Source organism: Equus caballus, chromosome 19, assembly GCF_041296265.1.
Source record: "Equus caballus isolate H_3958 breed thoroughbred chromosome 19, TB-T2T, whole genome shotgun sequence".
NCBI classification, from domain to species: Eukaryota; Metazoa; Chordata; class Mammalia; order Perissodactyla; family Equidae; genus Equus; species Equus caballus.
This window is the reverse complement of record NC_091702.1, coordinates 49,260,195-49,377,453: the sequence shown is the minus strand read 5'-3', so window position 1 is coordinate 49,377,453 and position 117,259 is coordinate 49,260,195. Positions and strand designations below refer to the sequence as shown.

General features: G+C 41.4%; 3 protein-coding genes across 16 annotated transcripts; 1 reads left to right on the top strand and 2 right to left on the bottom strand.

Annotated features, from left to right (window-relative positions):
* Window positions 1–11,281: 11,281 nt before the first annotated feature.
* Window positions 11,282–29,096, bottom strand: POPDC2 (popeye domain containing 2). 4 transcript variants are annotated; one of them, XR_011428830.1, is made up of 4 exons: window positions 26,679–27,729; window positions 22,679–22,787; window positions 14,639–17,333; window positions 11,282–11,773 (listed from the first exon to the last, which is right to left on the bottom strand). XR_011428830.1 is itself a non-coding variant. In XM_001917286.5 (4 exons), the coding sequence occupies exons 1-4, from the start codon at window positions 27,167–27,169 to the stop codon at window positions 11,688–11,690; spliced, it is 1,095 nt and encodes a 364-aa protein (XP_001917321.1). In that variant the 5' UTR covers window positions 27,170–29,096; the 3' UTR covers window positions 11,282–11,687. The 4 variants fall into 4 exon arrangements, 3 of the variants coding, with proteins under 3 accessions (XP_001917321.1, XP_014588355.1, XP_023479477.1); XM_001917286.5 differs by having other exon boundaries at window positions 16,925–17,333; window positions 26,679–29,096; XM_014732869.3 differs by having other exon boundaries at window positions 16,783–17,333.
* Window positions 29,097–36,426: 7,330 nt separating this feature from the next.
* COX17 (cytochrome c oxidase copper chaperone COX17) lies at window positions 36,427–43,344 on the bottom strand. Of its 3 annotated transcripts, none has more exons than XM_023623708.2 (3): window positions 43,145–43,344; window positions 41,083–41,199; window positions 36,427–36,571 (listed from the first exon to the last, which is right to left on the bottom strand). In XM_023623708.2, the coding sequence occupies exons 1-2, from the start codon at window positions 43,249–43,251 to the stop codon at window positions 41,115–41,117; spliced, it is 192 nt and encodes a 63-aa protein (XP_023479476.1). In that variant the 5' UTR covers window positions 43,252–43,344; the 3' UTR covers window positions 36,427–36,571; window positions 41,083–41,114. The 3 variants fall into 3 exon arrangements, with proteins under 3 accessions (XP_023479476.1, XP_001917316.1, XP_070098856.1); XM_001917281.5 differs by having other exon boundaries at window positions 41,111–41,199; XM_070242755.1 differs by lacking the exon at window positions 36,427–36,571 and adding an exon at window positions 40,336–40,616 and having other exon boundaries at window positions 41,111–41,199.
* A 7,521-nt stretch (window positions 43,345–50,865) lies between these two features.
* Window positions 50,866–113,458, top strand: CFAP91 (cilia and flagella associated protein 91). Of its 9 annotated transcripts, none has more exons than XR_011428828.1 (18): window positions 50,866–51,418; window positions 56,532–56,608; window positions 57,122–57,279; window positions 58,343–58,426; window positions 59,060–59,116; window positions 70,711–70,892; window positions 79,444–79,621; window positions 82,776–82,933; window positions 86,212–86,394; window positions 87,297–87,439; window positions 89,478–89,594; window positions 91,064–91,135; window positions 92,347–92,493; window positions 95,615–95,836; window positions 99,481–99,585; window positions 100,181–100,272; window positions 103,220–103,399; window positions 112,604–112,922. XR_011428828.1 is itself a non-coding variant. In XM_070242750.1 (18 exons), exons 1-17 carry the CDS (start codon window positions 51,295–51,297, stop codon window positions 103,396–103,398), a joined length of 2,322 nt encoding a protein of 773 aa, XP_070098851.1. In that variant the 5' UTR covers window positions 50,866–51,294; the 3' UTR covers window position 103,399; window positions 112,604–113,458. The 9 variants fall into 9 exon arrangements, 7 of the variants coding, with proteins under 7 accessions (XP_070098851.1, XP_070098853.1, XP_014588354.3 ...); XR_011428827.1 differs by having other exon boundaries at window positions 99,481–99,629; window positions 103,183–103,399; window positions 112,604–112,743; XM_070242750.1 differs by having other exon boundaries at window positions 99,481–99,629; window positions 112,604–113,458.
* Window positions 113,459–117,259: the final 3,801 nt, after the last annotated feature.

Below are 117,259 nucleotides of genomic sequence, written 5' to 3'. Positions count from 1 at the left end.
GGATTCACACCAAGTCATCTGACTCTGGAGTCTGGGCTGTCTCTCACCACGTTATACTGGTTAATTAACCGGCTCAGATTGGTTTCTAGTACTTAGATGTCTTAACAGAAATGTCTTATCTAAATAGGGATCTCCTCAGTCTGGCCCCACTCAACCTAACTAAAATTACCTGCCTTTTCACCCAGGGTGCTGAAGCCAGTATCCTCCTAAAACATCCGTGTGGACAATGTCACCTCCATGCCTTTGCGCCTGCTGCCCCCTCTTTCCCCTTTTAGATTACACCAGTCATTCAGGGTCCACTTGCAGTTCTATCTTCTCCAGGAAGTCTGGCCACCCATACACCATTTCAGTCAGTATCTACACTGCTTTCCAGGAGGTGAGTAGCTTATTGCCTGTACATCAGGCTTCTATGATGAGATTGTAGGGTCCTCAAAGGCAGGGACTACGGTTTCTCATTCTCTGTGTCCTCCACATTGTGAGCATGCAGTAGAAGCTCCTTGAATTGAATTAAAGACAGTGTTCCAATGATGCGGACGAAGGCAAGGAGAGAAGATCAGGCTCAGAGAGGCTTAGTTCTAAAGGAAGGATTGGCATCTTTTCATAAGTTTCAGGAATGGCCTTCATTTATTCGTCTTGTTTTAAAATTTCACTGGCAGTGTTGCATTTTAACCTTTAAAAATCTCTACAGGTTGTATATAAAGAAAACTATATGGAAACATAAAACTTCCCAAATTGCTGAATTCTCACCCAGTCTTTGGTCTCCTTGTTGAGTGGTCATAAGTGACATTCTGAAAGTGACATATACTGCTTCCCCCAGCCTTAAACACACTTCTGACTTCACTCTTGGGCACACCTAGGCCTTAGGATGACCACCACAGCCCTGCCCGTACCCTAGAGGAGGTTGGTTTCTTCTTCTTAGAGGTGTGCTTGGAGGTGATGGAATTATCCCCGTGCCTGAGTCCCTCCATGCCCCTGTGAAGGTCCTGACATCCCCCCATCCTCTCTGTTCACCCTCTCACTTATGAAGCCACACCTGCTTGCTTTATATGGCCATTCAGTGTCCCAACAACATCCCAAACTCATTCCATCCAAAATCATATGAATATCTCACCCATATTGTTCCTCTTCATGGTAATAGCTACCACCCTCGTCCGATATCCAGGCTTGAAGCTTGAGTCCTCTTTGACTCAGAACATCACGGGGCTCAAAAAAAAAAAAAGGCCATTTCCCTCCCTTCTCTCAATACCTGATTTACACTCAGACACTGTGTCTCTCAGTTTCTTCAAAATGTGTCTGGCATCTGTCCCTTCCCGTCTACGCCCTTGGACGTGTATTAAGGCCCTGGATTTGGCACCAACCTCTGAACTGGCATCTTTTCCTCCTGCTTCTTTCCCCTCTAAGCCACTCTGTTTACCTGTGCCATACAGTTCCTTCTACAAGCTCTTTAAACTTACTCTCCTGCTCCGAAATTTCCACTGGGTTCTCCTGATCTCCTTAAAAATAAGACTTTCCTTCCCTTCTTAACCTGGAATTCAGGAACTTCTGGGGCTAGACCTTTATCTTTCTTTTCTGATTTCTTTCCTACTCTTTCCCAAAAGAAATTCTTAGCCCTTGCTAGGTTGATTTACTATAATAATTATTATTGTGTTCTTTAAACAGCCCATGTATGTTAGTCATCAAGCCACAGAGTGTCAGAGAAAACCAAGGCCCAGAAAGATCAAGGGAATTGCCCAAAGCCAAACAGCCCCTAGGGAAGAGCACCTCTGCTCTCTCTCATTTATATGGCCTGAACTGCTCTTCTACAGGGTTTTAATAACTCTAAGTGACTCTTCATTACATGAGAAGGCGAGCTTTCATAACTTTTTGAAGATAAACAAGGGACAGTGTTTATCTGGAAGTAAATTCCTGCTGCTGCCTTGAAGCTTGGGTCTCTAACATCTATCCAGGCCTAAGTCAGTAGAGATATTCTTATTTTGGACAAAACTGGAGGGTGAAGAAGTGGAAAGAGATCTAGTAAATCACCTGGGAAGGGCAGTCCAATATGTGGACACCCTTTTCACAGCACTGGGGTCAGAGAGACTCAACTGAAAATGCCCCTTCTCTCTCACAGCCACCAGCCCTCTCACAGTGTCCACTCAGCCCTCCTGGTTTGGACTTGAAACTCAATCTACCCCAACCTCAAGATCACCCCCTTTGACTCTCAACCCAGTGTTCAATTCAGAAGCTGTCCTCTGCTATATTTCTTATCTGGAGAGTACAGGGAAATGAGTGAAACTGGACACAAGCAATCACAAACCCAGAATGTCCGTTCACTCATTCAGCAAACCTTGAGTGTAAGCTTGCTACGTACCAGGAACTATTCCAACGGCAACCCTCTTGATAATAACTGCAATGTATCGAAGGCTTGCTATGTGCCAGGCATGGTTTTAAGTGCTTTAGTATATTGTATATATATAATATATTGTATATATAACATAGTGAAGTCTCACAATAAGCCCATGAGATAGGTTCTTTTTTTTATTGCCATTTTACACACGAGCAAGCTGAGGTGCAGAGCAGTTAAGTAACTAGACACCGAATGACACATAGCTATGTGGCAGAGCTGGAATTTGAACCCAGCAGTCTAGCTCCAGAGCTTTGTATTCCTAACCCTACACTATGTTCACAGAGCACCCTAACCCAACGTCTACTTATGTCATCCCCATCTCTTTTTTAAAAAAATAATTTAACAAACATTTACTGGTAATGGCAAGGCATCTGGCCACGTGCTAGGTGCTGAGAACACAAATACAAATAAGACGAGAAGAACTGTTTTCTTCAGAAGCTCACACGTTAGTAGGATAACAATAAAAAGAGCTATCCTGTGCCGATGTTGGTGGCCTATAATTCTCTTCAAAATACTTCAGCATAGACGGTGTGATAAAGGAGTCACCTGTAGTCACCATTCTAGGAATGTTAGATCAATTATCCAAATTAGGAATAAGTACCCTAGGGGCAGACGTCTGACACTTCATCCAAAGTTCACAATCCAGAGGCAGCTACTATACCATAATCACTTCAACCCTCTTCGTGTCCTCATGGCCCCATCCCAACCGTCAGAATCCCAGGGGAGATTTTACAACTGCAGATTCTAAGGCCAGGGTCCTCAGAAATTCAGTTTTAACTGGTTTTCTCTGGGCTCAGTTTTACATATATACTTTTTCATTATGGAACATTTCAAACACATACGAAAATCAGGAAGATAGAATAATGAATCTCCATGTACCCATCATCCAGCTTCAAGAATTATCAACTCTCATTGCTGTCTTGTCTATGGCATTGGTATTTTTTTTTTTTTAATTGACACCTGAGCTAACATCTGTTGCCAATCTTCTTTTTTTCATTCTTCTCCCCAAAGCCCCCCAGTACATAGTTGTATATTCTAGTTGTGAGTGCCTCTGGTTGTGCTATGTGGGATGCCACCTTAGCATGGCCTGATGAGTGGTGCCATGTCTGCGCCCAGGATCCGAACTGGCAAAATCCCGGGCTGCCAAAGCAGAGCGTGCGAACTTAACCACTCGGCCACGGGGCTGGCTCTGGCATTGGTATTTTTTAAAAACTTCCCAGTTTATTTTAATATGCAGCCAGAATTAAGAATCACTGCTCTAAACAAATAATTATAGTGGGATCACTGCAAACATAGAAGTAGGTACCAGATATAGCAGAAGCAGGGAGGGGAATGATGAACTCTGACCTCTGAGGGAAAAGGGAGGATTTCTATGACTCCTCGTTGGGTCCTGGGTGTCCAGGGCTCAGCCATCCCAATGGTAGCCCTGATGTCTGGACCCCCAGCAGAGGTGCTTCTCTAGCTGGGCCTGATCCCAGGCCAAGAACTGGAACCACACGCTCACATACACGAAAAATGAAGGCCTTCTCAAATACATATATATATTTAGTTGCATTAAAGTGGGGTTTACTACATTAGATAAAGTAACAGTGTAAATGTGAGGGTTTAAAAAATATGTTTATGTTTGTGATGAAGAAATGACAGGCGTTAAAAGAATTTAAAAGCTATGGAAGGGAGAAAGGAAGAGAATAGAAGACAAGTGGTGAATAACGAGGACTCAGGTTACAAGAAACAAAATTCAGAGAAAAAAGAAGAAAGCGAATCGGAGGAGTAGCACATGTTTTCCTCTCAGGGAGGAGCAGACGAGAAGCCCGAGCTGTCCATGGGCAGCAGAGGCAGGACATCAGGCCTGAACTCCTCGGAAGGGTCTGGAGAAACCAGACAGAAAGGATCTCCTTCCTCAGTCATAGGAGAGTCAAAGAGAAATTGTTCTGGCTTGAAGAGGGGGCAGAAGCAAAAGAAAACTGGAAAGCAGAACTAGAAGTCTCTAAAACCCCAAGTGTTAACCTGACCCATGTTGAAATGGTTAGCAGCTGAGTTTAACAAAGATTTAACAATTACCCACTAAATGCCAGGCACGTGACACCATGTGAGGTGCTGGGACCATAGCAATAAGTAAGAACGTGCCCAGCCCTGAAGTGCCTAGAGGAGTCTAGAAAAAGTGATGAAAACTGAGGGAGGTGGCCCCAGAGGACTCTGAGAGTCCTAAAGGGGGCAGGTTAATTCTGACCGGGGTGGTCTAGGTGGTAGGGAGAGAGTGGGAAAGGAGGTGACATTCGTCCTACCCTTGAGGGATGAATAGGATTAGGGGCGGAGTGCCAAGCAGAGGGCAATTCCAGGCCGCGGAGCACACATCAGTTGGAAGTTGATAGCTGGCAATCACGTGCGGACTCCCGGGAAGGATCACGTCAGAGAAGCGAACCAAAAGTGAAATAAAGTCCCATGATCTCCAGGGAAATTTCTGAGTGGGAGACACATTTCAGTGTATGAATTCAATGACAATTAGAAGTGAAACTGCTGAGAGTATTGCTTACACTTCTTCACTCACCAAGATTTGTGGGGGAGTCTACAGGAAATCAGGGTGTCAAGAATGTAAAGGGAAGGAGGTACAGAACCTCCAAGATGGATTCAGTTCCCCCCACCTCCACCCCAGGCAATTCTTCTCCCAGGGTTTCTCACGGGTGTCTGTCTCTCTGTTCCCGTGCCATCATGTGTTCTGGCCCTTGCTACCTCACAACCCCACTGACCATTTCAATGGCCTCAACTGTTCTCCTGGCTTTGTGCACTCTACTCAAGTCACTCAGAACATGAACGTTTGTGAAATAGCCACACTCTTCCAGACTCCATGGTGTGCGCTGAACACAATCTCCCTTAGCACTGCTTTGAGGGCGCCATTTCCCTGCTCACTTCCCACTCCCTTTTGATTAGAGCTCAGATTCCACAGCTGGTCATGAAGAGCCATTAGATATCTTCGTCTCCAGGCACGCCTTCCTTGTCCCTTCTAGCCCTTAGACTTTGATTTAACATTTTTTCTTTCACCTGGATTGCTTCTGCCTTGCCTAACTCTGTCTTTTAAGGCAGAGTTAGACGTCACCTTTTCCATGAACCCCTCCTGATCCCAGAAACAGGAAGTAACACCTTCTGCTGAACTTCTGTAGGTCATGTAGTGGTTCAACCACCATGTAACGCTTTCCACAACGGACTAACGTAAAGCTTATTTGTAAAAATGTCAGGGATTCAGCTTCAGCTTAAACTAATCATGGGCCACAAGAAGCCTATTTACACGAGGGCCTGAGGAGTCTTCTGGGAAAGGACTAATCCTCAAAGGAGTCAGGTCCAGGGAGCTTGACTTAACAAGGCCTTGGTGGGGATGGGGAGGGTGTCTATAACTGGTGTAGCTCCTTTTCTAGATCTCAAGCTCCTTCAGGGCAGACACCATGAATAATTCACTTAGTGAAGCATGTGGTGTACTGCATTGTGTTTGACAGCAGTGGATATTCAGTAAGTATTCAAGAGAGAAAAGAATACTTACTGTCCTCTCCATAGAGCAAATCTGACTATGTGTCAGGCTTCATTGCTGAAAATATGAAGTTATAACCCAAAGGTTTTCTTTTCACATGTGTGGACCTCTAGTGCGGGGTACTGTAAGAGGTTCATAAATCCTTATCATGCCAAGAATTTTCTGCAGATTGAGTAAATACAATGCTTTGTACATATATGTAATGCTATGTTTCAAATACATAAAGATATTATTGTGGTTAATTTAAAAAATCCACAAACTTATCTAGAAACCTTCTTGGAATCCAAATGTCTTTTGCTGTTACACATACCATTAGATAATAAAAGCACAACTTCTACTATGTATGTTCTGATCCTTTTAAAAATAAACACACACACGCTCACATTAAAAGAGGTCCCCCTACCAATGAAATTTTTTTAAAAAGTGGGGCCAGCCTGGTGGCATAGTGATTAAGTTCATGTGCTCCGTTTTGGCGGCCCAGGGTTCATGGGTTTGGATCCCAGGCGCTGACCTATACACGGCTCATGCTGTGGTGGTGTCCCATATATAAAGTGGAGGAAGATTGGCAACAGATGTTAGCTCAGGGCCAATCTTCCTCACCAAATAAATAACGAATAAAAAATAAAGTTAAAAAAAGACATTCTGAATACACATTTTTAAAATCTACCAATAAGTCTAATATACATGTTAAACAATTTCTCAAAATTTAAAAGAGTTCCTCAACCTGAGGAACCTCTGCTATATGCCACATGTGTGTCACACCAGCCCTGCCGGGGCTGTCCTCCAGCTTGAGGGGTGGCACCACACCCGACCTAACATTTCGTCTCAATTTACAGTGTACAATGAGCTTTTTTCTTCTTTGTTTGTTGCTTTATTTATTCTCCACAACAGCCCTCAAGGGTTGACAAGAGAGCTATTAAATTTCTCAAGACTGACAGGGGCCTTCTATTAGGAAACGTACATGGAAGAGACAAAAATCAAACAAGAAAGAAAATAAACACACCATGTAATTTCAGAAAAAATTGAGAAAAGAACATAAGAGCTATATGGGACACACTGAAAAGTTCTGCCAAGCACATAATTGGAATCCTAAAAGGAGAGGAAAGAGAAAATAGGACTCTAAGGAAAGTCCAAGCAGGGCAAGGGGACAGAGGGTGATGGTGAGGTGAGGTGGGTATATTTCCTGGGATGGTGATATTTGAGCTGAGAACTGAATGACCAGAAGACGTCAGCCAGGAGAAGGCATGAGCAAAAAGCATTCCAGAGAGAAAAAACAACCACGAAGGCTGTAATCGAGAAAGAAACAAAGTGTGCCTGAAGAATACCAAAAAGACTAGTGTGGCTGAAACACGATGAGTGAGAATAAGAGCTGAGTGAAATATGGTTGGAGACACAGGCAGGTAGGGCCTTGTGGATCCTACCTAAGCAGCCAGAAGAGGAGGATTCATCGAACATTCCTTTTGCTGACCAACGTTCCCAGTCTCTTTAATCGACAAAGCACAAAGTTGATTATTAAGTGGGTCCAGGTGACTAGCTCTAGTCGGTGGACTGCGGGCAGAAGTGATTTGTATCATTCCTGGGCTGCAGCATCAAAGAGCTAGCACCGGAATGTCAAGCTGTTTTTCTCTTCAGGCGACAAAGCCAGAAGGTCAAAATAGGTTGAATCATTGAGTTGCAACATGAAGACAGTTGCCCTTATGAGTCATACAGACTCTCGGTAGACTTTAAGCAAGAGAGAAATAAACCTTTGTGCTATTAAGACATAACATGCTGATTCTGACTAATATTACGTGGTGAGGAGTTTGGATTTTATTCTAAGTGTAATAGGAAGTCATTTGAAATTTTAAGCAAGAGAGTGATGAGATTATATACATGCTTAAATGATCAATTTGCTGTGTGTAGAATAGATTATGAGGAGGAGGAACAGGATAAATCAGGAGACCAGTTATAAGTATTGAAGTTAATCTAGGTGTGAAAAAATGGTGGCTTGAAATCAGGGGTGGTAGAGGAGGTGGTGAGTTGAATTCAGGACATATTTTGAAGATAGAACTAACAAGACTGATGGAAAGACTCCGAGGTTTAAAGATCTCTCCCAAAGAATAGGAAAAAGAGAGAGAGAGAATACTTCCCAACTCCTTTCACAAAGTCAGCATAACCTTGATATCAAAACTTGACAATAATATTACAAGACACATAAATGCAAAAATCCTAAACAAAGTATTTGCAAACCAGGTTCAGAAATACATAAAGTTGAAAATAGATCATAATAAAATTGGATTTGTTCCAGGGATGCAAGTTTGTTTTAACATTCACATATCTAATAATGTAATTCATTAATAGAATAAAGGAGGAAAATAATCTCAATAAATGTAGAAAAGTCATTTGATAAAATTCAACACTCATTCATGATTTTTTAAAAACCCTCTTAGCAAGTTAGGAATAGAACTTCTTTAACCTCATCGGAGTACTATAAAAACCTACTAGTACACATCATACTTAATGGTGAAATACTGAAAACATTTTCCTTAAGGTCAAGTATGAGAGAAGGATGTATTCATCATCCCTTTTATTCATCCCTGTATCTAGATGTCCTGCCCAGTGGAACAGGCACCAAAAGAAAAAGAAGGAGAAAGAGGAGCAGGGGGAAGGTACAGTTCAGGAAGGAAGAAATAAAACTCTCATTATTTACAGATGACATAATTGAACCTATGGAAAATCTTGAAGACTCTGTGGAATAATGATTAAAACTGATAAGTGAATTTATCAGGATCACTGGATGGAAGTCGAAGATATAAAGATCAATTATATTTTTATATACCAGCAACAAAAAATTACAAAGTAAAAAAATATTAAATGATAGCATTTACGATAGCATCAAATTCATCAAATACATAGGAATAAATCTAACAAAAGCTATGTAAGGATATCTACATGGAAAACTACAAAACACTGTTGAGAGAAAATTTAAAAACCCAAAAAATGAAGTGCTATACTATGTTCATGGATTGAAAAATCAATATTATAAAGATATCAATTCTTTTTTGTTTGTTTGTTTTGGCAGGGAGAGATTGGCCCTGAGCTAACATCTGTTGCCAATCTTCCCCCCTTTATTTTCTCCCCAAAGCCCCAGAGCATGGTTGTACATCCTAGTTGTAAGTCCTTCTAGCTCTTCTATGTGAGCTGCTGCCACAGCATGGGTGGTGTGGTTCCATGACCAAGAAATGAACCCAGGCCACTGGAGTGGGAGCACCAAACTTTAACCACTAGCCATCAGGCTGGCTCAAGATATTAATTCTTTAAATACTTGATTCACAGTATCAATGTAATTCTAAAAAAATTTCCAGCAGAGGTTATATTTTTGTGGAGATTGACCAGCTGACTCTCAAGTTTATATGGAGATACAAAAGGAAAGGCCAAGAATAACAAAAACTTGAAGATGAACAAGGTTTGAAGACCACCAGATATTAAAACTTATTATAAAGCTACAATAATTACCACCAGGTGGTATTGTCAATTGCTAGAAAGATAGGCTAATGGATCAGAAAGATAGGCTAAAAGATCCAAAACCAGACCTACAGATATGTGGACATTTGATTTATGCCAAAGGGGACACTGAACACTAGCAGGGATAGGATAATCATTTCAGTAAGCAGTGCTCTGTCGGATATCCACCGAAAAGTAAATTTGATCCTTACTTCATTCCACACACAAAAATCAAATCCAGGTTGATTGTAGCTCTAACTGGGAAATGTAAAACAATGAAACAGCCAGAAGGTAACAGAAGAACATCTTCAGGGGAGGAAAAGATTTCTTAAACATGGCACAGAAAGCGCTAATGATGGAGGAAAAGATTGATAAATTACTACATTGAAATTAATAACTTATGTTCATCGAAAGACATCATTTAAAGAAAAGAAGACCAGTTACAAAGTGGGAGAATATATTTGAATATATATAAGCAACAATGGACTTTTAACTTGAATATTTAAAGAATTCCTTTAAGTCAATAACCAGAACATACAAACAAATAGAGAAATGGACAAGAACTTGAACAGGTACTTCACAACAGAGGATATCTATATGGCTAATAAAAACACGAAAAGGTACTCAACTTTATTATTTATCAGAGAAATGAAAATTAAAACCACAATGATATGCTGCTACATATGCCCAAATTTCCAAAATGACAGTGCCAATTATTGGGGAGGATGAGAAGCAACTAGAACTCTCATACATCGCTAGTGGGAATGTTAATTGGTACAGGCACTTAGGGAAACTGGCTGTATTTACTATAGTTGAACATATACATACCCAGTGCCTGAGTAATTCCAGCCCTAATTATATGCTCAAGAAATGTATACATATGTGTGTATATGCTTGTGTACAAAAACATATGTTCAAGACTGTTCATACTAGCACTATTTATAATTGCCCCAAGCTAGAGACAACTCAAACGCCCATCAGTAGAAGGGATAAACAAGTTCTGGTGTATTCATACAACAGAGTACTATACAGCAACAAAAATGAACGAACCATTGTGAGAGACAGATGCCTAAGGACTCCCAGCTTTTCCAGCCTCAGCTGTTTGAGTCTGCCCAGACTTGGCCCCAAATACATGTGTGAGGGAGCCTCTGAGATGATCCCAGCCCAGCCACTATCCGAACACAACAGCAGGAGAAACATGGAGCGAGGACAGCCTAGCTGAGCCCAGTCAAGCTGCACATTTAAGAGCAAAATAAATCATCCTGACTATTTTAAGCCACTGTTTTAGGGATGCATGTTATACGGCAGTAGATAACCAGAATATACATTCAAGTACTTAGGGAAAAAATAAAATAGAATGTTAAATTTATAAATCCATTTAAAAATGTTTAAGGAAATTTAATTAGCTAAGTTTGTAAAAATCCCTCTAAAAACTATTGTTTAGCGGCCCGCCTGGTGGTGCAGTGGTTGAGTTCACGTGCTCCACTTCAGCGGCCCGGGGTTGGCCAGTTCAGATGCTGGGCGTGGACCTACACACCGCTCGTCAAGCCATGCTGTGCTGGCATCCCACAGAAGAACTAGAAGGACTTGCAAGTAAGATATACAATTATGTACTGGGGCTTTGGGGAGAAAAAAAGAAAAACAAAGAGGAAGATTGGCAACAGTTGTTAGCTGAGGGCCAATCTTCCTCAAAAAAAAAACCACCATTGTTTATTGCTAGGGTCATAAACAGATCAAGAGATTTGCAAGCTGAACTTAAAAACTTAAGGAAAAACTAGGTTTTTAAATTTCTATTTCCATAAATTGAATCTTAGTTGAAAACAAAAACCCAAATGTCTTGGCTGGCTGACTTCATTGATCCTCTCAGACAGTTGAAAGAAACAACACAGGGAAAGGAATGGAGTGATTTATTGAACGCTTACCAGGTGCCCCGCCACCACCCAGGTGCTCTCCTGAATTGACTGGTTAAGTCCTCACAACAGCCCTGTGAGGTGGATGTTCTAATCCCCGCCTTACAGAGGAGGCTTGGGGAGGCTGTGGCACCCGCCCAAGATTCTGCAGGCGGTAAAGGACGGAATCTGTGCTTTTGCACGCTCGGCTGCCTTCTCCTGGAAGGAAGGCTGGTGAGGGTGAATCTCTAAAAGTCACTCAGGGCCCGGGGTGTGACTGCGTTCTGGCATCTTCTGTGTCTGCTCCGACAGTGCCAGTGAGCCTTCCAGGGGGTGAGGAGAGGGGTGTGCATCCAAGCGACCTTCCTGTGAAGATTAACGTGGCCAGAAAAAGATGGCCCACTGGTCCTTAAAGTTCAGGGGTGTGGATGGGAGCCAAGGGGGCCCGTCCCCTGGACATAACTTGAGAGTAGCTTTGGCGAGGAGTTCTAGAAGCTGTGGAAAGAAAAAGAGGAAGAATTTCAGCGCTATGTCTCCAGATAGCTTGCCTGACGTCACAGGATTCCTATCAGTTTCTTTTTCCTCTACCAATTCCCAATGTTTTAAGTGTACCCAATGCCTGACATGATAGGGATGGTTATATCTTTGAATCATTTTATTCTAGAATATTAGTTGAGGCAGCTTTGAATTGCGTAGTCCAATCCTCTCATGTTACAGGTGGAGAGACCAAGAGATCAACTTCCGTTGCTTCCTATGGAGAATCTGTAGAACTCTACTTCCTATCTAACACTACTGAATGAGTTTTTAAAAATCTGTGTAGAAAAATGGTGAGTTTCATAAGACCCCTGTCTTTTATTTTTACAAAGAGAACGGTAGGTAAATGAGGCCTGTAAAACATCAGTAGAAGCGGGCATAGGTTGGGCTGGGAGATGCCATGGGTTGCTGTGGTCCAAGGGTCAGAGAGGGAACTGCTAACTCTAAGTCCCCAGACGGAACACGGAGCCCTGGCAGGTGGAGTGGCACTGCCATCTAGACACTCAGAGCCTGAGAGCCCGGGCAGCTTCTGCCCTGCCACCTCCAAGGGCAAGTTTTCTGCCCCATGAGTCTTTCCGGTGGTTCTGTGAGAAATGTGAAGTTTCACAACAGTGACAGCTCCCCAAGCACCTCACAGCCACTTCACAGGGAGAGAGCCTGAAGACAGGCTGATGGTGATCTGTCTGCCCTGAGCAAATGAAGGAAACAGACGGCGGTCTGGCCACCGCTCAGTTCCACAGGGCCTGAGGAGCTAGCGTGTGTTTTGTTTGGGTCTCCAGCTTTCCGCTGTCCCATTTGTTCTCAGGGGGTCTGCCCCAGTTGCCACCTTCACTGGAAAGCCAGACTGGGGGAAATAAGAGGGGAAATCAGGTACCCCTGACAGAGAGAGACAGAGAGAGAGGAGGAGATTACTAAACAATTCTACAAACAACAGAAGTTTTAAATACTTTACACTTTAACTTGGCACTTTATAGCTTACAAACTGCCTTTATATACCTTGTCTCAGTTGCTCCTCACAGCAACCTGGTAACGCAGACAGAGCCTACCTGTCTACCTATAAGTGGGTATTAATTATCTATTAGACTAATAGTCCTGTTCTGCAGATGAGGAAATGCTCTTGACGCTGGTTAAACGGCAGGACTAGAGTCAGACCTTGGAATCACAGAATCACAGCATCACAGAATTAGAAGGCACCTTAACAGCAATAATCTAAGGCATGCTTCTCTCACAGCCTGAATCACCTTATAAAAGCAGAGATTTCTTCTGGTCCCTGCTGGAACTCTTCCAGCGACGAGTAACTCACTACTCTGTGAGGCAGGCCATTATTAACACTGAGCTGAAACTCTTCTCCTTGGAGCTTTCAGCCTTTCATTCTTTTCTGCCCTCAAGAGCAACACCAAAGGAAGGGAAACTCTAATTCCCCTTCTTTTTGAAATTTGAAAATATTACTCTTGCCCATGTCTTGCAGATGAAACATCTTCAGTTCTTTCCACTGTTAGTCATGATTACTCACGATGTGACTGCCTAGCACAGTGCCTGAAATAGATGCAGATACTCAAAAAATGTTTGCTGAATTGGTCCTCTGGCCCTTGGTACTGTGTCATGCTTCCGGGCTCCTCTCTGACCGCAATTAGCTTTCATGCTGCAACCTGTTTCTCATTTGTTTGTTTATTTAAATAATAGAGAGAAAGGAAACAATATGTAGTTTTTATTTTCAAACCACAGAGTTTTCACAATAACTTAAAAATGTAATTAAAGTTGGCCAAATTTCAGACAGCTTTCAATTAATTTGTGGTAATGGACTCATTATCTGACTTAATGGACCACTTCAAAGATGCGGTCATTGAGCATCTCCTATAAGTAAGACGCCAAATGGAACATTGTGATGAGTGTCCATAGAATTAAATGGAAAATTCTAGTGAAGGTGGGGTTAATGTGGGGTCTGGCTGGAAGACCCTGCATGACTACACTGCCCAGCAACACTGCTTTGCCTGTTAAAAGAAGTAGCGCACATTTGCATTTCAGTTCTGGGCACCACAGACCAAAAAAATGTACTGTCTTCACAAAAGAGGCCCAGGGGCAGCTCTATTTTGAGTTCGTCTTAAGTTGGATTGGTGTGAGGGATGAGCTCCGGTGTCAGTGTGATGAAGCCCTGTCATTCTCAGCGATGCAGAATTCAGCCAGCTTCATGCCTCTTCTGTAAGTCTGTGCCGGGAGGAATAGCAGTGAGCTGACGGTTTTGGTAACTGAAGAGCCGGGGAATAGATGGTGAATTGTGTGCCACTTTATAAAGGAAGCCATAGTAAATTGCAATCACAAGAAGCCAGGCTTACTCATTGCAGTAATAACTCTAGAAGGAGTTTGCTGGTGAATAAGTCAAACCAAACATCCAAAACCACAATTTCAGAAAAGGATCTCTGATTTAAATTATTTCATTATCACAGACTACATTGAAAGTCATCTGAAATTTGGCCAATTTGATTATGTTTTCAAGTTGTTCTGAAAACTTGGAAGTAAACAATATGTTTTTTCTTTTCTCTCTATTACTTAAACTAACAAAAAAACCCATTTAAAAACCTATTCTCTTTATACTACAAATATAAGTACTTTAGAAAGTGAGTTATATCAACAGTTTCCTCGTCTTGAGCTTCAGAAAAGGCTGAATTTGAAAAGGGGCATTTCTTGTGATAGTATTAAGGGTGGAGGACCTTGGGGACTGATCTGTGACCTCCTTTCACAGAGAATATCTGCATTGTCATCACATGGTAGGTGATAGACTCTTCACAGGTACAGAATGGAGGGAACTTCTAGTCAAACAGAACCCACCTAGCAGGGAGGAAGATGATCCCAAGTCACAAGAGAAACTGTGAAACACAGCAGAAACTTCTTGCTGAAAGACGTTCAGATGTCCAGGGGCTTGTGTCCATTGTACTGCTGACTGACTACTTCCCTTCTCTTCCTTGGGACAAATCATCCTTTGCCTTCTTACATCAACCCCAGAGGCCTTTGGGGACCAATATACTCAAATGAAGGAAGTGAGGTTCAGTGATGTTGTGTGGTTTGCACAAAGTAGCAGAGCCAGACTTGGAAGCCAGGACTTTGGCTCCCAGTCCAGGTCTCGTTCTTGTTTACCATGCTGCCTGCCTCCTAATGTTTGGGAAAACTCGTGCATGAAACGTGTTTCCACCTAAAGTTGGGAATTTTCACACCTTCACTTGAAGGTGATGGTTTTCTTTATAGGCCGAGGGAGGGGTACTGATCTTGGAAGAGTCAGGATTAAAAGCTAAGATGAGGGTACAGGGTAGGTAGGAGGAAGGAGAGATAGAGCCAGGCAGGAAAGCAAAGGTGCTAGAGAAGGAAATACGGGAACAATAAAATGCGGGAGATGTAGAGGACAAACCTGGAGAGGGGAAATTAACTGAGAAGAAGCAAAGGGCATTTTTCTTCTGAAGAGCAGCAAACTCAGGCAACCACAGACTGAGCAGAAGTCAGAAAGAGGGGAGGAAGAAGAGAACAAACAGAACCAGAAAACAGAAGAAAACCAGGAAAGCACGAGAAAAGTGAGAGCTGCTGTAAGTTAAGAGCGTGTACAGGTGGGTAGGCATGTTGGACAGAGAGGAATTCACAGGACAGAATGCATATGCGTGGAGAGGGGTGGACGAGCAGGGAGGTGAATATCGGCACAATGGGAGGGGGCAATGAGAGTGGACTATGCAAATGGAGGGAGTCAACAAAGTGATCTGGGTGCTAGACAGATCCTTGGAATTACCCCAGAATCAGCTCAACCGTGGTTCTAGAGACGCTGGTACCGGAGGAGATGATAAATTCCGTATCTGTAAAACCAAATCTCTACCCTCTTAGCATTCACCTCTCTTGCTTCTTTCATCATTTATGTAACTTGCTTTTCAAAATACACAAACATTCATTTATTCACTACATGTACCCTGGAAACCTTCCTCACAGGGCTAGTTTCTTGGGAAATTTGTCAGTGCTTCCCAAAGAACAATGGGTCTCTTGAGGCACCTCCCCTTGCCCCTGCCACACACACACACACACACACACACACACACACACACACACACGCACACACTTGGATATGTCCTCCAAATTGGGAACAGTGGGTTTTCCTCAGGAAAAGCCAGGCCTCTACCATGGCTGGGTGGAGTCCCAGAGGAAAATGTCACAGCATTGTGAGAACAGCCAGGAGGAACATGAAAGCCGTTTCCCAGAACTGCTCAGTACAGCCTTTCTTGTACACTCTCCTGAGCTGTAAGGGAAATCCTGCGAGGACCACGAGGCCCTCCCAGATTCGAGTCCACTCCACCTCATGTAGGTGTGGTTTGCAGGGAAAGCCAGGCCGCTGTGTATCCTTCCCATCATAGGAACCTTCAGTCAGAGCAGCATACATCCTTTGCCCGAGCGATCAACATGCTCTCCACCGGGCCAAAGGAGAGCAGGCGGGCCATTTTCCTCCCCATGTGTTAGTCTATATCACAAGCCTCTTTGAAATATGCGATTTTAACAGCAATATCTGCCCAATGCAGGCTAAATAAGGACTGCATTCCAGGGCTGACTCTCTGCCAGCAAGAACCATTGGGAATTAGAAACATGCCGAGGTTTTTTTTTTCCCCCTTTAAAATGCATGCCACAAATAAAATCCCCTTTAGCCCTAGCTGTGGCCTTAGCTATTAGCACAACCTTGCGAAAAATTTAGCAAGCTATCTGCTTGCTCAGAATATCGACCAGCCCACTTTCCAAAATGCAATCACACTTGGTAAGAAATGAGTTTAAAAATCTCCTCATGCTTTTCATGCACCTGGAATGAGCTGCTATCCACAAGGTTGGGTTAATGCCACTTTCCGGGAGACCTCTGAGAGGACGGGCTCCGTGAAATGGGTTTTTGCCCTTACAAGCTGAGTTAAGGCCAGCTGTTGGCAGGAAGGTGTGGCGGCTGCCTTCTGAGTACTTACACAGGATCCTGAGCCCGGTGGCCGTGCCCATGTTAATTCTTCCCTCACCTCATGTACTCCCCATCACTCCTATAATCCATGAACGATTCTGATCCTGACACTTCCTCAAAATCCTCCAGCACCAGACTGGTGGAGTCCTCACCCAGGACGCTGCTGTCGGGCCTGGACATCCTGGCCCAGGAAGGAGGTGCAGGAGGGTCGGTGGCAGCTGGAGGGGGAGAGCAAGGGGGCGTGTGCTGGACAGATGTGGGCATGGCCTGAGGAGGGGACACAGCCGGCTCATGGACTTCCTCATCATCCTTCTCGGACTCTGCCCCTGTCTCTGGGGCAGCAGGCCCGAGGACGTGGTAGAGGCTGGGGAGACGGATGTCGAAGCGCAGCCCAAACTTAGCAAAGAGCTTGTCGTTGAGAGCGTAGAGCTTCTCGGAGATGTCATAGCCCAGCAGGGCAGAGAAGAGGCGGGAGATGTATCGCTCTCTGGCCAGAAGAAGGTGGAGACTTTTCCGGGGCCAGGAAATATAGCTACACGCAGTCTCGGCTGTCAGAGTGACCTGAGAGGGGTCAGGAGCAGAGAGTGAAGGTTTAAGCTGGAAAATGTGTCCATGCTTAGCCCAGGGAAACACAGTGACTTGGCAAATGGCTGCACTTTTACTGAAGAAGCTGTGGGAACACCCCCCACGGCCTTCCTGAAGAGGTCCAGTGAATGACTTTTATTGTGTGCACTGATGGGTGGGGGTGTCCTTGTCAGGAGCCTGGGATCAGCCATTCACTCACTGGGCCCTCACCTTCCGGAGCCTCAGTTCCCATATCTGGGCTCCTTAGCCCTCACATGCTATGGTCCTGTGGCTGATATCACTAATGGCTGCAGAAGGTTCTGAGTCTGTCGTCATTTCAAGAGAGAGAAAGGGCCTCCTAGTGCTCTGAGGAAAGGTTGGAAAGCTGATGACTGTTTGTTTTAAGAATAAAGGACAATCTATTGCAGTAGGGATGCAAAAAAGAGCTGGAAAGCATTTCAGTTATTAGGTGTGACAGGCTGCCCCAAGTGGACAGAACGCTGGCCTGGGATGCAGGCCCATGAAGTTGCTCTTGACTTGGCCATGACACATAACCAAACGGATCTGATGATTCAAGTCAGCAAAAGGGCACAGAGGAAGAAGAACTCTTGAGAGCACAAAGTCAAAGGGCACCCCACTCTCCAGTTATTCAGTCCTCTAGGAATTTCTGAGCCCTCACCATGCGCCCAGAAGGCAAAGCTGAATTATACCTGCAGGGTCAATAATGTGTGGCCGGTATGTACTAGGTGCTTGATAAATCCTTAATAAAACAATGGTGAGTGGTAAAGCCAGAGTTAAAATGGAAACATGCTTAGGATAGTAAAGGAAAAGGGTGTGGAATCACACAGTTTTTATAACCTGATTGGTCATAATACTTTAAAAGTGAGAAGGCCGGCGGAGTTCATGACAAAGGTTTGTGAATGGAGACGGTGGAAATGATGACAGCAGCTAAGTTTACTGAGGGGTGACTGCGTGCCAGGCATTGTGTTAAGTTCTTTATGGGGATCATCTAATTAAAGGTAAGGTTAATTTATCAGAGATTTCTTATAATCCTTCTAATTCCTGCATTGCCTACCAGATCTCCCACTGCCCTCCTCTCCTTTCCCTTCCCCTTGCCTATCCCTCTCTTCCATTTTCTTCGTTCATTTCCTCCTTTCTGCTTCTCCGCCCCTACCATCAGCACTGAAGTCAGGGCCCTAATTTTTTTTTTTTCCTGCTTTATTTCCCAATCCCCCCGCCCCAGTACATAGTTGTATATCTTAGTTGTAGATCCTTCTAGTTGTGGGATGTGGGACAACGCCTCAACATGGCCTGACGGGCGGTGCCATGTCCACACCCAGGATCCGAACCCTGGGCCGCCGCAGCGGAGCGGCGCGAACTCAACCACTCGGCCACAGAGCCGGCCCCTCAGGGCCCTAAATTACCTTATCAAGGCCAGAAGCTGGTTTCAAGTTCCAGCTTCACCCCCTTACCAGCTGTGTGACATCAGACAAATCACTCAATCTCTTCAAGCATGTTGCATCATGAGAAAGAATTCTGGAAGTTGTGCTCACAATCCACCCATTACTAACAGTTCAGCGTGTCATTGTCACTATCTGCCCCAGCCAGCTCTTTAGATGTCTGTACTATCATTGCCCAAATGAGAAATCAGAGTACTGAGCACAAAGCAGTGCGGGTAAGAGTGCATCTGGATGTAAACATGGTCCTTAAGGCTGAGCACAGGACCGTGTGCGTGCTTATGAACACGCTGTTGCTTCTTCCATCTTAAATCAAAATGAAAAATGAAAATCTGTTTTCTTCACCTCACTTGTTTGGCTAGCTACCACTCCATCTCCATCAATTTGCTCTCCTTTTCAGCAAAACTCCATGAAAAAAACTGTCTGTCCTTGCTGTCTTCCACTCCTCTCACTCTCTCTTAAACCCATAATAGGCTTTGCTCCTGGTTGCCCACCAACACTGTTCCTGGTAAGGTCACCGGCGACTGTAAGTTGTGGTGCTCAGTTTCTGTGGCGTTCAGCCCGGCTGATCACTCCGTTCTCTTTGCTATGCTTTCTTTCCTTGGTTCCCAGGAGGCCGTACGCTCCTGTATAGTCTCCTGACTGCTCCTTTTCAGCTTCCTTTGCTGCTTCCTCTTTTTTTCTCCAACCTCTAAACACTAGAGTATTCCAGGGTTGGTCGGTTCTTGAACCCCTTCTCTGTCTAAACTCACTGAATTGGTGATCTCGTCCAAGCCAATGGCTTTAAATATCATCTGTATGCCAACGACTCCCACGTTTATGTCTCAAGCTCAGACCTCATTCCTTAATTCCAAACTCAAATATTCAACTGCCCATGCAGCGTCTCCGTTTAAATGTCCATAGATGACACAAATCTAATATATCCAAACCGAACTTCTGCTCTTCCCTCAAAACCAAGTCTACCTGCAGCCTTCCTCATCTCAGTTGAGAGCAGCTCCATCCTTCCAGTGGCTCAGGCCAAAAGCCCGAGGGTCCTGCTGGATCTTCTTTCCCTCATACTCTACATCCAATGTATTAGAAAAGCTTCTTTTCTCTATCTAGAAAATACATGCTCTGGCCCCACATGATGTGGCTCCTCGTCACCTCTCTGATTTCTCCCCCTGCAATTCTCCCCGCTTCCTCTCTTTGTTCTGCCACACTGACCCCCTCTTCTGTACCTCAAACAGAGGTGCAGAGCCCCTCCCATCCCAGGGGCTTTGCAGTGGCTCTTCCCTCTGTCTAATATGCTCTTTCCTCAGCTTCACAGAGCTCACACTGTCACCCCCCTCAGATCTTTCCTCAAATGTCACCCGCTCAACAAGGACTTCCATGACCACCCTATTTAAAATTGCAACTATATCCATCTCCCTTACACGACTCTATTTTTTTTTTACTAGCAGTTATTATCGTTTAACATATTACATTATTTATTTATTATGTCTATGGCTTATTTTTTGTCTCCACCATTAGAATATAAGCTGCATGAAGTCAGGGACCTTCATCTGTTCTGTTCACTGACATATTCCAAGCACCTCTAACAGTGCCTGGTATACAATAGGTGCTCAACAGATATTACTGAAGTGAATGCATGAATCAGGTGAAGATTACCCATCTTGTGTGTTGTAAAACAACTTAATGTCACTTTCTCTTGTCCTGTACAAAATCCTTCCCCAAAGGTCTTCAGGAAACCTGTTCATTGTCTGGTTCCCACATACATACGTGCATGCTGGTAATAAAATTTTGGCAACTTTTTCTTTAATTTTCCCCTCAGAGTTTGGTTGAGTGGCTTTAATGGGATAACATATGTAAAGAGGTCTTGGGTCCAATAAAACATGATGCAAACTGAGAAATACTGATGATTCCTCCCATGCTGTGTTCTTGGTGACTGATGAGATGGTCACAGCGCTGTAGAGTCAATAAATTCTTATTTAACTGAGTTATTGAGACATGTGATGGGATGTTGATTCATTTGTGGTAAATGCAGTAAGAATTATGATTCAGGCAGTCACTGTGGATTGCCCTATTACTCAACAAAGACTATGTAATTGCAAAAGGCAAGGACAGGATGAACCATAACTCAGGACAGCACTTGACATTTGCAAAGAGGAAATGGGACTTTACACAGCCACTGGCAAATGTGTGGATCTCATTGCTCCCAAAGGAGGCGCACACTAAAAATACAAATGGGAGGAATATGATGGTAGCTACATTCCAGGCTCAGAGGCCATCTGGGGTTACAGCCCTTCCTTTTGAGCATAACTTAGGGGAGGACACCCGGCTTATCCAGCACCTGTCCCTTGGAGTCAGTGTCAGAAACAGAGCCTAGTCTGGCTGGATCAGGACCTGACTCAGCCCTCCTGGAGGTTCTCATGGCCCTGAGGGAGTTCTCCAAGGAGACTGCTGGGCTAGTTGGAGAGGGTGGGTGTGTTTGTGGTGGGGGAGGAACATGATCAGAGGTGGTCTGTGGCTGGTAGCCCTGGCAGTGGGATCAGGATTGCCTCTCAGGCTCTGTCCTCACAGAGCCAAGAGTCAGGGTGGGGCGGAAGCAGGCCCAACCAGGTGGCACCGCCTGGCATGTGTCTATTCTGGGGTTGGCTCATATGCTAGCATGAGGGACTCCCTGATAGAAGGAGTAGAAGACACATGGAACCCAGTACTGGCAAACTAGACTGAGGAGCTCCTACAATGGGGTGTGTGTGTGTGTGTGTGCGTGTGCGTGTATGTATAAACTCCATTCTCCTGGTGACCCTCCCATTTTAAAAAGGAACAGACACAGTAGAGCCAGGCAACTTGGCCTTGCCACTTTCTAGCTGAAGACCTTGGGCAAATTACTTGATGCTTTTGAGCCTCAGTTTCCTCATCTGTTAAATGGGGCAATAATAATAGCCAGCCCAGAGGATTGTTGTGAGAATCAACAAGGCAATATAATATGTAGGGCCTGCCACACGCTAGCCATCCAATAAGTCAGAACTACAAAGAAGGTAACCAAAGTCTGAAGGATTGGCAGAGAAGAGAGTAGGGCCAAACAGCCAGGCCCCCACCTTGGAGCGTGTATCTGAATGCCCCATGGAGTCCTCTAAGATACAAACTGCCCACTGCCAAGCCAGTTCAGCAAACCTTTATTGAACACCTACTGTGTTCAAGACACTGTCCTTTGGAGCCTGGGGATAGAGAGGAGGAGAAGCCCAGACTTCTACCGCAAAGAGTTCACTGTGCGGAAGACAGGAAACCAGGTTATTAGAACAGAGAGCATTGTGTGCACCAGTCAGCGTAAGTAAAAGGAATAGAAAAGGCACGCAGGCAGGAAAAATAAGCTGTGAGCATGGAAGCTGGTGAGGTCAACATGGGCAGGCTTCAGAGGAAGTGAGATGCCACCGCCTTATGTAGATGGGGAAACGCATTTCAGATGGAAGGGACAGGAGGTGCCAAGGCACGGCCACTGCGAAGAAACGTGGTTTATTTGGGGAAGTCCTAGTAGTTTGGCATGGCTGGTAAGAGCAAGAGTGTGAGAGAGGAAGGCACTTGAGATGCAGCTGCATATCACTAGAGGTCTTAAGTTACTCTCTAAGGACTGTGGGGTTTTATCTTGTGGTCACTGGAGTCTTCTGGAAGAGTTCTAGGCATAGGAGCGACATGATCCGCCTCTCAGGGTCGGTACCTCCCCACCCCACCCCACCTCTGCCAGGAGCCCAGGCACTCTTTCCACAGAAGGAGAGTGCTCCCACCCTTGACACCATATTGGCAGTGGTTCAAAGGGCAGATGGAAGAGGGGAAAGGTGGAGGGGGGACATTGCTGGCTTACAGTGGGAGGGGGTGGGAAGGTGCTGCCGTGGGGTTCCCTGTTACCTGGAACACCCCCTCCTCAGAGGGCTGCAGCGATTCCCATTCGGGAGAGTCCATGAACTGGTAAGGAAAGATGTAGTGCAGAAACTGGCCGTCCTGGCTCACACGAACCCTGGAGAAGGGAAAGAAGAGACCGTGTGGGCAAAGGGAAATGGCTCCCCAAATCCTCCTCAGAGTCTAAAGGACATAGGACAAAATGGAAAATGATTAGGATCCAGTATGGGCTTTTTCCTCTTTTCCCCAGAAAACTCAGAGTCTCGGCTTCAACTTTTCTTCTAAAGTGAGTTATCCCAGGAAAGGAGATGTCTCCGTCAGGCAAAAGGGAAGATAGAAAGATCTCTAATCCAGACCCTGTCCCTTTGGAAGGAGCTATTGTTCCATTTTTTCTGGAGCTTTATTGGCTGAGCAAATATGCATGGAGCACTCCCTGTGTTCCTGGAGGTCTGGAAATGCAGAGATGGGTATGATCTGATCCCTGCCTTTAAGGATTTCACAATTTAGTGGAAGTCACAGGTACATAAATAACCGGCTGCAAGTCAGTGCGTGCTGTCATGGAAGAGGAGAATAGAGGAGGGAGAGAGAGTTCTCTTCGAGTGGCAGACTTCTCAGAGATGACATTTGAGCTGAGTTTTGAAGGATGAGTAGGCTATTGAGAAGCAGATCAGGATGGGGATGGATGGAGAGCTGGGAAATGCATTGGGGCAGTTTGTTTTCCAATATCTGCTTTTTCCCTTCCTCCATAGTGCTAGAGTTTTAGCCGGGCTCATGGCTGTCCAGCTAGACTGCATATCCCCATCTCCCTCGCAGCTAGGTATAGCCCTGTGATTAAGTTCTGGCCAATGGGATATTAGCACTCCAAGTTTTGCTCCTAATGAATGCCTAGATACATATGTTGTGCATACAAATTACCAAAGACCATCATCAACTAGTAAGCTATTGCCTATTATCTGACAACCTAAAGATGGATGACAGAAGAGGATGTAGGACTCAAACCAAGCCAAGGATGTGGTATCAGCCATTGTCTCTGATGGCAGAAACTCTTGCTGCTCCAAGAGCAGGTAATATACATAGATAGCCAGGCAGAACTTCCCGGAGTAATGAAAAGATACTAGAGAAAATGAAGTGCCTGCTCTCTTCCCTCAGGGTCTTCACATAATCTGTCCCCTCCAGCTGGGCTTCTTCCCAATCCCCACTTTCTCCTCAGGCATCAGTTTAAACATTCCTTCTTCCAGGAAGTCTTGTCTGACCTCCCCAGAAAAGTTAGGTCCACCGGTTGCATGCTGTCATTGCACTTCGCGTTTCTCCCTGTAAATATTATGTCTATTATTCACCACTATGTCAAATATTAACTATTGACTTTCTTGATAGACTATGAGCTCCATGAGTAGAAGGCTAATATTTTTCATATTTTAACACTGGATCCCTAGTCTCTACCACTCTTAATGAATATTTTTGGAAAAGGGGAAGAAAAAAAGGAAGGAAGTGGGGGAGGAGGGAAAGAAGGAAGGAATGATCAAACAAATGAACTCACTTGTGTCACCATAAAAGGGCACTAAACTCTCAGGGAAAAGCTTCTCAAATAAAGGAAGAAAGACAAGAGGAGATATATCAAATCCTCCCATCGTATCCACGGGCAAGGAACCTGGCCACTTAAGCAAGCCACCGAGGAGTGACAACATTTTAGAGTGTGAACAACATCTGATGAGCTTGCGCAGCTCCTTGAAGCCATTTCAACTGGTATTCTGTGTCCTTTATCATTTGAGTCTCTTCTTCCTTCCTGATCTCCTAGATGACAGGTAACATCCTCCTACATGAATAGCTTGGAGAGTTAGTTGCCTGCTCAGGAGGCTGTGCGTGTGGGAGTTCCTGCTTTAAATTTTATATGCGAGAAACTCTCCAACAGTAAGCACAGCTTAACAGGGTAATAAACTTTGAGGAAGTCACTTCGCCCTTCTGAGTCTTGAAAAGGACTGATTGTCTTTATTAAAACAAAACAAAAAGAATGTCTGAGGTTTCAGCAAAGGGCTCCAGAAGAGAGTATGCACGTGAGATGGCGAGGTCTGCCCAAGGAGCCCCCACTCCCTGGCATGTAGTTCTTGTCTGCTGCTTCGAGGCGTTTGGTACCTCACTATAACCAGCCAAAGCTACAATGATTCTCCTTTAAAACTAGAGCCTGGTCATAGACCCGAAGCCTCTTCCCCCAGCTCCAATTTAGCAAAGTTGAGACAGGATGACGTTGAAAGATAACAAGACAAAACTTTTACTCTAGACCTTGAAAACCAAGGGAAAAAATCAAAATTGGCTAATTTCTGACTCGAGTCTTTGATGCTAAGTATACTAGGAAAAGCCACACTGAGGAGGCAAGTCCCCCCTCCCCATCTCAGGGAAATTGTCTTATACAAATTACAGTAAATCCAACATATAATAGATACCTGAGCCATAGAACAATCATAACATCCTTCCATAAACTAGCACCATACAGCAGAGTGGGTATTTCTCCCACCAGTCTCAATTCCCTCCTTTGAACAGAGGAGGCAGGAGGAGAAAAAAACATTATGGATCTCATGAATGAGGATATTTCCTAAATTGTCTTTATTTTAAGCATGGAACTGTAGGTGGCAAACATTTGGCAGCAGTCACAATGTATTTGTACGTACATGCATTTGTTTACACTTCAATTCACTCATAAATGAAATGAAACATCTCCCCACAAAATCACATAGCTCATTCAACCCAGGACCTCTGAGCCAAACAAAATCAAAACTTGTCTACACAACACTTTCAATTCGATACATTAACACAGAAATGCATAGGGTTACCAGAAGTAGTTGTTGTAGTACCATCATCATCATTGTCAAATTCTTCTTTTTTTCCCCACTGTGTGGTTGTCAGTCTTATCTGATTTCATTTCTTTCTTTCTTGGCATCAAAGCCTTCTGATTACTATCTGATCTTTTCTACTACATTCTCCCGGTCTCAAAAAAGCAGGGGAGAAAACTGAGGACAAAGCTTTTGAAATCCTTTGCTTGCTTTCCACATATCCAGCCCAAGTATCCCAGGTTATCCCACGCACAAGTCCCACTAAGGCAATATTTCCAAGAATCCACAACTACCTACCAAATGTGCACCACAGAGCCCCACGGTGTGTGTTCAGAAGATATCGGCCAATGGCCAACACTCCTGTGCAGGCTGCCTGGGCGTACACTGGTCCTAACTAAGACCATTTCTACTAATGTCTGACTGTCAGCCTTCTTAAGAGGAGTCAGCCAGGTGTCTGCAGCAAATCCTCAGGGAGACACATGTGGGTATCTTTACTCTTTCCTCGACATCTGGCCCTCAGATTTACAGTACTTGATTTCGTGGTCTGTGAGGATCTCAGTAGAACTGGGAATGGAAAAGTGGACAAGGGTATTCCCTCTCCATACCTGGGTCTATACAGAATGGCTTTACCTTAGAGTCTGTACAGGATATCCCCAACACAATTGGGTGTGTTTCCTTGATGCCCTGGCAGGGAACAAGGGTTACAGGAAACCCTCTCTGTTTTGGCACTGTTCCTTGCATGCAGTTGGCACTGGGCAAATGTTGAATGCATATGGAAGAAATAAATTAATCTTACTGAAATGCTCAGTTTTCCAAAGCATACAGAGATATTGCTGCAGCTTAGGCATGACACAGTGGGGTGTGTGTGTGTGTGTGTGGGCGTGCGTGAGCATCTGTGTGTGGTCATTACAGACGCAAGCTCAAGAAACGTTCACCCCACAACTCCCAGCAGCAAGTGCATACGCAAACCTTCCTGCCAACCAAGAAGACGCCTCATGATTTAGTTTCCTCTTGGAAATGCTAGAAAGAGGAAGCAAACCCATGCTTAGAAAAATCCATTTTGGTTTGTTTGACTTGCCACATCCTTCCCTCAATGAAAGGGAACACGAAATGGAAAGGGATCATTGGGAAAGGAGAAGTGTGGGCAAGGGAAAGAAATGCTGGGCAGTGACAGAGGAGCTTACCGGCCAGCGAGCAGCAGGGACAGGCGGTTGATGGGCGTCTCGCCCTCCACAGCATAGGTCTGCTCGGCAGCCAGAGTCAAGACCTGGCCCTCGCAGCAGTGGACAATCTCCTTGTATGTCTGCAGGGGCACCTGCAGGGGCAGGCACAGCTTCTTGTAGAGGAGCTCGAACTCCTCAGGGAGGGTGTCCTCGCGGAGGCGGTACACCAGGTGTGCCAGCTGGAGCACACAGGCCGTTGTCAGCAGGAAGCTCCAGAGGACGACGTCCAGGCCGCAGGCGTGGAACCAGCCCCACAGCACGCAGCACAGGTAGCCTGTGCCCAGGAAGCCAAAGAGGTAGAAGCATCCATACACCCCACTGCCCCCCATGAAGCCCAGGAGCAAGAAGCAGTTGGCCAGGTGGTAGAGAGCCCCTTCCAGATCCTGCTTCCAGCCAGCGCACACGGGTGCCTGCCAGAGGAGCTGGCCCACGCTGCTGCCGTTGGTGCTCATCTTCGGGGTGTCTCAGAGCCTTGCTGGGCTCTAAGTCTGGCCCCACATAGGAAATTCAGAAAACGGGTTAATCGGTCCTCCCAGATGTCTTCTCACCTCAGGCTTCTCACCACCAACTCCACCTTTCCTGGGAGGAATGTTTCTGGCAGCTTTGGGAATGAATGGCAGAACATAGTACGCTTCATGGAGAACTGAAAACTTTTCCCTTCTCTCTTTCCCTCGGCAAGGCTCTGGCCCTCTTTGCAGAGCTTTGGCGAGCTTCCCCGGCTCCGGGTTTCTTAGGACAGCCTTCACATTTGGCTCTTAGCAGAAAACCTAAATTGTGGCAAGGAAAAGAGAGGACTACGGGCCTGAAAACTTCAGCAGTGAGGGATAAGGTGGCCACATCCTGCTCTCTGTTGTCCCCAGACAGAATGAGGAGAGCCCAGCACGGGAGGCACACTTGTGTTCCATTTGGAATGCGTCTCTCTTGGCACCGGAAGAAAGGGTGACCCCAGATGGATACCATGTTTGGAATTGGAATCCAAGAGGTACTGGCAGTGAGGAAAAACAGGCCAGGCACAGAGGCAGGCTGGCAGAGCACTTAACATACCTCCCCAGAGGACAAGATAAGACCCGGGCAACGGGGTAGGGGACGGACGGATGACAATGGAAAAGTGAGCGCAGAATTTACCACAACACCTCAGGCAGAACCCTGTCCGAGCTCCCTGTGGGTAGGGCTAGGGGCTCTCCTGAGGTAGGACACATCAAAGGAGGAAAGTATGGGACTATTATCAGAAAAAATCCTTACAGTGAGAACTGGAAAATCCCTTGAAGGCCTTTATGAAGTCACGGTGTAAATATCACTCGGCATTTAGGTGACATCCATTAAACAAAAATAGCTATGCAAAGCAGCGTTTTGAATTCTAAGCTGACTTTCCCATGCATACATCTGAATCTAGTAATAGTTAATACAATGGTAATACAGCGGTCACACCATCCCCCTGCCCACCCCATTATTTGCAAATCATGAAAACTACCACTTAGTAAACATCTACGAAGTGCCGGACCTAGATTAGGTACTTCACACACATATTATTTAGTCATCACGCAACCCTTCCACTTAAATATCATCCCCCTCCTAGATATGAAAGAAACTGAGGCTCAGAGAGGCAGCGAGTTCCCTCAGGTCGTAAGTGGCAGACCCAGGATTTGAACCCCAGTCTCTCCGACTTACTGCTGTGTCCCAAATAGTTTGCACAGTAAGTGGCAATACAGATCCATGACTCCCCTCGCTGCGCAGGAATTCTGATGATGGCTAAGGAACTTCTGGATGAACCTAGGATCTACTTTGGGTCACCAGCAAATAAATCTGGAATACACAAACATTAAACCAAGAAATGTCCCTCTGGCTTCTAAATTACTCCTTGATTTTTTTTCCTTGCTGCTGGTTCACACTTACTACCATCATTCCTACCGCCCCTGAGGTACGGGGGGGCACCCAGTAACCTTCCAGAACTATTCAGTGCTGAATCCATAGGGACTTTTATTATACTGTGAACAACCTAACCAAAATTACAAAGAAATTAGAAATTGTCAACTATGCTGAGGAGAGGAAGTTTTCAATTCAACAAGTATTTACTGAGTGTCTACTGTGAGCCAAGCCCTTCAGGAATCAAAGATGCCCGAGAGAAGCTTTCCGTCTATCAAGGGAAAGATACCTCAAAAAAAATGGCAATTCAGTGTGGGAAGCATGATACCTGGATTAAGGTTAAAGAGAGGTGGCAGCCAAGAAGAAGGGTGGCATAGAGGGAGGGAGACCCAGAGCCAAGATTTGATTTGAGGTGTAGGGGTTGAATTAACCAGGTAGGCAGAGGGAGAAGAGAATTTCCGGTGGTGGGAACAGCCGAAGCAGAGGCACAGAGGTGTGAGAATGTACAGCATGTTGAAGGAACCCAGTTTTTAAAATTTAATTAAAATCAACTGACCAATAAATGTGCATCTTATTCTCTCCTTTCTAAAGCTGAGGGGAAAAAACAGTAACCTATGGTAAAGGAAAAGAGCTAGAGAGTGCCTGGAGAAAGGCCTCCCGGGCCTCCTCACAGCAGGAGTCTGGGGATTTACACGTGCTGCTTTTCTGTCACCTGCCTGCCTCCCAACCAGCCCACCCACTTTAACAAGCAGCAGCTGTTCATCCTTCCACCTTAGTCATGCACCCTCTCCCGCCCCCCCCACCCCCACCCCCACCCCCCCCACCCCCCACCCCCCCCACTCCCCCCACCCCCCCCCCCCCCCCCCCCCCAACTGCGATGCCAGAGTAGCAGTCCCAGCCAGCTGTGAGCAAGGAAATCAGAAACACAGGAACAGAAGAGCAACCTAGGCTCTGCCCAAGATAGAATTTCAAAGCAGGTCATCTTTCTCAGCAAGCCTTGCAAATGGGCTGGCCCCAGCCCTTTAAAGAGACAGGAAGATCCACTGACTACTGTTTTCAGCCTGCCTTTCTTGTCAATCCACACATGCTCATCTGAGCAGAGGGTACTAACATTTAACAAGGTATTATTGTTTCCTCATGATACCTTTTTTTTATGATAGAAAAAATAGGCTCAGAGAGGTTAAGGAACTTGCCCAAGGTCACAGAGCTAGTATGTGAATAAGGACTAAAGGCAAGGTCACTATGACTCTAAATTGTATGTTCTCCATACTGTCCCACCTTGCTGGGTAGTTTTGGGAGTTTATTTGTATCCACATACAGGCTCATTTATTGCTACAGTATGTGAGTATGCTGCTGGGGTGGCATCACGGGTGCACAAACACCTGGGTGAAACACCATGGGTGATAGTGACATCAATGCCTCCATCAATAGGATAGGACATACGATGGGAACATAACAATGGAGAGTTGTATCTTGTCTGTTTTTAAATCCAATTTGATAGAAGAGGAAAGAAAAATTTGTGTGTCAAAATGGTATGCTTTTTTTTTTTTTAATTATCTTAACTTTTTTTTTTTTAAGATTTTATTTTTCCTTTTTCTCCCCAAAGCCCCCCAGTACATAGTTGTATATTCTTCGTTGTGGGTCCTTCTAGTTGTGGCATGTGGGACGCTGCCTCAGCGTGGCTTGATGAGCAGTGCCATGTCCGCGCCCAGGATTCGAACCAACGAAACACTGGGCCGCCTGCAGCGGAGTGCGCGAACCTAACCACTCGGCCACGGGGCCAGCCCCCAAAATGGTATGCTTTTATAAGGAAATCCACAAACAAGCAGGTAGAAGCACAGTAGAAAATATTTGGGGAAAAATAAAAGGAAAGAAACAGAAGTCACATCATTCGTTGGGTCGATTCAATTCAATAAACATTCATTTAGGGCAAAGTATGTGTGCCAGGAGCAGATGATATAAAGAAGAGCAAGACAATGACCATCTCCAAGGAACTCTTGGTCCAGTGGGGCAGACTGACCTAGAGATAACTGCGACCCAATGAAATAAGTATACTTGGGCTTCCAAGGAAGCACTGACAGGGGAGCAAGAATTGAGGAAAAACTTCACAGGGAAGGTGACATTTAAGCTGGTCTAAAAAGAGGAGTAGGTGCTCCCCAGCTAGGGGAGGGCATTCCGGGAAGGGAGAACAGAATGTGAAGTCCAGTCCAGAAGTAAAACAAAAATACATGGCATATTCTGGTAACAGAGAACAGCTTGCCGTAGGTGAATCAAAGGGAGCAGCAGGCCCTGAGGCAGGCTGGGGCCAGATTATGAAGCCAGCTGGCTAACAGTGCCTCTCCAAGTGCAGTCCTGAACCACGCTGCTCCGTGCACTGTTACGGTCCGTGATGAGATAAGGGCAGAAATTGAGAGTAGTTAGATGCTTTTATATCAATTTCAAAGAGAAACTTATGGCCTTTGAATTTAATAAAAACTTTCAGCTTATATAGTGGTATGTCTTTTTTCGTTTAATTGTTTTTTTAATTTCATTTTCCTAGGACTGGTTCTTCACCACGTATAGTTTGAGAATCATGGGGCTTGAGATTAATGCTTTCGTAATGTAGATATTAAAAACAGAATGGAGGCATATAAGCAGTACAGTCTTTGACATCAGTCTTAAAAGGATCTTTTTGGACACCATGTCTCCTTGGACAAGGAAACAATAAAAAGAATAAACAAGTGGGACTTCATCAGACTAAAGATCTTCTACAAGGCAAGGGAAAACAGGATTGAAACAAAAAGACAACCCACCAACTGGGAAAAAATATTTGCAAATCATATATCCTACAAAGGGTTAATCTCCATGATATACAAAGAACTCACACAACTCAACAACAAAAAATCAAACACCTGACCAATAAATGGGCAGGGGATATGAATAGACATTTCTCCAAAGAAGATATACGGATGCCCAATAGGCACATGAAAAGATGCTCATCATCACTGATCATCAGGGAGATGCAAATCAAAACTACACTAAGATATCTGATACCTGTTAGAATAGCTATAATAACCAAGAAAGAAAATAACAAATGTTGGAGAGGATATGGAGAAAAAGGAATCCTCATACACTGCTGGTGGGAATGTAAACTGGTGCAGCCACTGTTTGGAGATTTCTCAAAAAATTAAAAATAGAAAAACCATATGACCCAGCCGTCCCACTACTGGGTATCTATCCAAAGAACTTGAAATCAGCAATTCAAAGAGACTCATGCACCATTATGTTCATTGCAGCATCATTCACAATAGCCAAGACATGGAAGCAACCTAAGTGCCCATCGATTGATGATTGGATAAAGAAGATACGGTATATATATACAATGGACACTTAGTCATAAAAAACAATAAAATTGTCCCATTCGCAACAACATGGATGGACCTTGAGGGTTTTATGTTAAGCAAAACAAACCAGATAGAGAAAGACAAACTCTGTATGATTACACTCATATGTGGAAGATAAACAAACATATGGACAAGGAGAACACATTAGTGGTTACCAGGAGGAAGGGGGGAGGGGGGTGGGCACAAAGGGTGAAGGGGCACACCTATAAGATGACAGACAAATAATAAGGTACAACTGTAATTTCACAATGTTGTAAACTATCATAACCTCAATAAAAAATAAAACATAGAAAATTTTTAAAAAGCCAGAATGGAGGCATAATTTTCAGCTTTGGACATATACTGCCAAGCTGATCTTAGGCAGACCTGTTGGTTGCCTATCCTAGAGCCATTCCCCCTTTTTCTTTCGTTTATGAAACTCTGATCTCACTTGAGCCACGTTAAGGAAGAGGAAGGTGGACTTCTCCCCCAGTTGCCAGGACCTGAAATAAGACTAGTCAAAGCCAAGCACAATATCCCATTCCCCTCGATGGTAACTGGTTTAAGGGTGGGCATGTGACCAATGGGATGTAAGAGGAAGTGTGGGGCACAGCTTCTGGGAACAAGTATCTCCCCCGGTAGAGACAGTAAAGGGGCCTGCTACCCTTCTTCCCGGGTTGAGTGATGAGGTAATGCCTGAAGCTACCATAGCCACGAGATAGGATCTGCCTAAGGATGAGAAAGATAAAGAGCAGAAAAACACAACAAGCCTCGGTTCTTGAAAGTATTACTGAGCCATTGTCTCAAACCTGAAACTGTCAACCTCCAGACTTCATGACAGGAGATAAATTACACGTATTGCTTAAGCCGGTGTAGCTGGGTATGCTGGTACTGGCAGCCGAATGTGCCCAGATTCAGATCTCCCTGAGCATCTCCATAAGGACTACTCTTCAGGGAACAGCTCTCTGAACATCTGCTGATTGTCTTACTCTATGAAAACTGAACATCAGACAACTTACGTTCTACCAATAATTTTTTCTCCAAAGATTAGTAAACTATGAGAGGAACTGCTCCTCTAACTCAATTTGACCATTCATTTTGGCTTGGCTGTTAAGTGAACAAGTAGAAAATTGGTCACATACTCAATATCCATTTACCTCTTCCTCCTTGTAATAGAATTCCAGTTCTCTTCTGGTATTTAACCTACACATGCGGGGACCCTGTTTAAGCCAACCAGCATAAGGCATTCTGCTGACAACTATTTTTGGCCCAAAAACGCACATACAACCTAATTTGGCTCAGACTGAAAAAAGCGACTTCACGCCTTGGGAATGATTTCTCTCTTCTGTTGGACTTAAGAAAGCACAATTGACTTCATCAGTCCTGGAAGAGAGCTCTGAGATGAAAATAACTTGAGTCTTACATGGCATCACTGGGCCTATGATAGCATTGCATCTGGAGCTTGCCCTCACTGTGGACTTTCCTTGATGAGGATTTTGTATTTATTACTTGCTGTCAAAAGCACACAACTGACACAGATGGAACTACCATCTAGCAGTTTTTAATAGCTAAAGAAAGAAACACTGGGTATAGTCATACATGCACTCTTTTAAGGAAAGTGTCTTAGAATATTCTTCATAGCACTGAATATTCAGCTTTATACTTTTATAGTTTATATAATTTCTTTGAGAGCAGGGTCCATGTCTTACTAATCTTTGTTCGCTACTTAGCATATAGTTGGCATACAGTGCATCTTCAGTAAATGTTGAGTCAAATAGTCTCTCACCTCTGAGGATAGGATGTATGTCTCAGTCAACATGAACACTCAATATGTAGGGCAGTCCCTTGCACATAACAGGCCTTCACTAAATAGGTACTGAATGAATAAATGAACTTATCACTATGGATACATGATGTTTATATTAGACCTCTGGTGCAGGAAAGAACATTGGGCTTGAACTCTAATACCAAGACTCACATCCCAGGTCACCAGCTATTTGACCAGAGCAATTTCCTTAACTTCTCTGAGTGCCTATACTCACCTATAAAATGAGGATTAGTTTCTCCATCAGCCTCTACATCAGACCTGTGGAGGCTATAGTTATGCTAAGGTAGACTTTGCCTAGGGACATGGTCCTGTTCTCATCAACCTTCAAGTCAACTGTTTCAAGGTTAGACAAAGGGAACTAATTAGAGAGAACAGTGTGAATGTACCTGTATTGACAGTTTGGGAATTACTGTGAATAGCGGGGGCTTAACAAAGAGGCTATGTCAGAATGTGGTGGTCACCCACGAGGACACTAGGTTCTTCATTTTTCCAATTACTGTAGTAACATCTCTTACTGTTATTAGTACCGAAAATCTGCACATCATCTTTGGGAAGGATGGGCAGAGGGTCTTGTGAGATGTATTCTTAGCTATGCCAGATATCAAGAAAGGTACTTTAGTTCCTTTATAAATCAGGTGAGCGTATCAAACTGGCAAAGGTTGAAAAACCTAACCTTGCTAACAGCTAGGGAAACGGACACCCTCAGATACTAAGGCGCAAATGGGACCCCTTTTCTAGAGATCAGTCAGGAAGTACTCATCCAAGCCTTGAAATTTTGATAGCCACTGGCCCATTCCTAGGTAAGTGATTAGTAAAAATGCTCAGACTTTCTTATGGAAACTTTCACTGCAGTGTTACTATGGAGTAGCCAAAAAAAAGTAAAAAGTGTATATACATGCAGAAAAAGATGTATGGCAAGGTCACCAAAAAGTGGTCCTATTTTAAACTGGTGGGATTTCAGGTGATTTCCTCCTTTCTTCCTTCTATGTTTCCATAAAACCAAACAATAAAACAAACAAACAAACAAAATCAGAAATAATTTAGGTATCTGGTACGCATCCTGAATGGTGTCTGACACATAGCAGGGATCCTACAAAACATTTGTTTAACGAATGAATGTACAAACAATAGGGAATTGGCTTAATTAGGGTAAGCCACAAAATGGATTTATACATACCAACACAAATCACATTGTAGAACTCTACTCAATGATGGGAAAATATATTAAGGGGAAAAGGCAATTAATATTATGATCTCATTAAAAATACGTAACAGAAAAATGATCTCTCATTTTTTTGTTTTAAAAAAGATACAAATGCATAAGAAAAGTCTGGAACAAGATACATCAAAAACTAACATTAGGTGATAAGGTAATGGATTTTTTTTTTCTTTTTTAGGGTTCCAGGACATATTCAAGCAGAATTTGGATAACCATCTGCCAGCGATCTGTACTGGGTGGGAAGTTGGTACATATCTGTGTTAGTTGTCCAAGATTCTATTCTTCACCTAGAAGAATGCTCTGAAAACTATAAAGTGCTTACTAAAATCAAAGTATTTTATCCAAATATTCAAGTGAAAGTAGGAATACAGAATCAAAGAATTAGAGAATGTTAATACACTAAATACTAGATACTGTGCCAAAGGCTTTAAGACACCATTTTAATCAGTATTCACAGTCTTGTAAATTAGATATTACTACTATGCATGCTTCTTTCTTTTCTTCTTTCACATGAGAAAACAGACCCAAGAAGGTCGTGACTTGTGTCAGGCCACACAGCCAGCTGTTGAACCTGAACCTAAAAGCCATGCTCTTAATTAACTGGAAAGAATCCTAAGGACTAATTTAATTCAGCTCCTTTATTTTACAAAAGAGGCAATTTTCCCTTCATACAATGACATATGAACACTATATGTTTCTTACTTATATTCCTCAGTATCTCTTGTTGTTAAGATTTGAAACTCAATTTACTTAAAGGCAGAACATGACCAGTTGCCTCACTAGCCTGTAAGCACCTAGGAGGATCACAGGGTTGCTATAGTAAGTGAACCACACTCCACGTGCCATTCCAGGTTTCACTACGGCACTGAGGTATTTCATTAGTGACTTATTTGTACAACCCAGCCCCTGGCCTGGGCCAGCTTCTAATTAATAAGAGACAACCGTCTGGCCCCTAGGCATTAATCTTATGATTTTAATCTATTCTAAAATGTAACTAGCCATCTATAGATTAATTATGCCAAACAGTTGAGATCTTCCAAGACAAGGCACCCTAATGTGACCCAAAATCTAAACAAATTACTTTCCCAAAGGACAACTAGTAAAGAAATGATGATTTAAACTACTAAGACTGAAGGCTTGTCCAGCTCCTGTCTGGAAAAAAGCTAAAAATAAAAAACAAAACTCTGAATGACATGATGTGGTTACCATATTCATTCTGAATTGGTAAATGGTTATTTTCTTACTTCCATGCATCTAATTTCAGATTTCACTGGATGAGATCAGTATTTGCTTTCTCCTTACAACAAATATCCAGAGTTCCCAGAAAGACACAAGAACATAAGAAACTTGTATTACAAGATTTGTTTATACTATATCCTTTAAGAAAAATAAATAAATGCCATTTTAGAATGTGAGGAACACACACACACAAAAAGGTTTTTGACCAGGCATATTTTCTTTCTTTCTTTTTTTTCTTTTTAAAAATTATACTTTTTCCATTTATCAAAGTTCACCAAAGAACTCCCAACATTATTGAATCTTCTTCATTCTTCAGGAATTATTCATTCACAGAGCAGATCACCTACGGAAAAAAATTATTTTAGAGAGTAAGTTCCAAACATCATGCCAGATTTATGGAGTTCTGGAATTAAGATCACTAGAAATGAATGCCCCAGCCAATACTATTAACAAATCACCACAATTATTCTAAACTGGTCATGAAATAAAAGATCCACATTTTTAAATTCTAGTTTTGCCTAACAAAACATCACTGAAACTGTTTGATCCATTACACTGTTTAATCTTGAGAAGTCTTTGTTGAAGTAAAAACTAAATACATATTTATTTCCTCAAAAATATCTTTCCAAAAAAGGCTAAGGCAGTTTATTTTTACAGATATGCCAGAGAAGAGACTTGCAACCCCCTCCTTGCTAATTCAAGTACGTTTGGCAAAGAGCCACTAAGTGGAAGGCAGAAGGTCAGCTCTGTACACAAGGCACTTCCTGTGGAAAGTTACTCACTTAATTCCAAGGGCAAACAAGTGTAACCCTTTTGAAATCCATTTGGAAAGATCAAAAGGGGAAAGTAGCAGAGGATAGGGTTGCTGGTCTGGTCAGTCAGTACTAGGCTTTCACGGCAGAAACAGGCTCAGAGAGGTTAAAGGACTTGCCTCCAGGGTTCTTCTGATTCCTAAAGGCAGAAAGATACTAGCTGCCATTTCCTCTTCACATTGCTAAGCAGGTTCTATGTTCCTCTAGTTTCTCTTTCAGTGAAAGCAGCAGTCACAAGACAGAAGAAAGTATCTATAATTACCACCATCACACCTATTTTTTCTTAGGACGAGTTTTGAAATCTCCACCTTTGTTGCCTACTAAATCCCCAGATAGTTTATATTTAGCATTATCTCTGCTCCTTCCGCATAAGCAAGTGGGTCTGAAAGAGGGCACGCCTGAGAGTTACCTAGGAATCTCTGAGGCAACAGGTACAGATGAGGGTGCAGGCCTGTGAATTTTGGAAACCGTTCCTCAGGCAAGTCTGAGGCACACCTCTGGCGGAACATAGCCTACCTTTATGTTAAGTCCCAATCTACTGAATTCAAGCTACCGTGAAGACCTATCTCAGTTACAAATAACATTAAACTCTACAAGGGTTTTTGAATTCAGGAACTTTCACGATCATTACTGGGAAGATCTAAGTTTGCAAAGTCTCTTTCCTTTGAAGCTATCCTCAGAAAAACTGGTCTCACAGTCTAAGAGATACCAATTTAGTTATAACAGTGCGGACAGTCGTGTTGGATTGTACCTGACAGCTCACGATCTGGTGACTGAGTTATACACACCTATGCGTTTCAACAATAGGCCTTTCTAATTAGCATCTGATTGAAGCTTTATGATTGAAGATCAAGACTCTATGCAACCCTAAAAATGAATATGTTGGCAAAAAGTCTCATGAAGTGAAAGGAGTGAAGTGTACAGTGCTTGTGATTTGGAGAACATAAAAGACCCAGACTCTGGTTTTGATTCCACCACCTATCCACTCGTAACTGGAGCAAGTCTTTTTTGACTTCACTCTTCCTCCATTTCCCCCCAGGGGTTGGGGAGAATACGCCACCTGTGACCAATGGGGATCAAAACACCTGTTCTTCTTCCAAAAGTAGTAGTATGCTAAAAACGAATACATGACATTTTGAATTCTTAGAAAGGCCTGATTTGGATTCAGATTGTTCTTCTTGTAACCAGGCTTCAAAAACACATAATCAGGTCATATATTCAACAGACCTCAATTATGCTATCCACAACTCCCAAGATATGGGCTATTTCGTTCTGGTTTCTATTTTACAGTTTACAAAGCCTATTCATACATATATTATTCAATCATCTCAACAACTCTATGAAATAGTTTGGGCATGTATTATTATCCCTACTTTAAAGAGGAGGAAACAAAGGTTCAGAAAGTTAAGGACTTGCCCAAGACCACACAATCAGTTAAACATCACGTCTTCTAAGTGCAAAGCTCGTGCAGTTTCTGTTATAGAAAGATGAAGTACAGGGGAGCCACTCTCACTCTCTGTCCTGATAACATAAAGAAAACTGTAGCTTCGGGTCCTTTGAGTACATGCTCTTTATAACAACTGTCCCACCTCTGTGGCCCACACGAAGTCCAAGAGAAGCTTCTGATGCTCCTAAATCAGCATTTTTTTAATCACCCTTTTTATCAAGGGAGGTTCAGCCCTAGGCAACAGCTTATACAATTGGCTAGGAAGAGAGATTATAAACAAGGAAACCATGTACAAATGTTGAGATTCTGTGTCTTTAAAATAATCAATACATGTACTTATACTTTTTAAGAACACACTCCCCCACATCCAAATTTACTTATTTTACAAAGTGATTCACCATGAGATTTCTTTAAATAACCATCTAGTCTAAAAGCCACTTAAGGGGCCGGACCCGTGGCCGAGTGGTTAAGTTCGTGCACTCCGCTTCAGTGGCCCAGGGTTTTGCTGGTTGGGATCCTGGGTGTGGACATGGCACCATTTGTCAGGCCACGTTGAGGCGGCGTCCCACATGCCACAACTAGAAGGACCCGCAACTAAAATATACAACTATGTACTGGGGGGATTTGGGAAGAGAAAAGAAAAAAAAACCCAGAAGATTGGCAACAGTTAGCTAAGGTGCTAACTGTTTCAAAAAAAAAGAAAGCCACTTAAGTGTGTCATGTATATACAGAGTAGATATACCATACCATACACAGAACCACAAGATACATTACAGCTCTCTTTCTATAAATGACAAAAATGCAATCTGGAGAAGATTAACGTCTTGATAAACATTAAATGTAGCTGAAGTGAAAACCATGCTCAGCTAGACATCAGGGGAACCAAAATTAAGCCTCAGGCCTTTCAGCCTAGACTGTTTTTCACTACACAGTGATACGTCTTATCAGCTCAGGACAGGCTCCTTATCCCTCCTTTTTTACAGTCAGTGAGGAAGGCTGCCCATATATGAAATTCCAAAGAGGCAGGAAAGAGGTGAAAGGGAAAGAAGCCAGGCTCTCTATTACTATTAGACTGGTATGTGGTGTTGGCATTATCTCTCAGCTATTATTAAGCTAAAAGTGGTGGTGTGGTATGGATGTCATGGGCCGGGGAGGGCGGCAGGGGGGGCCAGAGCAGAGGGAGTCTGCCTGGAGACACAGAGGTTCCAGTTCTGACCCTGCTAACCCGCCTCAGGGGGCATTTCATACCTTAGGCCTTAGTTTCCTCGTTTATTATTCATTTAATTAACAGTCCTCTTGAGTACCTACGATGTGCCGGGCACTGTTATAGGTCCTGGGGACATGACAGGGAGTGAAACAGAAAATTCCTACTCTCTCAAAGCTTACATTCTAGTTGGACTAAAGCAATGCAGATGATAAATACGTAACATGCAGGCAATGGTATTAAGAATCATGTGGCTATCAAAACTGAAATTAAATAAAACTAAAAATTCAGTTCTTCTTTCACTAGCCACACTTCAAGGGCTCAATAGCCACATATGGCTAGTGGCTACCATGCTGGAGAATGCAGGTACAGAACATTTCCATTATCACAGAAAGTTCTATTGGACAGTGCCGAGAGAGCGCGATGGGGAAGGGATGTTATTTTAGACGGAGTGTTAAGGAAAAGCCTCTCTAATCAGGAGACTTTTGAACTGAGACCTGAATGAAGTGAGGGAGGGAGTCAAGTTACTATCTGAAGGAAGGGCTTCCAAACAAAAGAAAATCAGCTATTTGTGGTATTGTTGTAAACACATCATTTAAAGTCCCTTTCAGTATGAAAATGTTGATTCAAAGTTCCTCAAAAAATGGTTTGAGGTTTTAGTTTTATTAGAATAAAGCACAGTACAGAAGAAATGAGAATGGGGCCAGCCTGGTGGCATGGTAGTTAAGTTCACGTGCTCCGCTTCAGTGGCCTGGGGTTCACAGGTTCAGATCCCAGGTGTGGACCCACACAACGCTCACCAAGCCACGCTGTGGTGGTGTCCCACATCCAAAGTAGAAGACGACTGACATGGATGTTAGCTCAGGAACCATCTTCCTCAAGCAACAAGAGGATGATTGGCAACAAATGTTAGCTCAGGGCCAATCTTCCTCACAAAAAATAAAAGGAAGAAAGAACAGTAATTCCATTTCTGTTTTGCAGAAAGCAATGCTTCCATGTGCTGCCTACTCCCTTTTTAAAAGCACTTACTAAACACTCACAACATTAGAAACAAGGAATAGAGAACATGTTTGCTTTAGTTTCTTTAAGTCAGACAACTGAATATTTTGAACTTCCTAAGCCAAAATTCCTTCTGACTCTAACATAACTCTAAAGGCTTTTGTCAAGCTCTTTCTTGAAAGCTAAACTCTCCCGTTCCCAAATCCACTGAATGCCTCTCAATTTATTACCATCACTTACTCCCTTCATTAGGAACTGAAAAGTTATTTTTTTAGTGATGCTTAAGCATGTTAGATTAACCAGGTGAACTACCATTCAGAAAGAATGTGGCCCCATGGCTGCTAAATCTGTAAAGCAATACACAAATCTGAAGCAATAAGCCTAGGAATTACCTTGCCAGTCAGAAAGTACCATGCTCACCGTTTCATATCTTAAATCCCAGGGCTCTCATGCACTCCTTGTGGGCCTCAATTAGGTGTCCACAGTGCTCTTCTCCTTTCTCCATGATGCTATAAAACAAAATGCACTTGTTATCTAACAAAGTAGGCATTAAGCACTTTCCTAGTAAACAAGCGTGCATGATAGTGACGGGGAGTGAGGCAGAACATGGGTCTGACAGAACAGCTGGAGTTTTAAAAATGCTATTACACCAAATGGCTTTGTTTTTATTGGTTCTTGTGATATTTCCATGCTCATGAAGATGTTCCACAAATACCTAGTTTTTTGAGGGGGAATCTGAGTAGAAGAAATAATTGTGTATGGCAAATATTGCCTCTCGTCTACATCCAAGGAATAATAAGGCTCTACAATGAAATGAACTGACTGAATAAAATATTTATGTTCAATGAAGGACAGAAAGAAGAGCTTAATTTTTTGCCTGCTATCATATTGGAATTAAATTTTTGATTCTGCCCCACATTGAAATGCACCTAAGTAAATCTAATTCTAATCACAAGACACCCAAAAACATAAACAGCAAAAAAGATCTGGCAGCCAGGAGCAGCCTGATGAGCCCTCCTTGTAAGGATCAAAGAACTTTTTATGTGTAAAATTCACAAAGCAAAGACTAGGACCGCACAGTTTTATTTGTAGGGCCTGAAAATGCAATTTTAGCAAAGTTAAAGCCAAAATTCAAGTACAAGAAAAAACTAGCTCCTGATCATAGATATTTGGGGAGAAGCTATAGTGGTCCGAAGCAATAGATGCAAAAAGAATTTAAAGAAAGGTTCTCCTTCCAACTAATCCTACACATCCCTCAACAGCTCCAGGGCTGCCTGCAAATGAGAACGACTGTCTGGGACAGCGGGCTCCTTAGGAAGATAATAGCTAACATTCCCTGATCATTTATCGAACGCAGTAAATATTGTGCTAGGCACTTGATGTGGCTTTTAGCATTAACCCGTACAATAATCCTGGCGGCAGATACTTTCCTTAGGTTCATTTTACAGACATATGAGGCAGATATGTTAAATAACTTGCTCAAGGTCACAAGGTTGGTGGACCAGGACTCAAACCTTGACTCTGGATCCCAAGCTCTTAATCGTGATCCGGTAATACCCAAAGGTTCAATAAGCACTAACTGTTACTGTGGAAGCAATTTCAGGATCAGATTACAATCTTTCAGTTCTCCCTTCAGAGTCTTACTTGCAAAGTACTGAATATTAATAGAAAGCACTGAGTTCCTACAACTCTTATTACCCCCACTATGCCACTTAGGATTTTTTTTTTATGTGAAGACCAAAAGGGGCTGGAGGAAGAGGGTACATTCACATTATCTGAGGATTCCTTCTACTGAGATTTGTTCCCCAACTGAGGCTGTATAAAATGAGAACAAACAAATTTTGTGGATTGATGGTAACCTACATGTACTACAGGTACTCTGAACACTATGATGTCACCTATGTCATGACTGGTTGATTTTTAAATCATCTAGCTAAAAAGGGGGGGTGGGGGGGGGTTCAGCACCGTAAGAAACGTACCCTGTGTCCTACCGATGTCTAAGTTTGGGGAGAAATTACCAGAAAACTTTTACTCTTTGGTCTTGCCAAATCTTCTATCATAGCCCTTACCACGTGGTATAGCAATCATTGGTATACGTCTCCGTTAACTTTTAGCTCCTTTAAATCAAGCAGCATCTTTATCCACTTAGGTCTTCGGACCTAACGCAGTGCTCGACACATAACAGATGCTCAGAAACCCTCTAGAGGAAGGAAGGAGTGGGCGAAGCGAGCCACAATCTGACCTCTCCCCACCCTTCATCCGTTCCCCGGGCTTCGTCAACGAGACAGCCCACCGCGCAGCCTCCGGGGCCCACAACCCTCCCGAGTGCCGCAGAGCAATGCGAAAGCCCGGCCGAGGCCGAGCGCGAGGCCCGCCAGAGGGCGGAGGGCGGAGGGCGGAGGCACCGGCGGGCGGCGCGTAGGCCGCCGGCCCCCATGCCGCCTGCGCACTGACCACGCATCGCGCGCCTTCTTCGTCTCAGGGCAGGCGCAGCAGGGCTTCAGCGGCTTCTTCTCCTGCGAGTCAGACGGGGCAGGGCCTTGGGCGGTCAGACCCGGCATCTTTCGCGCCAAAAGCAGCGACTAGCACAGACACCCGAAACTCTCCAGGCTCCGCCGACGCCGATTCGTCCGCAGTCACCTCCGTCAGTCGCTCTAAAGGGGACAGGAAGTCCTGCCTCCCTCGGAAGGGTGGGGTGGGGCAGAAAGGATGGAAAGGGCGCATGCGCAGAAGAGGCTAAATCAAGGTAGTAATGTGAGCGCGCCTCTTCAGCGCAGGCGCAGAGAGACAGCTTAAAAGAGCACGGAGCGTTAGTAAACCAAGTTGGGGGGGACTCACGAAGGCTAAGAATACAGTAGTAAAACGTCTCAGAGATCTCTCAACCCAACCATCCACCGTGAATGTCGAAAACTGAAGCCCGAGAAGTGAAATGACTTGTCCACGCTAAACAAGAGAAAGAAACCACCTGTGACAGCCAGGTCCCCTTGAGTAACAGATTAGCTCCCCGTGTCTCATGCTGGGGCAGTACCGGCCTTCTTCCTGCCCCCTACTATCTTTCACTTACCTAGTTAAAAATGAGTAGCAAAGACGTTTGAACAATCCAATCCGCCAGTGTTGGAAAAAAATTCCTCCACCACCCTCAACCTCACCCCATACATTTGAAATCCTCAGCTAATGGTGTTTATAGCCCCCTCTCCAACTGATTTGATTTCAGTATGAATTGTTTAATTGTAGGGCAAAATATGGGTTAATAAAACAAAAATGCCTTTTCCTTGGCATTTCTCAAATTCATTTAGGTAGATATGTAAACTGGTGCCTACCTTATTTGCAATAGAATGAACATAATCATTGTTTTTTTTCCTGCAGAGAATTATTAGAGAAAGAAAACTTGAACTTTTGTTAATGATTTTTTTTTTCAGGGGAAGATTCACCCTAAGCTAATATCTGTTGCCAGTTTTCCTCCTTTTTCCCTCACAAAGCCCCAGTGCATAGTCCTGTATACTTGTAAATTCTTCTGGTTCTTCTCTATGAGCCGCTGCCACAGCATGGCCACTGACAGAGAAGTGATGTGTTTCCACCCTGGGACACGGAACCCAGGCGCCAAAGCAGAGGGCCCTGAACTTTAACTGCTGGGCCATTAGGGCTGGCTCTGAACTTATTTTTTAAAGCAAGACTTTGAGGCATTGTTCAAAAGCTACCTGGTGATATATATCTTGGGTAATTAAACTTTCAGCATCACCTCACAGAAGTTTGTTTCTGTATTTCACGGCTTTAGCTCAGGAAATCTATAGGTGTGTCTGTGAACTGGTGCTGTATAGGAATAATTTCTATATGTGTATTTTTCAAGTTACTAAGAATATCTCCATTTTGTCATCTAAAAACTTCTAATAAGCATGATTTTTACTTCATTCTGGATGATTGATATGTTTAATAATACAACACATTGCCCTTATGTTCCCCTAAACTCACCCTTATCCACTATTCTCAGTTCTTTCAACTAGGTGTTCACTCTCGTTGTTTAGTATCTTGCTACTCAAATAGTGCTTCTTGGACTAGTAACATCACTTGGAAACATAATATATAATAAACGGGGTACAACAAATCAGTGGGGAAAAGAAAACAGACTAACTGGAGAAGATTAAACACCACATCAAAAGGAGGGGCTCTGGATGCATTAAAGGTCTACATGTGAAAGGTTAAGCTAAGAAATTAATAGGTGAATAGAAGAGAAAACCCGAGGCCAACACTCATAAGAGCTGTTCCAAAATAGTACTAATCATAGAAATGGATAATAAAACAACAATGAGGCATCACTTTACACCCATTAGACTAACAAAAATTAGAAAACTAGATCATGCCAAGTAGCAGTGAGGATGCAGGAATCCTCCAGGTTACTGTCAGGAATGCAGACTGGTCCTGCCATTTTGGAGGGCAGTTAGACGGTATCCAGTTAATTTAAGAATAGGTGCATATCCTATGATGCAGCATTTCTATTCCTGGATCTATATTCCAAAGAGCTTCTCAGCAAGTCCATAGGGAACATGTATGGGGATAATCGTCACAGATGTCTCTGTGGCAGGGAATTGGAGGCAACCTGGGCACTCATCACTGAGGAAGTAGACACGGAAATGTGGAGTACTGGGCACAAACTAGAAGAAATTGACAACCTATACATAGTAACATGGACAAATTTTTAAAATAGTGTAGGTAGTGGGAAAAAGTAAAAAAGAGAATAGATACATAACCCAATATTATTTACATAATTTTTAAGAAGGAGTAAAAAATAAAAATACACATAAGAACACATACATGTGAAAAGAGTTGCTTTAAACAGTCAGAATGGTTGCCTATGAGGGGAGGCAAGTGGGGCTGGAGAATGGGGATAAATGAAAATAAATAAAGTGAACTTGCAGGGGCCAATGGTGATAATGTACCATGCACAGAGGAGGATAATTAAGTCGGCCACCTGCACCTGAAGAACAAGGAAACCTATAATGGTTGCATCCCGCTAAATGTAGTTGGAAAACACTGCTTTATGGGGTAGAAATTGAATTTCATTATTTTAATATCCTCTTTCACTATACTTTCAGGAGGTGTGGAACAAAGTAAGTTTCATTCTCAGGGCTTAAGCTTCTTCCTTGCTTTTAAGTAAAAATAATCATTTTTTCATAAGAGATGTGAATTTCTAGATGACGTGCTGTCATCTTGTCATGTTCATTTTGGTCCCCCGACAGTAGTTAGCACATGGTAGACACAGCATAAAGGCTTTTTACTCAGACAGATTATTCCCAATAAAGCTTCATTTTGCCCTGTTGCTGCCAAGAATCTAGAAAGGTTTTTTTTTTTTCTATAGAAAGATCTCTCTTATCTTAAACAAGCAGAGAAACAAAAAAAAAAAAGAAAAAAAAAACCGTTGTTTGAACTGATTTTCCCTTCTAGTATTGTCTGATAACTCTTATATTGCATTGATAATTCTTAATAGAGAAGCCATATTTTTAAAAATGTGCTCACTCAGAATGTATAATCAGTAGAAATGACAACAGAATCTTTAGCTACAATACTTTCCATATAGGTAGAAGTGTTGAGTTTGTGAACTATCATTTAATCTTCACAGCAGTTGAACTTATTATTTACATTTATAGATGAGAAAGTTGAGGTTCCGAGATGGACATGATTTGTTCAAGGTCACATAACTTGTAAGTGGCAGCCCTGAGTCTCAACATCTTCTCCCTCTAAGGTCTGTGTTCTATCTATGTACTATCCCACTTAATTTATCTAAATGCAAGGTGAATATTTCTTATTTTACAACTTATCGTTGATCTGTATTTAATTGTGCTGCTGAACTTTTGTGTCTAGGAAATGAACAAGGAAGAAAAGAGAAAGAAATATCTAAGAAAGTTTAGGGAGTTAAGGGAATTAAGATAAACTGTAGATACAGATTATAGACCAAAAGGCTGAAACAGCCTTTCTGCAGTTAAGAAAAGATTTTGCTCACTTGCCTCCCCTGCTTCAGTGAAGAGAGAGTACTTGCAGTGACAACACTTGCTGTGACTTCCTCAGGGTAAGCTAGTATCCACAGGCCTAAGACAGAAGTTAGCCCCTTGCCTAGTCCCACACTTCTTTAATCTGCTACGTTCAAGATATTAACAAGCCCTTGGTTTCCTTCCTGAGGCTGTGACTCTCACTTAAACTCTTTCAACAGCTGCTTCTTCAGGATGGAATATTATCCTGCCCTTGAGAAAAGGACCAAAAGATACTCCTTTCCAAAGTGAAATATTTAGTCCTTTATATCCAGCTACTTAACTCTCCTCTTATTTCAGAATGGTGCAGTAACACACAGGAGTTAATTTTTCTTCTGCCTTTTAATTTATGAATAAGTTAGCTTTAAGGTCAGCTACTGACTTTTATATTAACATCATCCTTTACTTTTCTTACCCAGCTGAAATGCCTTAAGACTTGTGTCATGGCCTGTCTTAGTATTAAAGGAAAAACAGGAGTATAAAACAATGAAACTTAGTGTTTCACACTCTACCCCAAGAAAAACCTCAATAACCCACTTCCCACAAGAAGAACACAACAATTTTAGAGAGCTGTCCTTAGAGGTTAAAAAGTTGAGAGTAGGTGGCACGTGGGGACTACATAATGTAAGACTGGATTCAACCACCTGTTTTACAGAGGCAACTCTCAGGTTAGTTTGATTAGTATCTTTTGTATCGAGTTCTCGCTTCCTAGTTCCGATTTTAACCAGCAAAACTTTACAATTTTAAGCCTCTGGGGCTCTTTGCTATTGCTATAATTGATACATTAGTAAGCTGCAAGAGTTGAAATGGTGACTGTAATGAACGTTTTCATAGCACAGTGAATGTTTTTGTATGGTACTGAATTGAGGACATTAGCTACACATGGCATCAAGCAGTCATCCTGTGGATGGGATGACAGCCCTGGTAATGTAACAAACTAAGGAAATACTTTCTAAAATCTCTCTGTGGTAAAAGTGTTCTTAGCCGTTGTTTATGTCTGACTAACCACAGGGGTGGAGCCTTTACCAAGTAAGGGTGGCTAGTTGAGGCTGGTAGAGAAGGAGTGACACCATATGCTGAGAGAGGAGAATTACAAGGCTCGAATTCTCACTTGCCTAGTTAATAGGTTCAGAGGGAACTTTGTATAGCATTTACATTTCTGCCCGGTAAAAAAAAAATGATTTCCAATTTCCACAGGTAAAAATGTGCTATACTTCATTCGCTATAGTTTTTCAAGAACTCTGAGAGGCAGGAAGCCTTACCCTGTTTGCCTGCCACAGTTCCATGTAGCCAGCAAACTGCCAGGTCAGAGATGAAGGAAGTTTATTACTCACAGCAGAAGCAGCAAAGTCTTGGCATTTTTGTGCCAGTTCCCTGAGCCTCAGTTCCCACAGGGTGACATGAAGAATGCCAGATGACATCTGCATACACACTGAGTTGCATCACAGGAAATGGACAGTGAGCTTAGGAAACCCAAAGCTTTAATAACAGGCAGTAAGAATGTCTGCCCTTTGCTCAGAGGGAGACACTGTCTCTGACTTTTCAGGCCGTAAGCAAACATGCCCTTTGTTCCAGAGGGTCTCTATCTTCCAAGGTTGTTTCCTACACACATAAAGGAACAAGGGCAGACGGGGCGTACCCCCTTGTAAGACAAGCAGAAACATGAGAGACCCGTGGAGAACTGTTTCCCAACAAGCCAAAGTATAACTTTCATTTTAATGAAATTTTATTAACTAGCACCGCTCTCCAATATCAGAGTTTCTTCTACACAAGTAAATTAAAAGACATAGGACCTAATTTCAAAAAGGTTGCATATTAGTCATTTCTTGCTGTGTAACAATATTACTGCAAATCTAGTGGTAACACACATTGATTATTATCTCACAGTTTCTATAATCAGGAATCTGGCATAGCTTAAGTGGACTCTCTGATTAGGATCTCACAAGACTGCAATCAAGATTTTGGTTCAGACTGTGGTCTCATCTGAGGTTTTACTGGGGACGGATATGGTTCTAATCTCACTCAGACCATTGGCAGAACTTCAGTGTCTTGCAGTTGTAGGACTGAGGGATATGGTTTTTTGCTGGTTGTGGGTTGGAGGCCACTCCCAGCTCTTGAGAGGCCACCTGTAGTTCCGTGCCATGTGGGGTTCCCCAGCATGGCCACTTGCTTCCTCAAAGCCAGCAAGGGGGAGAATGAGCAACTCCAGCAAAATGGCCACTACAGTCTATGTAAGACAGTCATGTAGTCACACATATCCCCTCACATTTGATGTATTCTGTTGGTCAGTGTCTTCTGATATGTTTATGGAGGAGGCTGGCTGTTGACTATTTCAGATAATTTATCTGACAGAGTGAGGAAAATTCTTTTTGGGGAGGGGAAGTTTTAGCTGAGACCTCAAATGGTGAGTCAGCAGTGAGAAGATGGAGGTGGGGGTGAGGAACATTCTGGGAAGAGGAACAGAAAGTGGGAAATGGAGCTATACCCACAGACAGAAAAATATTATCATACTATTAAACATTGAAATTTATTTGTTTCTGTCTGTTTTCTCCCTCATCCAGTGAGCTGTACAAATTATCTCAGAAGCTTCAACACCTATTTCACAGTAGACAATTTGTTTAATAAATGGATGGATTTACTAATTCAGAAATCACTTTATTAAGCTTTTATTTACCAGGTACTTCAGAGATACAAAACGACCATGGGAGGGCCTGTGCCCTCAGTGAGCGCACAGTTGTGGGAGCAGAGTTGCAAACAATTACTAACACAAGGTGGTCACTGTTATTGGTGCTACCACAGCATGGAAGAAAGAATGAAGCCTCGCTCTATTGGGGGATTGGGGAAACTTAACTCAGCTTGGCAAAGTTAGTCCTGAGTCTTGAAGGATACCTAAATTAGTTGCGGGGCATAAATAGGAAAAAGGCATTTTAGGTAAAGGAATCAGCTTGAGCAAAGACTTGGAATGACAAAGTATACGGCTGGTTTGCAAAAATCCCAAGAAGTTTAGGAGTAGAGAAAATAAAACCAGGGGCATGTGTGGAAAGAGGAATGGCAGGCCAGGAAGCTTATTCAAGAAGTGTCTATGGATCACATGAAAAGGATAAAGAAGATACAGAAGCCAACTCTAAGGTGTGCCATAGCCTAATGGGATAATTTGAGCATCATAAAGAATAATGACCATAGTGGATTAAAACACATCACATATGGAAAAATGCATGAATTCATAATGATACTAAACAACCATCAAAACATTAACATTGGAGATTGCTAGGGCACCAACTCAGTTCACTGAAATTTGATAATTAAACTGAAAGAATCCAGCATTTAGCCAGTCTTTCCTCTATTATCCCCGTATTTCAGTATAACCAGAGTTGCTGAAAGTTCTTTTTATCGAGGAACCCCAGGTAATAAAGAAAATTATTGAAAGTATTAGAAATCCACCATTCTAGGATAAAGGACTTAAGAGACATATCAAAATGCAATGTCAAGACTTGTTTTTGGATCATTTGATCAGAACAAACCAACTATTAAATGACACCTTGGACTCAACCAGGGAAGTTTGAATATGTACTGAGTATTAGAGATGAAGGAATTATTAATTTTGTTAGAAATGATAATGGTGGCTAAGTTAAAAAAAAATCCGTGTTTGAGATGCAGATTAATTTAAGGGTAAAATATGATGTCTGGGATTTGTTTTAAAATATTCAAGCAAAAAGTGGGGGAGGGGATAGATGATATTTGATTGGTAAAAGGTTGATAATTGTTGATTGTTGGTGGTGGGTACCTGAGGGTTCATAACTAAAAGTGGATTCACTTTTGCCCATGTTTAAAATTTTCTACAATAAATAAAAAGCAGAGTCAGTGCACACAACAGTCACCTTCAGCTGATTTAATGCCCAGGGCTCAGTAAGGGGTACCAGTCTGCGGACCAATACTTACTAATTACTGAGCCCACTCTTGGATTCCTCAGCTAGCAGAAGCCCCGCGGAAAGGGGATGTCCGAAATGAAAGCCCCAACTATTCTAGAAGGTTCTGAGATTTCCCAGGGATTTCCGAAAGCGGCTACGGAGTGTAACTGGAAAATCGCTACTGGATTTGAACAGCAGCCTTTTCCCCAGCCTCCGGGGCCCCGGCGTTGACGCCGCCTGGGCGGCTGAAAGCTCGTGGCTCCATCTCGGGAGCATAGCGGGAAGCAAGGCTGTCCCTTCACGTCCCCCTCTTCTCCGACCCCTTTACCTAACCTTTTCCTCCTCTCTTTCCTCCCCGCCCCGCCCCGCCCTCCTCCCCTCTGCTCTTTCCCATCCTTCCTCTCCCACGCCTCGCCCCACCCCTACCTTATCTCACCGGCTCCTCCACGCCCACGCCAGCCCGGCCCCTCCCTTGTCGAGCCCCGCCCCGTACCTTCGCTCAGCCTCTCCTCTCCCGTTCCCCGCCGCACCTCGCTTCTCCTCTCTCACGCCAGCCCCGCCCCATGCTCGCCCCGCCCCGTATCCCGGCGCTTACGTAGGTTACCATAGTTACGGTGCAAGCAGCCGCTAGGCCTCCCTAGTTTTCCCCGGCTGGCGGGAGGGAAGAGGCGGCAGCATGAGCCACGTAGTGACCATCGAGGAGCCCCAGGCCAAGCCAGACGTGTCTCAGCCCCGGTGTGGGGTGAAGTCGGGGGCCTGGGGCCACGTCTCCTCCAGCCGAATGTATGATTTCCTGTATGGTAAGGGCGGCCCCAGACCTCCCTACTGAGTTGTCGATTCCTGAGCCAGGTGGGCTTTGAGACGGTGGGACCTGGCCAGGGGCGCAGGGGACGAAAGACGAGCCTCAGGACGGATCCCTTACCCGCTGTTGTCCTTTGTTGGGTGGGGGCAGCTCCGAGCCCTCCAGGTGGCGGCGCTCTCGGGGTAGCCTCGAAGCCGCCGGGGCGCTCTGCGTCTCGGAGCTTGGCGAGAGACTGTCTTCCTCTTCACACCCTCTTTTCCTGACAATTTGCGCAGCCCATAGCCATCTTCCTGAAACCTGTTCCAGGCGTTTTGGTACCCAGAAAAGTATGCAATGATTTGGAGACTTGGAGATTCCCCCAACATTCCCGCGTTCAAACTGCATAAAATGCCCAACAGGAATGACCTTCCTGCTCCCATTCTCTGGGAAACTCCAAATTTGGCATTGTAGGTAAAGAAGTGCCAGTTTATCTCACTTTTGTTTTTAGTTTTCTCTTTTTCCTTAAACTTATTCTTATCCATCAAAGCATTACTTATAAACTAGGTCCACTGTGTCCTTTTGGGCCAATAAAGCCCCAGTGTATTTTATTTTATTGCTGAAGAAGATTCGCCCTGAGCTAACATCTGTGCCAGTCTTCCTCTGTTTTGCATGAGGGTTGCAGCCACAGCATGGCTACTGAGGTGTAGGTCGGTGCAGGGATGGACCCAGGGCTACCTAAGCGGAGCCCGAGTCTGCTGCCAGCACCCCGCCTCCCACTCCCCCACCCCTCCCCCCCGTGTATTTTACTGCCCTGATTGACCATTTATGTTGTCTCTTCTACAGGATCTTAAGTTGCTTACACTCTTTAAGTTCCTGTTCTATACATTTTTGTAGCCTTCTCAGTATCTATTCCAGTGCTGGTGCGTATGCTAGGTGTTTCATAAATGTTTTATTGAATTTTTGAATTTGCTATTACAAGAATTATAATCAGGTAAGCATGATTTTTTTCCAATTTTGCCCTCAGTAGTCCCATGCTCTTCACTTGAACTTTCCATTGCTTTTAACAGTGTGGTATCTCCTCTGGGATTCCCAGGGTCTCCTTTTGATGGAATCTGTAGGCTGCCCATTTCCTGGTGTAGGGGCCATGAATGATTGCTTGTATATTCTCACCAGTGCTTTTCTTTATTCCCTTTTGGTTTCATCTTGTGAAGTAAATCTAGTAAACCCCTATAAACACATCACCATGTTTGCTTCAAAGGTAATTTGGAAATGGGGATAGACATCTTCAGGAAAGACAGGCAAAGGATTTATTAAGCTTCTTGTTTCTTTTATTCCTGAAAGTATCTCTTTTTTTTGCAGAGAGATTGCTAAATGTTTCCATGTCTCTTGCAAGGAACAAAAATCCTCTCAGAATAGGTCAAATGACAATTTGGATTGTTCTAGTTAAACAGGCAGCATCACAGCCATTCGTGGACAGGAAGCATAATGTAGCCAGAACCGACCAGAGCCAGGACAGGAAGGGTCAGTGCTGCTCAATTCCTTGGACCTTATGGTCTTTTACCCTCTTAGGGTTGCCAGATTTAACAAATAAAAATACAGGATGCACACTTATATTTGAATTTGAGATAAATAATGAATAATATTTTAATATAAGTTTTTAGTCCCATGCAATATTTGGGACATATGTATATAAAAATCATTCATTGCTTATCTGAAATTCAAATATAACTGGGTATCCTGTATTTTAGCTGGCAACTCTAATCCTGCTTCTTTCTGCACATATGCTTCCTTCTTCCATCTGACAGAAACTCGTTATGTGTGGATTTCTCTTACTATCACAGGGACTAGGGTGTCACTCTACGTGACCTCTTAGCTTTAGAGCTCACCACCAGTTATATAGAGTCCTTGTGTATCATAGCTGAAAATTAAAGAGAGAAATAAGATACGTTATTGGCCAGCCAATGAGTTGACTGGCTTGGGTCAGATTTCCATCCTGACAGAAGGGTGGTGGGGTGGGTGTGGGGATCGACGGTACAAATATGGACATCTTTCCAAAGTTACAGTTAACATCATTCTTTTATAGATGTTACCTCACTTATACACCATTTTGCATTTTACTCACTTTTTGTAAATGCTTTGTATCTCTCAAATGCCTCTCTTGAAATGCCCACCAAACTTTGTCACTTCCCTGAATTTGTATATTTGTTGATGGATTAATAGCTACATTACTGTCCTGATAATTAAAGTCTTTTAAATTGAGGATATATTTTTCCTAGCCTCCAAAAATGTTTTAGAATACCTTCTAGGTTTATTATGAGCTCTTTACTCCTTTCTTTTCCCCCAGAATCTGCAATTATTATACTGTCCCCTAAAGTCACCATTATGTCTTAGGGTTTGAAACACATCCTCTTTGTCACTATTACTTGGTCTTGACAACTTCCTGGGTTTCTTAGAACTGTTTCTACAATATGGGTAAATTGGCTGAGGGGCTTTCTCATGATTTCCTTGGGAAAGTCTCCCCCATAAAATTCATGGGTTGTTGATAACATTAGGCCTGGGAGCCGGAAGAATTGGAGTTCAAATCTTAACTGCCCATCAGTAAGTTTTTAACTTCTTGAAGCCTCAGTTTCCTCGCCTATAAAAAGGAGGCCTCGGCCTACCTCATTGGGGTTTTGTGAGGATTAAATGGAATATTGCATATAAAGAACTTAATACCTGTCTAGAAGTAAGCAAGTGATATTTGGCGACCACTATTACTTGGGCATCTCAGAGGCCTTTCTACTGCCTTTTGAGCACTGATTATAATCACAGTTGTAGGATTTGTTGCAGACTGTTTAGTCACAAATCATACAGTATTGTGGCATTATCTTCTGTAGATGGCAAGTTTCTGTAGATATCATGTCTTCACACTCCTCATGGGAATAAGAGGAAAGTGGTTTATTCAGACTTAGGGGAAATGCAGGCTAAACTAGTTTCTGAGGAACAACCAGTGATATCTTTTAAATCACTTAAGAGTATAAATAGAAATTTCCCCTTGTTCCATTCTATTCCCAATATATCAGAGATGTTGAAGCTGTGTTCTTCCTTCTCTTTAAACAGGTGCATTCATTCTGCCTTCGAATTCACTAGCCTATAATTTCAGGCCATAAAATCTGGCCTCTTCATTCCTAATCAGCTCAGTTTTCATCACTTCTCAACCCGAATCATAGATGTGGATTTGGGTGATGCAGCTGAAGAAGAATATATCTAAAGGCTGATGATTCTCAAATTTAAATCTCCAGTCTAGACTTCTTTCCGAAATTCTAGACTTCTGTATCAAATTGCCTACTTTATATCACCACTTGAACATATACTAGACATCTGAGACATGCTTCCCTGATGTTCTCCACACAAGTTTTCCTATATCAGTGATGCCAACCCCACCCTTTAGTTGCTGAATCCAAAAATCTTGGAGCCGTCATTGCCTCCTTTATGTCTCTCACACCTTCCAATCCATTAACAAGTCCTTTCTGCTCTGCCTTAAAAATATATCTAAAATCCTGTCACTCTCCATCACTTCTGTTGCTACCACCATATGCAAACCACAATCATCTCTTCTGCATTATTCATGAGCCTCCTCATAGGTCTCTCTGCCTCTTCCATGCTTCCTTGCAGTCCGTTCTTAACGGGGCAGCCACAAGGGACATTTTAAAATATAAATCAGATTTTGTCACCCCTTGCTTCAGAATCTTGCAATACTTCTCCGTCACCCACCCTCCTCTCCTCTTTTCATTTTTACTAGCACTTATTACCCTCTAACTCTTACGTATTATATAATTTGCTAATTTGTCGCGTTGTTACTTATTGCTTCTCTCTCATGAAGCCAAGGATCTATATCTTTTTTCTGATGTGTTCCAAGCACCCAGAACACAGTGCTGCTCAATAAGTATTCCTTGAATGAAAGAGTAAAGAGAACCCAAGCCTCTCGTAACTTTCACCCTTGGTGGGAATAGCAAATGTCTGCATCCAAAAAATCATTTTTGTGGGGTAAGCGAGGAGTTCTTAGGTTCTAGGAATTGACTCACATTATCTAAATTCAAAAGAGACTTATTTCTAAATCACAATACCAATTTATTAATTGTGTGGAGGAATATGTATTGCCAAGTCATGTAGTCTAGTTGATCAGGGTGTTTGTCTCTTACGAGATGTCTACGTGGGAGATCAAGTCTGTATTGAAGGTTGCTTGTGAATTTAATGTCAAATTGTTTGATTTTAAGGGACGCTATAATCAATCGTGAATATTCTTCTTCACTTCAAAGATATACCTAACGAGCACATACTTATGACAGCAGGGCAGTCTTTTGTTGAACACTGGAGAAAAAACTTAGTCCATCACCAGCACACTTATAAACTTAAGGGGCGAATTCTGAAGATAGATGATCTTATTTATCTCTTATTAGAGAATAATATTCTCTTACCATGTCTACCAATTCTGAGGTGACATGCTGTTAAGAGTTTGTATCTTCCCTGTGTACTGAATATGGGAGGTAGTGCCCAAATTTATTGTTTCTTTCACTTGAAAATTGGCACAGTGTGTATACACATGGTCTTTCCTTTTGAAGTATTTCCTGAACTACCCATACCCAGAAGGTGGTTTGTTTATAGGAGAGAAGAGAGCATGTTTAGGCTATGGTGCTTGAGAACATGTTAGGCCTTCAATTTTTTTTTTTGGTAAGGAAGATTGGCCCTGAGCTAACATCTGTGCCAATCTTCCTCTACTTTGTATGTGGGACGCTGCCAGCTCATGGCTTGATGAATGATATATAGGTCTGCACCCAGGATCCAAACCTGTGAACCCTGGGCTGCCGAAGTGGAGCACATGCACTTAACCACTATGCCACTGGGCTGGCCCCTGTTAGGCCTTCTTTTTGCGTTCCAATTCTATAGACTGACTTTGGAATACACAGAAAAGAAATGCATCTAACAGACTCTTACTGGTGGCAGAGTAACAGGGCTATGAACTGCAGCAGTTAGGCAATGCCTAAATTTTCTAGTTTGTATTCCAATTAAGAAATTACATTGCTTTGCCACTATTCTCAGTCTAGGAGTAGATATGTTCTATTCCTGATAGCACCTTATTGTTTATTTTGCAGATCCATTGTTTATTTTGTCAAGTGAGAAAGACCACAAACAGGCAGATGTCCAAGCCACCATGATTCGAAGCAAACTGGTAGGTCTAATTCATCCACTAAGAAAGCCTAGTGAACTGCAACAGTCTAGCTTGGCTAACTGCACTGGTCAGATTGACTGATCACCAAATCTCCAATGGATTTTATGTTCTGCAGAAATTACTTTGCCATGATTACTAGGGGACAGGGCGTGTTGATACTTGTGGCTCAATGTGAGGGTTAATTGACTAATGGTGAATAAAGGATTCATTATAACCTAATTTATTTCAACGGGAAAAGTAACATATGCCTGTGTTAAAAGATTTCAAGTAGTATAAAAGCATATAGTGTATGACATAAATTCTAACCCTCAGTCCTCTTCACATAATCATCGATTGTCAGCACTTTCTTGGGTATCTTTCCAGAGATAGTCAGTGCATATACCAATAACTCTTCTTTCTATGTGATATACACTGCGTACCTTTTTTAAAGTTTGCAATATAAGTGACATGCCTTAGAAAATCTGACGGTATAATTTTGTCCTTTTCCTCCCTGCCTCGCCGTCCTAATATTAGAGAAAAGTTCCCAGGTTTAGAGCCATGTTCAGTAACCTGATCCATTATCCAAGATATTCTGTATATTGGAGCAAGGCAGATCCCGTCCCAGCATTCGTCCGTCGGGAGTGGAAGGGACAGGAGGAGAAACACAGAGAAGCCCTCCAGCAGCTTGCCACGTAAGTGTCAGGAAGCTTCAGCTGCTCCTGTTTTTAATGAGTGTATTTTTCTTTTTAAGAATTTCTATTTATTTTGCATTATTTAAAAATGTATAATTGTGATGTTATACCAAAGCCAGCTGACCCCAATTCTCTCTCTTAACCCCTTTGACCAAAGCGAGCTTGATTCAGGAGCAGTGGTTATAGATTTATTGGTAAATAGATGTTCTGAGAGGGTTGCAGTGAATATATATATTAAGTGACAATTTGCCAGCAAAAGTAGAGGTGAGTGAATTTGTTGTCCCTTTGATTTATCTTAGAAACTGCAGGTGGACGTTTCTGCTAGTATCTAAATATAATTTTTGGAGACTTGTGGCCAAAGCACCTTCAGAGACAAGTCTCTTGAATTCCTTATTCTTTTAATTATTTACAAGTTCATATCTAGTAAGTTAAAAAGAATTTCTACCTTTCAGCCTGGACATAAAAAGTTGTCTTTTAAAATTTCGTTATTCTTTTTTTTTTTTTTTAAAGATTGGCGCCTGAACTAACAAATGCTGCCAATCTTCTTTTTATTTTATTTTATTTTTTTCTGCTTTTTCTCCCCAAATCCCCCAGTACACAGTTGTATATTTTAGTTGTGGGTCCTTCTAGTTGTGGCATGTGGGACGCTGCCTCAGCGTGGCCTGACAAGCAGTGCCATGTCCACGTCCGGGATCCAAACCGGTGAAACCCTGGGCCGCCAAAGCAGAGTGCACAAACAACCACTTGGCCACGGGTCCGGCCCCAAAACTTTGTTATTCTTATGTGCTATTAATTAAAAGTGGGCATTTTTGTATGCGGGATTTCGTAAATCTACACTTTCCTTAACTCTCACTTCTTTTTGTTAGCTCTCGGTTTCCTGGCTCAGGGAGAATAATTATACCCAGGCTGAGGTGGGGTCAGTCAGGTGCAGTTATAGAAGTCTTTGCTTTCAGTCTGAAATACCCTGTGCATCTCCTGCTTGATAGACATAGAAATATTAGATAGAAACTTTATTTTGAAATGATATGTTAGACTTGAATAATGTTTTCCTGCTTCATTTTAGAACTGACACTTCTTTTCAGATGCCTAAAGAGGTTTACGAAGATCCTGAAGTTACTGGAAGGAATCGTTATAAATATTTTGAAAGGTAGAGTAATTACTAATGAATATAAGATCAGGATTTCCCTATAGGTCTTACCCGAGTTAGAAAAATAGTCTTGATATCATATCTACGTAAGATTCCTTGAGAAAGTAAATTTGTAATCCACATTGTTATTTATGAGCAACCTCCTTATGGAAGTTTTATGATGTTGACCTTTTTCAGGGAAATGTTTAATTCTTAATAAAGTATTCTCCTTTCCTAGACTTTTGTGGGAAATTTTTAAAACTAAATCATTGGGAATTTCAGAAAGTCTTGGGGAACTTGAGAAGTTGCTGGGAGCTAATGGCCAGCTAAAGCCCAAGCATAGGGCACTGTTTCTCAAAGTGTGGCTTGTTTCCCATCTGCAGAGAAAATACTGGAGTGTTTATTAAAAATGCAGATTTATTGGCCCTGCCCTGTAGCTACTGAATCTCCTGAGCTAGACGTGGGAATTTGCGTTTTAAAAAACACTCTCCCCACTCCCCAGTGATTTTGTGTATGCCAAAGTTTGGGGATTACAGTGATACACGGAATTTTCAAGCTCACTGATTTTAAGGGACAAATATTAGAGTTAGAAGAAAGTTCGGAGTTCACACAGTGCAAAAGTCCCACACGGTTGTGTTTTTCTTTCTCTTCCAGGCCTTTCCTTCCATTTTTGGAGCAGATGCCACTGAATGTTGTTTTTGAAACAACCAAGTAAGTAACCATTACTTTAAAACTTTTTTTGCCAGTTTATTTTATTTATTATTTGTTTCCAGAAGCTCTCTAAATCAATATTTTTCAAACTGGATCACAAACCATTAGAAGGTCATGAAATCTTCTAGTGGGTCATGAACAGCATTTTAAAAAATGAAATAGAATAGAAAATAACCAAAAGAATGGAGAATAAGTTATTTTCTGTTTACAACTTTTGTTTCATATAGATATATAATATGTTTATATTATATAATCGTTATGATGTAAAATGTATTTCTTATTATGAGTTATGGTAAAAATAAAAGTTGAAAAAAGCTTTAAATGTCCTCTTTTGCTTCCCTGAAACACATACTTATTTGACAATAGTTCAACATTTTATTAAGAAAACTAATCAGTTATGAAATATTTTTAAATGCTAGAATTTTCGAGTTTAATAATCATCTAACCTACATAAGGCAGTGTCATATACAAAAATAAATGAAACTTGGTTTCTGTCCCATAAAGGGGTGAACCAAGGTGAGAGGGAAGTCAAGGACTAGGGCAGAATCTGGGATAAATGTGCAGTTCCCCAGGCTTTAGTTTTAGGGCAAGGCAGATTAGGTAAAGTATTTCATTAAAAATCTAATTTTTGCTATACTCTTTCCTGTGTTAACATAAATTAATATTTCTAAAGAGAAAAAAATCCAAAGTATTCATGAAATGATCAGGAACAGAAACCTTTTTAAGGTTTCAGATTTCTGAATAGAAATTTAGATAGGGCTTGGCTTTCAAACAAGCATTTAAAGGATGTGGTTACCCCTAATGATATTAGCATCTTATAAATAGGACATATGTTATCAAGTGTCTGTAATGCTCAAGATAAATGCCAATTGTGATCTCGATTCTCCTCTCATTTTAGAAGACTGTATATGGGTACCTTTGGCTTTTATGGGTCGAGAACAGACTCCCTACTCTTCCCTTAGACCGAGCAACTCTGTGTGCTGTCAATTTTCAGACTTGTTTTCTATGAAATGTTTTGTATGAACAAAGGGGGAGCTATGAGACAGATGGATACCTATAGATACCTCTGATCGTTCTTTAAAAGCAGGCCCACTGGATCACCTGATTTGGAGGTCAGAATTACGTCAGGGGTAAAAGTTGTTCAATTAATTGTAGGGAGTTTGGAGACCTACAGTGATGCACAGGGGGCCTCCCCACTCCTTCCTAAGTCACTGTGACTCAGGGAAAAAGATTCCCTCTGAGTGTTAAACCACCACAGTTGAAATTCTAGATAGTCTCTGTCTCTCTGAGAAGTTTTTAAAGAATGAATCAGTATCCCTGAGTGAAGTCACCTCTGGAATTCTGGCAGGGTTGAGTTTCTCAGTGGGGAGGATAATTCCACCCTATGTTAGCAGGGATGGGCTCGTCTGGGGGCCAGCTGACCTTCTCCAGCCATACCCTTTTCATGGCTGGCTGTTGGAGTCTTTACTTTGGACTCTATATAAGCATCTTGGCAAAGAGGATAAAAAATTATTTTCAAAAGATTCAATGGCAGTTTCCAGTCCCACATGTAAGGAGCTTGGAAGTCGCCATTCTGTCCTAACGACAAGTAAAAAGCTGAACAGACTGAAAAATCAACAACTCTCCTTGGATTCATAAGAGAGGGGGAGATCCAGGGCAAACTGCTGCCCCCAAGATTGAAGAGACAGACAGGCGAATACACGGAGCCATGGCTTCCTGGAACAGAGAGACAGAGAGTCATGAGCAGAAACTGCCCCAAGAACCAATCCCAGGTAGGAACACCTGCACTGCAATCAATGAATTGCTTGAAGCTCAGTGTGGAAAACTCTGAGTTAAAAACTCTAGGGGGACTCAGTAATAGTGGGGCCCTCACAGTTTTTTGAGATTTACCTCCAGGAGCTCAACTAGGTTCTCACAGTAAATATCAGAGAAAAATCTTATGCTTCTGGCAGGGGGAAGGGAAAAGAAACCATTTTGAAATATGCTGGAGCACTCAACTCTTAACAAGGCCTGCCTTGGAAACTAGTTTACCAGAGCTTAATCTGCTGGGGTCTTATCAGAATCTAACTGACCTGGAGGAAGGGAAATACCTGAGGATTCCAGCCCCCTCTAGCCATCCTCTCTCACCCAAAGGGGCAGTAAGAAACTGAGAAACACTTATGAAGTTCACAGTCGAGAGGCATTGGCTCACTAAAGGATTGAAATCTAATCATAGGACCATAGATTGCTTTCCCTCCCCCAACACCTTACCACTACATGACTAATGGCCTATTTACAGTAGGCCAGTACATCGTGTCTGACTGTCAAGAAAAAATTGCAAGGCATATAAAAGGCAAAACCCCCCACAATTTGAAGAGACAGCACAAGTATCAGAATCAGACATGGCAGGGCAGGGATGTTGGAATTATCAGTCCAGGAATCTAAAACAACTATGATTACTATGCTAAGGGCTCTAACAGATAAAGCAGACAGCATGTAAGACCAGACAGGCAATGTAAGCAGAGAGACGGAAATCTTAAGAAATTCTAGAGATAAAAATACTGTAACAGAAATGAATGCCTTTGATGGGCTCATTAGTAGACTGGACACTGCTGAGAAAGAATCTCTGCGCTGGAGGATGTATCAATAGAAACCTCTAAAACTGAAAAGCTAAGAGAACAAAGACTGAAAAAAAAGGGAACAGAGTATCCAAGAACTGTGGACAACTAGAAAGGTGTGACATACATGTAATGGGAATACCAGAAGGAGAAGAAAGAGATAAAAGAGCAGAGGAAATATTGGAAATGATAACAACTGAGAATTTCTCCAAATTAATGTCAGACACCAAACCACAGATTTAGGAAGCTTAGAGAACTCCCAGCAGGATAAATGCCCAAAATCTACACTGAGGTATATCATATTCAAACTAAAGAAAATCAAAGATAAAGAAAAAATGCTGACAGAAGCCAGAGGAAAGAAATACCTATAGAGGAACAAAAATAAGAATTACATCTGACTACTTAGAAACCATGAAAGCAAGAAGACAAAGTGAAATATTTAAAGTGTTGAGAGGAAAAAAAAATCAACCTAGAATTCTGTATCTTGTAAACTATCCTTCAAAAATGAAGGAGAAATTAAGGCTTTCTCAGACAAACAAAAATTGAGGGAATTTGTTGCCAGTAGACCTGCCTTATGAGAAATGTTAAAAAAAAAAGTTACTTAGAGAAAAGGAAAATAATACAGGTCAGAAACTTGGATTTACATGAAGAGGAGAACATTGAAGATGAATAAGTAAAGGTAAAATAAAAACTTTTATTTGTCTAAATTGATCTAATAGTTTGTTCAAAATAATAGCAACAATGTATTTGATTATGTATGCATATATATATCTTATGTATCTCTCTCTCTATATATATATGCTTGTGTATGCTTATATATAAATGGAATGAATGACAGCAATGATAAAGAAATGTTAGGGTGGAATTAGGATTGTTTTGTTATAAGGTCTTCACACTACCCAGGAAGCAACATAGTGTTACTTTAAAGTGGACTTGGATTAGTTGTAAATGTGTCTTGTGAACTCTAGGGCAATCACTAAAAAACGGAAAAAAAGAAATATAATTTATATGCTAATAAAGAAGAGATAATGGAATAATACAAAATGCTCAATTAAAACCACAAAAAGCAGAAAAGGAGTGGGAGACAAAATAGGAGCAAAGAACAAGGGCAACAAATAGAAAGCAGTAACAAATATGGTAGATATTAATCCAACCACATCAGTTATCACTTTGACCATCAATGGTCTTAGTGCACCAATAAAAGACAGATATTGTCAGAGTGGATCAAAAAACAAGAACCAGCTATATGTTGTCAACAAGAAACCCACTTTAAATATAAAGACATATATAGATTAAACGTAAGTGAATGGAGAAAATATACCATGCTAACCCTAATTAAAAGAAAGCTGCAGTAGCGATATTAATTTCAGATGGAGCAGGCTTCAAGGCAAGAAAAATTATCAGGGAAAAAGAGTGGCATTACATTACTGATAAAGGGGTCAATTCTCCAAGAAGACATAATCCTTAAAGTGTATGCACCTAACAACAGAGTATCAAACTACATGAAGCAGAAACTAATAGAATTATAAGGAGAAATAGATAAATCGACTATCATAGTTGGAGACTTCAGCATCTCTCTATCAGAAATAGACAGATCCAGCAGGCAGAAAGTCAGTAAGGCCATAGTTGAACTCAAAAACTTTATCAATCAACTGAATATAATTGCTATCTTTAGACTATTTCATCCAAAAACAGCAGAATACACATTCTTCTCAAGCTCACATGGCACATTCACCAAGATAGACCACATTCTGTGCCATAAAACACACTTTAACAAATGTAAAAGAATAGACATCTTACAATGTTTGCTGTCAGGCCACAATGGAATTAAACTAAAAATTAGTAATAGATAATTGAAACTATGTGGAGATTAAACAGTACACTTTTAAATAAAACATAGGTCAAAGAAGAAATCTTGAGAAATTTAAAAATATTTTGAACTAAGTGAAAATGGCAGTACAACTTATCGACATTTGTGGAGTGCTGTGAAAGCAGTGCTTTGAGGAAAATTTATAGCATTGAATGCATATATTAGAAAAGAAGAAAGATTTAAAATCAACTGTCTGAGCTTCTACTTTGTGAAACTTGAAAAAGAAGAGCTAATTAAATCCAAAGTAAGTGGAAGAAAAAGAGATGATAAGCATTAGAGCAGAAATCAGTGAAATTGAAAACAGGAAATAATAGAGAAAATCAATGAAATCAAAAGCTGTTTCTTTGAAAAGAGCACTAAAATTGATAAACCTCTAGCCAGGCTAACTAAGAAAAAAAGAGAGGACACAAATTACTAATATCAGAAATGAAAGAGAGGACATTACTACAGATCTTATGGACAGTCAAAAGATAATAAAGGAATACTATGAATAACTCTATGACTACAAATTTGATAACCTAGATGAAAATGGCTAATTCCTTGAAAGACACAATTTGCCAAAATTCACACAAGAAGAAATAGACAATCTGAATAGGCCTATATATATTAAAGAAATTTAATTAATAATTAATAAGCTTCCAATGTAAAGCACCAGGCCCACATGGGTTCACTGGTGAATTCTACCAAACATTTAAGGAAGACTTTATACCAATTCTCTACCTTATCTTTCAGATAATAGAAGCAGAGGGAATACTTCCTAACTCATTCTATGATGCCAGCAGTACCCTAGTACCAAAACCAGACAAAGACATCAAAAGAAAACTACAGACCAATATCTCTCATGAACATAGGCATGAAAATCCTCCACAAAATATTAGCAAATCAAATCCGATAATGTATAAAAAAAAGTTATACACCATGACTAAGTAGGACTTATCCCAGGTATGCAAAGCTGGTTCACCATTCAAAAATCAATCAATTTAATCCATCATATCACCAGCTAAAAAAGAAAAACCATATGATTATGTAAGTAGAGGCATAAAAAGCATTTGACAATATCCAATACCTATTCATGATAAAAACTCTCAGTAAACTAGGAACATAGCTGAACTTTCTCAGTTTGATAAAGAATATCTACCAAAAACCCTACAGCTGGCTTTATACTTAATGGTGAGAAACTCAGAGCTTTGCCACTAGGATCAGGAACAAGGCATGTGTATCCCCTGTCACCACTCCTTTTCAGCTTCATACTGAAAGTCCTAGCTAATGCAATAAGACAAGATAAGGAAATGAAAGGTATACATATTGTGAAGGAAGAAATAAAACTGTCTTCATTAGCAGATGACATGTTTATCTATGTAGAAAATCAGAAAGAATTGACCCAACCCTGCCCGCCCCCCACCTCCCCCCCCCGGAGCTAATAAGTGATTATAGCAAGGTTGCGGTATACAAGGTTAATATACAAAAGCGAACTGCTTTCCTATATACCAGCAATTAACAAGTGGAATTTGAAATTAAAAACACAATACCATTTACATTAGCATCAAAAACTTGAAATACTTAGATAGAAATCTAACAAAATATGTACAAGATCTATATGAGGAAAACTACAAAACACTGATGAAAGAAATTAAAGAAGAACTAAATGAATGGAGAGATGTTCCATGTTCATGGACAGGAAAGCTCAAAATGTCAAGATGTCAGTTCTTCCCATTTTGATCTTTAGATTCAATGTAATGTCAATCAAAATCCCACAAGTTTTTTGAATATCGACAAATTGATTCTAAAGTTTAAATGAAAAAGCAAAAGACTCAGAATAGCCAACGTAATGTTGAAGGAGAAGAACAAAGTTGGAGGACTGACACTATCTTACTCCAAGACCTACCATAAAGCTGTAGTAATCAAGAAAGTGTGGTAGTGGGGAAAGAATAGACAAATAGGTCAATGAAATAGAATAGAGAGGCCAGAAATAGACCCACATAAATATAATCAACTGATCTTTGACAGAAAAACAAAGGCAATACAATGAAGCAAAGATAATCTTTTCAACAAATGGTGCTGGAATAACTGATTATTCATATGCAAAAAAAAAAAAAAAAAAGAATCTAGGCACAGACATTACCCCCTTCACAAAAATTAACTCAAAATGGATCACAGACCTCAATGTAGGATGCAAAACTATAAAACTCTTAGAAGAAAACATAGGAGAAAACCTAGATTACCTTGGGTATGACAATGAAATTTTAGATACAACATAAGGCATGATTCATTAAAGAAATAATGGGTAATCTGGACTTCATTAAAATTAAAAACTTCTGCTCTGCAAAAGACAATGTCAATGGAATGAGAAGATAAATTACAGGCTGGGAGAAAATATTTGCAAAAGACATATAGTCAGCCCTCCATATGCGCAGGTTCTGCATCCATGGATTCAACCAACTGGGGATCGAAAGGCCCACACTGGTTGCATCTGTACTGAACACGTACAGACTTTTCTTTTCTTGTCATTATTCACTAAACAATAATGTTTAGTGCTGTGTATAACAATACAGTATAACAACTATTTACATTGTAATTACATTGTATTAAGTATTATAAGTAATCTAGAGATGATTTAAAGTATACAGGAGGATGTGCATAGTCATATGCAAATCTTACACCATTTTATACAAGGGACTTAAGCATTCTCAGATTTTGGTATCTCTGAGGGGTCCTGGAACCAATCCCCCGTGGATACCGAAGGACGACTGTATCTGATAAAGGACTGTTATTCAAAATGTGTAAAGAACTTTAAAACTCAACAATAAGAAAACAAACAACCTAATTTTTGCAAGGGCCACAGACCTTAACAGACACCTCACCAGAGAAGATATACAGATGGCAAAGAAGTATATGAAAAGATGCTCCACATCATATGTTGTCAGGGAAACTCAAATTAAAACAACAACGAGATACCACTACACACCTACCTATTACAATGGCCGAAATCCAGAACACTAACACCACCAAATGCGGAGCAAGAGGAACTCTCATTCATTGCTTGTGGGAATGTAAAATGGTACAGCCACTTTGGAAGAAAATTTGGTGGTTTCTTACAAAACTAGGCATACTCTTACCATATAATCCAGCATTTGGGCTCCTTGGTGTGTACCCAAAGGGATTGAAAACTTATGTCCACACACAAAGCTGCACACAGTTGTTTATAGCAGCTTTATTCGTAAATGCTAAAACTTGAAAGCAACTGAGCTGTCCCTCAGTAGGTCAACGGATAAAGAAACTATGGAACATCCAGACAATGGAATATGATTCAATGCCAGAAAGAAATGAGCTATCAAGTCATGAAAAGACATAAACGAACCTTAAATGCATATTACTAAGTGAAAGAAGCCAATTCTAAAAAAGCTACCTATTGTATGATTCCAACTATACGACATTCTGGAAAAGGCAAAACTATGGAGATTATAAAAAGATCATTGGTTGCCAGGGGTTGAGGGGGTGAGGGGAGGATGAATAGGAGGAGCACAGAAGGTTTTTAGGGTAATGAAAATACTCCATATGATACTATAATGGTGGATATATGTCATTATACATGTATATACATATATATAGATATATATGAATATCATATAGGTAGATGAATATATATATCTCTCTATATATGGATTTGTCCAAATCCATAGAATGTACAACACCAAGAGTGAATCCTAAGGTAAGCTATGGACTTTGGGTGATAATGATGTGAAAATGTAGGTTCATTCATTGTAACAAATGTCCCGTTCTGGTGGGGGATGTTGATGTGGGGGAGGCTATGCATATGTGGGGGAAGGGAGGATATGGGAAATCTCTGTACCTTCCTCTCAGTTTTGCTGGGAACCTAAAACCGCTCTAAAAGAAAATTGTCTTGAAAGAAAAAATTCACTGGAGTTCATAGAACAGAACAGGATCTGCTGTCTTTGTGAAGCTCCTCTTTGTGTGTAGCTTTACTGGGGCCGGAAGGGAAACTCTAGAAGACTGTAAGTGAGGCCGACAGTCCACGCCCCTGGCGCCCAGGCAACGTGGAGGAGGAAGGGCCTGGAGAGGGCGGGTGGAGCAGCAGCAGCCGCTGTAAGGATACCAAAGCCAGAGTACATGCGCCTGAGCAGATGTGGGGTCTTGCTGCTTTTGGATCCTGATCAAGGCTGGGGAGGAGGTGCAAAGAGATCATTGCGCTTTCTTACTCACATTTTACTCTCCCCTAAGACCAGTTGAAATGGAGAAAAAAAGAATAGGCTGGAGAAAGTAAAAAGTGAGTTAGGAAAGAAGTTGCATTAAGTTACTAGAGGAGTTTTCTCAAAGTAGCATTCCTCCTTTGCATCCTCTCCTCTGACCCCTGGAAGGATGCTGTCATCAGAAAGCTTAGTCAGAAGGCTTGATCATAATCTTAGCACATTTGATCAGATGGGTCAAATTTGTAATTATTTAATTTGGAAAACAGTATTCTCTTGATTCAAGCTAATGGTGTTATAATAAAATTTCATATGATCTTGCATGATATAAAGCTGATTTGAAGTTATTTTCTCAACTAGAATATTTACAATAGAGTAATTTCTGCCGAAAATGTAAGAAACCGTATATACCTATATTGTCTACATATGTCAGAAATTCATAGCAACTGCTGAAGTTCATCATTAAAAACAATTTAAGTACTCTTCCATCCCAAGTTGAACCTCCAAATAGGTGCTTCTTTTAACTGGCTTGAAATCCACTTTCTTTAGAGCTAAGCTATATATGTTATGCTCGTATATAAGTACCTCCCATTGCCGTTGACTGTTTTTCAAAATGGAAATATTTTTCTTTTTTGCCATTATCTTTAGTTATTTATTATTTATATAATTTAACCAGTTCTTCCTCTAACTAGAAAAAGTGTTTTATTTTAAATAGAAGTGGCTATCTATTTTCTTCTTATTTTAAAAGTAATACATGTCTAGGTAAAATAAGGTTAGAAAAGCAGTTAGAATTTTAGTTAACTAAAATATAACTCAACTTAGAAAGTTAAAGTTAGAAAAGTCGGAAGACTATAAGCTTAAGGAGATTCTCTCTGTAATCCTACTATCCAGAAATCATTGCTGTTATTATTTTATTGCATATCCATCTAGGCATTTTTCTATGCATAAAGCACAGTTTTTAAAGACATAAAAATGAACTCTTACTATACATACTGCTTCACAGTGTCCTTTTTTTCAATTTGCATTGAATCATGGATATTTTTGTATGTTCATAAATATAGCTTACGCTGTTTCTTTAAATAGCTGCGTAAATTCCATTATGGGTGTGCCATTTTTAAAACAATTCTTCTATTGATGGTGATCATTTAAGTTTGTAATTTTTTATTTGAAAAGACCCACACAAGTAGATTGGGAAGTATTTCCATGAGGTATTGTTCAGTCAAAAAGCAAGATGCAAAAATGTACTTATAATATTCCATTTGGTAAAACAATAAAATGACACTGTATATGTGTATATTTACATGCATATATATGACAGTGGAGAAAAATATAGGAAGATTTAGTTCAAGAATATATCTGAGGTATACTCTAGATCTCTGTCTACATAGAGGATACTGCTATTAGTGGATAGGGAGAAAAAAACTATTGGAGGGAAGCAAATTCAAAAGTAAAAGAAAAAAAATTGTACTAAAAATTTAAAGTATATGTGCTATTATCTTTATTGTTACAAAAATTATGTATAAAGGTAGGCATATGTTTAAGTGAATTAATTAAAATTTTTTTCTGTACTTAAAAATAGCTAGAATGAAGAAAACAAAGAAGAAAATAATGGGTCCAAGGTTGATGCCTAATGACCTCAGGTGTAGCTATTTTTAGAAATAAAATTGGCCATTAAAAAAGTTTGTAATTTTTTACTCTTATGAGATTTATGAACATGTTTGCATATGTCTTTATACACTTGTCCAATTATTTCCTAGAGTAAATTGCTAGGAGTACAATTGTTGGGGCAAAAGAATATTTTAAGGGTTTGATATGTATTGATAAATCACCTGTCAGTTAGGTTGTACCTATCTGTATTTCCATCCACAGTTTATGAGAATGGCTATTTCTTCACAACTTCCTCAGTGCTGGGTACTTTGAATCTTTTAAATCTTTGCTTATGTGACATGTAATAAAATAAAATTTTGCTTTTTTACTTTTCTTTGATTACTAATTCTGTTCATTGTCTTTTCATGTTTGTTAGAAGTTTTGCTTTTTGTTTCATGAATTGTCCTTTACCCAATTCTGTGGGAATTCAACTGTCTTACTAATTTACAAGGGCTTTTTCTATGGAAAGGCTGTTTAACTTTTTATTATGTACATTGTAAAGCCTATTTCCAAGTTTGCCATTTCCATTTTGCTTATGATATTTTGAGATATAAAAATTTCAACTTAACCTCAATTCTGTTGATCATTTCCTTTTATAGTTTCTGGCTTTTGAGCCGTGCTTAAAGACTTTCACTCAAAGATGATACAAACACTTACTTATGCTTCCTATTGGTACTTTTATAGCCTAATTTCTACCTTAAATATTTTTAAATATCTGGAATTAATTTCTATTCAAGGGATGACGTAGCTTTTCCACATGGTTAACCAAGTGATCCCAGTATTTGTGATTGAATCACAATCCAGAAAGAGGCCTGCTTTTTTTAAATCAGAAAGCGTGTCTTTTTTTTTTCTCAACTCCTGCATTTCTGGAGGGAAATAGCTAAAGGTGAGTGTGCAACTAAAAGCAGAGAAGAAAGAAACCAGAGAATGTACCAATTCCGAACAGGTTCAAAAGTAACTGTATGACATCCTAGAATCTACCTTTTATAGGTCATACTAGAACCCTGCCCCTGATACGCAGGTAAATAGGCCCTTTTGTGAGTACACCCAGGTTTCCATACCCCTTCAGTTTCTTGCCAGAGGTGGGAATAACAAGGCAATGCTGTCAGGATTATTGGATGGAATCCTGGTTACACTGGATTCATAGCTTTGTGCATGTCGGTGTTTAAAGGGGGAATGGACTTCGTGAAGCTCAAGGATTTATTGCTACTTGATTATATAGTATCCTAAGTGATCATATCAAGTTTTAATTTCTAAAATAATTTTCCCTCTTAGGATAGAGGCATATACTTTTCCTCCTGCTTCTCCTGATTACCCGCCCAGCCCTTCAAAGTGCACTGTGGGCACTCAGACAGCTTATCGGGATGCCGAAGTTCAGACGGATCCGTATTCCCCAGAGTACGTGGTATGTCAGGACTCGATCCCTGAGCTCCTGACCCTGGCCACTCTTACTTGGGGTGAGTCGGTAATTCCCTTGAATATTTGCAGATGACAGTCTGATAACCAGGCATGCTATTGAGTTCCTGGAAATGACGCACACAAGCAACTGTGGTTTAAAGTGTTGCTATTTTAAGTGTCTTGCTCAATAGGTCTGCTTCACAGACTCTTACTTTTTATAATAGTTTTGTTCAAAGAGAGATACGCCCTTTTCACTGTAAGGAGGCTTATTGTGCTCTGTCCCTGAAGCTGAAGTTATATTTCAGCTCAGTTTTGTTGCTTTGCTGGCCGTTGGCCTCCTTCCTCTCACTGTTTCTCCCAGTGAATCAGCTCCTTTTCATTGAGCAACCCATACTCCTTTCCATATAAACCTTTTCTGAGTGTGGAATACTGAATGCGTATTCCAACATATGTAATAATATCTTATTTTGCCAAAATATCTTGCAAATAATCAAATCTCTATTACATACCTTATTGCATGATTTATTTTGATATTATCTCTGAAATGCTAATATCTTTTAGGCTCAGAATTTCACTCTTAGAATGCAATAAAACCTGGCCTAGGCCTATATGATGTGAAACTATAAAAATCGTTAAGAGCAGAGGTCTTTAGAAATTATTAGACATTAGATTTTCGAACTCACTTGGTTGTAACTGGGAAACTGAGAACCAGAGAAGCTAACTGACTCCTCCAAAGTCGTGGAGATCGTTGATACATGTAGTGATTTTTATTAAAATGAGATCACTTTTGTTTCCCCACTGTAGTGGATAGCTGTGATCAGGCCAGCGTCACGGGCAGTGAAGATGTTCATGTCTGCACTCTGGTTTGATTCAGGTCTCCTGGCTCACTGTGCGAATCCAGGTTCAGCATCTTGACCCCCACACTTCAAAGCAGAGGCTCTACTTTCAGGCCTAGATGACAGATTGACAACGTGCTGAAACTTTTCCCTTCTGCTCTGAACACATAAAAAATATATTATAAAAATTAACAAACACATTGCTACACTTAAAAACGAGGAAGAAAATTTCCATAGTCTAGAAGTGGAGCCTTCTTCCTAAAAGAAAGAAATGGCTGGGAACCTAGGATCTTAAGCAGAGCCCTTGAATGGCGGGGAGCCAGATCCGATTCACCTGCCTGATCTGGAGGACACAGAGACTTTTCTCCCGCCCACAGGTGGGACTGAAGCCCCGCACCTGCCAGTCAAAGATTATAGCCAGAACTGAGTCAGGCGCTCCCGCCTGGGGCCTCGGGCTTTTTGCCTGTTTGTGTGATATGGGCATTGAGCTGCAGAAGTTACCAGAGCCAGGCCCTCTAAAGCAAGAGATCTAGGAGGGGCTCAGAAATGCTTCACTAGTCAAAAAGCCTAATCTGGAGCCCTGCCCCTGGCAGCACTGAGATGGAAGTGTCAATAAAAACCCCTGTGAGTCAGGCCTACCCCCTCATTTGGGCGGCCCTGGGTTGGGATTCAAAGGCCCACATACCATATGTAAAAACGTTTAAAAATGATAAATCAAGCTAACATCTGTTAAGTTAAATACATTCTGTAATTTTTACAAATATATCTTTATAACAAGTTGAAAGGACAAGTTGAAATTTAGAATTCTTAGGCTTCTTGGGATGCTGGAACGTGCAGCAAGGGGAGAGGCCTGTGGCCTGCCCTTCTCTCCTCCCACGCTGCTCTGCTCCGCACCGTGAGGGACCTGACATGCACGCATGTGATTGCCCCACCTTGCCCTTCCAATCTCTGTCCACACATCCCTGAAAACAGCCACCACGTGGCCACACCTGGGCGTCAGGGGGAACCAACGGCAGCAGATAGTCTGCCCTCAGGAGTCTGAATCCTGGGAAGAGGCCCATGGAGACTTTGGAAGCAGGCTTGGGGCCGTTTGTGCAAGGATCTTTAAAAGGCAGAAGAAACAGTCATTAGGACCATAAAGTAGTTTTGTGGATAGAGATGAATAATGTAGACAAACCTGTCACAGGAAACATCAAGCCCAAAGACAGAAGATGCAAATAAAGAGTATTAAGATTGGAAGGGGACATAGCTATAAAGGGTTTAAGAACTGCAAGAGAATGCTATGCATATCTTCTGCCCTGTATTTTATAACTTAGATAAATTATACAATTTTTAGAGAAAATATAAATTACCAAGTTGGTTTCAAGAAGAAATAGCAAACCTGAATAGAAGAATAACTATAGAAATTGACTTGGTAAAAAAAAAACAAAAAACTTTTTAAACCTTTTAAGAGCACCAGGCCTAAACAGTTTCACAAATAAGTTTACCACTCCGTCAAGGCACAAATAAGCTCTGTTTTATGAAAACTCTTCCAGCAGAAAGGATAGAAGTTAATTTATTCATTTTATGAAGCGAGTATAGCCTTGATTTGAAAACTGAATAAGGATAGTACTAGAAAAGAAAATTACAGGCCCATCTCACATATGAAGAACATGCAAAAATTCTAAATAAGATACCAGCAATCAAATCTTGCAGTATTTTAAAAAGATGACTTTATCATAACCAAGTGGGTTAATCACGTAGATTCAAGGTTAGTACAATATCGGAAAACCGACCAATGTAATTTACCATTTTGACAGAATATGTAGGGAAAATGTTTCAATAGATGCAGAAAAATTATTTGATAACGTTCAGCACTCAATCATGATCTAAACTTTGAATAAACTGGATAAAAAGGGAATTTTACTAACTTAAAGGCATCTGCCACAGCCTTCAATAAACATGATACTAAACATGAACTTCTAGAAGCTTTCCTTTTAAAGAGAAAGACAATTATCCCTTTATCACCACTATTGTTTAGCAATGCAGAGAAGATCCCAGCCCAGAGCTTATTAAGCTAGGCTGTGACTCCTAGCCCCCAGGAACATTTGGAAATATGGGTGGCACCTTTTTTTTTAAGGTTGTCCCTGAGCTAACATCTGTTGCCAATGTTCTTTTCTTCTTCTTCTTCTTCTTCTTCTTCTTCTTCTTCTTCTTCTTCTTCTTCTCCCCAAAGGCCCCCAGTACATAGTTGTTTATTCTAGTTGCAGGTCCTTCTGGTTGTGCTATGTGGGACGCCACCTCAGCATGGCTTGATGAGCGGTGCTAGGTCCATGCCCGGGATCTGAACTGGTGAAACTCTAGGCTGCCGAAGGAGAGCGTGCAAACTTAACCACTTTGCCACGGGCCGGCCCCGGGTGGCATTTTTGTGTGTAGTAACAGTAGGAAGTGCTCCTGGCATTTAGCACATGGGATAGGGCTTGGGGGTAGGCTGACATGAATACTAAACATCATAGGGCAGCACCATATAACAAACAGTTGTGTGCCCAATATGCAGTAATAGCACTCTGGTTGAGAAATACGGAGTCAATGTAGTAAGATAAGAGGGGGAAAAATGACCTATGAGGATTAGAAAGAAGCAGCAAAACTATCTTGATTTGCAGACAGTGTGCTCATTTAGAAAATCAAATTAAATAACAAATTGTCAGAACTAAGAACTTGAGTTCAACAAGGTAGCTGATTATGAAGTCAGGATACAAAGATCAGTGACTTTCTTGTATATGAGCAATATCTAGTTAGAAATGTTATTGAAAAATCATATTCTTATTATTTTGGTGAGGAAGATTGGCCCTGAGCTAACATCTGTTACCAATCCTCCTCTTTTTGCTTGAGGAAGATTGTCACTGAGGTAACATCAGTGCCAGTCTTCCTCTATTTTGTATATGGGATGCCACCACAGCATGGCTGATGAGAGGTGCATAGGTCTGAGCCTGGGATCCGGGCCAGTGAAACTTGGGCGGCCGAATCAGAGGGCGCAAACTTAACCACTACACTACTGGGCCAGCCCCGAAAAAATCATATTCTTAATAGCAACAAATAATGTACCCAGGAAATCACTTAATGAAAACATGTGCAAGGCATTTATGGAGAAAAATATACATTGTTTCTTAAGCACATAAACAAAGATTTGACAAAAAGAGAGGCACACCATGTTTATAAACGGGAAGACTCATGCTTGAATACATATTATTTCTTCCTCAAATATTTCATACCTTCACACAATTCTGATCCAAATCCCTATTCCCAGTATAGCCATACCTATGTAAATCAGCGTCGTTCCTCTCCTCCTCCCAGAAATTACACAAAAGCAAGAAGGACAACACAACTCCCACGAATTCCATTTTCAGTGAAACTAAAAAATGTGAATATATATAAATAATCTGTGAACTACTAAATGTTTCTAAGGACTGCAAAGAGCAACTGAAATTAGGCAGAAGCAATGTGGGAGGAAGTGAGGAAGCATGGACTGTGGGAGAGGATCAGGGGAATCTCACAAGGCTTGAGCAAAAATATACTTCCGGAGGCAAACTTGACAATACCAGAAAAATTTAAAATAATTGTATTTTATGATCTAGCTGCTAGACTCTAGATCCTTCGAAGGATCCTAGAGAAATTCACATATGGGCATCATGAGACCAGTACAAGGATGTTTGTTGCAGCATTATTATGGGTAGTCAAAAAATTAGAAGCAATCTAACTGTCAGTTCGAGAAGGTGGCTTAAATTGGGTAGAGTCCTACAGTGGAAAAATGAAATTAGATCTCTGTATATGTATGCCTAAGTCCCCAAAACAAAGGTGAGTAAAAAAGCAAGTTGCAGAATGATACCTATAGTAAAATATATGTATGTAAATATTACATAAAAAACAGTACTATATTTTATTTATGTATAGTTCATTTTTTCATAGCTTTATTGAGACATAATTGATGTATAACATTGTCTAAGTTTAAGGTGTACGTGATGATTTGATATACATATATATTGTGAAAGGATTACCACAATAAGGTTAGTTAACACATCCATTATCTCACACAGTTATCATTTGTGTGTGTGTGGTGAGAACATTTAAGATCTACTCTTTTAGCAACCTTCAAGTATACAGTACAGTGTTATTAACTATAGATCTGTACATTAGATCTCCAGAAGATTAGATCTCCAGAACTTATTCATCTTATCACCGAAAGTTTGTACTGTTTGACCACTTTCACTCATTTCTCCCACTCCCTTGCCCCTGGCAACAACCAGTCTACTCTCTGTTTCTATGAATTTGATTTTAGAGTCCAGATATAAGTGAGATCCTATAGTATTTGTCTTTTTCTGTCTGACTTATTTTATTTAGCATAATGCCCTCAAGTTTTACCTATGTTGTCACAAATGACAAGATTTCCTTCTTTTTTTATGGCTGAGTAATATTTATGTGTGTCTATCTATCTATTTATCTATTGATCCATCTACCTCACATTTTATTTATCCATTCATCTGTCCATCGACACAGGCTGTTTCCATGTCTTGGCTGCTATAAAAAAGGCTGCAATGAACACGGGGGTGCAGACATCTCTGAGAGAGTGATTTCATTTCCTTCAGATATATACTCAGAAGTGGAACTGCTGGATCATATGCTAGTTCTACTTTTAATTTTTCAGAAACCTCCATACTGTTTTCTACAGTGGCTGCACCAATTTACATTCCCGCCAACAGTGCACAAGGGTTCCGTTTTCTCCACAGCCTCACCAGCACTTGTTATCTCTTGTCTTTTTGGTAACAGCCATTCTAACAGGTGTGAGGTGATATCTCATTGTGGTTTTGATTTGCAGTTCCCTGATGATTAGTGATGTTGAGCACCTTTCCATGTACCTGTTGATCGTTTGTATGTCCTCTTTGGAAAAAGGTCTATTCAGATCCTCTGCTCCCTTTTCAGTCGCATTGTTTGATTTTGCTATTGAGTTGTATGAGTTCCTAGTATATTTAGGATATCAGATATATGGTTTGCAAATATTTTCTCCCATTCTATAGGTTGCCTTTTTATCTTGTTGATTGTTTCCTTTGCTGGCAGAAGCTTTTTAGTTTGATGTAGTCCCATTTGTTTATTTTTGCTTTTGTTGCTTGCACTTTCGGTGTCATATCCAAAAAAATCATTGCCAAGACCAATATCAAGAAGTTTTCCCCCTATGTTTTCTTCTAGGAGTTTTACACTTAAGTTTTTAGTCCATTTTGAGTTAATTTTTGTGAGTGGTGTAAGATAGAGGTCCAGTTCCATTCTTTTGCATGTGAATATCCAGTTTTCCTAGCACCATTTATTGAAGAGACTATCTTTTCTCCCTTGACTATTCTTGGCTCCTTTGTCAAATATTAGTTCACTGTATATGCATGCATTTATTTCTGGGCTCTTGACTCTGTTCCATTGGTCTATGTGTTCTATACTGTTCTGATTACTATAGCTTTTGTAATATGGTTTGAAATCAAGAAGTGTGATGCCTCCAGCTTTGTTTTTTTTTCAACATTACTTTGGCTATTTAGGATCTTTTATGGTTCCATATGAATTTTAGGATTGTTTTTCTATTTCTGTGAAAAATACTATTGAAATTTTGATATGAATTACATTGAATCTATGGATGGCTTTGGGTAGTATGGACATTTTAACAATATTAATTCTTCCAGTCCATGAACATGGGATATTTTTCCGTTTGCTTGTGTCTTCTTTAATTTCCTTCATTAATGTCTTATAGTTTTCAGGGTACAGATCTTTCATTTCCTTGGTTAAATTTATTCCTAAGTATTTTATTGTTTTTGATGCTATTATAAATGGGATTATTTTCTTTATGTCTTTTTTAGATAGTTCATTGTTAGTGTATAGACATGCAACTAATTTTTTTAATTTTATTGAGGTCCTAATAGTTTATAACATTGTGAAATTTCAGTTGTACATTATTATTTGTCAGTCACCATATATATGTGCCTCTGTTTCCCTTATTCCCACTCATTAGCCCTCTTCCTCTCTGGTAACCACTAATCTGTTCTCTTTGTCCATGTGTTTATCTTCCACATATGGGTGAAATGATATGGTGTTTGTCTTTCTCTGTTTGCCTTATTTCACTTAACATAACACCCTCAAGGTCCATCCATGTTGTTGCAAATGGGACAATTTTGTCCTTTTTTATGGCTGAGTAGCATTCCGTTGTATATATATATATATACCACATCTTCTTTATCTAATCATCAGTCAATGGGCACTTGGATTGCTTTCACGTCTTGGCTATTGTGAATAATGCTGCAGTGAACATAGGGGTGCATAAGTCTCTTTCTATTGTTGATTTCAAGTTCTTTGAATAAATACCCAGTAGTGGGATAGCTGGGTCATATGGTATTTCTATTTTTAATTTTTTGAGAACTCTCCATACTGTTTTCCATAGTGGCTGTAACAGTTTGTTAGAATAGCCATTCTAACAGGAGTAAGGTGATATCTCATTGCGTTTTGATTTGCGTTTCCCTAATGATTACTGATGTTGAACATCTTTTTACGTGTCTGTTGGTCATCTGTATATCTTCTTTCAGAAAATGTCTGCCCATTTTTTGATCGGGTTGTTTGTTTTTTTGTTGTTGAGTTGTATGAGTTCTTTATATATTTTGGGGATTAACCCCTTGTCAGATATATGACTTGCAAATATTTTCTCCCATTTGGTGGGTTGTTTTATTTTGAGAACCACAACTAATTTGTGTATGTTAATTTTTATATCCTGCAACTTACTGAATTCATTTATTAGTTCTAATGGGTTTTTGTTTTGTTTTTTTGAGGAAGATTAGCCCTGAGCTAACATCTGCTGCCAATCCTCCTCTTTTTGCTGAGGAAGACTGGCCCTGAGCTAACATCCATGCCCATCTTCCTCTACTTATATGTGGGACACCTGCCACAGCATGGCTTGACAAGCAGTGTGTAGGTCCACACCCAGGATCCGAACCGGTGAACCCCAGGCCAGCGAAGCAGAATGTGCACACTTAACTGCTACACCAGAGGCAGCCCTTATAATGGTTTTTTGATAGAGTCTTTAGGGTTTTCTATATGTAAGATCATGTCATCTGCAAACTGAGACAGTTTTACTTCTTCCTTTCTGATTTGGATGCCTTTTATTTCTTTTCTTGCATGATTGCTCTGGCTAGGACTTCCAGGACTATGTTAAATAGGAGTGGCGAGAGTGAGCACTTTCGTTTTGTTCCTGGTATTAAAGGAAAAACTTTCAGCCTTTCACTGTTGAGTATGATGTTACTGTGAGCTTGTTTGTGTAGTTTATTTTTGTTTCATATTTGTTTTTATCAGAGAGGGAGTATAGTTTAGTGCATAAGACAAGCATCAGATTGCCACATTCAAATCCTGATTCCACCAGTTACCAGCAGTGACCTTTTGCAAGTTACTTTGATATTTCTTCATATTTCAAAATATAGGTTTGTCCAATACAAGGCATGCCAATGTGGATTATTCAGCAGTCCCATAATATTCTTCAAATACTTTCTAGCATTTTACATGCAACCTAAAATGTCTTCTGGCTGAATTACCAACAAGAGGCAGTGCAGTGCACAGATAACAAACTGTGAGGCACATCTGGGGATGTTTGCTAGTGTCATTTTATCCTGTTATAACCCTCGAATTCAAACAGAGAAGGAACTGAACGGGAGTAAATTAAATACCGGTAGGTACATGAGTTTGTCCGTGTGTTTCTAAAGCGTTTTGCTTCCCCCTCCAGGTCGCGGTCTCCCGGCAGGACAAGCCGAGGTGGAGATGATAGAACGTGCCCGGGAGAAGCGCGCTTGGGAGGCCACTCTGCCCCCTCTGAGTGACACCGCCCAGTTTGAGAAGAGGAGGAGGATGATGAACGTGATGGAGAGGAAGGAGTGGGCCTTCAGAGAGCAGGAGATTGAAAAGTAGGTTCTCGATCCCCCGGACAACTGCTTCTGCACTAATGAGAGTATCGCTAATACTTTTGACTGTGAAGCATTTTCCCAAAGGCATGGGTTTAAAAGCAACCCTCAACACGGAGAGATTCAGGAGCAATCGCTCTATAATTTTCTCTTCAATAATATAAAAATGTGTGAGGCCCTCTTTGTGAAGTTCAGCACGGAACCCAGATTTGAACAATTGCTCAAGGCATCTCTGGTTCTTCCCTTCCCTTTTCTCTTTGGTATCTAATCTTGACTGTCATAGAATTCCACTGATTTCTGCAAAATGTCTTTCAAACCATCCCTTTCTGTTCATTCCCAGTGCCACTGTCCCTAGGCCTTGGCCCTCTTCATGTCCCGCAAACAGCCTCCTAGCTAATCCTGTCTCTTCATCCCCCTGGTACTGGATTCACCATCAGGACACCTTGGAGTCTAGCTACCGCTAATGGGACATTTTCTATTTAAAAGACAAATTGTGGACTTCTTCAATTAAGAGATGAGCTTACAGCACATAAAGAACAATATGCTGAGGTACTTCTGGTTGAGTTTTAAGTCATTTTAACTGCTGTATTTTCAGTAATGAGGTTGTCCCTGCAATGAATAGGAATGATGAGAACCAAAAAATCTACAACTCCCTAGCAAGAAAGGAACGAAGGGAGCTGGTTGGGGTTGTCCTTTGTTCCGGGCTGTGCTGAAGCACTTTATTGCTCATAGCAATGCTACCAAGGCCCCTGACAGTGTGCTTACACACAGGAAAGTTAGAGGCCAAGAGAGTCAGGGACCCAGCATGGTTCTGAATTCAGCGTATGTTTGTATTTTTAGAACACCTTCTCATTAACCCTCAATCCAGACTGTGTGATGTTTTGGCAAAAGCTTGCAATTTAATAGAAAATAATGTTTGGGGCAAAGTAGGTGTCAGATATCTAATCTTGTCTGCAGAAATTTAAGTTTCTTGCTGTGATTTGTAGAGGTATATTCTTGTCAGAAGAACATTAAAGTGTTAAAAATGTATTTGACCAGAATGAAGATATCACCTGGGAAAATGAGTACTTTTGTTAAACTGAGGTTAATTTTAATAAACATATTTTGAGTCCCTCCTATCTGCCAGCTCTGTGCTGTGAGCTGGGGAAAGAGGGAGGCCTAGGAAAGCGCTGTGCCCTCACACACTCTTTATAGTCCTCTGGGGCAGGGAGTGGGGGCTGGGAAATGGGCAGGGAGGTGTGTGGGGATGGGGCAAAAGACCTCCAGACCAACACGTCTCAGGCAGGGTCTCTCAGGTGATGTGCTGGGGAGCTCAGGCGAGAGAACAGTTAGTTTGAGGTGGGTGGGGATTTGGGGGAACTACTGAGAGGGAGTAGCCTTTGAGCTGGGAACTGTTGAAGGGTAAGAGCAATCAGGTGGAAGGTAATATCAGTGGTGATGATGGTGATGATGATGATATTCACAGAGCACGTAACACTTGTAGAATTCTGACTGTGTACCGGAGCCAAGTTCCAAGCCAGTAGTTCTCAAAGCGTGGTCCGCAGACCAGCAGCATCAGCATTACCTGGGAACTTGCTAGAAAGGCACATTCTTAGGCCCCATCCCAGACCTTCTGAACCCGGGTGGGGCACATCAATCTGGGTCATAACAAGCCCTCCAGATTATCTGACGCATGCTCAAGTTTGAGAACTACTCTTCTAGCACGTCGTGTGCATTCACTCATTCAACACTCACAACAACCTTATGGGATGGGTGCTATTATCGTGTCCATTTTATGACTGAAGAAGTTGAGGGAAGTGATGAAGTTGAGAACTGAACCTAGGATTTCCAACTCGAGAGGGAAAGGTGACTTTGGTGTGTGGCTTATTTTTTAAAATGCCTGCCTCTCCACATTCACTTGTCACTCCTTCCCGCCCTCCCATGTGTATTCACTTTGAGAAGCTCCACCAGTATGACAGGCTGGCTCTCTCTCTGGTCCTTTTGAATAGTGCACTCCCTCTGCTGAGGCCGGACTTCTCCCTGTCAGTGTGCAAATCTCAGTCCTTGTGTGTCCTCAGGCCTGCCTTCCCCACCATCCCCTCCTTCCCCCATCAACTGGGAACAGTGCTGGACGTGAGTGCTTTCATGCTTCTTCCCCCACAGAAGTCTTGTCACTCCCCTGGTCTGGTATTCATCCCCTTGTATTGCAAATGTTGGTTTCTATGCCCCTCCCACCAGAACAGTGCTTCCAAAGAAGGCGGTTTACCTTTCTTCATTGTTTGTTCCCTCCCTGGCTTATGGCGAATACTTAATAAATATTTGACAAATGAGCGGCTGAATGAATTACTGTATGAATTTTTAAGCAGGAGTAAATTGTTCAGCTCTCTCTTTTAGGAAGGAAGATCTTGATAGCTATGTGGAACAAGACTGGGGGTAGGAGAGACTAGAGCAGCAGCTAGAGTCCAAGTTAGGAGAGGCATGACAGGAAAACGTGAGCTGGGGAGTGGATGCAAGAAGGTTTTTAAAGGAGGACTCATTAGACAAGGGAAGAAGTGTAAGGGGTAGATTTCTGGGGGAACAAAACGAGTGGGTTTATTTTAGGTTGTCAGGGGATAGCTGGAGATTCAAGTAGACAGAAATTCTGGCTCAGAAATATCTGGGCTGGAAGTACAGCTTTTGAAGTCATCTGTGCATAGTTGTATATGCATGAGCAAGACAGTGCTGGGAGAACCAGGGGAGGGTGAGGGGAAAGGCAGCGATCAAGCACCTACCTGTGCCAGACGCTGGCATTTTCACATTCGCGACGTAGGATAGCATAACACACCCTCATTTTCTCTTCACTCTTCCTCTTACTTAACCCTCCAGCAGTACCAGTCGCCCTGGAATTGTTGTTCATTTAGACTTATCTGCCTAGAGAGCCCCGTTTTTTACCTCCCTACCTGGCACCCTCTTCCTTGTCCTTCAGAACCATACCCAGACTTTTTCCTATAGAGGCCCTATAGTTGCCTCTTCCAAACCCCCATTCATTTGTCACCCTTTGCCACAGTGGTCTTTTGAAAATAAATGAATATGATACCAGCCCAAAGATCCTGTTTATGGCAGGTGTTGCCTTTCTCCCTAGCGGAACACCCTGTTTGAGATACCATATACTTCTTGATGTTTTGTGATGTATTTGAAGATTGCAGGAGATTCGCCTAGAAGTTCTAAAACAGCTGTTGAAAAAGCGTGATGAGAATCAAAATGAAGTGAACACGAAGCACTTGAACGCCCAGTGGTCTAAACTGCAGGAAGCAAAGGAGGCAAAGCTGGCACAAATTCAGCGTGCACACGTGTCAGGTAGCGGCGTGGCGTGCACAGTGGAGAGCGTGGAAGAGTTGGCTTTGCTTTGTATCTTTGACCAAACCTGATTTAACTATGCTATAATCCTTTTTGGGCCCTGGTGTTATTAAACGGGTAAGGGATGGGGGATGAGTTATGTTTCGAAAGTAGAAGAGTGGAGGGAAATTTCTCACCAAGAAGATCAAGTAATGATGTTCTAACAGGTAGTTGAGTTGTGGACATTTTGGGGCATGTGTGTGTAGGGGTCGGCTCCTCATATTCATGGGCTGGAACCCTGGATAATCCTGTTTCTCAGCCTTTTTTTCCTTATTGTCTCCTAACAGAGACATTGATATCTTTTTTTCTACTTGCCCCCTGCCCATGAAATTTTAATACCATCAATATGCTGTATATCTGCTTATGTACTATGTCTGTACTTTATACATAAGAGGAGCCAGTAGAGGATTAAGAATGACTAAATAAAAATTTTAAATAAAAATTTAAATTAAAAAATGTTTAACTTAGTAGTATTTAACTTAACTTTATAGCTATATTTGCTGAGTAAATTTTAATATACGGTAGTCCCCACTTATCCATGGGGAATATGTTCCAGGACCCCCAGTGGACGCCTGAAACCACGGATGGTACTCAGCCCTATATATGCTATGTTTTTTCCTGTACGGACATACCTATGATAAAATTTAACTTACGAATTAGGCACAGAAAGAGATCAACAATAACTAATAATACAACAGAATGATTATAACAATATACTGTAATAAAAGTTACTGTAGATCTTAGCAACCTCAATATATGATTCTTTTCCTTTCCTTATTAAGTCAAACTTTCACCTTTTCGCTTAAAGGAAGCACTTTATGGCTTCTCTTTGGCATATCCAAATTGCCAGCATTACTACTCTTGCACTTTTGGGCCATTATTAAATAAAATAAGGGTGACTTGAACACAAGCCCCGTGATACCACGACCATCGATTTGATAACCCAGAGGGCCACTAAGTGACTAATGGACAAATAGCAGATACACCATGGATGTGCTGGACACAGGGATGATTCATGTCCCAGATGAGAAGGAGCAGGACAGTGCAAGATTTCATCATGCTACTTAGAACAGCACACAATTTAAAAAGTTATGAATAGTTTATTCCTGGAATTTTCCATTTAATATTTTCAGACCACAGTTGACTGCAAGTAATCGAAACCATGGAAAATGAAATCACAGATAAGGGGGAACTACTGTAATTTATTTGCTTATAAAAATTATAATGTATCAATTGTATGTGCAAATTAGTGATTTATATACATAATAGGAATGTAATCACATTTAAAAAAATCATTCAAAATTGTTATTTTTCTAACAAAAGTAAAATAATTATAAAAATTAAATTAATTCCAGGGCTGGTCCAGTGGTGTAGTGGTGAAGTTTGCATGCTCCACTTTGGTGACCTGGGGTTCACAGGTTCAGAACCTGGGTGCTGACCTACACACTGCTCATTAAGCCACACTGTGATGGCATCCCACATACAAAATAGAGGAAGACTGGCCCAGATGTTAGCTCAGGGCCAGTCTTCCTCAAGCAAAAACAGGAAGATTGGCAACAGATGTTAGCTCAGGGCCAATCTTCCTTACCAATAATAATAATAATAATAATAATAATAATTCCTTAAAAATTATTTTTAGTGAACTTAACTTTTAACTTTTTCTTGATGTGAGAAAATAACTTTTAACTTAACTAGCTGTTAGGTATGCATTTAGATATTGTCAACATTTTTTCTTTTCAGTACTTGACATAACTAATGATGGGTTGACTTTTTGTTTTTTACTCCTCCTGTCCCTCTCTTCTGCCCTCTAGTTTCCCATCCAAGTACTAGCCAGGCCCGACCCTGCTTAGCTTCCAAGATCAGACAAGATCAGGCATGTTCAGGGTGGTATGGCCATAGACTCCCACCCTCTGGGATCACCTCCCAAATAAACTACCCGCAGGCACACCTTTGTCTCAGGCTCTCCCTTTGGGGGAACTGAGGCTAAGACACAACTCAAATATCACTACCTCAGAGAGGCCCTCCAGGACCCCTCAGATAAGTCAGGGCCCTGTTACCTGTTCTCACTGTTATATGCACCTGAACTTTTTGTGTGCGTGAGAAAATAACTTCTAAGTTAACTAGCTACTAGGTATGCATTTAGACATTGTCTACATTTTTCCTTTTCAGTATTTGACATAACTAATGATAGGCTGACTATCTTTTGTAGATAAATAATAAAAATGCAAACTGTTTTTATTTACTTCTAAAACCCCAAGTAACACACAAAAGTGCTGAGGATCAAACATAAACAACATCCATCAGGCAGCAGGGGCACATGCAGGGGCACGTGCACCCCTAGCAGTGTGACTTCACAATCGCGATGTGGTCTTACAGCCATTGGGTTGCATAGTGCAGAGCCTTCCAAAGGGGATGGGCTGTGACAGGAATGGAGGAGGAGCAGGAGGAGGCAGGAGCATGCCTCCTTGATGAGCAGACTCCTGACGGGCACCCCTGAGCTCTTTCCCTCAGACTGCCAGACAGTTCTGAAGGCTGCAAGCTGGGATCCATTCTGCTTTATTTCAGTGTTAGCCAAGATGGACAGAGATGATCGAAGAACCTCTTGCCTTCTCTTTCTCTTTTTTTTCTTTTTTAAGAGATCATTCATTTCTTCTTTATATACGTGTTTTTTCCTATAACTTATTTTTTTAAATTGAGTAACATTGGTTTATAACATTATATATGTTTCAGGTGTACATCATTATATTTTGACTTCTGCATTGACTACATCATGTTCACCACCAAAAGTCTAGTTGCCATCTGTCACCATACACATGTGCCCCTTTACCTCTTTCTTCCCTCCCTTTTAATTATTCTCCCGGAGAGAATAACTCTCCTAGTCTCCACTGAACATATATTTTTCAGTTACTTTGAGTTTCTTTCATTCATTTAACAAACTTTTATCGAATACCTCTTCTTGGCCCAGAACTTGGAATGCAGTTATAAAAGATTTTTGATGAGTACTAGTTAAGGACACTAGCTGATTCAGCTTGTCACTCCCACCTGTCTCATCATAATCTGGGCTGTGCAGATGCCCTCTGATTTTAGTGTCACATTCTGGCTACAGTGAGTGGTCATCATGAAACTCATTCAGTTCAGTAACTTCCCTGTGAATAAAACTAGAACTGGTTTACTATTCTGCATTTGGATCATTCAGAACAATATTTTGGAGATAGTCATGGAGGTATGTTTTGTTTTAGCAATCAGAAAACTTATGGCAAAGGGAAAGAATATAGAAGGAAAGTTGGAGAGAAGAAATATCATCAAGGATTATTCTGATTATGCATCACAGGTCTATGGACCTCTGTCACGCCTTGGTCGTTTCCCAGACAACAACTCAGAGGACTTTGTAGTAAAAAACCTCTATCTCAACACCTATGAAGGTAAGTAATTTAAATAACTGCAAATCTAGTATAAGAGGGTTATCTTAGAAATGTAAATTAAATATATAAAATATAGCAATTTAATTTAGATTAAAAGCTAAACAACAAATAAAAATGAGTAAGAAATAGCAAGGAATACATTTAATATTATTAGTCAGTTCGTACAAACCAACAAAAACTATGAAGACCCAAATAAATGGATACACTATACAAAAATTCATCAAGGAGTAAACTCAATTAGCTCCTAAACATTTAAACGTTTAATATCACTAATAATCAAAGTTATGCAAAAACGAAATAGAAAAAGCTTTTATACCAACGTTATGAAGCAAACAAGAAATATATAATGAAGTCAGCCCTTTAAGAAGAAATGTCAGAAGACTAGTGGGCAACAGGATGGATAAGCAGTGGATAAGTTTATGGGCGGGGCTATACCTGTTATAAAGTCTGAGAGGCTTATTTAAATTATTTAAATTTCAGTTGACAAGTTGAAACATCACGTGGCCAAGATCATGAGTTGATGGTCACACTGTTGAACGTGTGGACCATCTCCAGAGCAAGATATGATACGTCGGTGTACATTCACTTTGGAATGGTGGTGCCATGTATCATATGATCGTTAATTTTCTATTGGTTATTATTGTGGAATTTATTACCTTTTTGTAGGGCAGTGTTTTCATTTTAGAATGCATTTCTCATTTTATAGTCTAAGTCACTGAGAACATGAGTTAATTATACAGAAATCTGCCTTACATTTTGGGGACAATTCAATTATATGAGATACACCTTATCAATAATTCCAAATGAAACCACTTGGCAAACAGCTACTAAAATCAACAGTATGCTTTCAAAATGCTAAACTTAAGCGCCAGATGCTAAAAACATGTACTTCCTTCCCATAGGATTAGTCGAACTTGAGTCATGTCTCCCAGATTTTGTGACTCAACCCCGCATCAGACCTCCAAAACCCAAAGTCACTACCACCAAAGCTGGCTTTCTAAAGAGGGTAGCAAGGATGGACCATGAGCTGGCAGAAGTTCATAAGGTATAATCCTTATCTGGACGACAAGATGCTTCTAGTGAGAACTTTGCAGAGAAAACCTCCATCTCAGAAATTGCACCGTGTCTTAAGCAGCAGTGTCCAGCAGTTCTCAACACATAACTCCTTGCCTGTGCTGTGCGGAACCAATGTGGTTTTTTGTCTCATTTCAAACTGTAGGAAAACATTTTGTAGGTTATTCTGCCCATTTGCAGAAGTCATGTTACTTTCTAAAACTGGTTCTGACTTTGGGTCTACATACTAAAATCTGACACTACATTGAGGAGTAGCACATTTCTAGTGTTAGGAATTACTATTGGTTTTAATAGTGTAATAGGCCTCATTTTCTCCCTTTTAGATTTGTTAACAGAGCATCAGGAAGAAAGAGAGTCATGTTCAACCACTTTCTCATTTAGTTTAAAACTCAACTAAATGAGACAGTTACATGGTCATCCCCACAAACCAACTACACAGCAACCACCAGCTGGTTTTCTCTGTTGTTAATTGGACTATAGGTGTAGACTTGGATACTTTAGAATTCATGATTGTTAATAGTGGTGTTCAATCTTTAGCGTGCATCAGAATCACACGGACGGCTTGTTAAAATGCCTGTTGCTGGGCCCCATTCCCACTTCCCGATTCAGTAGGTCTGGGGTGGGACTGGAGTATTTGTATTTTTTACGTTTCCAGGTGATGCTGATGCCACAGGAGCCACACTTTGAGACTCACTGGTTTATGAAATACTCTCATCACTGGTCCATGCATGTTTGTTCAGTTGGTTTTAGTATTAGAATAAGAATCCATGAAAGAGTCCATATTCAAGATAAAAATTAGGACTTTGACAATAATTATGTATATCTATGTGGTTCTTTCCCACCTCATCCCTTTGTCTCCATCTACCCATTCTGAAGTCTATGTTCATCATTCTGTCACTGTCTGTAAGATTTTTTTCATACACTCTTTATTAGGTTATGGAAATTCCCTTCTATTTCTGATTTACTGAAGCTTTTAATCATATATTTATGTTGAATTTTATCAAATGTTTTGTTGTATCTATTGAGGTAATTATATATTTTTTCTTTTTAAAATTATTATTATGGTAAGGAAAATTTATAATTTTTCACAGGTATCCTTACATACCTGGCATGAACCTAATGTGGTCAAGGTGTATTATTTTTAATACAGTCATGCATCACTTAACAACAGGGATACGTTCTGAGAAATGCGTTGTGAGGCCATTTTGTCGTTGTGCAAACATCAGCGAGTGTACTTACGCAAACCCAGATGGTATAGCCTACTACACACCTAGGCTATGTGGTACTAACCTTATGGGACCGCTGTCGTCTATGTGGTCTGTAGTTGACCAAAACATCATTATGTGGTGCATGATTGTACATTGTTGGATTTGGTTTGCTAATATGTTGTTCAGAATTTTTAGCTCATGTGGAAGAATAAGAGTTTGGGGTTTTGCTTGCAGACACACGTGACAGAACGTTTTGAAAACTTTTCATTTTAAAATCTTCAAAATCTTTTGATTAAAATGGATACGCCTGGAACGTGTGCTGTGCATATTCAGTGGTTAATTTCTCCTTAGGAACATCACAGCATCCCTTGAGAGATACAAGCACCCTGGTTTGGCCTTTCTCAAACTGTCCTAGCATAGCCATAGAGAAGATTTTTCTTTCGGTTTTTTTCTTAAAGATTGGCACCTGAGCTAACAACTGTTGCCAATCTTTTTGTTTGTTTTCTGCTTTTTCTTCCCAAATCTCCCCAGTACATAGTTGTATATTTTAGTTGTGGGTCCTTCTAGTTGTGGCACGTGGGACACCGCCTCAGCGTGGCCTGACGAGTGGTACCACATCCCTGCCCAGGATCCGAACCTGTAAACCCTAGGCCTCAGAAGTGGAGCGCTCGAACTTAACCACTCAGCCACGGGGCCGGCCCTGAGAAAATTATTTCTGATTGATAGTCAGGTCTGTGGCCTAAATCTGGTAGTGGAAGAAAATACAAAGGTATGGAATGACACTAGTTGGTGTTATTGCAGGTACTGTTGGAGAAGAAGAATAAGGTTCTTGAACCAAAGAAACCTCCGCGCTTTCTTCAAAGAAAGCTAATTCCCCAACCTCGGCTCCCAACTCCAACCTTGGAAATGGGCTCCAATGTAAGTTTGAAACTTTTCCATTTGAAATGCTAAATTCGGTATTGCTGTCTGTTTATTCTTAGGATAGTTTGGGTTAAAGACAAACCTAATTTAACAGTGTTAATTTCCCTAGATCTGACTTATGTTGCCTTTATTTTTATGTTTCAAACATCACACCACACACACACACACACACACAAACAAGCAAAAGAAATGAAATCAAATCAAATCTAAACCCAGTCCTTTTCAAGAATACAAAATATTCTCAAGAGAAATAGGTGTCAGAAGGTAATTCTCATGTATGTTAAATAAAAAAAGAAGATCAAATGATGATCAGTTATCATAACTCTTCCCACATGGGGAAGTGGCTGATAACAGCTGGAGTCGGAGAGGAGCAGAAGGCCAGAGGTGTGAGGCTGGCTTCTGAGGTTAGACTGGCTGAGAGTTCACCCTGACCAGGGCGTACCTCACCTTCATAGATCCCCAAACTCAGCCTGGGCAAGGTACCAGAGCTGGTTAGGATTTAGACTGACTAGGACTAAACAAACCAACAGGAAACTGCTAGAGATGCCACAATGCAAATTTACTGACTTTTGGAGAGAAATAGAACTGCCTGGTGGATCAGGATGTTCCTCTTGGCAGGCCAGCCCATATCTCCCAGGACAGGGCCATTCTCAGAAGAAGCCAAATTGTATTCAGAAAGTTGTTCTGCTCTGTCAGAGGGAGGGGAGTTGACAGGAGATCTCACTCACGCCTCTGATGGGTCAGCTCTGTGGAGGGACTGGAATGCTCCCACTGACTGGCCTGGAGGTACTTCTGGACAACATCCCCTTTTCTAGGCTTCGCGCTGACCACTGCCTGGGGTTAACATGGTGACTTTCACATGTGTGCATGCCGTTGATTTGACTGTTGCTTTCTTTTGCATTCAGAGGCATCTTAATTAGATTTGCAGGCTCTGCTCTTTCTGCTTTTGAAACATAATTATTTACGGTAATTTTTGCAGATGGCTAATCTTGTCCATTATATCCTGATTTTCCCAGCTTGAATAAATTCTTATGAGAAGCACCTCACTCTAGACTGTGACATAGACTAGCTGTGTTCTTTGTCTACTCATGATCAAACATGAAAAAACTATTGCAAAAGGGATGTTATAAGCAATACTTGCGCTTCAAGGAGAATTTGCTGGAAAGGAGTATAGAAAAACGAAAATGGCTTATTTTTCAGGGATAGCATGACTGGGTTAATTTTTTGCTCTTGATATGATTTGTTAATATCTTATTTCTGATGAAAAATAATAATGAATTTTAGCAACGCAGTAAGTGACACTGAAAATACTTTATGTTCATTGAGAGTAGGGACCATGTTTGATTTCTCTTTAAACCCTCCGGCATCTAGCACAGTCTCTTTTTCTTGATGTAAGTCTTCAAAAAGATATTTGATGCTGACTGCCGCTCTTCTCAAGCTGGTTGGTTCTCCCTTTGTTCTTTTAGGAAGAAGAGGATATAGAAATGGCTGTGATCTACCTGCAAAAGTTACTCCGAGGCAGAGTCGTTCAGAACATGGTATGGACGGTCCAGCCGCTGGCCCCGTGCTGCTTCTCTGAGGATAGATTTAGAGGATGCATATGTGCTGGTTCCTTGGGGTGAATTCCCTCTTGCACCTTGCTGTCCTGAGGAACTATGCTCTTGAATCACTTACCCATTCCCTTCTATGGCCATAGTTTGTCCAGGTGGGTGGCATAGTGTCAAGGGGAGAAGGGACCTGCCAGCTGTTTGCCACAGTTGTAACCAAGGCAATGCGAAACTAAAGTCGTCCTTTGAATTGCTAAATCCACCAGTTTTCTTACCTGAATATCGACTGTTCAAGCCTCACAAACCAAGTAGATTCCCTGATTTTCCACAAAGTCATAGTAAAATTATTTGTTTATATATAGCTAGCAACGCCTGCATAATAAATGAAATATCTAAATAATAATAACTACAGTTTTGAACCCCTACTATATTTTCGCATTATACATTCTTTGCTTTTCATATATAATCTCATTTTTTTTTCTATCAATTACTCCATTTTATAAGCAAGTAATGTGAGTCTGAAAGAGATTATGTAAACTGCCAGCAAATTCAACTCTGGTCTCCTGACTGTAAAGCCTTCACTGGATTATCTGTGCTGCTAGAGCAAGCACACTTACTTACTTCAATTTGAAAATGGACTGATATAAAGTCCCAGCTACAAAGCTTTTTCTCCCCAGACAGCTCGAACTCTTAAGAGGCTCAGTGATGATGAGGATGTCTGGGAAGCTGGGGGAGCATCTTGTGCTCAGCATTATTCTTTACTCTCCTTCCAGTTTTTTCCTAGGAGAAATACCACCATTAAGTTCAGACAGCGGGTTATGTGTTTCAAACCAGGGGCAGACCTCTTGGAGAAGAAAATACGGCCATGAAAAATCCCAACCCCAGGCTTCTTAGGGAAGGAGCACAGGAAACGAGGGGAAGGTTCTAATTTCTTAATACGACCTTATAGTTGTCACCTTGTCTTTGAGAGCCATTTTAAGAAATTGAGTAAACAACTCTCTGATCACTAAGCTCCTTCTCTGCCTGAGCAGCTGAAGGAGAAAACAGGGCTGGATTCCAGCTCTGTGGAACATACCTGCTCTGTGTCCCAAAAGGCAGAACAGAACCCACTGTTCACAAGTGCCTCATAGATCACTGCGTGCACATCCTCGTGCCTGGCACAAGGGATACTAATTTGCAAGTCTCTCTTTGATTTGATACAGATGTTTGAAGGGAAAGAAAAGCGACTGGAGTTGATCCAGGAGCTGCGCATGAGCCACGCACTACAGGAAGATGACAGGCTGGTGAAGAAAGCCGAGAAGCAAGTCACCCTGGCCTTGCAACGCCAGAGGAACTTGCATGAGCACAAGGTTCTTCCGTTTTCTTTCTTGTTACTTTCTTCTTACATTTTCGCCCTTGAGTTTTATTATTGCACATGCAACGTTATAATAACAGTAAGTATGATGATGCAAAGGAAGCATCCCGGAAATCCTACCACTCTGTCACCATCAGCATTTTTAAACAATGCCTCTGCAGCCCATAATTTGAATGGGGTGTGTCCTCACTGATTTGAATATGGTCTTTCTTTCTTTGCAATAAAAAAAAAAAGGAAAAGAAAAGAAAGCCCACTTTTCTTTTTTTAAAGATTTTATTTTTCCTTTTTCTCCCCAAAGCCCCCCGGTACATAGTTGTATATTTTTAGTTGTGGGTCCTTCTGGTTGTGGCATGTGGGATGCTGCCTCAGCATGGTTTGATGAGCGGTGCCATGTCTGCGCCCAGGATCCAAACTGGCAAAACCCTGGGCTGCCGAAGTGGAACATGCAAACTTAACCACTCAGCCACTGGGCTGGCCCCGAAACCTCACATTTTAAAAGGATTTTCCTTCCAATTTTTCTTAAATATTTATTGACTCAACTATATTTCAGGGGGAGCTAAGCAGAATGAATAAGTAATAAAAGCAATAATAAAAAAGTGAAAAATGAGATTTATTTTAAAATAGCACTTATTTGTAAGTTTTGGAGCTGCACACAGCATGCTGGTTAAACTGCATATTCAATATGTTAATATCTCATGATCTTCTGGGACTGTCATCATGGCCTCTAAGCTCTGTGTCATCTGACAATGGCTGGTATTTGCAGCTCTGACCCAACAACTGTAAATATTTTTCCTTTTCTGGCATTTGTCTATATTTACACAGTTTTTAATGTTATCGACTTCACCGTAAATACACTTTTACTATCTCTCCCACTTGTCTGTAAATCAATGTGAAAAAGAATTGGTTTGCACAGAGTGTAGTCTTAGGAGAAAGTAAACTTACGGCAGAGTTGACGTGACCCATCTTTGGTAACACACGTAACTCCCGTGCTGTGTGGGATTGGGCACAAATGGTAAGCAGCTTGGAAACGCGCACAACGTTATTCCTCTTACATGACAGCGGGACTCTGAATGGTCCCCGAGTGTTGGCGAGTTGGTGTGGGGGAGGGAGGGTGAAAGTTACAGGCCATGCGACCCAACAGAGAGACCAGAGAAAGCAGAGAGCGTGGACACTGGGGTCTCTGAACCTGGAGGTCTGAGAGCTGTGGAGACGATGGAGCTGGGGCTGCGCTTCTGTTCAATAGGGGGCAGAATGCCCTGGAAGCACCAGGTCTCAGGACCTGGATGGAAAAATGCCTTCCTGGGGCCTTTAAGGTTTCTTTCTTTCTTTTTTTCTTTTGGTGAGGAAGATTGTCCCTGTGCTAACATCTGTGCCAGTCTTCCTCTATTTTGTATGTGGGACGCTGCCACAGATGAGCCGTGTGGAGGTCCACACTCAGAATCCGAACCCAGGCCGCAGAAGTGGAGCGCATGAACTCAACCATTGTGCCACAGGGTCGGGCCCTCCTTTAAGGTTCCTGATTATAGACTTTACCAGATGCAGCTGAGCCAGTCCAGGCTTTTCAACTCCTCTGACCCGTTTAGTGGATAAATGCTTGACTGCTATGTTGGCTAAGAGCTAAGGGAGGAGCTAATGAGAAGAGCGGTCACTTGGCCAGGGACTGACCCTGCTCCCCGGCAGCTGTACCTGGATCCGCCAGTGACATGCAGGGGTCTGAGGGAGTGGGCACCTCACATACCCCTACAGCAATGCTGAGTCTCTCCTTTTCTCCTCTTATATTTTTGTGGAAAACAGCCCGGAAAATGCACGGTTCCCAATTATGTAATGCATGACGTGATATGATCACAGCAAACTCACCTTCTTAAATGTTTTTACTTAATTTTCAAATTAGATTGTACTACCTGAGTATACCCAAATTTCTTGCTGAGAGAGAAGGCTAGACCTGAACAGGGAGCCATCTCGGGACTTTAAAGGTTGCATCTGCCTCTGAGCAAGGGAGCTTGTGATCCCAGGAGACAGGCGAGAAAGCGTTTGTGATCTCTGGGCTGAATGACACTGTTGATAAATGTAAGGAGCATCTTAGTCTCGCCCTTTCTTTCCACCTCTCCCTATTATAGATGTAAAGCTGAACTTTGTGGTTAGAAAGTATGTGTGCGCAGGGAGGTGATTAAGGATGAAGATGAGGGTGTTGGGGTCAACAACCACACTTGAATGGCCGTCTCACCCAGTAGCCACACCACCTTTGAGACCTGTAGGGGCTTCCTGCCTTCAGATACAAAGCAGAGTGGAACTGAGCACAGAGGGAGTGCTGTCAGTGCGACAGCAGCCTGTGACTGGGCGAGGAGCTCTTTTCCCTTATCCCCGAGGATAGAAGAGGGAACAGGATGAAGCTGCAAAGGATGCAGTCTTCTTCAACACTTACTCTCCACGTGTCAAAGCAGGACAGAGGGATCCATCAATCGATACTGTGGCTCATTCCTGGCCGGGAACTCTGGGCTCCTATTTTACCTCAATAATTACACAGACAGGTAGGCTTTTTCCGGCTGTGTTTCAAAGATAGCTCTTAATGACTTTGAATTTATTTAAAAGAATGAAAAGTTACCACAGTTATCTACTTTCATGTTATTCAACATCTTAAAATTCCTCAAACTTGTGTTAAAGGACCAAGCATTAACAAATTAAAAGGTATCATGAGTGAATTTCTAGGAGAGTCTATTTTATTGAACTCCAATATTATCTTTTAATAAAAACCTTGACATTTCCCTTCATGTCTGGGAAGACACAAGCATTTTACCTTCTGGATAAAATGTTCTTTAGAAACATTCTGTGTGGATGCTAACAGCAGTGTTTTGCTAAATCCTCTTCATAACTGAAGACTGTAATCCCTCAGTGACTGATGAAGCCATCTACTTTCTCGTGTCTACGTTTGCATCATAAGTTTTCCTATTAAGAACCCTTGGGATCGGGCCAGTCTAGGGATAGTATTCCTATTGAAAACTAGGTACATTCTGAAAGTAAAGTGGCTGTCAAGAGTTCTGGGTAACCCAGCATCCCTCATTATAAATCACCATTCTTAGTGGGATTAGTATCCTTACAATCTTATTATTATTTTCCAGGTGTCACTGGTGGAAAACCATTTGGCTGGACTGGAAGGAAGGGTGCTGGCAGACATGTTTGACTTCCTGTCCAAAGAGCTGGTGAGACTACAGGAAGAGAGGAGGATCCATGCCTTCGCCATGCTGGCCGAGCGACAGCGGAGGATGCGGGAAGCCGAAGAGAGTGGTCGGCGCCAGGTGGAGCAAAGGCGCCTGCGGGAGGAGGACCAGATATTTAAGGAGGCAAGTGCAGGCGGCTGGATGGCTGGAAGCTGTTTGTAAGGAGCCAAGTCAAACCAAAGGAAACTCATGATATAAAACGGCAGTTGTTTTGCTTTTCATTGTATTCAACAGATATGTGTTGGCTTCCGGCTATATGCCAGGCACTGGGCAAAGGCATTGTGTGATACTTTGGAGGGAAAAACCAGACATGGTCCCTTCTCTCCTGGAACTTAAATACTATATAACATGCAAGTAAGAGTAGAATTAGAAAATGTAATAAGTTTCTTGAAGGAGACAAATGGGGTCCAGTGACACATTTAAACGGGTTACTTTGCTTGCTGTGAGGAGAACAGGTTGGAGGGAGCACAGGCTGGACATGAGGAGACCGGGAAGGAAGCTGTTGCAGTAGTTTAGGCCAGAGCGAGGAAAAGGGAGAAGTGAGTATGACATCCAGTTTCTGGCTTGAGCAACTGGGAAGATGATGGTACTATTTCCTGAGGTGGGAAAGCTGAGAGTGGCATAGGTTTCTGGGCAGGGGCGGAATCAGGAATTTGTTTTATATTAAGTTTGAGGGATCTTAGTGGAGGTGTCATTTCAGCAGATGGATATACAAGGTGGAATTTAGAATAGAGGTTTTGGCTAGAGAGATAAACCTGAGAGCGTACTAGGTTGTTAAATTAGAATTCTGACCAAGACACAATGGATGTGAAATTCCCAAGTGACCAAGATGCAAACTGAGAGGGAAGTCAAGGAGCCAGTGATATCTCCACACACTCTTGTCCTCATCGAGAATCGAAAAGCTCACGTGCTACAATTGGAGGGGATGTGTGAGAAGATTTCTTTAGAGGGAGCTGTGCTGTGACTAATACTCCCCCTAAAAACACACCCCGAGGTTGGGGGGACCTCCTTTTCCTGTAGTGATTGGAGAGCTTGATCTGCATTCTTTCAGTGAGGGTGTCTGACCCCCTAGAAATGGAGAGGAGGGAGCTGGGCTCGCTGGCTGCTTTGGAAGTGGGCACAGAAGAGGCTGCATGGGTGGCCAGCATGCCCAGAATATGTCAGGGCAAAGCCTGTGTGAGAATTTCCCTTGGACCAGATGTGGGCCACAGGGGAAAGTGAGGAATTTAAAAAATTCCTGTCCAAGAGGGCTGTCTCAGTTGTATATGTGGATACCTTTGAGCTCCTCAGATTAAAAAAAAAAATACTATGTCAATTTGGAGTCTTCTTATTTGATCTGAGGTTTCAAGGATTTACCGATTCCTGTGGAATTAGGATTGATCCCTGAATAGTATTTGGTGTGTGTTTTTTAAATTAAAAAAAAATTGGTTAAAACTAAACAGATTGCCCTCTCTCTATACAGCTTAAGAAGTTTGGGGTTATATGTTGTGAAGTTCAGCTTCTTAACTGGAGTGGCAGATCATTTACAATGGGTAACAGCCTATAATAATTCATATTCTAGCTTCCTACCATCCTAACATATTTTGCTTCAAAAAGAGTTACTGAGTAGAAATTATTAGCAAACCAGAACTTACTATCCCCTACCTAATATCACTAAGGAAAACCCAGTGGGGTAGGAAGAGCCAACGAGAGTGAGAATGGAAAGGAAAGGGACAGAGGAGCCCCTGTGCCCAAAAACATGGGAGGGAGGAGCAGGAAAGGGCTTCTGGGAAGGTATATTCTGAATGGGAACGACCAGGACATGTCGGCCATGTCAAGGAAGGGCAAGGAAGGGTTAGGGGGACCCTTCCAGCCTGATTTACAGATCATTTCTGTAAAGAATGTAGCCAAATGGACCCAAGATTCAAATACCATCCATCATTTAAATTCCCAATCTCCCTTCTTACAACCCTCTTAAAGATGAACATGCTTGCACATAAATATACCAAAACACAGAAATGTATACATTAAGTAAATTTCCAGAAAAATAACATATGCATATTGAGAAACATAGACAAAGTCATAAACTCACATTTAAACACATACACACTTTTGCATGCACATGCGCAAAGATAATCCAGTGTACACAATATTAGCAAGCAAAGACTTGGAGGAACAATCATATGGCTACCTATGTTTCCTGGTTCACTCATGGACACACAAGCACAAATGCATCCAGAAACTTACACATTTATAGAGATATATGTAAACACACAATTACATATAATGCTAGAGGTGGACCACAATAAACTTCCCATCTCTGGGTATTATAAGACTCGGCTGTCTAATTGTTCCATACAGGTGCAACTTGCTTCCTGAATAAGAGTGCTCTGCGAGAGCAGGCACGTTGCACATCTCTCCGTGCCTTCCACAGCACCAGCATGGATCCCTGTACATAATAGACATGGAGCAAATATACTTTGGTTGGCTGGTTGCTTGGTTGAGACTGTATTAAACTGGTCATTGGGTCTCCCCCACAGGGAAGGCAGAGGGACTCACGGCCACGGACTCGGCGTGTGGTGGGGAGATATAAAGTAAACCTCACGTACTCAGAGTCCTGCTGCAGTGCCAGTCGAGAAACGGGCTGAGTTGTTACTGAGTCCCAAGCATTATCTCAGATACAAAGAAATATTCAGACATGAAATAGAAAAGTGCCCTCCCCCCATGGAGCTCCGAATCTGTCGAGGAGTCGGGATGCAAACAAAACTAAGTGTGCTGCACTGGGTGCTCACGGTCCTTCCTGTGTGTCCACCTGTAAAACAGGCAAAACTAAATTGTGCTGTTGACAGGTGCATACTCAAGGAGCAAAACTCTGAAGAAAAAGAAGTGTTTACCATAAAACCATGAGAGTGGGAAGGGGCGGTGGTGAGGAGGAAGCCACAGCGGCCTGCTGGGATCCTGGCAGTGGCTGCACGGGTACTGGCTGTACCCTAGTTCATTACACTGTACATTGAGGTACTCTGCACCTCTCTAAATGTGTATTCTATTTCACAGTTTCAGGAAAGCTTTAACAAGAAGCAGCCCAAGGTTGATATGATTGTTCAAAAATTTCATCAGAGACCTAGGTTCCTTCTAGCTTTCTGCTTTTCTCTCCCTAAGGCCTGGCCGTCATGGCAGTTTAAGATGACTTCTGGTGCTCAGCATTATGTCCCTTTGAAATGAAAAGAGAAGAGAAAAATAAGCTGTCTTTCCCTTTAAGAATCCTTTCTAGAAAGTGCAGAGATCACTTCTGCTTATGCTATGGACTTTGCCACAACTGTGGGTGCTGGGAAAGGCAGTCTTCATTCTAGGCGACTGTTGGCTCAGCTAGAGCCCAGGGTTCTGTTATGTAAGAGGAAGAAGAGAAGGAAAATTGGGAAATATCTCTTAGTCTCTGCCACAGTTAGGTAGTTTGACCAGGTCACACTGCTGGGGAGAACAAAGCCAGGATCTGAAACAGGGTTCTTGACTCTGAAGCCCATGATCTTTCTGCGGTATTGTATTGCCCACCCCGAATAAGACTCATATTCTAAAATGGGCTCGATGGGTGTGGGCCGCCCAGAATGGGTAGGTGGGTGGGTTGCAAACAGACTGACTAGAGAGTGAAGAAAAGGAATGATTGGTGAGGGGACTGTTGACTTAATGGGCAAAATAGATGTGCTCACAAAAGGCCACCCATGTTGGTGCCTTTTTCTTCTTTCCAGTAGCAATGCTCTTCTCAGTAACTGGGGTCTTTTTGGTTTTCACAGGTTCTTAAAGTTCACCAAAGTACTGTAACTTCCTATCTGGAAGACATAATACTGAACACCGAAGAGAACACTGCAGAAGAACAAGCCAGGGCAGAAATTGAGAAGGTGGCTAAGGAAATTAATGACATTGCTTATGAAATGGAGAGCCGGTGTGTACCAAGGGAACAGGGGGTAGAATGGACAGCCCATTCGCTGTTACTCATGTGCATTTTTCAAGAGCTTAAGATTTCACGTCCAAGGAGAAACAAATATGTAGCTCACGCTTCAGTGTCCACTGTTTTATTAGCACAAGTCTAGAAGGCAACGTGCCTGTTCTTTCGCACGACAAGAGCATTGGGAACAGACTGTTCGGTAATCCTCTGTAATCTGGATCCCTTCCATGTTGCTTATGGTTAGAACAGCAGGAAAGCAATGTGAATAAGGATGTGCAACGTTACTGGGACTTCCCCCCGAGGTTTTTGGCTTCCACGTATAAGTTGTATCGCTCACATTCCCTTCCTGGCAGGAAAGGTAAATGAAGGACAGGGTCAAATCTGAATTTCCCATGGTTTTAACCAAGCTCACCAGGAGTATATTTCAGATCACTTAATCAAGGAAAAGGCGAGTGGACTTCCTCACACGAGCAAGGAGGATCCAAGCATAAAGTGGCAGCTCAAGTAAGGCAACAAAGGAATAGTTTAATTTGTTTTTTATTTTTCAGTCGAACTCAGCTCCAGTCAGAGGAGATTGTCGCAGAGTTGGTTTATAGTTTCTTGATCCCAGAGGTGCAAAAGAACTTTGTCAAAGAAAAAGGTGAGCCAATGTAAATGCTCCACTTTATGATTTTTTTGAGAGATATAAATTATTTTCAGTATCCCAGAGATTTAAACCTGAGCAAGGGCGTGGGGAGATTTCTGAAGGAGAATCCCTGAGGTTTCTTATTTCAGAGGTTGTCGAGTTCTCTTCAGGCTGATTCCAGAACAAAAAGGGAAAGTTCCCAAGTTCTCACAAGAGGTGTTTTTGTTTTTTGTTTTTGTTATTTTTTGCTGAGGAAGATTGGCCCTGAGCTAACATCTGTTGCCAATCTTCCTCTTTTTGCTTGAGGAAGATGGTCCCTGAGCTAACATCTGTGCCAGTGCTCCTCTATTTTGTATGTGGTTTGCCATCACAGCATGGCTTGATGGGCAGTGTGTAGGTCTGCGCCCAGGATCCAAACCCGCAAACCCTGGGCCACTGTAGCAGAGTGCATGAACTTAACCACTACACTACTGGGCCAGCCCCGAAGAAGTGTATTTTTTGATTTGATTTTTTTAACATAAGTAAATGTTGAGAAGATGCAGGATTTTCACATGGTAGCACCTTTCAGAGGCGGGCACATGGAGGTGGGCGTTGAGAAGCAGGGATGCCTGGGAGCCTGCGTCTACTTGGCTGCTCTGCCTGTGCCACAAATAGCTCCTGGGTCTGCCAGGACTGTGTCTAAGTATAAATATCCTCATTAATCATGCGTCAAAAGTGAGTGGCATGGTTTTGAAGATTGATGCTTTTAGTCAATAGAGAAGAAGAGAAAAAATATGTCAAAAAAAGGAATATTCTTCTAGAGCTCTCAGACTATTGGTGACAGATCTGATCCCAGAGGGAGGGGTGTACCTGGGAGAAGACTAATATTTATAAGTGAAATGATGGCTCGGAATGTTTCAGAGTTATGCATGGGAATTCTGGAGGTTTAAGAGAAAAGTGTGTAATATTTCAGATCACTTAACCAAGGATAAAGGAATGGTGGCGTTCTAATGCATTTGAAGAGAACAAAGAAATATCTTATTTTTCCATTACATGATTGTACTGTAATTTTTAAGCCAGTACTGTCTAGCAATAAGTATTTAGTTTGTTTCCAGTGTGTTTTCCTATAAACAGCAGTGCTGCAATCAATATATTTTCCACATATCCTGGTCATGTTTCTGAGAGTAAATTCTAGCAGTGCAGTGCTGGAAATAGGATGTATGCATTTTACATTTTGATAGATGCTACCAAATTGCCCCCACAAAAAGACTGTTCTAATTCATACACCTGTCAACAGTGTGTAATAATACCTATAGCAACAAAATTTAATTTCCAGATTAAATAAATATTTGTGTCACCTATGTTATAAAAGGGATCTTGTATTTTCTAGATCCTTAAGAAAATGCTCAACTCTTTTTCACTTCTCCCAGGCCTGAAGTGAGATCAGCCTGCTTCAGATAAATTCCACCTGAGGGAAGTGAAGGAGGGGGAAGTAGTGTGTTGAATAGTTCCTAGTTTGTGACCCCTCCCCCAGCTCCTTGAGCTGAGGGGGCACTTGAGCTGAAGGAATCCAATGGGACTTGTCTGTGGGCAAGTGGGTGAGTTCTTAGCCTCTTCCTCTGTGTTTATGCCAAATCAAGAAAGCCACATGGACAGGGAGCACACGCTAGGACCTTTAGTGTCTCTCTTAAAAAAAAAGAACCATATGTATTATATATACCCTTTACCCCAAATTAAGCAAATATTGTATAAAGACCATTTGGAGATATCTCATTTTTTAAAAAGCTGATGGATGGAAACACCTTGAGGATACCTGTATATAAATGTAAAATAACAATTACTCCCAAATTTTAGATGCATGTTAGGTTCCAGACAACGTACTAAGGATTTTTAAAGGTACATTATTTCAATTTCTTCTAACAGCTGTAGATGTGTTCTCATTTTTCAGTTAAGGAAATTAGAGACATTCTACGACATGCATATTTGAACCATGGTCTGTATGGCTCCAAAGCCCCCATTCTTTCACCCCTACTACTGGGAAGTGCTATAAGCTGCTGTATGATTTACCCTATGTAAACTGGCTGAGACTTGAATAGCACAGAATCCACAGTACTTCTGTCTTTTACTAGCTGTGTGACTTTGGGCAAATTACCTAATCTCTCTGTGTCTCAGTTTCTTCATTTGAAAATGGGGATACTAATAATACTCTCTTTAGGGTGTGGGGTGGTTTAAATGAATAATTACATGCCAACTGCTTAAAACAGAGTCTGGTATACAGTAAGGACAAATGCTAACTGCTAGCATCATCATCATCATCATGATTACTCCTTTCCAAGGGAAGTGGGGTGCTTAAACATACTAAGCCTTGATAATAAATATTCTTAGAATATGGAGCTAGGACCACCTTCTAAAGCCATGAGCTCAGAAACTCATCATCAATCAACAGGTGCCTTCCATGTTAGGAAGTGAAGCTCAAGGAGAAGTATGAGATAGGGTCTTTACCTTAAGTCATTTGTCATCTAGGTAAAGAAGAACATGTAACTCACGTGAATTGCTTCAGTGCTGAATGGGTTGGTACAGACTCCAGTGCGGTAATGGCACTGTGGGCTCACACAGCCAGAGCAGATGTCCTGGAGGAGCTGGGACTCGCGCTGGGCTTTGCGGAAAGGGAAGGATTTGGAGTGCAGACCTTCCAGGCGAGGGAAGCTGCTGAGGAGTGGGATGAGGCAAGGTGGGGAGGAGTATGATGCGACCGAACCAGAGAGCGGGAACAGGAGAGCAGGGATAATAAGACTTGGGTTTCGTTACCTTTAGAAGGGGTCCTAAAAGAAAGAGCAGGTAATTTTTATTTAACCCAATTAGCCTTCAGCAAAAGAATATGTTGTTTGCAAAATTATCATTTCTATCACTAGTGTCTTGAAAACCTTTGGGAATGATTTCATTCAGACTTTCAGAGTAAAATTCCTCCATCTCTTCGGCACAGTGAGGAACGCTCAGCGGAAGCACGTTCTTGCAGCCCATCAGGTCATCCACAGGCAGACGGAAGCCATGCTCAGACAGAATTTTGCTGAGCAAAAGCAAGATGAGGTCCCAGACACTGACAATTTACCTGAGGAGGGACAATTTAGAGAGGAAGAAACTCAAAATGAGGAAAACAGCTAAGGTGAGTTTGATTTTCCATCTGGAAGGAAGTAGAGAGAGAAGGAGAAGCAGCGTCATTCAGCTCCGTGCCATAAAAATGGCAAAGTGAAGGACTGTCCATTGTTTAAGGAAACGACGCACTCCCATTTGAATTGGCGCATTTCATCTACGTTATGGAATCTCCTATTGAAATTAGTAGAGAATAAAGTTGATATTATAGCAATTGGACTCTTGTGACCTGAAAACAGGATTCTAGATTATTTTTTATGGGTTCTTTTAGCATGTAACTATACTCCATCACAAATAAAGCTGCAAAATGTGTCAGTGTTATAGAAAAAACCTTTCTTCTGGAGGTAGACAGGATACCTCTATCGCATTGTGCTGGCTGTAAGCAGAGCATGAGGCACAGTCTGCCCAGTTCTGGCCCAGGTACCTTCTGCAATGCCCACCGGGGGTTGGTCTTAGGTTCAACTAAACATTCATACTCACGAGACTAACATAGGCCATATTTAATTGATTTGAGTGTCAATCTACTCAGAAAGATATAAGACAGGAACCACGGCTCCCAGCAGCACAGCATCAAGCATTTCTTTTCCTCTGCGAACTCTTGCCATATCCTTACAGAACACACAGCTATTTTCTTTAGCCCCCAGGCTGCAAAGCTCAGGTGCAAGGAAAAAAGATTTGCATTGGGTGGGTATAGGAGCTGCCCCAGTTTACATGCCCCAGAGGCCAGTATCTCTTGTAATAATTCTATAGGCAAAGTTTCCAGGGTCCCCCCGATGGATTTGTCCAGTTACAAAAGCCAGCACACTCAGGAAAGCTCAAAGCTGTGGTTTCCTATTAGGTATTTATAGTTCATTTATAATTCCTGCCAGTCAGTTGCTGGTTACCAATCAGGGGTCATTTTTACCTTGGGTAATGTTGCTTGGTGACATAGCTGACACATACCACCTCGTCAGATTACAGAACAGAGCTAGAGAGTCGACTGAAAGTAAAATTCTGAGAAGGGGAAGGGGAGTGAACCCATTAGTTCTACCTTCTCCCTCAACCACCACCCCCGCCCCGCCCCGCCCCCAGCCCCGTGGGAGAGGCACATGTCCGCTGTTTTGGCCTGAGGGTAGGCTGTCAGGTTAGGGAAGCACCGGGGCTTAGGGGGAAGTTTGAGCCTGGCATTCAGAAGGTTTGGGTGTTGGTCAGCTCTGCCACTGACCGTATAATCTTATGCAAATAATTTCCCTTCACTTGAGGTTTGCGCACGTACATGTGACCAAGGGGAATCTATCGGGACCTTAAGTCCCAATCAAAGAGGATCGTGGAAAGAAGGTTGAGATGAGGGGGCAGTTATGAAAGAGAGCAGAGAGCAAGCTGATAAAGGACTCTTAGATACCGAGATGCGGCTGTGAGTTACAGCAGAAAATCTTTTTTTTAATTAATAATGAAAAACCTCTGAAATCATTGGAGCTATAAACTGTGTGTTTACATATAATGTTATATACTATCTGTATAATATAAATTCAAAGACCAAGACATTTTGCCTATCTTATTATTGTGATAAAAATCAGACTTAATGTTGGGGTAGTCATTTTTCTTACATATAAATTTATTAAGATTAATAATTTACATAATCTGAATTGAATTCATTTGCATTTACTTCTGAGTATAACATCTGTTCTGTGACGTACATGGTGATCTGTGAAATCAAGCCAGAGGAGTGTAAAAATGATTTTCTCAGGGCCGGCCCCGTGGCCAAGTGGTTAAGTTTGCCTGCTCCGCTTCAGCAGCCCAGGGTTCGCCAGTTCAGATCCTGGGCACAGACCTAGCCCAGCTCATGAAGCCATGCCGGGGCAGCATCCCACGTAGCGGAACTAGAAGGACCTCCAACTAGAATAAACAACTATGTAGTGAGGGGCTTTGGGGAGAAGAAGAAGAAGAAAGAACATTGGCAACAGATGTTAGCTCAGGGCCAATCTTAAAAAAAATAAAAATTTATTCTCTCTTTTATATTTAGTGAAAGTAAAATACATTTGATTAAAACCTATGTAAAGCATATTGTAGTTATAAAACATAATTTCAAAAAAATTCTAGTTGCCAGGCAAACTACAGACACTCAGCGAGGAAGATCAGCCAATAAATTACTAAAGCATCTTCTTGGTGCTTGAGTAAATGGTTGGAACCTCGTGCTTGGCTGCCCCACAGTGTGCTCTCCTTCTTCCTGCTCTCAGAGGGAAGTGGGGAGGGGCAGATGTGAGATTATGTAATCATGCTTAGAGAAGGGGGCAGTAAGCATGGACCATTGATTAAAAACATATTTTAATCAGCTTGAAGACAATGGAGAGCCAACTAAATAGTAAAGAATTTCTGGGCAAAAATCTAAGAGAAGACAAATTCAGAAAGTTGAGTCTGGCGTTTGGAGCCACTTTTTTTCTGAAAGAATATGAAAATTCTAGAAAATGTGGCTGAAAGGCTAAGCAACGCTTTCACCAGCTTTGCAAAACCCCGGGCGACAAAAACTGGAGTCAAGGTTGAGGCCCTGGTAACCCACCTCCATTTGGCTTGGGACTCCAAAAGGCTATGTCCCGATAATAAGAGTGAATTGGAACTAAACTGGGCCTCACATAGACTACAGGTTAGCTTCCAATCATCTGAATGATCAAAAAAAATTCTCAATCCCAGAAATTGAATTAAAGAGATCTTTGATCCCTGTTGCGTCATGGAACTTGTCAGAAACAAAACTTAAATTCTCTTTGGAGAAAGTTGACATCATTCTGGACCTCAATTTATTTTCACAAACAATTTTTCATGTATAATTTCCAGAACACAACCAAGGAAATCCAGGTACATAAGAAGGCATTGAACAAGCAGCAGTAGAAATCAAAGAAAATAGAAACAGACCTAAAGGGATCTAAAATATTGGAATTATTAGAGAGATTTTAAAATAACCATGCTTGCTACATGGACTTCTAGCCTCCAGAATTATGAGAAAATAAATTCTGTTGTTTGAGCCATCTATTCTGTGGTATTTTGTTATGGCAGCCTGATCCAACTAAGAGAGATCTTAGTACCAGGAGTGGACAGCCGCTGTAACAAATACCTAAACATGCTGAACTTGTTCCAGTATTATTGGAAGATAAAACTTGTGAGCGATGAAATTAGATATTTAGCTGAGAAGATTTCTAAGCAAAGTATTGAGGGAGTGACTTGGTTCCCCCTGACTGCTTATAGGAAAACATGAAAGGAGAGAGATGAATTGAAAAAGGAATTAAGCAAAAAGGAACAAGAACTTGAAGATTTGAAAAGTTCTCAGCCTATGTATGTTTCAAAAAAATGAGAAAGTTTATTCTGAAAAGAACACTAAGGGTGTGGCTGAACAGCTATTTGATAAAGAGTTTATGAGGCTGTAAGACTAGGAACACTGCCAGTTTGAAGTGAAGGGGATGGAGACAGGATGACATGAAGGAAGGCTGTCAGACTTCTTGGATTTGACAGGATGAGACGACAGAGCTATTATGCTGTGAATGTGCACAGTTCTTCAAGAAAAGGAAAAAATAACCCTGAAGGCATTTCAGATATTATCAGGGCCACCGCCTCAGTTTCAATAGGTGAGATGGCCTCTCCCCAGAACCTTAAGGGTGGGGCCGTCCCTGGGACCCTACCCTGGCAGAGCTGCAGTGATGGGACCCCCACTGAGAGCCGTGGGGATGGGGCACAACATAGCCGAAGGGGCAGGGCCACTCCCCAGGGCCATAGGAGTAATGCTGCCATCCCAGTGGACCTGGAAGGCAGGACATTGAGCCAAAGAGGGTTCATCTTAAGCTTTAAGATCCCATAGAATTTGTCTAGCTAGGTTTTGGAGTTGCTTGGGACCCATTACTCCTTTCTTCCTTCTGATTTCTCCCTTTTAGAACAGGAGTATCTATCCTACACCTGTTCCACCATTGTATTTTGGAAGCACATAATTTATCTGGTTCACAGCTGAAGAGGAACGTTGCCTGAGGATGAATCGTATCTTGAGTCTCACCCATATCTGATTTAGATGATGTTTAGATGAGACCTTCAACTTTAGAGTTGATGCTCAAATGAGTTAAGACTTTTGGGGCTGTTGGGATGGAATGAATATATTTTGCATGTGAGAAGGACATGAATTTGGGGGGACTGGCATGGATTCCTGTGGACTGAATTGTGTCCTCCCAAAATTCATATTTGAAGCCCTGACCTCCCATATGATGACATTGGGAGATGAGGACTGTGGGAGATAATTAGGATTAGATGAGATCATGAGGGTGGGTCCCTCATGATGGAAACAGTGCCCTTATAAGAAGGGACACCAGAGAGCTTGCTCTCTCTCTCTTTCCCTGCTGTGTGAGGACATAGCAAGAAGGCAGCCATCTACAAGCCGAGAAGAGAGTCCTCTCCAGAAACCCACCATGCTGGTACCTTGATCTTGGACTTCCAGCCTCCACAACTGGGAGAAAATAAACTTCTGCTGTTTAAGCCACCCAGGCTATGGTATTTTGTTATGGCAGCCTGAGCTGACTAAGATACTATGTTCAAAGAAGTGAAAGTCAATATTGAAATTTTCAGGAGAACTAGAAATGATAAAAATGATATAGCAAATCTGAGAAAAAAGAGAAATCCTAGAATTTAGAAATACAACAGTCAGGGCCGGCCCTGTGGCTGAGTGGTTAAGTTCATGCGCTCCACTTCAGCAGCCCAGAGTTTCACCATTTGGATCCTGCGCGTGGACATGGCACCACTCATCAGGCCATGCTGAGGTGGCGTCCCACATGCCCCAACTGGAAGGACCCACAACTAAAATATACAACTATGTACTGGGGGGATTTGGGGAGAAAAAGCAGGGAAAAAAACAAAAGACTGGCAACAGTTGTTAGCTCAGGTGCCCATCTGAAAAAAAATAAAAAACAATAGTCATCTTGAGAAACTCAATGAATGCATTTAACAGCAGGATAGATACAGCCAAAGAGAAAACTAGTAAATTAGAAGATAGATTGAAAGAATTTACCTGGAAAGAACACAGAGACAAAGAGATGGAAACTACAAAAGAGAAGAAAGGATAGATGTATGATAACTTAATCCTTAGGAAGAGAGAAAAGAATAGTAGACATGGAACATGGATTCAAGAAATTTGACTGCTAAGAGAAGAAATATGTTGGGAAATCATATGAAATATGAATTTTCTAAAACTGTTGAAAGGCTCAATGTTTAAGAAGTCTTCTTAATACCAAGCAGAAAAATTAAAATGAAATCTATACCTAGGCGCATTTGAATATTACTGCTGAAAACAAAAGAAAAAAATCTTGAAAGCATTCAGAGAAAAAGGATGAATTACCCTCAGGAGAGCAGTAATTAAGTTGACAGTTGACTTCTCATCAGAAACAAAGCCAGAAAATAGTAGAATGGTATATTCAATATGCTGAAATAGTATAATAAATAGGATTCTGTACCATGCAAATATATCCTTTGAGAATGACAATGAAAGACATTTTCAGACAAACAAAACTGAGAAAATTTGTCACTAGGAGATCTGTACTACAGGAAATTACTAAAGGGTGTTATTCAAGCAGAAGTAAAATTATCCCAGTTGGAAGGTTGGAAGTAAATAAAGAATTAATATGTGGATAAATATTTATTGACTGCATAAAACCACCATAAAAAGAAACAGCAACAATAGCAGCAGTACAGTTACACAACAAAAGTAGCAAATAAGTCAGAAAGGGCATAAATGGATTAAATTATCTTAAGACACTTGCATTGTCTAGGAGGAGGATAAAGGTATCATTTAACATTATCTGTGATAAATCAAGGAAACATTTTATAACCTCTAGTCTAACTCCTAAAGGATAGTAAAAACATGTATGACATCTAAACTAATAGAAAAAATGGAATAAATAAAAAACACAATACAAAAGGAGGATAGAAAGGAGAGAAAAGGGAAACAAATAGAACCAATAGAAAGCACTGAAGAAAATGGTAGGTGTTTATCACTGAGTCGTCATTAACTACATTAAATGTAAATAGACCAAATGCTCAAAGTAAAGTTAGAATTTGTCAGACTGAATAAAAAACAACTCAATTTTATGCTATTTATAAGAGATGTGTATAAAATCTAAATATACAGAATGGTTACAAGTTAAAAGACAGAAAAAGATACCGTGAAAAAGTATGAGACAGTATTTGAATATATCTAATAATATGGCCTCAACCTATATGAAGCAAAATTTGATAGACCTTCAAGGAGAAATAGACAAATCCATAATAATGTGAGGAAATTCTAGTCTCTTTCAGGAACTGATGGAGCAAACAGAGAAAAAAATAGTGAAAAATGGAAGATTTGAGATACATAATTAATAAATAACCTAATGGAAATTTATAGAATATTACACCCAAAAACTATAGAATGCATATTAGGCACACACAGAACGTTTACAAAAACTGACTATACACTCTGTCATAAAGCAAGTGTCAACCATTTCAAAGAGTTGAAATGAAAAGTGCGTTCTCTGATAAAAATGCAATGAAACTAGAAATCAATGACCAGATAATTCTAATATGTTTGGAAATTAATAAATACAGGTATAAATAATCTGTTCATCAGAGAAAGTATCAGAATAGAAAACAGAAAATATTTTGAACTGAAAAATGACAAAAATGCTATGTACGTATCAGACGTGGAATGCTGCTAATGCGGTGCTTCGTTGGAAATTTGTAGTCTTACAGGAATTTATTAGAAAATAAAAGGTGAAAATAAGACTAAGCATCCTTTTCAAGAAATTAGAAAAAGAACAGCAAATTAGATTCAAAGAAGCAAAAGGAAGGAAATCATAAAATAAAAATAACAACAGGAATTAATAAAACAGAAAATAGACGTGTCTTCTGGCTCTAGGTAGGATGCAGCAGAGGCTGCAACAATTAGAGAAAATAACGGATACGTCGTGAACGTCCTATTTTTAAAGGCACTGGAGAGCTGTGGAAATAAAGGGGACTAGAGGAGCTGAAACAGGGGAAGGAAAGAGTCCTTCCTAAGTGATCTCAGACCACTGGCCATTTTCTTCCCTTGGGGCACTGGCCAAGCCTGGGCACAAGCTTTCTAGAGGGAACAGAAACCAGCAAGGCTTTTAAAGTCTGTGTGGGCCAGAGGATGGATTGGAGTCTAGAGGCGCCCCAAACGTAAGGCCAAATTTCCCCACGAATGTCAGCTTTAGGTTTTTGCTCAATAACTTTTTCCCAGTGGCAAAACGTTTGAACCTTTGTGTTATTTAACCAGCTGTGTCAAAGGGTGATCTTCACTCAGTCCGGTGGATTTAACCATTGTTGATTCATTGTTGCATGAATTTATGGGCTTTTGGGTGAGAAATAGCTGAATATCCTGACTTGCCTCACCACACTGATGTTCCATGGCTTAGCAATAGTAATGTTTTAGTGCAATATTTTGAGCTCAGACCAAGATTGAGATTTTTCTAAGTGAGAAAACTACCTTTAACCACTATTATGGAACACTGAATGGCTTTGGAAATTAGCTCTTGCTGCAGACTTGGTAATATTTTTTAATGGATCCAACCTAAAATTACACGGCAAAACAGAGCTTCTGTGCAGAGTTTATACTATAGTAAAGTCATTTCAATGGCAGCTAACATTGTCTGAATCGCAAGTACTGGTAAGCTGCTTTATATACTTCCTGTGCTGTCAAAAGTTAAAACAAAAAGCACCGTTTCAATTCCCACACATATTGGCAGTGAATATATTTTCTAAGCTTTAACTATACTTCCAGGAGTGTTTTTTGGACCTCGAAACAAGTGCAAAGGAAATTTCCGTATTTCAAAATCTATTTAACTGTGCAGTGGAGGCCTGTCCACCTAACCTTCAGTTGGAAGTGATTGATCTGCATTGCAGTGACATGCTAAAAGGCAGGTATTAGGAGAAGAATCTACTGGAATGCTACAAGTCCCTTCCAACTAATAAACATGCACAATTAAAAGCATACACTCGTGGATTGATGTCAGTATTGGCAGCACCTATCTGTGGGAAAGACATTTTCAAAGATGGGAGGAAGTCTCATTGCACATCACCATTAACAGATGAACACTTTGATGATTTCAACTCCAATTAAGCAAAATGTTATACCCTAAATAAGAGTTCCATCCTTCTCATTGGTAGACCTGTATTACAAAAAACTGTAGCCAATTGTTATTACTATCTTTTGAATTTTATCAATAAAAAATTTGTGAAAATTTGTTTCCTTTCTTGGTATTTGAGTATCCACCGAATATCCTCAATTTTGTCTTGTGGCTCACAAAGCCTCAAATATTCCCTATCAATCCCTTCGCAGAGAAAGTTTGTCAGTTTCTACTCTACAGCAGTTTAAATGAATGAAGTAGAACTAAATACAACAATATGGATGAATCTCACAAACATAGTAAAGATAGAAAGAAGCTAAATCCCCCCCAAAATCTACAGTATGAGTATGTTTATATAAAGTTCAAAATCAGCACTAAACTAATGGTGTGTAGGAATGCACACATAGGAGGTAAAGATATAAAGAAAAGCAAGGAAGTGATTACTGTAAAAATCAAATATAAATCAGAATAGTGATTACTTTTAGAGGCTAGAGAGAGGGTTGTGATTGGGAAGGAGTAAGTGGGGTGGTATTTACACAGATGAGCACGTCACATTAATTCATTAAGCTGCACGTTGGTTTTCTGTACTTTCTAATATGTGTCATATTCCATAACTAAAAGTTAGAAATACGAATGTATGTATACAAACACATATATACATACATTATGCCTGCAGGATACGCAGAATATTTCTGGAAAGATCAACAAGAAACTGGTAAGTAGTTGTTGCCAGGCATGGAAGCTGGGGAGTGGAGGTCAGACTTGGGGGAAAGAGATGTACTCTCCTCACGTTTATATCCATTTGTAGTTTGAATTTTTTAATGAGGCACACATATGAAGTTTTCTATTATAACCCCGTTAAAATTTTATTTTAAGTGCTAGAATTCAGAAACTGCGACCCTGTGAGTTCATAAATGTTTAAATCATGGGGCTTGTAAGTGACAGAGCTGGGCTATGTCTGGGACTGTCTGACTTCAAAACCAAGGCTCTGTGTAGTTATATCACAGTAATTTTTTGGATGTGTTGATCTGATAATGTTTGTTTCTAAAAAGATGACATAATCATAAACATTCACGTGGGTTTTTTTACAGATTATGATCTTTTTTAAAGGAAGATCTACAAATCATCGTAAAGGATCCAGTAGTCTGTGCTTCTCCCAAGATGGGCAGCTCTTAAGGACTTGTCAGTGTGTGATTCATGAGGAAAGAGGTTTATTTCCCTTAAATTCCCACTAACTTAAAATGATTTTCAGGAATAATAATCAAATGAAGGAGCTTTATTTTCTTTGGTGTTTCCTAGACGCTCTACTTCAAGAGAAAATTTTTTCATGTATCATTTCAACATTTTGTTAACTATGAGGACATCCTGGCTTGTTGAATCAAACAAAAAGAAATGTTATTGAATATTTAAGTGGTTTTGGTTTGTTATTCGTAGTACTTTGGCATTATCTACTAAGGTTGAAAAATATGCATACCTCGTAACCCAGCATTTCATCTCCTAGATATAAACCCAGTAGAAATGCATTAGTATGTGCACCAACAGGCACGACAAGAATGTTCATAGCAGTACGATTCATGATAGCCCCTAAACTGGAAACTCAATATCCATCTACATTGGAACAGAAAAATAAACCGTGGCATATCTGTACAATGGCACATCAACCACTACTGAGCTCTAGATCTAAGAAGTATATTCATGCAACACCCATAGAGAGGGTGCTGTTGGAGAGCAATCTGTCCAGCCTGTGTGTTGACAAGCATCAGGGCTGAATGGATCCCTCCTCATTTCAAGATCAGTAAATAGGAAAAACAATAAACAAAAGCATCAACAACAAGTCAAGATGTTGGAATGTAAAGAATTTACATTAAATGTAAAGACCCATGTAAAGAATTTACAAAAGAAATTGTATGTTACTCTGAAATCAGAATAAAACCTATCATAGAAAATATCTTAATATAGGAAACAAGAAAAATTTCAGGGGGCTGGCCCAGTGGTCCAGCAGTTAAGTTCGCATGTTCCACTTTGGTGGCCTGGGGTTCGTCAGTTGGGATCCCAGGTGCGGACATGGTACCACTTGGCAAGCCATGCTGTGGCAGGCGTCCCACATATAAACTAGAGGACAATGGGCACAGATGTTTGCTCAGGGCCAATCTTCCTCAGCAAAAAGAGGAGAATTGGCAGTAGATGTTAGCTCAGGGCTAATCTTCCTCAAAAAAAAAAAGAAAGAAAGAAAGAAAAACTTCAGAAACTACCTGCTTGGTGCTTTTAATAGAAGGCAAGAAGAAATGGCCTCTTAGGGAACTGAAGCAGGGAATAATAAGAACAGACAGAGGCCAAAAGACAGACAGATGCAGGCTAAAAAGCAAAGAATGCTGGGGAAGATGGAAAAAATGTACAAGAAGATTAAAAATCCACTGACATCCATTTGGATGCAGTTAAAATAACAGAAATCTCACAGCAGAGAACAAAACAGGTGATGTTGCTGACAAGTGTGTTAAGCCATCCAGTGTGGGCTGGGAAGGAAAGGGCAAAGAGATGAAAATGACAGAGGCCAGCTCTGGATGACACTCTTACAAGCAGTAGGAATTCTTAAAGAGGAAACCAACACAAATACAATAGAAACAATAATCCAAGTTATAATAAAAGATTTTCTGAGCTGAAAAAATACTTGACCATGCAAACTTGAAAGGGTTGACCGTGTCCTAGGAAAACTAGGCTTGGGGCAACTTTTCCCCCGAGGATAAGTGAGCAGCAGCCAAGTACTGCCCACGTAAGGAGGAGTCAAATTCTGTCTCGTTCCTTTAAACACGCTAACCTGATCTAGGGAGAAGGTGCTATTATTCACTTGTGAAATAAGAAATCAGGAACACAAAATGAGAAGATGCGAGTCCGGCGTGATGGGGTAGAGGTGGGGGATGCTGTACAGCAGGGAACAGCAGACTCTTCTGTAAAGAGCCAGAGAGTAACTGTTTCAGGTTTTACAGGCCAGGCGGTCTCTGCTGCAACCACTCAACTCTGCCGTTGTTGGGGGAAAGCAGCAATGGGTAAGGCATAAATGAATGAGAGTGGCTGTGTTCAATCAGACTTTACAAAAATGTACAAAAACTGGCGGCATGCCGGGTTTGGCTATGGGCCGTAGTTTGCCTGTCTCTGCTATATAGAGGTGAACTAAAGTTAAAGTCAATGCCTACTTTGAAAAAGGATTTCAGGTGGCTTCTAATAGGATGTAAGGAAACTTAGAATATTTTCTTTAAAAAATTGTATCCTTATGTAGTCTTCTAAAACTCAGCTTTGTATTTAGACAAAAATGAAAATGAAGCCAGCACAACACAAGGTTGACATAAGGGAAGCCATATTGTAGAAGACAGACCATATTGTAAATTTGAATGACCTCTGACTAACTAATCCAGCTGGATTTGCCCCCTCCAGGAGATCCACCTGCTCTGAGATTTTATGACCCCTGCTTGTGCATACACCTCCCAGCTGCAATAAGACGATATCTTCTTTCTTTTGAGTTCCTTAGGAATGTGATGACCCCCACACAGAGAGTCTATGCTGATAGCCATCATCAATGAAAACTGAAAGATTTTGTGTGGCGACTCCCACTCTGCAACACCAGAGGGTCAACATTCCTAACCCCCTCCCCTATGACCCACTGGCCTATATAACTGTTCAAGATTCTGTGCCCCTTTAAGATGGTTCTTTTGGACCTTAATCAGCCATCTTCCCTCTTGCTAGCAAGGTATAATAAAATGCCCTTTCTCTGCCACCATCTTGCCTCTTGTTGATTGGCTTTTGTTTCACAGTGAGCAGATCATGCCGTTTGTGTGGTAACAAAAATATAAGGTATTACAGAATCCTCATTAGCTAATTGAAGTTTACCAGGAGAGGAAAACTTTTTCCTGATACTAGCAACCCTCTACTTATAATGGCTTTAGTTAAAATTCCCGAATTTTAATAACCTTTGCTCTTGAAAATAAAACACTTCGAGTGATGAGCAAAACTCATGTTTAAAGCCATGTGATCATGGCAACTGGAGCCACGTAGTGGACCGGGACTAGACTAATCCAGTCAATAGCAACACACAACCACAACTGATTTCTGAGGCAGAAAACTTTTCACATGGATGCACAATCAGGTGCAGTGATCCTTGCGCCACTTGACAAAGGCATTGCCTCTCTTCAAAATGCATAAGAACAGGCGAGGTAAAATCCAAGGAAGAGTGTGCGGTGTGAGTAAAGGCTCCCTTTGGGATGAGGGATTCCAAATCTTGAGGAACAGAGCTCCCAGACAGATTGAAGTCTAGTGTACGTTGGTTCAAGGGAAGCTCCCGTGACTGTCATCCCCCTCCTCAATTCTGGACCATGGAACCCGCTTGGGAGCAAAGCTGCACCTGCTAGGAAGGCTTGGAGTACTTTTATGCAGCAGGCTGCAGAGGCTCACAGCCAGTTACCAGTAGAATGGAGAATGCCAACGAGCATGAGTGACAGTGAATGGCCTCCAGCTGTGCCTACTCTTGTGGCGCTAAAGCCAAGTGAGCACCCTAGCAGTGCAGTAGCGTGGAGGTTAAGAGACTAGGCTCTGGAGCCAGATGATCTGGATTGAAATCCCAGCCCAACGACAGTGTGTCCTCAAACAAGTTACTTAACCTCACCAAGCCTTAGCTTCCTCCTGTCTAAAATGATATAACTATAGGATGTACATCATGGGGTTGGTATGAGGATGTAATGAATTCATTTATGTAAAAGGCTTATAACAGCACCTGGCATATGGTAAGCACCCAGTAAGCACCAATTGGCTACTTTTACTATCATTATGGGACAGAAGCAAAAGAGATATGGGTGGAGCATTTTTCCTGCTTTTAAAAAGGCAAAGTAGCTACACCTACTTCTATGTAAAAAGTGGCCCAGTGGATGTCAGTCTCTAACCAATCAGGCGAGTTTCTCCATCTCACCTGGGGAAGAGTAAAAGAGAGAGAATACGGATGTGCTGTCAGCCCTCCTTGTCCACAAATGGGGGAGAGAAATGAGTGCCCCACGTTCTGAAGAACCTTAAAGTGTTGATAATAAGGGCTCCCTCTCTACCAGACACCAGAGCAGTAGAAGAAAGCCATACATATCATGAAGAAGAATTTCCCAGAAAATTTAACTAAAACCTTTGAAGAAGGAGGCATCTTTTATTATAGGCGTCAAATGATGAGGAAACTGGAAGCAAGGGCTGTGATGGTTCTCAACCACGGCTGCATCTTAAAATCATCGAGTTAAAATCACTTTTAAAAAGATTGGTTCTCAGGCCTCTCTCCAGACCACTTAAGACAGACTCTTTAGAAGTGGAGCCAGACAAGGGTATTTTTTAAAACCTTCTCAAGTGATCTAATGCATGTTCAAGGTGTAGAATAGGAGAAACCTTTCCCAAGGAGACTGTCCCTTGTCAAGCATTTAACATTCAGAGAGACTTACCATGGAAGACACGTCTTCAGCCTAGGTTTTAACAATATTTTATTTCTAAAGCTTCAAGGATTCCAAAGACAAAAAAGAAAATGTGGGAGGAAACACTGATACTGGGCACAATATAAAACCTGTACTTCGTGTGCGATAGCATATATCCCATTTGACTGTAATTGCCTGCATAATCCTCTCTCTCACCAACCGGCCTGTTAGCTCTGAGGGCAGGGCAGCAGCTGTGCCTCCTGAGTTCATTTGTTTTGATTCCCAGTGCCTGGCACAGTCTCTGGCACATGGTAATCT

Excerpts from the sequence above, each read along its gene's own strand:
- CFAP91 (XM_070242750.1), top strand. The coding sequence starts at position 51,295 with ATGAGCCACGTAGTGACCATCGAGGAGCCCCAGGCCAAGCCAGACGTG. Across the intron at positions 70,893-79,443 it reads CCTGGCCACTCTTACTTGGG|GTCGCGGTCTCCCGGCAGGA; the intron begins GTGAGTCGGTAA and ends TTCCCCCTCCAG. Across the intron at positions 82,934-86,211 it reads TCAGCGTGCACACGTGTCAG|CAATCAGAAAACTTATGGCA; the intron begins GTAGCGGCGTGG and ends GTTTTGTTTTAG.
- COX17 (XM_023623708.2), bottom strand. The coding sequence starts at position 43,251 with ATGCCGGGTCTGACCGCCCAAGGCCCTGCCCCGTCTGACTCGCAGGAG. Across the intron at positions 41,200-43,144 it reads AAGAAGGCGCGCGATGCGTG|CATCATGGAGAAAGGAGAAG; the intron begins GTCAGTGCGCAG and ends TTTGTTTTATAG.
- POPDC2 (XM_023623709.2), bottom strand. The coding sequence starts at position 27,169 with ATGAGCACCAACGGCAGCAGCGTGGGCCAGCTCCTCTGGCAGGCACCC. Across the intron at positions 22,788-26,678 it reads TCCCTGCTGCTCGCTGGCCG|GGTTCGTGTGAGCCAGGACG; the intron begins GTAAGCTCCTCT and ends TCCCTTCTCCAG. Across the intron at positions 12,689-16,924 it reads GCCCGACAGCAGCGTCCTGG|GGGTACCTGATTTCCCCTCT; the intron begins GTGAGGACTCCA and ends TCTCTCTGTCAG.